Genomic DNA, 125,329 nt, shown 5'->3' on the forward strand with positions numbered 1-125,329 from the left:
ACTGTTGGGTAGGGACCGTCTCTATATGTTCCCAAGCGCTCAGTACAGTGCTCTGCACCCAGGAAGCGCTCAATAAATACGATTGATTGATTGATTGATTGATTGATTGGAAGAAGGGAAAGAAGCAGCGCGGCTCAGTGGAAGGAGCCCGGGCTTTGGAGCCAGAGGTCATGGGTTCGAATCCCGGCTCCACCGCGTGTCCGCTGTGTGACACTGGGCGAGTCACTTCACTTCTCCGGGCCTCAGTTCCCTCATCTGTCAAATGGGGATGAAGACTGGGAGCCCCACGTGGGACAACCTGATCACCTTTGTAACCTCCCCAGCGCTTAGAACAGTGCTTGGCACATAGTAAGCGCTTAATAAAGGCCATTAAAAAAAAAAAAAGAGGCGGGGCTTTGGAGTCGGAGGTCAGGGGTTCAAATCCCGCCCCGCCGATTGTCAGCTGGGTGACTTTGGGCAAGTCACTTCACTTCTCTGGGCCTCAGTTCCCTCATCTGGAAAATGGGGATGAAGACTGGAAGCCCCCCACGTGGGACAACCTGATCATCATGTAACCTCCCCAGCGCTTAGAACAGTGCTTTGCACCTAGTAAGCGCTTAATAAATCAATCAATCAATAAATAAATCGTATTTATTGAGCGCTTACTGTGTGCAGAGCACTGGACTGAGCGCTTGGGAAGGACAAGTTGGCAACATATTTTATTTGGATGTATTTTTATTAATGATGGGAATATAGCTATAATTCTGTTTATCCTGATGATCCTGTCGCCCGCCTTCTCGTTCTGTTTCGTTGTCCGTCTCCCCCTTCTTATCATCACAGCGTTTATTAAGTAATAATATTAAGTAATAATATTAAGTAATAATATTAAGTAATAATAAATTATTATTATTGATTACTTCTTGACTGCGAGCCCATTGTTGGGTAGGGACCGTCTCTATCTGTTGCCGAACTGTACTTTCCAAGCGCTTAGTCCAGTGCTCCGCGCACAGGAAGCGCTCAATAAATACGATTATTCAATCGTCCAACAACAATAATACAAGGACAAGTTGGCAGCATATTTTATTTGGACGTATTTTTATTAATGATGGGAATATAGCTATAATTCTGTTTATCCTGATGATCCTGTCACCTTTCTCGTTCTGTTTGGTTGTCTGTCTCCCCCTTCTTCTCATCATAGCGTTTATTAAGTAATAATATTAAGTAATGATATTAAGTAATAATAAATTATTATTATTGATTACTTCTTGACTGCGAGCCCGTTGTTGGGTAGGGACCGTCTCTGTTGCCGAACTGTACTTTCCAAGCGCTTAGTCCAGTGCTCTGCGCACAGGAAGCGCTCAATAAATACGATTATTCAATCGTACAACAACAATAATACAATAAAGAGACACATTCCCTGTCCCCCAAAACCGACTGGGGGGTGATGATGATGATATTTGTTAAGCGCTTACTATGTGCCAAGCGCTGTTCTAAGCGCTGGGGGGCTGCAAGGTGATCAGGTTGTCCCCCGTGGGGCCCATTTGACAGATGAGGAAACTGAGGCCCAGGGAAGTGAAGCGACTCGCCCAAGGTCACACAGCAGACAAGTGGCGGGGCCGGGATTTGAACCCACGACCTCTGACTCCCAAGCCCGGGCTCTTCCCGCTGAGCCGCGCTGCTTCTGCGGGGAGGGGGTTAGGACGTCTGTCGTTGTATTACTCTCCCAAGCGCTTAGTACAGTGCTCCGCACACAGTGAGCGCTCAATAGATATGAATAAATCATCATCAATCGTATTTATTGAGCGCTTACTATGTGCGGAGCACTGTACTAAGCGCTCGAGGGCTTTGGGAGCGTGGGGACTGGTGGCCCTCTCTCTGTCCAGGGAAAATGGCCAGTTTGGGAGGGGGGGTGAAGACACCCCCTCCACAGTGTGGCCTATGGATAGTTCTGCTCCCACTAGGCGCTCAATAAATACGACGGAATGATAGACCCCAGGCCTGGGAATGGCTTATCAGAAGCCATCATCATCATTATTATCCATAACAATTATTACTCTATTTATAGACTACAAACTTGTTGTTCCCAAGCGCTCAGTACAGTGCTCTGCACACAGTAAGCGCTCAATAAATACGATTAAATGAATGAATGAATGAATCCTTAGGACCTGGGTTCTAATCCCACCTCTGCCACTTTGCTGTGTAACCTTGGGCAAATGACTTCACTTCTCTAGGCCTCAGTTACCTCCTCTGTGAAATGGGGATGGAGGCTGTGGGCCCCACGGGGGACGGGGATGGGTCCAACGCTACTTTGCGTGTATCCACCCCAGCGCTTAGTACAGTGCCTGTCATAATAATAATAATGGTATTTGTTAAGAGCGTACTATGTGCCCAGCACTGTACTAAGCGCTGGGGTGGATATAAGGTAATCAGGGTGTCCCCCGTGGGGCTCCCAGTCTTCATCCCCATTTTACTGGTAACTGAGGCCCAGAGAAGGGAAGTGACTGGCCCAAAGTCACACAGCGGACAAGCGGAGGAGACGGGATTAGAACCCACGACCTCTGACTCCCGAGCGCTTAACGGACGCCCCGATTATTTCCGATTTTTAGGTGACCTCCAGCCGCGAAACTGCACCCTACCCCTTGGAAGCAGCGCGGCTCAGTGGAGAAGAGCCCGGGCTTTGGAGGCAGGGGTCATGGGTTCGAATCCCGGCTCTGCCAATTGTCAGCTGTGGGACTTGGGGCGAGTCACTTCGCTTCCCTGGGCCTCAGTGACCTCATCTGTCAAATGGGGGTGAAGCCTGTGAGCCCCCCGTGGGACAACCTGATCGCCTTGTCACCTCCCCAGCGCTTAGAACAGCGCTTGGCACATAGTAAGCGCTTAATAAATGCCATTATTTAGGGAAGCAGCGTGGCTCAGTGGAAAGAGCCCGGGCTTTGGAGTCGGAGGTCCCAGGTTCGAATCCCGGCTCCGCCACGTGTCAGCTGTGTGACTTTGGGCTAGTCACTTAACTTCTCCGGGTCTCAGTTGCCTCATCTGTAAAATGGGGATGAAGACTGTGAGCCCCCCGTGGGACAACCTTATTTATTATATTATATTAAAAGAACCTTATTTATTACAAATAAATAAATATTTATTTTATTTTGTTAGTATGTTTGGTTTTTTTTTTTTTTCTCTGTCTCCCCCTTTTAGACTGTGAGCGCACTGTTGGGTAGGGACTGTCTCTATATGTTGCCAATTTGTAGTTCCCAAGCGCTTAGTACAGTGCTCTGCACATAGTAAGCGCTCAATAAATATGATTGATTGATTGATTGATAACCTGATCACCTTGTCACCTCCCCAGCGCTTAGAACTGTGCTTGGCACATAGTAAGCGCTTAATAAATGCCATTATTTAGGGAAGCAGCGTGGCTCAGTGGAACAAGCCCGGGCTTTGGAGTCGGAGGTCACAGGTTCGAATCCCGGCTCCGCCACGTATCAGCTGTGTGACTTCGGGCAACTTCTCTGGGCCTCAGTTCCCTCATCTGTAAAATGGGGATGAAGACGCTGAGCCCCCCGTGGGCCAACCTTATTTATTATATTAAATAAACCTTATTTATTACAAATAAATAAATATTTATTTTATTTTGTTAGTATGTTTGGTTTTTTTTTCTCTGTCTCCCCCTTTTATCATCATCATCAATCGTATTTATTGAGCGCTTACTATGTGCAGAGCACTGTACTAAGCGCTCGGGAAGTACAAATTGGCACCATATAGAGACGGTCCCTACCCAACAGTGGGCTCCCAGTCTAAAAGGGGGGAGACAGAGAACAAAACCAAACATACTACCAAAATAAAATAAAGAGAATAGATATGTACAAGGAAAATAAATAGAGTAATAAATATGTACAACTATATCATCATCATCATCAATCGTATTGATTGAGCGCTTACTATGTGCAGAGCACTGTACTAAGCGCTTGGGAAGTACAAATTGGCAACATATAGAGACAGTCCCTGCCCAACAGTGGGCTCCCAGTCTAAAAGGGGGAGACAGGGAACGAAACCAAACATACTAACAAAATAAAGAGAATAGATATGTACAAGGAAAATAAATAGAGTAATAAATATGTACAACTATATCATCATCCTCATCAATTGTATTGATTGAGCGCTTACTATGTGCAGAGCACTGTACTAAGCGCTTGGGAAGTACAAATTGGCACCGTATAGAGACGGTCCCTACCCAACAGTGGGCTCCCAGTCTAAAAGGGGGAGACAGGGAACAAAACCAAACATACTGACAAAATAAAATAAATAGAATAGATATGTACAAATAAATTAAATAGAGTAAAAAAATACGTACAAACATATATACACATTTGAGACTGTGAGCCCACTGTTGGGTAGGGACTGTCTCTAGATGTTGCCAATTTGTACTGCCCAAGCGCTTAGTACAGTGCTCTGCACATAGTAAGCGCTCAATCAATACGATTGATTGACAACCTGATCACCTTGTTACCTCCCCAGCGCTTAGAACGGTGCTTTGCACGTAGTAAGTGCTTAATAAATGCCTTTTTTATTATTATTATTGTTGCTGCACATGCTGCTCTGCCCACCCGATGGCCTGGGGTCTACCCTCGGCGCTCAGTACAGTGCCTGGCGCGTAGTAGGCGCTTAATGGATATGCCAATATTTCTGAATTTCAGATGACCTCGAGCCGCGTAACTACACCCTGCTGCACACTCTGTTCTGCCAAGACGGGGAGCCCGCGCTGGGCCTGGCGGAGGTGTTCGAGGGGGATCCCCTCTTCTCCTTCGACTTCTCCAGCGGCTCCCGCCGGGCCCGGCTGCCCGAGTTCGAATCCTGGGCGGGCCACCGGGGCGACCTGAGCGGCATCGCCTTCGACTCCAAGCTCTGCAAGGAACTGCTCTCCGTCATGACCCCTTGTCTGGACGGCAAGATTCCCGAATCCAGAGGTCGGTCATCCCCCTTCCCGAGGGAGGGGTCAGAGGGCATTGCCCCCAGGCCTGCGAGATTCCCAAATCCAGAGGCGGGATTCCCAAATCCGGAGGTCCATCATCCCCTTCCTGAGGGAGGGGTCAGAGGGCATTGCCCCTGGCCTGCGAGATTCCCAAATCCAGAGGCGAGATTCCCAAATCCAGAGGTGGGTCATCCCCCTTCCCGAGGGAGGGGTCAGAGGGCATTGCCCCCAGGCCTGCGGGATTCCCAAATCCAGAGGCGAGATTCCCAAATCTAGAGGTCAGTCATCCCCCTTCCCGAGGGAGGGGTCAGAGGGCATTGCCCCCTGACCTGCGAGATTCCCAAATCCAGAGGCGAGATTCCCAAATCCAGAGGTGGGTCATCCCCCTTCCCGAGGGAGGGGTCAGAGGGCATTGCCCCCGGCCTGCGAGATTCCCAAATCCAGAGGCGGGATTCCCGAATCCGGAGGTCGGTCATCCCCCTTCCCGAGGGAGGGGTCAGAGGGCATTGCCCCCTGGCCTGCGAGATTCCCAAATCCAGAGGCGGGATTCCCGAATCCAGAGGTCGGTCATCCCCCTTCCCGAGGGAGGGGTCAGAGGGCATTGCCCCCTGGCCTGCGAGATTCCCAAATCCACAGGCGAGATTCCCAAATCCAGAGGTCGGTCATCCCCCTTCCCGAGGGAGGGGTCAGAGGGCATTGCCCCCTGGCCTGCGAGATTCCCAAATCCAGAGGCGAGATTCCCAAATCCAGAGGTGGGTCATCCCCCTTCCCGAGGGAGGGGTCAGAGGGCATTGCCCCCAGGCCTGCGAGATTCCCAAATCCAGAGGCGAGATTCCCAATTCCAGAGGTCGGTCATCCCCCTTCCCGAGGGAAGGGTCAGGGGGCATTGCCCCCTGGCCTTCCCGATGCCCACCGGAGGAGGGTCCCGCCCCGTCATAATAATAATTATAATAAAAATTCCCCCTTCTACACTGTGAGCCCGTTGTTGGGTAGGGATTGTCTCTATCTGTTGCCAAATTTCACTTTCCAAGCGCCTAGTACAGCGCTCCGCACCCAGTAAGCGCTCGATAAATACGACTGAATGAATGAATAATAATATCATAATCATCGGGGGTTCCCCAGCATTAACGCTATCGAGAATACGAATATTGAATATGAATACGGGTAGGGACCGTCTCTATATGTTGCCAACTTGTACTTCCCAAGCGCTTAGTACAGTGCTCTGCACCCAGTAAGCGCTCAATAAATACGATCGATTGATTGATTGATTGATTGAGAAGCATTGGAGAAGCAGCGTGGCTCAGCGGAAAGAGCCCGGGCTTTGGAGTCAGAGGTCGTGGGTTCAAATCCCGGCTCCGCCAATTGTCAGCTGGGTGACTTTGGGCAAGTCACTTCACTTCTCTGGGCCTCACTTCCCTCATCTGGAAAATGGGGATGAAGACTGTGAGCCCCCACCCGTGGGACAACCTGATCACCTTGTAACCTCCCCAGTGCTTAAAACAGTGCTTTGCACATAGTAAGTGCTTAATAAATGCCATTATTATTATTATTATTATTATTATGTACAAGTAAAATAAATAGAGTAATAAATTTGTACAAACATATATACAGGTGCTGTGGGGAGGGGAAGGAGGTAGGGCGGGGGGGGATGGGGAGGGGGAGAGGAAAAAGGGGGCTCAGTCTGGGAAGGCCTCATGGAAGTGGACAGGTGTCAAGTCATCATCATCATCAATCGTATTTATTGAGCGCTTACTGTGTGCAGAGCACTGGACTAAGCGCTTGGGAAGTACAAGTTGGCAAAGTCATCAGAACAAATGGTATTAAAGCTAAATGCACATCAGTAACAAAATCAATAGAATAGTAAAGATGTACGAGTAAAATAGAATAAGAAATCTGTACAAACATATTCATTTATTCAACTCATTCAGTCGTATTTATTGAGCCCTTACTGTGTGCAGAGCACTGTACTATTCATTCATTCATTCAATCGTATTTATTGAGCGCTTACTGGGTACAGAGCACTGCACTAAGCGCTTGGGAAGTCCAAGTCGGCAACATCTAGAGACGGTCCCTACCCAACAGCGGGCTCACAGTCTAGAAGGGGGAGGCAGACAACAAAACATGTTAACAAAATAAAATAAATAGAATAGTAAATATGTACAAATAAAATAAATAGAGTGATAAATCTGTACAAACATATATACAGGTGCTGTGAGGAAGGGAAGGAGGTAGGGCAGAGCTGGGGGAGGATATTCATTCATTCAATCGTATTTATTGAGCGCTTATTTTGTGCAGAGCACTGTACTAAGCACTTGGGAAGTACAAGTCGGCAACGTATAGAGAGGGTCCCTCATTCATTCATTCATTCAATCGTATTTATTGAGCGCTTATTGTGTGCAGAGCACTGTACTAAGCGCTTGGGAAGTCCAAGCTGGCAACATCTAGAGACAGTCCCTACCCAATCAATCAATCAATCGTATTTATTGAGCGCTTATTGTGTGCAGAGCACTGTACTAAGCGCTTGGGAAGTCCAAGTTGGCAACAAATAGAGACGGTCCCTACCCAACAGCGGGCTCACAGTCTAGAAGGGGGAGACAGACAACAAAACCAAACATATTAACAAAATAAAATAAATAGAATAGTCAATATGTACAAGGAAAATAGAGTGATAAATCTGTATCTTCCCCACAGCACCTGTATATATGTTTGTACATATTTATTACTCTATTTATTTATTTATTTATCTTACTTGTACCCATCTACTCTATTTTATTTTGTTAGTATGTTTGGTTTTGTTCTCCGTCTCCCCCTTCTAGACTGTGAGCCCGCCGTTGGGTAGGGACCGTCTCTAGATGTTGCCAACTTGGACTTCCCAAGCACTTAGTACAGTGCTCCACACACAGTAAGCGCTCAATAAATACGATTGATTGAATGATTGATTGATTGACTGTGAGCCCATAGAGGGACCGTCTCTATATGTTGCCACCTTGTACTTCCCAAGTGCTTAGTCCAGTGTTCTGCACACAGTAAGCGCTCAATAAATACGATTGATTGATTGATTGATTGATTGACTGTGAGCCCATAGAGAGACTGTCTCTATATGTTGCCACCTTGTACTTCCCAGGCGCTTAGTGCAGTGCTCTGCACACAGTAACGCTCAATAAATACAATTGATTGATTGATTGATTGACTGTGAGCCCATAGAGGGACCGTCTCTATATGTTGCCACCTTGTACTTCCCAGGCGCTTAGTCCAGTGCTCTGCACACAGTAAGCGCTCAATAAATACGATTGATTGATTGATTGATTGATTGACTGTGAGCCTATAGAGGGACCGTCTCTATATGTTGCCACCTTGGACTTCCCAAGCGCTTAGTCCAGTGCTCTGCACACAGTAAACGCTCAATAAATACAATTGATTGATTGATTGATGGATTGATTGACTGTGAGCCCATAGAGGGACCGTCTCTAGATTTTGCCAACTTGGACTTCCCAGGCGCTTAGTCCAGTGCCCTGCACACAGTAAGCGCTCAATAAATACGATTGATTGATTGATTGATTGATTGACTGTGAGCCCATAGAGAGACTGTCTCTATATGTTGCCACCTTGTACTTCCCAGGCGCTTAGTGCAGTGCTCTGCACACAGTAACGCTCAATAAATACAATTGATTGATTGATTGATTGACTGTGAGCCCATAGAGGGACCGTCTCTAGATGTTGCCACCTTGGACTTCCCAGGCGCTTAGTCCAGTGCCCTGCACACAGTAAGCGCTCAATAAACACGATTGATTGATTGATTGATATAGACAGGTAGAGAGGAATGACAAATACGTTATTATTTGGGACTTCTGAGGATTTTGCTGATTTCCCGGCCAACCGCAGGGATCCCGGCGGCCCAGGTCTTCACCCTGGAGCCACTGAGGCTGGGCCAGCCCAACACCCTGGTCTGCTCCATCAGTAACCTGTTCCCTCCGGAAGCGACGGTCAGTTGGCAGCACCAAGGGCTGGACGTGGGCGGCGAGGGCCCGGCCCTGCTGGTGCCCACCGAGGGCCTCACCTTCCAGGCCTTCGCCTACCTCAACTTCACGCCCGCCGCCAGCGACCTCTACGCCTGCGTCGTCACCCGCCAGGGAGATCTCTTCTCCACCATCGCCTTCTGGGGTGAGGGGACGCCCCGGGGGGAAACTGAGGCCCGGCTCCCGGGTGGAGGGTTCTCTCCCCTTCGCCCTCAGATCTCTCTCTCTCCCCCCTGCTCAGATGTCTCTCCCTCCTCTGAGATGGCTTCCCTTCCTCTCAGATGTCTCCCCCTCCTCTCAGATCTCTCCCCTTCTCTGAGATCTCTCCCCTTCTCTGAGATCTCTCCCTTTCTGTGAGATCTCTCCCCCTTCCTCTCAGATGTCTCTCCTTCCTCTCAGATGTCTCCCCTTCCTCTCAGATCTCTCCCCCTCCTCTCAGATCTCTCCCCTTCTCTGAGATCTCTCCCCCTCCTCTCAGATCTCTCCCCTTCTCTGAGATCTCTCCTCTTCCCTGAGATCTCTCCCCCTTCCTCTCAGATGTCTCCCCTTCCTCTCAGATGTCTCCCCCTCCTCTCAGATCTCTCCCCTTCTCTGAGATCTCTCCCCCTTCCTCTCAGATGTCTCCCCTTCCTCTCAGATGTCTCCCCTTCTCTCAGATGTCTCCCCTTCTCTGAGATCTCTTCCCTTCTCTGAGATCTCTCCGCCTTCCTCTCAGATGTCTCCCCTTCCTCTCAGATGTCTCCCCTCCTCTCAGATCTCTCCCCTCCTCTCAGATCTCTCCCCTTCTCTGAGATCTCTCCCCTTCCTCTCAGATCTCTCCCCTTCTCTGAGATCTCTCCTCTTCCCTGAGATCTCTCCCCCTTCCTCTCAGATGTCTCCCCTTCCTCTCAGATGTCTCCCCCTCCTCTCAGATGTCTCCCCTTCCTCTCAGATGTCTCCCCTTCCTCTCAGATGTCTCCCCCTCCTCTCAGATCTCTCCCCTCCTCTCAGATCTCTCCCCTTCTCTGAGATCTCTCCCCCTTCCTCTCAGATGTCCCCCCTTCCTCTCAGATGTCTCCCCTTCCTCTCAGATGTCTCCCCCTCCTCTCAGATCTCTCCCCTTCTCTGAGATCTCTCCCCCTTCTCTGAGATCTCTCCCCCTTCCTCTCAGATGTCTCCCCTTCCTCTCAGATGTCTCCCCTTCTCTCAGATCTCTCCCCTTCTCTGAGATCTCTCCCCTTCTCTGAGATCTCTCCCCCTTCCTCTCAGAAGTCTCCCCCTCCTCTCAGATCTCTCCCCTTCTCTGAGATCTCTCCCCTTCTCTGAGATCTCTCCCCTTCTCTGAGATCTCTCCCCCTCCTCTGAGACCTCTCCCCTTCTCTGAAATCTCTCCTCCTCCTCTGAGATCTCTCCCCATTCTTAGGGACCGTCTCTAGATGTTGCCGACTTGGACTTCCCAAGCGCTTAGTCCAGTGCTCTGCACACAGTAAGCGCTCAATAAATACGATTGATTGATTGATTGATTCTTCTCAGATCTCTCTCCTTCTCTGATGTCTCCCCTTCCTCTCAAATGTCTCCCCCTCCTCTGAGATCTCTCCCCCTCCACTCAGATCTCTCCTCTTCCTCACAAATCTCTCCCCCTCTTCTCAGATCTCTCCCCTTCTCTGAGATCTCTCCCCCTCTTCTCAGATCTCTCCCCTTCTTTGAGATCTCTCCCCCTCTTCTCAGATCTCTCCCCTTCTCTGAGATCTCTCCCCTCCCCTCAGATCTCTCCCCTTCTCTGAGATCTCTCCCCCTTCTCTCTCTCCCCCTTCTTCTCAGATGTCTCTCCTCCTCTCAGATGTCTCCCCTTCCTCTCAGATCTCTCCCCCTCCTCTGAGATCTCTCCCCTTCTCCCAGATGTCTCCCCCTCCTCTGAGATCTCTCCCCCTCCCCAGCGCTTAGAACAGCGCTTTGCACATAGTAGGCGCTTAATAAATGCCACCATTATTATTATTATTATCTTCCGCTCAGATCTCTCCCTCCTTACAGATCTCTCCCCCTTCTCTCAGATGTCTCCCCTTCTCTGAAATCTCTCCTCCTCCTCTGAGATCTCTCCCCCTTCTTCTCAGCTGTCTCTCCTCCCCTCAGATGTCTCCCCTTCCTCTCAGATCTCTCCCCCTCCTCTGAGATCTCTCCCCTTCTCCCAGATGTCTCTCCCTCCTCTGAGATCTCTCCCCCTCCCCAGCGCTTAGAACAGCGCTTTGCACATAATAAGCGCTTAATAAATGCCATTATTTATGAGACCTCTGAGACCTCTCCCCTCTCCCCACTCCCTTGGAGAGGAGCAGACCCCTCACCTCTGACCCCCGGCGCCCCAGGGAAGACTCACCCCCTGCACCTCAGACCCTTCCCGCCACCCCCAGGAGACCCCCCAAATATCATTATTAGTCGTATTATTAATAATAATATTAATAACACTGCCCCCCTCTCCCCCACAGTTCCCCAGGATACACTGCCCTCTGACCTGCTGGAGAACGTGCTGTGCGGCCTAGCCTTTGGCCTGGGAATCGTGGGCATCTTTCTGGGCATCGGCCTCCTCATCTACTACCGGCGGCCGGGTACGGGGGGTAGGATCGGCGTGATAGGGGGTGAGGGAAGGGTTTGGGAAGCTCGGGGAGTAAGGGCAGCACCAGTCCATCCTCCCGGAGAAGCAGCGTGGCTCAGTGGAAAGAGCCCAGGCTTTGGAGTCACAGGTCATGGGTTCAAATCCCGGCCCTGCCAATTGTCAGCTGGGTGACTTTGGGCGAGTCACTTCTCCGCGCCTCCGTTCCCTCATCTGGAAAATGGGGATTAAGACTGTGAGCCCCCCGTGGGACAACCTCCCCAGCGCTTAGAACAGTGCTTTGCACGTAGGAAGCGCTTAATAAATGCCGTCATTATTATTATTAATATTATGGGGTTCAGTAAAAAGCTGGGGGGATGGGAAGGTGGTGGGCGGGGGCGGGCACATCTTGGGCATCACCAAAGGGGTGTCATAAGTCACTTGGTTGGGTTGGTATTAGGAGCGGGGGTGTGTGTGTGCAGCAATCGATCAATTAAATTGTATTTATTATTATTATTAATACAATATAATAATTATTATAGTATAGTATTATATAGTGTTATTATAGTATAATAATAATAGTATTTATTAAGAGCTTACAACGTGCCAGGCACTGTACTAAGCGCTGGGATGGATACAAGCAAATTAATGATCATAGTTATAGTAATGATGGTATTTGTTAAGCGCTTACTATGTGCCAAGCATGGTACTAAGCGCCGAGGTGGATACAAGCACATTAATTATAATAATTATAGTAATGATGGTATTTGTTAAGCGCTTAGTATAGGCAAGGCATGTGTGCTCATCGCTGGGGTGGATACGAGCAGATTAATTATAATGATTATAGTAATGATGGTATTTGTTAAGCACTTACGATAGGCAAGGCACTGTACTCATTGCTTGGGTGGATATGAGCAGATTAATTATAATAATTATAGTAATGATGGTATTTGTTAAGCGCTTACTATAGGTAAGGCACTGTACTCATTGCTTGGGTGGATATGAGCAGATTAATTATAATAATTATAGTAATGATGGTATTTGTTAAGCGCTTACTATAGGCAAAGCACTGTACTCATCGCTGGGGTGGATATGAGCAGATTAATTATAATAATTGTAGTAATGATGGCATTTGTTAAGCGCTTACGATAGGCAAGGCACTGTACTCATCACTTGGGTGGATATGAACAGATTAATTATAATAATTATAGTAATGATGGTATTTGTTAAGCGCTTACTATAGGCAAGGCACTGTACTCATTGCTGGGGTGGAGACGAGCAGATTAATTATAATAATTATAATAATGATGGCATTTGTTAAGTGCTTACTATGTGTAAGGCACTGTACTCATTGCTGGGGTGGAGACGAGCAGATTAATTATAATAATTATAATAATGATGGTATTTGTTAAGCACTTACTATAGGCAAGGTACTGTACTCATTGCTGGGGTGGATACGAGCAGATTAATTATAATAATTATAATAATGATAGTATTTGTTAAGCGCTTACTATGCGTAAGGCACTATACTCATTGCTGGAGTGGAGATGAGCAGATTAATTATAATAATTACAATAATGATGGCATTTGTTAAGTGCTTACTATGTGTAAGGCACTGTACTCATTGCTGGGGTGGAGATGAGCAGATTAATTATAATAATTATAGTAATGATGGTATTTGTTAAGTGCTTACTATGTGTAAGGCACTATACTCATTGCTGGGGTGGAGACGAACAGATTAATTATAATAATTATAATAATGATGGTATTTGTTAAGTGCTTACTATGTGTAAGGCACTGTACTCATTGCTGGGGTGGAGTCGAGCAGATTAATTATAATAATTATAATAATGATGGCATTTGTTAAGTGCTTACTATGTGTAAGGCACTGTACTCATTGCTGGGGTGGAGACGAGCAGATTAATTATAATAATTATAATAATGATGGCATTTGTTAAGTGCTTACTATGTGTAAGGCACTGTACTCATTGTTGGGGTGGAGACGAGCAGATTAATTATAATAATTATAATAATGATGGTAAGTGTTAAGTGCTTACTATGTGCTAGGCATTGTACTAAGCACTGGGGTGGATACAAGCAAATTAACCATTATTATTATTGTTATCATCATCATCATCATTATTATGATATTTGTTAAGCGCTTACTCTGTGTGTCCCACGGGGGACAACCTGATGCCCTTGTATCTCCCCCAGCGCTTAGAACAGTGCTTGGCACATAGTCAGCGCTGAAGAAATACCAGAATTATTATGATTATTATGACTAAGCGCTGAGGCTCAGCAGGCTTTTGACCCCTACCCCCTGCCCCCACATGTATATATGTTTGTACATATTTATTACTTTGTGACCTCCCCAGTGCTTGGAATGGTGCTTTGCACGTAGTAAGCGCTTAATAAATACCATCATCATCATTATTATTAACAAATCCCATTATTATTATTATTCTCTGGGCCTCAGTTAGCTCATCTGTAAAATGGGGATGAAGACTGTGAGCCCCACGTGGGACAACCTGATCACCTTGTAACCTCCCCAGCGCTTAGAACGGTGCTTTGCACATAGTAAGCGCTTAACAAATGCCATTATTATTATTATTATTCTCCGGGCCTCAGTTAGCTCATCTGTAAAATGGGGGTGAAGACTGTGAGCCCCACGTGGGACAACCTGATCACCTTGTAACCCCCCCCAGCGCTTAGAATGGTGCTTTGCACGTAGTAAGCGCTTAACAAACGCCATTATTATTATTATTCTCCGGGCCTCAGTTAGCTCATCTGTCAAATGGGGATGAAGACTGTGAGCCCCACGTGAGACAAACTGATCACCTTGTAACCTCCCCAGCGCTTAGAACGGTGCTTTGCACATAGTAAGCGCTTAACAAATGCCATTATTATTATTGTTATCATTACTCTATTTATTTATTTCGCTTGCACCTATCTATTCTATTTATTTTATTTTGTTAGTACGTTTGGTTTTGTTCCCTGTCTCCCCCTTCTAGACGGTGAGCCCACTGTTGGGTAGGGCCCGTCTCTAGATGTTGCCGGCTTGGACCTCCCAAGCGCTTAGTACAGTGCTCTGCACACAGGAAGTGCTCAATAAATACTATTGATTGATTGATTGATTGATGGATTGATTTTTCTCCCCCAGATTGAACGCCAGGAGGATGGAGTCAGAGGTGGGGCCGGGCCGGCCCCTCACCCAAGAAGATGCCACGGGGGCCGCGTTGGGCGACGGAGGCGGGAGGGGAAAGATGCCCCACTGGGGATGGTATCACAGTGGGAGTCCAAACCATAGCCACGTTCCCAAGGCCTTGGGGACCTTGGGACCCTCCCCCTTCTCCCTTCTGTGCCAATAAACTTGATTTTCCAATCCAGCCGCCTATCCTGGGATGATGTTCATTCATTCATTCGATCGTATTTATTGGGCGCTTACTGTGTGCAGAGCACTGTACTAAGCGCTTGGGACAAGTACAAGTCGGCAACGTATAGGGACGGTCTCTACCCAACAGCGGGCCCACAGTTTAGAAGGGGAAGACAGACAACAAAACAAAACATATCAACAAAATAGAATATGCAGAAGTAAAATAGAGTAATAATAAGTATAATAATAATAAATAGTAAGCGCTTAACAAATGCCATTGTTATTATTATTCGGCTTTTCTGAGGAGTTGGGCCCCAGACAAGGGCCTCTCCCGCCCCTGGCTCCCTTCCGACGGGACTTGCCCCGAGTCACCCAGCTGACAATTGGCGGAGGCAGGATTTGAACCCATGACCTCTGACTCCAAAGCCCGGGCTCTTTCCACTGAGCCACGCTGCTTCTCTCCCCTGCCCTGCACGCGGTAAGCGCTCAATAAATACGACCGATTAATTGTTCATTTATATTCCTGTAGTTGCTCGTCTTCCACGAAAGCTTTTGGGTGAGGAATCTCGGTTTTCCCGTCTCTTATCCATCTTCTTGGTTTTTAGAAGGTAGTTCCTTCGTAAGTTGGTGGTATTCGTTAATCAATCAATCAATCGTATTTATTGAGCGCTTCCTGGGTGCAGAGCACTGTACTAAGCGCTTGGGAAGTCCAAGTTGGCAACATATCAAGACCGTCCCTACCCAACAGTGGGCTCACAGACTAGGTGCCAGGCACTGTACTACTACTACTACTAATAATGGCATTTATTAAGCGCTTACTCTGTGCAAAGCACTGTTCTAAGCGCTGGGGAGGTTACAAGGTGATCAGGTGGTCCCACGGGGGGCTCCCAGTCTTCATCCCCATTTTACAGATGAGGCAACTGAGGCCCAGAGAAGCGACTTGCCCAAAGTCACCCAGCTGACAGTTGGCGGAGCTGGGATTCGAACCCACGACCTCGGACTCCAAAGCCCGGGCTCTTTCCACTGAGCCACGCTGCTGCTAGACTGGGAGCCCACTGTTGGGTAGGGACCGTTTCTAGATGTTGCCAACTTGGACTTCCCGGGCGCTTAGTACAGCGCTCTGCACACAGTAAGCGCTCAATAAATATGCTATCGATGGACTGATATGACCAACCTCCACAACGGGAAGCGAAAGCGAATCCGCGCATGTGACATCCTGTTGATGGTTCTGCTCTCGGCCTCATGAGAGTTTCACATCCTCTTAGCGTGTCGGACTCCGGGAGGACCCCCCCTCCTCAAAAGACCACCCCTCGCCCCTTCCCAAGCGCTTAGTACAGTGCTCTGCACACAGTAAGCGCTCAATAAATACAATTGATTGATTGATTGAGTGCTTACTGTTCATTCATTCACGTAGGTTCCACGGTGCGATGGTCAGCGCTCTGGCCTCTGAATCCAACGATCCGAGTTCAAATCTTGGTGGGACCTCCTTACGTTTCTTCTAGACTGTGAGCCCACTGTGGGGTAGGGACCGTCTCTATATGCTGCCAACTTGTCCTTCCCAAGCGCTCAGTACAGTGCTCTGCACACAGTAAGCGCTCAATAAATACGATTGACTGATCGATTCATTCATTTATTCATTCAATCGTACTGATTGAGCGCTTACTGTTCATTCATTCATGTAGGTTGCACGGTGTAATGGTCAGCGCTCTGGCCTCTGAATCCAGCGATCCGAGTTAAAATCTCGGTGGGACCTCCTTACGTTTCTTCTAGACTGTGAGCCCACTGTTGGGTAGGGACCGTCTCTATATGCTGCCAACTTGTACTTCCCAAGCGCTTAGTACAGTGCTCTGCACACAGTAAGCGCTCAATCAATACGATTGATTGATTCATTCAGTCATTTATTCATTCAATCGTATTGATTGAGCGCTTACTGTTCATTCATTCACGTAGGTTCCACGGTGCAATGGTCAGCGCTCTGGACTCTGAATCCAGCGATCCGAGTTCAAATCTTGGTGGGACCTCCTTATGTTTCTTCTAGACTGTGGGCCCACTGTGGGGTAGGGATCGTCTCTATATGTTGCCATCTTGTCCTTCCCAAGCGCTTAGTACAGTGCTCTGCACACAGTAAGTGCTCAATAAATACGATTGATTGATTCATTCATTCATTTATTCATTCAATCGTATTGATTGAGTGCTTACTGTTCATTCATTCATTCAGTCAATCGTGTTTGTTGAGCGCTTACTGTGGGCAGGGCACTGGACTAAGCGCTTGGGAAATACAATCAATCAATTGTATTTAATCAATCAATTGTATTTATTGAGCCCTTACTGTGGGCAGGGCACTGGACTAAGCGCTTGGGAAGTACAATCAATCAATCATATTTAATCAATCAATGGTATTTATTGAGCGCTTACTGTGTGCAGAGCACTGTACTAAGCGCTTGGGAAGTACAAGTTGGCAACATATAGAGACGGTCCCTACCCAACAGTGGGCCCACAGTCTAAAAGGGGGAGACAAATGATGGCATTTATTAAGCGCTTACTATGTGCAAAGCACTGTTCTAAGCGCTGGGGTGGTGACAAGGCGATCAGGTTGTCCCACAGGGGGCTCACAGTCTTCATCCCCATTTTACAGATGAGGGAACTGAGGCCCAGAGAAGTGAAGTGACTTGCCCAAAGTCACACGGCGCAGCCGGGATTCGAACCCATGACCTCTGACTCCAAAGCCCGGGCTCTTTTCCACTGGGCCGCGCTGCTTCTCGGCGCCCAACCTGGATGGGGTTTTGGGGGGGGGGGGTCTTGGGCCTGGCAGAGGGTGGGAGAGGGAAGGGATGGAAGTTTGGGAGAAATCCCATCCTCCGCCCCCGGAATTCCCAGCTCCGAGGAAGGAGGAAGGAAGACCAGGGCGGGAGGATGTGGACAGGACAGAGGAAACGGGCCCTAAGAGAGGAAGCAGAGACTACAGCCCTCGTGGGGGGAGGATTCCCAGCTCCCCAATCAATCAATCAATCCATCCATCGTATTTATTGAGCGCTTCCTGTGTGCAGAGCACTGTACTAAGCGCTTGGGAAGTCCAAGTTGGCAACTTATAGAGACGGTCCCTACCCAACAGTGGGCTTGCAGTCTAAAAAACTAAAAAGACTCTCCCCCCTCTGCTAGATTAGAGCCCCACCCCCGGAGATCAGAGCGCCTAGTACAGTGCTCTGCACACAGTAAGCGCTCAACAAATAGGACTGAATGAATGAATGAATCAGGGCCCTCCTGGGATCCCGGCCCCGCCACTGGTCCGCTGTGTGACCTTGGGTAAGTCACTGTAGGCCCAGGGCGGGCGGGGATTAGCTCTCCTTTATTGCTGAATTGGACTTTCGTCATCATCAATCGTATTTATTGAGCGCTTACTGGGTGCAGAGCACTGTACTAAGCGCTTGGGAAGTACAAGTTGGGTACTTTCCAAGCGCTTAGGACAGTGCTCTGCACCCAGTAAGCGCTCAATAAATAGGATGGAATGAATCAATTAATCAATCGTATTTATTGAGCGCTGGCTGTGTGCAGAGCACTGTACTAAGCGCTTGGGAAGTCCAAGTCGGCAACATATAGAGACGGTCCCCGAATGAAGGAATAGACTGCGAGCCCGTTGTTGGGTAGGGACTGTCCCCATATGTTGCCGACTTGGACTTCTCAAGCGCTTAGTACAGTGCTCTGCACACAGTAAGCGCTCAATAAATACGATTGAATGAATGAATATTGTGGAATTGGACTTCCCAAGCGCTTAGGATAACGCTCTGCACACAGTCCCCCTTTTAGACTGTGAGCCCACTGTTGGGTAGGGACTGTCTCTAGATGTTGCCAACTTGTACTTCCCAAGCGCTTAGTACAGTGCTCTGCACACAGTAAGCGCTCAATAAATACGATTGATGATGATGATGAGTAAGTGCTCAATAAATACGATGGAATATGATGGAATGAATGAAGGAGTGAATATTGCTGAATTGGACTTCCCAAGTGCTTAGTACAGTGCTCTGCGCACAGTCAGCGCTCAATAAATACAATCAATCCATCAATCCATCGTATTTATTGAGCGCTTACTGTGTGCAGAGCACTGTACTAAGCGCTTGGGAAGTCCAAGTTGGCAACATCTAGAGACAGTCCCTACCCAACAGCGGGCTCACAGTCTAGAAGGGGGAGGCAGAGAACAAAACCAAACATATTAACAAAATAAAATAAATAGAATAGATATGTACGAGTAAAATAAATAAATAGAGTAATAAGTAAAATAAATAAATAAATAGAGTAATAAATAAATAGAGTAAGAATAAATAGAATAATACAACTGAATCAATGAAAGAATGAAGCCCAGTGGGGGCAGGGATTATCTCTTTATTGCTGAATTTTACTTTCCAAGCGCTTAGTACAGTGCCCTGCACACAGTAAGCGCTCAGTAAATCCGACTGAAGGAACGAATGAAGCCCAGTGTGGGCAGGGATTGTCTCTATTGCTGAATTGTACTTTCTGAGCGCTTAGTACAGTGCCCTGCACACAGTAAGCGCTCAGTAAATCCGACTGAAGGAACGAATGAAGCCCGGTATGGGCAGGGATTGTCTCTATTGCTGAATTGTACTTTCCGAGCGCTTAGTACAGTGCCCTGCACACAGTAAACGCTCAGTAAATCCAACTGAAAGAACGAATGAAGCCCAGTGTGGGCAGGGATTGTCTCTATTGCTGAATTGTACTTTCCGAGCGCTTAGTACAGTGCCCTGCACACAGTAAGCGCTCAGTAAATCCGACTGAAGGAACGAATGAAGCCCGGTGTGGGCAGGGATTGTCTCTACTGCTGAATTGTACTTTCCGAGCGCTTAGTACAGTGCCCTGCACACAGTAAACGCTCAGTAAATCCGACTGAAAGAACGAATGAAGCCCGGTGTGGGCAGGGATTGTCTCTACTGCTGAATTGTACTTTCCGAGCGCTTAGTACAGTGCCCTGCACACAGTAAGCGCTCAGTAAATCCGACTGAAGGAACGAATGAAGCCCGGTATGGGCAGGGATTGTCTCTATTGCTGAATTGTACTTTCCGAGCGCTTAGTACAGTGCCCTGCACACAGTAAGCGCTCAGGAAATCCGACTGAAGGAACGAATGAAGCCCGGTGTGGGCAGGGATTGTCTCTATTGCTGAATTGTACTTTCCGAGCGCTTAGTACAGTGCCCTGCACACAGTAAGCGCTCAGGAAATCCGACTGAAGGAACGAATGAAGCCCGGTGTGGGCAGGGACGGTCTCTCTTTATTCCTGAATTGTACTTTCCAAGCGATTAGTACAGTGCTCCGCACACAGGAAGCGCTCAATAAATGTGATTGAATGAATGAATGAGAAAACAGACTTTAAAGATAAATCTATAAACTTCGGATAGGGACAGAAGTGCTGTGGAGTCACGCCGGTCCTTCTGGAGCTTATTAAAGTGTCCGGCGCGTAGTAAGCGCTCAACAAATACCCTAAAAATAAGAAAAACAGAACAAAACCCTGGGGCCTGACCACTTCTTCTTCTCCCACTCCCTTCTGCCTCACCCCAACGTGCTCCCTTTCCTCATCCCCTCCTAGGCCCGCACCACTTCTGTCTGTATTTGTCATTTTATTTATTTATATTCATGCCCATTTCCCCCTCTGGACTGTGAGCTCACTGTGGGCAGGGAATCCGCCGGTTTATTGCTGTATTGGACCCTCCCAAGCACTCAGCATAGTGCTCCGCACACAGTCAGCGCTCAATAAATAAGATGGAATGAATGAATGACTCTAAGCTGGTTTGGGGGAGGGAATCGGCCTGTTGATTGTCGTATCGTCCTCTCCAGAGCGCTCAGTACAGTGCTCTGAACACAGTAGGCGCTCAAAAAATACCTCTGACTGACTAATTGTCTGATTTGCTCCCTTTCTTCATCCCCACCTTCCAGCCCAACATGTGTCCATATTTGTCATTTTCTTTATTTCTAATCCGGCCCGTCTTCCCCTCTAGACTGTGAGCTCACTGTGGGGAGGGAATCTGTTTCTTGCTGTATTGGACTCTCCCAAGCGCTTAGTACAGTGCTCCACACTCAGTAAGCGCTCAATAAATACCATTGACTAATTGTCTGACTTCCTTTCTTCATTCCCCCCCTCCCAGCCCCACACCACTTAGGTCAAGATCTGTAAATTATTTATTTATAATAACGTCTGTCTCCCCCTCTCTAATAATAATAATAATAATGGCATTTATTAAGCGCTTACTATGTGCAAAGCACTGTTCTAAGCGCTGGGGGGGGATACAAGGTGATCAGGTTGTCCCACGTGGGGCTCACAGTCTTCATCCCCATTTTACAGATGAGGGAATGAGGCACAGAGAAGTGAAGTGACTTGCCCAAAGTCACACAGCTGATAAGTGGCTGACAAGACTGTAAGCTCATTGTGGGCAGGGAATCTGTCTGTTTATTGCTGTATTGGACTCTCCCGAGCGCTCAGTACAGTGCTCCGCACACAGTGAGCGCTTAATAAATACAGTTGCCTGACTGACTCGCCACTCTGAGCGCGGGAGGCTGGAGAACTCTCCCAAGCGCTTAGTACAGTGCTTCACACACGGTAAGAGCTCAATAAATATGATTAAATGAATGAAGAGCTCAATAAATACGACTGACTGCTTGAAGTGGGCGCTCAAGGGATACGATTGAAGGCATCAAGTGAGTGCTCGATAAATACGATTGAATGCATCAAGTGAGCGCTCAATAAATACGATTGAATGCATGTGGTTGGCCCGGCTGACCAACCACAGAAGGCATGGGACGCTGGAGAACTCTCCCAAGCGCTTAGTACAGTGCTCTGAACACACGCTCTGCACACAATCAGAGCTCAATAAACAAGACTGAACGAATGAAGTAAGCGCTCAATAAATACGATTGGATGAATAAAATGTGAGCTCAATAAATATAATTGAATGAAGTAAGCACTCAATAAATATGACTGAAAGCATGAAGTGAGCGCTCAATAAATACAATTGAATGAATAAAGTAAGCACTCAATAAATACGACAATGCATGAAGTGAGCGTTCAATAAATACCATTGAATGCATGAAGTGAGCGCTCAATAAATACAACTGAATGCTTGAAGTGAGCACTCAAATGCAATTGAATGAATAAAGTAAGCACTCAATAAATACGACTGGATGCTTGAAGTGAGCAATCAATAAATATGATTGGATGCATGAAGTGAGTGTTCAATAAATACGAATGAATGCTTGAAGTGAGCGCTCAATAAATACGATGATTGGATGCATGAAGTGGGCGCTCAATAAATACGACTGGATGCATGAAGTGAGCGCTCAATGAAGACGGTGGAATGAATGAAGTAAGCGCTCAATAAATACGACTGAGTGCTTGAAGTGAGCACTCAATAAATACAATTGGATGCTTGAAGTGAGCGCTCAATAAATACGATTGGATGCTTGAAGTGAGCGCTCAATAAATACGATTGGATGCATGAAGTGAGCGCTCAATGAATATGGTGGAATGAATGATGTAAGCGCTCAATAGATGCGACTGAAAGCTAGAACTGAGTGCTCAATAAATACAATTGGATGCTTGAAGTGAGCGCTCAATAAATACGATTGGATGCATGAAGTGAGTGCTCAATGAATACGGTGGAATGAATGAAGTAAGCGCTCAATAAATACGACTGAATGCTTGAAGTGAGCACTCAATAAATACGATCGGATGCTTGAAGTGAACGCTCAATAAATACGACTGGATGTTTGAAGTGAGCGCTCAATAAATACGATCAGATGCTTGAAGTGAACGCTCAATAAATACGACTGGATGCTTGAAGTGAGCGCTCAATAAATATGATTGGATGCTTGAAGTGAACGCTCAATAAATACTACTGGATGCTTGAAGTGAGCGCTCAATAAATACTTTTGGATGCATGAAGTGAGCGCTCAATAAATATGACTGGGTGCTTGAAGTGAGCGCTCAATAAATACGGTGGAATGAATGAAGTAAGCGCTCAATAAATACGACTGAATGCTTGAAGTGAGCACTCAATAAATATGACTGAATGCTTGAAGTGAGTGTTCAATAAATACGATTGGATGCATGAAGTGAGCGCTCAATGAATACAGTGGAATGAATGAAGTAAGAGCTCAATAAATACGACTGAATGCTTGAAGTGAGCGCTCAATAAATACGACGATGCTTGAAGTGAGCACTCAATAAATACGATTGGATGCATGAAGTGAGTGCTCAATGAAGACGGTGGAATGAATGAAGTGAGCGCTCAATAAATACGACTGGATGCTTGAAGTGCGCGCTTAATAAATGCGATTGGATGCATGAAGTGAGCGCTCAATAAATACGGTGGAATGAATGAAGTAAGCGCTCAATAAATACACCTGCATGCTTGAAGTGCGCGCTCAATAAATATGATTGGATGCATGAAGTGAGCACTCAATAAATACAGTGGAATGAATGAAGTAAGCGCTCAATAAATACGCCTGAATGCTTGAAGTGAGCGCTCAATAAATACGACTGGATGCTTGAAGTGAGCGCTCAATAAATACTTTTGGATGCATGAAGTGAGCGCTCAGTGAAGATGGTGGAAGTAAGCGCTCAATAAATACGACTGAACGCATGAAGTGAGTGCTCAATAAATACAATCGGATGCTTGAAGTGAGCGCTCAATAAATACGCCTGAATGCTTGAAGTGAGTGCTCAATAAATACAATCGGATGCATGAAGTGAGCGCTCAGTAAATACGCCCGGATGCTTGAAGTGAGTGCTCAATAAATACAATCGGATGCATGAAGTGAGCGCTCAATAAATACGCCTGAATGCTTGAAGTGAGCGCTCAATAAATACGACTGGATGCATGAAGTGAGCGCCCAGTAAATACCACTGAATGCATGAAGTGAGCGCTGAGTAAATGCCATAGATGGCATGAAGTGAGCGCTCAATAAATACGATTGGAAGCATGAAGTGAGCGCCCAATAAATCCCATTGCATGAATAAAGTGAGCGCTCAATAAATACGGTTGGATGCATGAAGTGAGCGCTCAATAAATAGGGTTGAATGCATGGAGTAGGCGCTCTATCTATGCTCCTATCCGGCTGCCCGAAGGCAGGGGGGGTGGGACGTGGGCTAACGGTTCAGGGCGCTCAGTACAGTGCCCCACCCCGCCTGAGCGCTGTAGAAATCCCCCGGATTGAAGGAGAGGGAAGGAGGAGGCTCTACCCGGTAACTGATGACGCGGGGCCGCGGCCGCTTCCCATTGGCTCCCGCCGGTCCCCCCCCCCCCCTTGGTTGATTTTGATTTTGGGATGATTTGGGGATGATTTGGGGATGATTTGGGGACCCTCTCCCCCAGCCCGGGAGCTTGGGAGACGCCGTCCCAGCATGCTCCTGCTGCCGCTACTGCTCAGCTCCTCCCTGCTCTGCTCTGCAGCCGGTTGGTCCTTTTCTTCCTTCCTTTTCTGGGGAGGGGGCACTGTACTGAGCGCCCGGGGAGGTACAAGCTCAGTGGGTTGGATGCAGGCCCTGTCCCATGGGGGGCTCGTAGTTTTCAACCACGTTTTGCAGGCGAGGAAAGTGGGGTATTTGCTAAGCGCTTACTATGTGAGGTATTTGGTAAGCGCTTACTAGGGGGCAGGTGCTGTACTAAGCGCTGAGGTGGATACCTTATCATCAGGTTGGACGCAGGCCTTGTCCCATGCGGGGCTCACAATTTTCATACACATTTTGCAGATGAGGGAAGTGGGGTATTTGCTAAGCGTTTACTATGTGAGGTATTTGGTAAACGCTTACTATGGGGCAGGCACTGTACTAAGCGCTGGGGTGGGTGCAATATCATCAGGTTGGACGTAGGCCTTGTCCCATGTGGGACTCACAGTTTTCATCCACATTTTGCTGATGAGGGAAGTGGGGTATTTGCTAAGCGTTTACTATGTGAGGTATTTGGGAAACGCTTACTAAGTGGCAGGCACTGTACTAAGCGCCGGGGGAGGTACAAGCTCAGCAGGTTGGATGCAGGCCCTGTCCCATGTGGGGCTCGTAGTTTTCAACCACGTTTTGCAGACGAGGAAAGTGGGGTATTTGCTAAGCACTTACTATGTGAGGTATTTGGTAAGCGCTTACTGTGGGGAAGGTGCTGTACTAAGCGCTGAGGTGGATACGTTATCATCAGGTTGGACGCAGTCCTTGTCCCAAGTGGGGCTCACAATTTTCATCCACATTTTGCAGATGAGGGAAGTGGGGTATTTAATAAGCGTTTACTATGTGAGGTATTTGGTAAACGCTTACTACGGGGCAGGCACTGTACTAAGCGCTGGGGTGGGTACAATATCATCAGGTTGGACGCAGTCCATGTTTCACATGGGGCTCGCAGTTTTCATTCCCGTTTTGCAGGCGAGGAAAGTGGGGTATTTGCTAAGCACTTACTATATGAGGTATTTGGTAAGCGCTTACTACGGGGCAGGCACTGTATTAAGCGTCGGGGTGGGTACAATATCATCAGGTTGGACGTAGTCCTTGTCCCAAGTGGGGCTCACAATTTTCATCCACATTTTGCAGATGAGGGAAGTGGGGTATTTAATAAGCGTTTACTATGTGAGGTATTTGGTAAACGCTTACTACGGGGCAGGCACTGTACTAAGAGCTGGGGTGGGTACAATATCATCAGGTTGGACACAGTCCATGTTTCACATGGGGCTCGCAGTTTTCATTCCCGTTTTGCAGAAGAGGGAACTGGGGTATTTGCTGTGTGCTTACTGTGTGAGGTATTTGGTAAGCGCTTACCATGGGGCAGGCTCTGTACTGAGCGCTGGGGGAGATACAAGCTCGTCAGTTTGGACGCAGTCCGTGTCCCATGTGGGGCTCACAGTTTTCATAATAATATAATTTTCATCCTATAGGTTTCGTAATATGATAATAATGGTGGTATTTGTTAAAAGCCTACTCTGTGCCCGGCACTGTACTGAGCGCTGGGGTTGATACAAGCAAATCGGATTGGACACAGTCCCTGTCCCATGTGGGGCTCACAGTTTTCATAACAATATAATTTTCATCCTATAGGTTTCGTAATATGATAATAATGGTGGTATTTGTTAAGCGCCTACTCTGTGCCGGGCACTGTACTGAGCGCTGGGGTTGATACAAGCAAATCGGATTGGACACAGTCCCTGTCCCATGTGGGGCTCACAGTTTTCATAATAATATAATTTTCATCCTATAGGTTTCATAATATGATAATAATGGTGGTATTTGTTAAGCGCCTACTCTGTGCCAGGCACTGTACTAAGCGCTGGGGTTGATACAAGCAAATCGGATTGGATACAGTCCCTGTCCCATGTGGGGCTCACAGTTTTTGTAATAATATAATTTCCATCCTATAGGTTTCATAATATGATAATAATGGTGGTATTTGTTAAGCGCCTACTCTGTGCCAGGCACTGTACTGAGCGCTGGGGTTGATGCAAGCCAATCGGATTGGACACAGTCCCTGTCCCATGTGGGGCTCACAGTTTTCATCCCTGTTTTGCGGAGGAGGGAACTGAGGTATTTATTAGGCTCCTACTATGTGGCAGGCACTGTACTAAGCGTTGGGGTGGATACAATATCATCAGGTTGGTCCCCATCTGTGTCCCACAGTTTTAATATTCCACCCCCAAAAATCCTACGACCCCCGTGCAGACTGTGAGCCCACGGTTGGGTAGGGACCGTCTCTATATGTTGCCAACTTGTACTTCCCAAGCGCTTAGTACAGTGCTCTGCACACAGTAAGCGCTCAATAAATAAGATTGATTGATTGATCCCCTTACCCACCCTCTCCCCTCCCCTGCAAGCCCCCTACCCCTATTTTCCATTCTGAGTCTCTGGGAGAGCCATGAAGAGGAGACCCAGGGAGACGTCGGCGCTCAGTACAGTGCCTGACACATAGTAAGCGCTTAATACCATCATTTTTATGGTATTAAAGACTTCTAGACTGTGAGCCCACTGTTGGGTAGGGACTGCCTCTGTATGTTGCCAACTTGGACTTCCCAAGCGCTTAGTACAGTGCTCTGCACACAGTAAGCACTCAATAAATACGATTGATTGATTTTTATCATTATTCCCTGGGCCTCAACTTCCTCAACTGCAAAATGGGGGACGGGGACTGCGTCCGACCAAATTAACGAGTTAACTAAAGAAGGCCCACTTCCTCCAAGAAGTCTTCCCTGGAAAGCAGGGTGTCCCGATAGAAAGAGCCCCAGCTTGGGAGTCTGAGGTTGTGGGTTCTAATCCTGCCTCCGCCCCTTGCCTGCTGTGTGACCTTGGGCAAGTCACTTCACTCATCTGGGCCTCCATTCCCTCATCTGGAAAATGGGGATGAAGACTGGGAGCCCCCCCCGTGGGACAAGCTGATCACTTTGTAATCTCCCCAGCGCCTAGAACAGTGCTTTGCACATAGTGAGTGCTTAATAAATGCTATCATTATTATTATTATTATTATTATTATATCCTCCCCAGCGCTTAGTACAGTGCTTTGCACATAGTAAGTGCTTAACAAATGCCATTATTATTATTATTATTAATAATAAGACCTCCTCACCTCTTCTCCCACTCCCTTCTGCCCAACTCTTCCCTGCTCTTTCATTCATCCTCCCTCCCATCCCCACCCATCGCTTAGAACAGTGTGTGGCACATAGTAAGCGCTTAACAAATGCCATAATTATTATTATATGTAGATATCTGTCTATTTATTTATTTCTATTAATGTCCGTCCCCCGCCTCCAGACTGTCAGCTTCTTATGGGCAGGGACTATATCCGTTGATGGTTCTGTTGTCCTCTCCCAAACGCTCAGTACAGTGCTTGGCCCACCAGAAGCGCTCAACAAATACGACTGATTGAAGGAAGGAATAAATTTGTACTTCAGCGCTCAGAACAGTGTGGGACACATGGTGGACGCTTAGCAAATACCGTGAGAAAAGAAAAAGAATTTAGAGTGTGGAGCATTGCCCAGTTGTAGTTTCCAAGCGCTTAATACAGTGCTCTGCGCACAGGAAGCGCTCAATAAATACGATTGAATGAATGAATGAAAGCGTGTTTGCACGCTTTCACTTTCACTTTCTGCACCAAAACGCACCATCTGAACCCAAGAGGCGCCTATCACAGCATTCTGTACCCTTTAGACGCCCAGTACAATGCTCTGCAAGGAGCAGGTGCTAATTCAGCGCTTTGGCCACACAGCAGACGCCCAGCACAGCGTTCTGCACCCAGTAGGAGTCTAATACAACGCTGTGCCCAGAGCGGATGCTAATTCAGTGCCTTGGACCCTGCAGACGCCCAGCACAGCGCTGTGCACACAGTAGGAGCCCAATTCATTCATTCAGTCGTATTTATTGAGCGCTTGAATGAATGAAGCCCCCCTGACTCTCGCCACTTACGTCCACGTCCCTCATTTATTTATTTCTATTCATGTCCATCTCCTGTATATATGTTTGTAGTTATTTATTACTCTATTTACATATTTTATTTGTACATATTTATTCTATTTATTTTATTTTGTTAATATGTTTGGTTTTGTTCTCTGTCTCCCCCTTCTAGACTGTGAGCCCGCTGTTGGGTAGGGACCGTCTCTAGATGTTGGAAACTTGGACTTCCCAAGCGCTTAGTACAGTGCTCTGCACACAGTAAGTGCTCAATAAATACGATTGAGTGAATGAATGAAGGAATCTCCCCCCCACATAAATAATTAGTAATAATTATGGTATTTGGTAAGCGCTTACTATGTGCCGAGCACTTTTCTAAGACTATAAGCTCGTTGTGGGCAGGGATTGCCTCTCTTTATTGCTGTATTGTATTTCCCAAGTGCTTAGTACAGTGCTCTGCACTTGCCAGCTGTGTGACTTTGGGCAAGTCACTTCACTTCTCTGGGCCTCAGTTCCCTCATCTGGAAAATGGGGATGGAGATTGTGAGCCCCCCGTGGGGCAACCTGATCACCTTGCATCTCCCCAGCGCTTAGAACAGTGCTTTGCACATAGTAAGTGCTTAACAAATACCACCATTATTATTATTATTATTTATTATTATTATTATTATTGTCAGCTGTGTGACTTTGGGCAAGTCACTTTTAACTTCTCTGTGCCTCAGTTCCCTCATCTGTCAAATGGGGATGAAGCCTGTGAGCCCCCCGTGGGATAACCTGATCACCTTGTAACCTCCCCAGCGCTTAGAGCGGCGCTTTGCACATAGTAAGCGCTTGATAAATGCCATTATCATCATTATTATTATTGGCGGCGTGACTTTGGGCAAGTCACTTTTAACTTCCCCGTGCCTCAGTGACCTCACCTGTCAAATGGGGATGAAGACTGTGAGCCCCCCGTGGGACAACCTGATCAATCAATCGTATTTATTGAGCGCTTACGGTGTGCAGAGCACCGTACTAAGCGCTTGGGAAGTCCAAGTTGGCAACGTATGGAGACGGTCCCTACCCGACAGTGGGCTCCCAGTCTAACCTGATCACCTTGTAACCTCCCCAGAGCTTGGAACGGTGCTTTTCAATCGTATTTATTGAGCGCTTACTGGGTGCAGAGCACTGTACTAAGCGCTTGGGAAGTCCAAGTTGGCAACAAGCGCTTAGTACAGTGCTCTGCACACAGTAAGCGCTCAATAAATACGATTGATGATGATAGTAAGCGCTGAACAAGCACCATCACTGTTGTTATTATCCTCCCCCTCGCAGATGGCTTCGTGCTGCACGTGGAGTCCAGCTGCGTACTAGACGACCAAGAGACCCCGCAGGACTTCAGCTACTGCATCTCCTTCAACAAAATGGCGCTGGTGTGTTGGGATGACCAGTCCGAGCAGCTGGAGGCCTGCCATTTTGGGGTCCTGAGCGTCTGGGCCCGGCTCATCGCCGACTACCTCAACAACGACACCGCCCTGATCCAGCGCCTCCGGGACGGGCCCAGGGCCTGCCTCAGTTTCACCAAGCCCTTCTGGGGGGCCCTCACCAACCGGACACGTGAGGACGGACGGGGCACCCGGGGCGGGACACTGTCACGCACCTCTGGGCCTCGGTGGCCTCCCCTGAATTTTGGGAGACTCCCTCCGGTTCTCTGGGCCTCCATTGTCTCCTCTCCTAAATAATAATAATAATGGTATTTGTTAAGCGCTTACTATGTGCAAAGCGCTGGGGAGGTTACAAGGTGATCAGGTTGTCCCACAGGGGGCTCACAGTCTTCATCCCCATTTTACAGATAATAATAATGGCATTTATTAAGCGCTTACTAAGTGCAAAGCACTGTCCTAAGCGCTGGCGTGGGACACTGTCACGTGCCTCTGGGCCTCGGAAATGGATTTTTCTTCAGTAATATTCACGATGGTAATTTGTTAAGCGCTTATTATGTGGCAAGCCCTGTTCTAAGTGCTATAGATTTTTCTTCAATAATATTCACGATGGTATTTGTTAAGCGCTTACTATGTGGCAAGCACTGTTCTAAGCGCTGTGGGGGGCACTGTTTTAAGCACTGGGGGGGAGAAATAGATTTTTCTTCAGTAATATTCACGATGGTATTTGTTAAGCGCTTACTGTGTGGCAAGCCCTGTTCTAAGCGCTATAGATTTTTCTTCAATAACATTCACGATGGTATTTGTTAAGCGCTTACTATGTGGTAAGCACTGTTCTAAGCGCTGAGGGGGGGAAAATAGGTTTTTCTTCAGTAAAATTCACGATGGTATTTGTTAAGCGCTTACTATGTGGCAAGCCCTGTTCTAAGCGTTATAGATTTTTCTTCAATAATATTCACGATGGTATTTGTTAAGCGCTTACTATGTGGCAAGCACTGTTCTAAGCGCTGGGGGGGCACTGTTCTAAGTGCTGGGGGGGAGAAATAGATTTTTCTTCAGTAATATTCACGATTGTATTTGTTAAGCGCTTACTATGTGGCAAGCCCTGTTCTAAGCGCTATAGATTTTTCTTCAGTAATATGCACTGTTCTGAGCGCTATAGATTTTTCTTCAATAATGTTCACGACGGTATCTGTTAAGCGCTTACTATCTGGCAAGCACTGTTCTAAGCGCTGTGGGGGCACTGTACTAAGCGCTGGGGGGGAGAAATAGATTTTTCTTCAGTGATATTCACGATGGCATTTGTTAAGCGCTTACTATGTGGCAAGCCCTGTTCTAAGTGCTATAGATTTTTCTTCAATATCATTCACGATGGTATTTGTTAAGCGCTTACTATGTGGTAAGCCCTGTTCTAAGCGCTGTGGGGGGAGAGATAGAAGATTTTTTTCAACAATATTCACGATGGTATTTGTTAAGCGCTTACTGTGTGGCAAGCCCTGTTCTAAGCGCTATAGATTTTTCTTCAGTAATATTCACGATGGTATTTAAGCGCTTACTATGTGGTAAAAGCACTGTTCTAAGCACTGTGGGGGCACTGTTCTAAGCGCTGGGGGGAGAAATAGATGTTTCTTCAGTAATATTCATGATGGTATTTGTTAAGCGCTTACTATGTGGTAAAAGCACTGTTGTAAGCGCTGTGGGTGGGGAGAAATAGATTTTTCTTCAGTAATATTCATGATGGTATTAAGCGCTTACTATGTGGCAAGCCCTGTTCTAAGCGCTATAGATTTTTCTTCAATAATATTCACGATGGTATTTGTTAAGCGCTTACTATGTGGCAAGCCCTGTTCTAAGCGCTATAGATTTTTCTTCAATAATATTCACGATGGTATTTGTTAAGCGCTTACTATGTGGCAAGCCCTGTTCTAAGCGCTATAGATTTTTCTTCAATAATATTCACGATGGTATTTGTTAAACGCTTACTATGTGGCAAGCCCTGTTCTAAGCGCTATAGATTTTTCTTCAATAATATTCACGATGGTATTTGTTAAGCGCTTACTATGTGGCAAGCACTGTTCTAAGCGCTGTGGGGGGCACTGTTCTAAGCCCCGGGGGGGGCGGGGGGGGGAAGAAATATATTTTTCTTCAGTAATATTCACGATGGTATTTGTTAAGCGCTTACTATGTGGCAAGCCCTGTTCTAAGAGCTATAGATTTTTCTTCAATAATATTCACAATGGTATTTATTAAGCGCTTACTATGTGGTAAAAGCACTGTTCTAAGCACTGTGGGGGCACTGTTCTAAGCGCTGGGGGGGAGAAATAGATTTTTCTTCAGTAATATTCACGATGGTATTTAAGCGCTTATTATGTGGCAAGCCCTGTTCTAAGTGCTATAGATTTTTCTTCAATAATATTCACGATGGAATTTGTTAAGCACTTACTATGTGGCAAACTGTTCTAAGCGCTATAGATTTTTCTTCAATAATATTCACGATAGTATCTGTTAAGCGCTTACTATGTGGTAAAAGCCCTGTTCTAAGCGCTGTGGGGGCACTGTTCTAAGCGCTGGGGGGGAGAAATAGATTTTTCTTCAGTAATATTCATGATGGTGTTAAGCGCTTACTATGTGGCAAGCCCTGTTCTAAGCGCTATAGATTTTTCTTCAATAATATTCACGATGGTATTTGTTAAGTGCTTACTATGTGGCAAACACTGTTCTAAGCGCTGTGGGGGGCACTGTTCTAAACGCTGGGCGGGGGAGAAATAGATTTTTCTTCAGTAATATTCACGATGGTATTTGTTAAGCGCTTACTATGTGGTAAAAGCACTGTTTTAAGCGCTGTGGGTGGGGAGAAATAGATTTTTCTTCAGTAATATTCATGATGGTATTTAAGCGCTTACTATGCGGCAAGCCCTGTTCTAAGCGCTATAGATTTTTCTTCAGTAATATTCATGATGGTATTTGTTAAGCGCTTACTATGTGGCAAGCCCTGTTCTAAGCGCAATAGATTTTTCTTCAGTAATATTCACGATGATATTTGTTAAGCGCTTACTATGTGGCAAGCCCTGTTCTAAGCGCTATAGATTTTTCTTCAGTAATATTCACGATGGTATTTGTTAAGCGCTTACTATGTGGTAAAAGCACTGTTCTAAGCACTGTGGGGGCACTGTTCTAAGCGCTGGGGGGGAGAAATAGATTTTTCTTCAGTAATATTCATGATGGTATTTGTTAAGCGCTTACTATGTGGTAAAAGCACTGTTGTAAGCGCTGTGGGTGGGGAGAAATAGATTTTTCTTCAGTAATATTCATGATGGTATTAAGCGCTTACTGTGTGGCAAGCCCTGTTCTAAGCGCTATAGATTTTTCTTCAGTAATATTCACGATGGTATTTGTTAAGCGCTTACTATGTGGCAAACCCTGTTCTAAGCGCTATAGATTTTTCTTCAATAATATTCACGATGGTATTAGTTAAACGCTTACTATGTGGCAAGCCCTGTTCTAAGCGCTATAGATTTTTCTTCAATAATATTCACTATGGTATTTGTTAAGCGCTATGTGGCAAGCACTGTTCTAAGCGCTGTGGGGGGCACTGTTCTAAGCGCTGGCGGGGGAAGAAATATATTTTTCCTCAGTAATATTCACGATGGTATTTGTTAAGCGCTTACTATGTGGCAAGCCCTGTTCTAAGCGCTATAGATTTTTCTTCAGTAATATTCACGATGGTATTTGTTAAAGCCCTTACTATGTGGCAAGCCCTGTTCTAAGCGCTATAGATTTTTCTTCAGTAATATTCACGATGGTATTGGTTAAGCGCTTACTATGGGGCAAACACTGTTCTAAGCGCTGTGGGGGGCACTGTTCTAAACGCTGGGCGGGGGAGAAATAGATTTTTCTTCAGTAATATTCACGATGGTATTTGTTAAGCGCTTACTATGTGGTAAAAGCACTGTTCTAAGCGCTGTGGGGGCACTGTTCTAAGCGCTGGGGGGGATTTTTCTTCAGTAATATTCACGATGGTATTTGTTAAGCGCTTACTATGTGGCAAGCCCTGTTCTAAGCACTATAGATTTTTCTTCAGTAACATTCATGATGGTATTTGTGAAGCGCTTACTATGTGGTAAGCACTGTTCTAAGCGCTGGGGGGAAAGAAATAGATTTTTCTTCAGTAATATTCACGATGGTATTTGTGAAGCGCTTACTATGTGGTAAGCACTGTTCTAAGCGCTGGGGGGGAAGAAATAGATTTTTCTTCAGTAATATTCACGATTGCATTTGTTAAGCGCTTACTATGTGGCAAGCACTGTTCTAAGCGCTGTGGGGGCACTGTTCTAAGCGCTGAGGGGGGAAAAATAGGTTTTTCTTCAGTAATATTCACGATGGTATTTGTTAAGCGCTTACTATGTGGCAAGCCCTGTTCTAAGCGCTATAGATTTTTCTTCAATAATATTCACGATGGTATTTGTTAAGCGCTTACTATGTGGTAAAAGCACTGTTCTAAGCGCTGTGGGTGGGGAGAAATAGATTTTTCTTCAGTAATATTCACGATGGTATCTGTTAAGTGCTTACTATGTGGCAAGCCCTCTTCTAAGCGCTATAGATTTTTCTTCAATAATATTCACGATGGTATCTGTTAAGCGCTTACTATGTGGCAAGCACTGTTCTAAGCGCTGTGGGGGGCACTGTTCTAAGCGCTCAGGGGGTGGAGAAATAGATTTTTCTTCAATAATATTCACGATGGTTTTGTTAAGCGCTTATTATGTGGTAAGCCCTGTTCTAAGCGCTGTGGGGGGGATGGGGGGAGATTTTCCTTCAGATTGTAAGCATCGCTTTGTTTCCTTCGGCTTCTGTGCGGCCGTCAGGCCCCCCGTCGGTGGTGGTGACGGAAACGAGGGGGTCGGACGGTCGTGAGGCGGCGGAGCTGAACTGCCGGGCCTGGGGTTTCTACCCGGGCCGCCTGTCCATGCAATGGCTGAAGAACGGGCGGCCCGTCCAGGCCGACGGCGCCCACCGCGACCCGCAGCCCGCCGGCGACTGGACCTACGAGGCCCGCCTCCGCCTCCGCCTCCCCCTCAGCACGAGGCCCGGCGACGTCTACACCTGCGCCGTCAGCCACCCCGCGGGACCCCGGGTCCTCCTCGTCCACTGGGGTCCGTGAGTCCGCCCCCCATTGGCCCGGGCGGGGGCGGGGCCGCCGGAGGGGAGGGCGGCGATTGGGCGGCGGGAGGGGGACGGGGCGGGGCCAACGGAAGGGTGGACGGTGATTGGGCGGGGGGCGGGGCATTGGGTGGATGGGCGGGGCCTCGGGAAGGGAGGGCGGTGATTGGGCGGAGGGGGGAGAGGGGGCAGGTCCTTGGGTGGATGGGCGGGGCCGCGGGAGGGGAAGGCAGGGATTGGACGGCGGGAGGGGGACGGGGCGGGGCCTCCTGAAGGGTGGGTGGTGATTGGGCGGGGGGGAGAGAGGCGGTGGGGCTTTGGGTGGATGGCCGGGGCCGCGGGAGGGGAAGGCGGGGATTGGACGGGGAAAGGGAGGGCGGGGATTGGGTGGTGGAAGGGGGACGGGGCGGGGCCTCTGGAAGGGTGGGTGGTAATTGGGCGGGGGGGGGAGTGGGCGGAGCCTCGGGAGGGGGGAGGGGCGTGGCATTGGGTGGGTGGGGCTGTGGGGGAGGGCGGTGATTGGGCGGTGGGCGGAGAGGGGGCGGGGCCTCGGGGAGGGTGGGCGGTGATTGGGTGGGGGGAGGAGACGGGGCTGTGGGGGAGGGAGGTGATTGGACGTGGGGAGAGGAGGTGTTCACAGCCTACTATTCATTCATTCATTCATTCATTCATTCATTCCATCGTATTTATTGAGTGCTTACCGTGTGCAGAGCGCTGTACTAAGCGCTTGGGAAGTACAAGTCGGCAACGTACAGAGACAGTCCCTACCCAACAACGGGTTCACAGTCTACTATTCATTCATTCATTCATTCCATCGTATTTATTGAGTGCTTACCGTGTGCAGAGCACTGTACTAAGCGCTTGGGAAGTACAAGTAGGCAATATGTTGACGGTCCCTACGCAACAACGGGTTCACAGCCTACTATTCATTCAGTCAGTCAGTCAGTCCATCATATTTATTGAGTGCTTACTGTGTGCACAGCACTGTACTGAGCGCTTGGGAAGTACAAATCGGCAACAGATAGAGACGGTCCCTACCCAACAAATGGGCTCACAGTCGACCATTCATTCATTCAGTAGTATTTATTGAGTACTTACTGTGTGCAGAGCACTGTACTGAGCGCTTGGGAAGTACAAATCAGCAACAGATAGAGATGGTCCCTACCCAACAAACGGGCTCACAGTCGACCATTCATTCATTCATTCAATCGTATTTATTGAGCGCTTACTGCGTGCACAGCACTGTACTGAGCACTTGGGAAGTACAAATCAGCAACAGATAGAGATGATCCCTACCCAACAAACGGGCTCACAGTCGACCATTCATTCATTCAATCGTATTTATTGAGCGCTTACTGCGTGCACAGCACTGTACTGAGCGCTTGGGAAGTACAAATCAGCAACAGATAGAGACGGTCCCTACCCAACAGCGGGCTCACAGTCTACTATTCATTCATTCATTCATTCAGTCAATCGTATCTATTGAGTGCTTACTGTGTGCAGAGCACTGTACCAAGTGCTTGGGAAGTACAAATTGGCAACAGAGAGAGACAGCCCCTACCCAACAATGGGCTCACAGTCTACTATTCATTCATTCATTCAATCAATCGTATCTGTTGAGCGCTTACTGTGTGCAGAGCACTGGACTAAGTGCTTGGGAAGTACAAATGGGCAACAGAGAGAGACGGTCCCTACCCAACAACGGGCTCACAGTCTACTATTCATTCATTCATTCAATCAATCAATCGTATCTATTGAGCGCTTACTGTGTGCAGAGCACTGTACCAAGTGCTTGGGAAGTACAAATCGGCAACAGAGAGAGACGGTCCCTACCCAACCACCCGGGCTCACGGTCTACTATTCATTCATTCATTCATTCATTCAATCAATCGTATCTATTGAGCGCTTACTGTGTGCAGAGCACTGGACTAAGTGCTTGGGAAGTACAAATGGGCAACAGAGAGAGACGGTCCCTACCCAACCACCCGGGCTCTTTCCACTTGAGCCAGACTGAAGGGAAGGGCTTGTTGCGGCGGGGTCAGGGGCGTCCAGCTGGGTGTCAGGGGCTGGAGGGCGTCGCTAACATCCCCCTGCCTGTCTGTCTGTCTGTCCGTTGGCCGTGGGTGCGAATGCAGAGGCGGGCCTGTCCCCTCAGCAGAGCCTGAAGGTGTCCGTGTCCCTCGTGATCCTCGGCCTGGGCCTGCTCCTCTTCGCCTTCGCCCTTTTCCGCTGCAGAACCGCTCGGTCCGCAGGTGAGCCGCTTCCCTACCCCCAAAGGCGCCCTTTCCCCCCCTACTGCACTCCCCCGAGCGCTCAGTACAGTGCCCTGCGTTCGTTCGTTCATTCAGCCGCATTTATTAAGCGCTCACTGAGTGCGGAGCACTGGACTGAGCACTTGGGAGGTACAAGTCGGCCACAGATAGGGACGGTCCCTACCCAACGACGGGCTCACGCAGGAGGCGCTCAATAAATGCCACCCACGGACTGACAGACTGCCAGCTCTCTGGGGGCAGGGACTGTGGCTGGCGATTGCTGCGTTGTTGGACTCTCCCAGGCGCTCAGTACAGTACTCTGCCAGCAAGAAGCGCTCAATAAATAAGACTTAATGAATGAATGTTTATTGTTCTACTGTCTTCTCCCAAACGCTTAGTACAGTGCTCTCCGCGCGGTAGGCGTTCAATAAATATGATTGATTGAATTCATTCATTCAGTCGTATTTATTGAGCGCTTACCGTTTGCAGAGCACTGGACTAAGCGCTTGGGAAGTACAAGTTGGCAACGTATGGAGACGGTCCCTACCCAACAGTGGGCTCACAGTCTAAAAGATAAATAAGACTTAATGAATGAATGTTTATTGTTCTACCAAACGCTTAGTACAGTGCTCTCCGTGCGGTAAGCATTCAATAAATATGATTGACTGATTGAATGAATGAATGCTTACTGGTGAATTGGACTCTCCCAAGCGATTAGTACAGTGCTCTGCACCCAGTAAGCACTCAATAAATACAATTGAATGAATGTTTATTGGTGTATTGGACTCTCCCAAGCGCTTAGTACAGTGCTCTGCACCCAGTAAGCACTCAATAAATACAATTGAATGAATGTTTATTGGTGTATTGGACTCCCCCGAGCGCTTAGTATACTGCTCTGCACCCACTAAATGCTCAATAAATACGACTGAATGAATGCGTGTTTATTGGTGTAGTGGACCATCCCAAGCACTTAGTACAGTGCTCCTCACGCAGTAAGTGCTCAGTAAAGATGATTGAATAGTGGACTCTCCCAAGCGCTCTGCGCACAGGGAGCACTCAATAAGTACGACTTAATGCATGAATGAATGGAAGTTCACTGCTGTAGTGTCCTTCCCCATTCCCCATGCGACACCCCCCAGCCCCTTCCCCCCTGCACTGTAAGAGACGTTCCCCAGCCCCTCCCCCGACCCCCTCCCCCTCCTCTCTGACCCCTCAGCTCCCCCAGCCCCCTGCCCTTTGACCCCTCACCTTTCCCCCTGCTTCTCCCGCTCCCCTCCGACCCCTCTGCCTTGGGAGTGACCCCTCGTCCCCCCTTAATTCACATCATATGGTTGTACATATTTATTACTCTATTTATTTATTTTGCTTGTACATATCTATCCTATTTATTTTATTTTGTTGGTGTGTTTGGTTTTGCTGTCTGTCTCCCCCTTTTAGACTGTGAGCCCACTGTTGGGTAGGGACTGTCTCTAGATGTTGCCAGTTTGTACTTCCCAAGCGCTTAGTACAGTGCTCTGCACATAGTAAGCACTCAATAAATACGATTGATGATGATGATGATCCCGCTTCTCTCCCCCCTCTAGGTTACATCCCCATCTCCGGATCCAACTATCCCGAAGGTAATTCCTGTCCGTCTGTCCACCCGCTGGCGGGCCCACCTGTCCCTCTGACCCTGTGTCCACTTGCCTTTCTGTCTGCTTCTCCATAATAATAATAATAATAATAATGGCATTTGTTAAGCGCTTACTATGTGCAAAGCACTGTTCTTAGCGCTGGGGGGATACAAGGTGATCAGGTTGTCCCACGGGGGGCTCACAGTCTTCATCCCCGTTTTACAGATGAGGGAACCGAGGCTCAGAGAAGTGAAGTGACTTGCCCAAGGTCACACAGCCGACATGTGGCAGAGCCGGGATTCGAACCCATGACCTCTAGCTCCAAAGCCCGGGCTCTTTCCGCTGAGCCACGCTATCTGACCCTCTGTCCAACTGTGCAACCGTCCGCTTTTCGTTCTTTGTACTAGTCCATCTGACAGATGTCCACCTCTCCACTTGTCCCCCTGATCCTTTGTCCACCAGTCTCCTTATCCATAATAGTAATAACAATGGCATTTATTAAGCGCTTACTCCTGTGCTAAGCGCTGGGGAGGTTACAAGGTGATGAGGTTGTCCCACGGGAGGGCTCACAGTCTTCATCCCCATTTTCCAGATGAGGGAACTGAGGCCCAGAGAAGTTAAGTGACTGGCCCAAAGTCACACAGCTGACAATTGGCAGAGCCGGAATTTGAACCCATGACCTCTGACTCTGAAGCCTGGGCTCTTTCCACTGTGCCTCACTGCTTCTCCGACCATCTGTCCGCTTGTCCACCTGATCCCACGTCCACTGGTCCATCTGTCCGCTTGTCCATCCGATCCTGCGTCCACTTGCCTTTCTGTCCGCTTGTTTCTCTGACCATACGTCCACCTGTCCGTCGGTCTCCTTGTCCATCTGAACCTATGTCCACTTGGCCATCTGCCTGCTTATCCACCTGATCATACGTCCACTTGTCCATATGATTACTTGTCTTTGCTTTCTCCATCTATCTAGATTTCTGCCTGTCCAGCTGTCCGCTTGTCCATCTGATTCCGTGTCCACGTGTCCATCTGTCTGCTTGTCTATCTGATCCTGCGTCCACTTGTCTTTCTGTCCTCTTGTTTCTCTGACCATATTTCCACTTGTCCATCTGTCCGCTTGTCCATCTGATCCCATGTCCACTTGTCCATCTGTCCGCTTGTCCATCTGATCCTGTGTCCACTTGTCTTTCTGTCCTTTTGTTTCTCTGACCGTATTTCCACTTGTCCATCTGTCCGCTTGTCCATCTGATATCGTGTCCACTTGTCCATCTGTCCACTTGTCCATCTGATCCTGTGTCCATTTGTCTTTCTGTCTGCTTGTTTCTCTGACCATATTTCCACTTGTCCATCTGTCTGCTTGTCCATCTGATCCCACGTCCACTTGTCCATCTATCCGCTTGTCCATCTGATCCTGTGTCCACTTGTCTTTCTGTCTGCTTATTTCTCTGACCATATCATTCGTCCACTTGTCCATATGATTACTTGTCTTTGCTTTCTCCATCTATCTAGATTTCTGCCTGTCCATCCGTCCGCTTGTCCATCTGATCCCATGTCCACTTGTCCATCTGTCCACTTGTCCATCTGATCCTGTGTCCACTTGTCTTTCTGTCCTCTTGTTTCTCTGACCATATTTCCACTTGTCCATCTGTCCGCTTGTCCATCTGATCCCATGTCCACTTGTCCATCTGTCCACTTGTCCATCTGATCCTGTGTCCATTTGTCTTTCTGTCTGCTTGCTTCTCTGACCATATCATACGTCCACTTGTCCATATGATTACTTGTCTTTGCTTTCTCCATCTATCTAGATTTCTGCCTGTCCATCCGTCCGCTTGTCCATCTGATCCCATGTCCACTTGTCCATCTGTCCACTTGTCCATCTGATCCTGTGTCCACTTGTCTTTCTGTCCTCTTGTTTCTCTGACCATATTTCCACTTGTCCATCTGTCCGCTTGTCCATCTGATCCCATGTCCACTTGTCCATCTGTCCACTTGTCCATCTGATCCTGTGTCCATTTGTCTTTCTGTCTGCTTGTTTCTCTGACCATATTTCCACTTGTCCATCTGTCTGCTTGTCCATCTGATCCCACGTCCACTTGTCCATCTATCCGCTTGTCCATCTGATCCTGTGTCCACTTGTCTTTCTGTCTGCTTGTTTCTCTGACCATATCATTCGTCCACTTGTCCATATGATTACTTGTCTTTGCTTTCTCCATCTATCTAGATTTCTGCCTGTCCATCCGTCCGCTTGTCCATCTGATCCCATGTCCACTTGTCCATCTGTCCACTTGTCCATCTGATCCTGTGTCCACTTGTCTTTCTGTCCTCTTGTTTCTCTGACCATATTTCCACTTGTCCATCCGTCCGCTTGTCCATCTGATCCCATGTCCACTTGTCCATCTGTCCACTTGTCCATCTGATCCTGTGTCCATTTGTCTTTCTGTCTGCTTGCTTCTCTGACCATATCATACGTCCACTTGTCCATATGATTACTTGTCTTTGCTTTCTCCATCTATCTATATTTCTGCCTGTCCATCTGCCCGCTTGTCCATCTAATCCTGTGTCCACTTGTCTTTCGGTCCTCTTGTTTCTCTGACCATATTTCCACTTGTCCATCTGTCCGCTTGTCCATCTGATCCCATGTCCACTTGTCCATCTGTCCACTTGTCCATCTGATCCTGTGTCCATTTGTCTTTCTGTCTGCTTGTTTCTCTGACCGTATTTCCACTTGTCCATCTGTCTGCTTGTCCATCTGATCCCATGTCCACTTGTCCATCTGTCCACTTGTCCATCTGATCCTGTGTCCATCTGTCTTTCTGTCTGCTTGTTTCTCTGACCGTATTTCCACTTGTCCATCTGTCCGCTTGTCCATCTGATCCCATGTCCACTTGTCCATCTGATCCTGTGTCCACTTGTCTTTCTGTCCTCTTGTTTCTCTGACCATATTTCCAATTGTCCATCTGTTCGCTTGCCATCTGATCCCATGTCCACTTGTCCGTCTGTCCGTCCATCTGATCCTGCGTCCACTGGTCTTTCTGTCTGCTTGTTTCCCTGACCATATTCCCACTTGTCCATCTGTCCGCTTGTCCATCTGATCCTACATCCGCTCGCCCACCTGTCCGCTTGTCTTTCTGCCTTCTTGCCCATCTGACCGGATTTCCACCCATCCGTCTGCCCCCCCCGCCCATCTGATCATATCTCCACTGGTCCATCTGTCCGCTTGTCCCGAATAATAATCATCACGATGGTATTTGTTAAGCGCTTACTATGTGCCAAGCACTGGGGTCGACACAGGGTCATCAGGTTGTCCCCCGTGGGGCTCACAGACTTCATCCCCATTTTCCAGATGAGGTCACTGAGGCCCAGAGAAGTGAAGCGACTTGCCCAAAGTCACACAGCTGACAAGTGGCGGTGCCGGGATTCGAACCCACGACCTCTGACTCCCAAGCCCGGGCTCTTCCCACTGGGCCACGCCCACTTGCACATATGTCCGCTTGTCGTTCTTTGCGCTTGTCCATCTGACCAGCTGTCCACCTGTCCACCCGTCCATCTTCCTGCCCTTCCGACCATCTCTCTATCCCTTATTTTTTAGGGGGAGGGAAGGGCTGAAGGGTGCAGGTGATGGGGGGCAAATTGGGGATCCTGGGAGTGAGAAGGTCACGGGTTCTAATTCTGCCAGTGCCACTTGCCTGCTGTGTGTGCTGTGTGACCTTAGACCAGTCACTTCTCTTCCTCTAGGCCTCAGTCCCCTCATCTCTAAAATGGGGGTTGAGATTATGAGCCCCAGGTGGGACAGGGACTGCGTCCAACCCGTTTGGCTTGTATCCATCCCAGCGCTTAGTAAGTGCTTAACAAATAATACAATTGTGATTATTATTATTACTATTATTATTATCTCCCTTCTCTCGCTTCTCCAGGAAGAAACTTTTAGACAGGAGCTGCGGTTCTCCTCTCGGCCCCACCCGAGGACTTCTCTGGACTTCAACCAAAGCTCCCTTCAAACCAGGGGTGTCTACTAAGTGATCGCTGGGTGCGAAGCACTGCGCTGAGCGTCGGGGAGGGGACAACAGGAGGAAGACACGCGATCCGTGAACCCCAGAAGCTCGCAGTCGACTGCCGGAGACAGACAAAACTGATTTTCCAAACAGTGTGTGCGGGGAGGCATCATAGGAAATTATACTGTGCCTTGTAATTAATTGTGTATTGTAACTAGATTCTGAAACTAATTGTACTCTCCCAAGCTCTCAGCGCTTAGAACAGTGCTTGGCCCATAGTGAGCCCTTAACAAATATTATTTTATTATTATTATTACAGTGCTCTGCACAGAGTAAGCGCTCCAGTAATACTGATTAATTGCTTGTTCGCTCCCTGTGAACTCATTACGGTTAGGGAGCGTGTCTACCAACTCTGTTATATTGTCCTCTCCCAGGCGCTTAGTACAGTGCTCTGCACACAATAAGCGCTCAATAAATATGACTGTTTGAGGGCAAGTATTGTATATTCTAACTGTTGTACTCTCTCAAGGGCTTAGGACGGTGCTCTGCCACGAGTAAACACTCAATAAATATGGTCGATTGATAGATTTTTAATAGCTGAAACGTATCAAGATGTGTTGTACTCTCTCAAGGGCTTAGTACGGTGCTCTGCACCGAGTAAGCACCCAACAAATTCTATCGATTGATTGATAGATTGAAGTAGTTCAAGTATATCAGGATGTACAGTGCTCTGTACCAAGTAAGCACTCAATAAATACTGTTGATTGATTGATTGATAGATTGAAAGAAATGAAGTATATCAAGATGTGTCGTCCTCCCTGAAGTGCGGAGAAGCAGCGTGGCTCGGCGTCAAGAGCCCGGGCTTTGGAGTCGGAGGTCATGGGTTCAAATCCCGGCTCCGCCAACTGTCAGCTGTGTGACTTTGGGCAAGTCACTTCACTTCTCCGTGCCTCAGTTGGCTCATCTGTCAAATGGGGATTAAGACTGTGAGCCCCCACCCGTGGGACAACCTGATCACCTTGTAACACAGTAAGCGCTCAATAAATACGATTGATTGATTGATTGTAACCTCCCCAGCCCTTGGAACAGTGCTTTGCACGTAGTAAGCGCTTAATAAATGCTATCATTATGACTATTATTATTATGGGAGGGGGAGAGGCACTCGCGCATGCGCACTCCTCAGTCCCTAAAACTCGTGGCCGACCTGAAGCGGGAAGTCTTCACTCCGGTCCGATTTCGTCATCAATAAGGGGAGGGACTTAAGTGGGAATTAGCCAATCGCGTGCCGGTTCGTGTCCGCCAATCAGCGACGGAAGGACTTCAACAGCCGACTTCTGCGCTCCTCTGGCGCCACCCGCTGGCTTTCCTCCCACACGACACCCGGTCTGCTTTTTCCCAGAAGTGCAGGACGGAAGAGAGAAGAATAATAATCATTCATTCATTCATTCAATCGTATTTATTGGGCACTTACTGTGTGCAGAGCACTGTACTAAGCGCTTGGAAAGTACAAGTCGGCAACATATAGAGACGGTCCCTACCCAACAACGGGCTCACAGTCTAGAAGAGGGAGACAGACAACAAAACAATAATAATTGTTGTTAAAAATGATAGTAATAATACTAATTGTGGTATTTGTTAAGCGCTGGGGTGGATACAGGCAAATGGGTTGGACACAGTCCCCGTCCCATGTGGGGCTCACAGTCTCAATCCCCATTTTACAGGTGAGGCTACTGAGGCCCAGAGAAATGAAGTGACTTGCCCAAGGTCACACAGCACAATTCATTCATTCAATCGTATTTATTGAGAGCTTACCGGGTGCAAAACACTGTACTAAATACTTAGAAGGGCCCAATACAACAACAAACAGACATATTTCTTGCCCACAGTGAACTCACAAGCCAGACACAGTATTAAGCGCTGGGGTATATACAAGATATGGTATTTGTATGTGTTATGGTATTTGTTAAGTGCTTACTATGTGTCAGGCACTGTTCTAAGGTAATCAGGGTTGGACTCACTCCCTGCCCCATGTAGGCCTCCCAGTTTCATTCCCCATTTTACAGAGGAGGAAACTGAGGCACAGTCAAGTGACTTGTGCGGGGTCACACAGCATAATAAGCGCTTAATAAATGCCATTTTTAAAAAGTAGCAAAACTGGAATTAGAATCCAGGTCCTTCTGATTCATTCAATCATATTTAGTGAGCGCTTACTGTGCGCAGAGCACTGTACTAAGCGCTTAGCAGCATACTCCCATGCCTATAGTGGTCCACTAGACCACTTTGCTTCTTGGTATGGGTGACAAACTGTAAAATGGGAATTAAATCCCCATTCTCCCTCCTGCTTAGACTATGAAGTAGATGCTCAAGAAATATGATTGAATGAATGAATGGATGGATGAATGAATGAAGGCGGCTGAGGGTCACGTGGTTTCTTCGACCCCCCCCCCCCTTCTGGGAGGGCGCCGCCTGGTGGCCACATGTGCAAAGCGCAGGGCTGGTTGGCGCTCTCGTCTCATCTCTGGGTTAATGTTTTCATTTAATAATAATAATAATTATTATTATTATTGTATTTGTTAAGCACTTACAGTGTGCAGAGCACTGTGCTAAGCGTTTGGGAGAGGACACTAGAACACTACACAGCCACGTTCCCTTTAAACAAAGAGTTTACAGTCTAGAGGGTTGGGGGGAGACAGACATGAACAGAAATAAATCATGGTGTAGCGTATAGAGCCCAGGCCTGGGAATCAGAAGGTCCCAGCTCCGCCACTTGTCTGCTGTGTGATCTTGGGCAACTCACTTTGCTTCTCTGTGCCTCAGTTACCTCATCTGTAAAATAGAGTTTGGGCCTGTGAGCCCCAGAGTGGGACAGATTTGCTTGCATGCATCCCAGGGCTTAGTACAGTGTCTGGCATATAGTAAGCGCTTAACAAATACCATCATCATTGTTATTATTACTCCACACAGTAAGCGCTCAGTGAATGCAATCGAATGAATGAATGAAGGGCTCAATAAATACTTTTGAGTGAATGAAGTATGCACTCAATAAATACGATTGAGTGAATGAATCTCTCCATAAATTCGTTTGAATGAATGAATCAAGTAAGCGCTCAAGAAATATGATTGAATGAATGAATGAATGAAAGAAGTGATCAGGAAATACGACTGAATAAATGAATGAATGAAGGCAGGCGGTGGTCACGTGGTTTCTCCGGCCCCTTGGGGAGGGCGCCGTCTGGTGGACACACGTGTTCAGCGCAGGGTCGCGCTCTCGTCTCATTTCTGGGGTGATGTTCTCATGTAATCATAATAATAATCATCATCATCAATCGAATTTATTGAGCACTTACTGTGTGCAGAGCACTGTACTAGAGCGCCTGGGAAGTACAAGTTGGCAACATATAGAGACAGTCCCTACCCAACAAATAATGGTACTTATTAAGTGCTTACTGTGTGCAGAGCACTGTACTAAGCGTTTGGGAGAGGACACTAGAACACTACACAGTGTTCAATCCCCTACACAAATGGGGATTGATCCTGGGAGCCCCAGAGTGGGATAGATTTGCTTGTACGCACCCCAGGGCTTAGTACAGTGCCTGGCACATAGTAAGCGCTTAACAAATGCCATCATTATTATTGTTATTACTCCACACAGTAAGCGCTCAGTGAATGCAATCGAATGACTGAATGAAGCGCTCAATAAATACGATTGAATGAACGAAGCAAGTTCTCAATATGTTATCGACAAATAGGGTGTAAAATAGGTTAATCGGTGTAAATCGGCCGCTTGTTTCGTGTACCCAAGGTGGTGACGCAGATAGGAAAAATGACTCGGAGACATGAGTTCAGATAGAGCAGTAAAAAAGGGAAGTGGCTACTGTCTGTTCACCTCCCGGGAGCGGTACGAGTGACAAGCAGCCCCGATCCCACGCTCACTGTTTCTTTTACTGAGTTACAGCAACGTGGGAGTGGAGCATTTGGGAATTTCAGGAATTCAATTAGGACTGCGAGGATGTTATAAATTCGCGTTATCTTCAGTCTTCCCTGTCTTGTGCGGGATGTTGTTGTCTGCCCTATGACCTTGCATAGATAGGTGTTACTTGTTAATGGCCTTGAAGACATCTGGTGCAGAAAATACAAAAAGGAGTTGTTCTCTCGGCCTGCACAAAACGGAGGGTTACTGTCAAAATGGAGTCAGTCATGTCAAGTCCGCCAGTGGGACAACACAATACATACGATTAATGAATGAATGAATGAAGCAAGCACTCGATTAATATGGTTGTGAATGAATGAAGCAAGCACTCAATAAATACGATTGGGTGAATCGAGTTAGCGCTCAAGAAATGTGATTGAATGAATGAATGAATGAAGCGCTCAAGAAATACGATTGAATGAATGAATGAAGGCGGGCTGAGGGTCACGTGGTTTCCCCGGCCCCTTCGGGGAGGGCGCCGCCTGGTGGCCACACGCGCTCAGCGCAGGGTCGCCCTCTCTTGTCCCTTCTCATCTCTGGGGTGATGATCAATCAATTAATCAATCAATCAATCGTATTTATTGAGCGCTTACTTTGTGCAGAGCACTGGACTAAGCGCTTGGGAAGTACAAGTTGTCAACATCTAGAGACAGCCCCTACCCAACAGTGGGCTCACAGTCTAAAAGGGGGAGACAGAGAACAAAACCAAACAGACTAACAAAATAAAATCAATAGAATAGATATGTACAGGTAAAATAAATAGAGTAATAAATATGGACAAACATATATACATATATACAGGTGCTGTGGGGAAGGGAAGGAGGTAAGATGAGGGGGGTGGAGGTTCTCATGTAATAGTAATGATAATAATGGTACTTGTTAAGCACTTACTGTCTGCAGAGCACTGTACTGAGCATTTGGGAGAGGCCGTTAGGACACTACACAGCCACGTTCCTTGCCCACAACGAGTTTACAACCTAGAGGCAGGGAGACAGACATGAATGATAATAATAATAACGATGGCATTTATTAAGCGCTTACTATGTACCAAGCACTGTTCTAAGTGCTGAAGGGGGGATACAAGGTGATCAGGTTGTCCCACGGGGGGCTCACAGTCTTCATCCCCATTTGACAGATGAGGGAACTGAGGCCCAGAGAAGGGAAGTGATTTGCCCAAAGCCACACAGCTGACAATCGGTGGAGCGGGATTTGAACCCATGACCTCTGACTCCAAAGCCCGGGCTCTTTCCACTGAGCCACGCTGCTTCCCCTATGAATGATAATAATAACGATGGCATTTATTAAGCACTTACTATGTGCCAAGCACTGTTCTAAGCGTTGAGGGGGGATACAAGGTGATCAGGTTGTCCCACGGGGGGCTCACAGTCTTCATCCTCATTTTACAGATGAGGTATCTGAGGCCCAGAGAAGTGAAGCGACTTGCCCAAAGTTACACAGCTGACATGTGGCAGAGCCGGGATTGGAACCCACGACCTCTGACTCCGAAGCCCGGGCTCTTTCCACTGAGCCGCGCTGCTCCCCCCAACGTAATAATTAATAACGACGGTAAGGTAATAATGATGGTAAGAGCTTACTACGTGCCAAGTACTGTTCTATGCTCTGGGGGAGATGCAAGATCATCAGGTTGTCCCACGGGGGGCTCACAGTCTTCATCCCCATTTGACAGATGAGGGAACTGAGGCCCAGAGAAGCGAAAAGTCACACAGCGGACAAGCGGCGTGAGCATCCCCAGTTATGAAGGTCTCCTCCATCCCGGGCTGTCTGTGTCATTCATTGTCCCCAGACTTTTATACTCTACGAATTGACCAGTATATGGAGGCTCTTCTGCCTAATTATCCTAATCTATTAATTACAGTTCGTTTATGTTGCCTTCTTAGAAGGTGTCCCGCACTGGGGTCTCTGCTGGCGTGTCAGCATTTGGTCTCCAGAGACATTAGACCCCCCTTTTAGACTGTGAGCCCACTGTTGGGTGGGGACTGTCTCTGTATGTTGCCAACTTGTACTTCCCAAGCGCTCAGTACAGTGCTCTGCACACAGTAAGCGCTCAATAAATACGATTGATGATGATGATGATGATTCGGGAAGGGATATGCCAAAGGCCATTACGTTCAACACGTTGTTTACCCGAGGTGCAGACTGCAGACTTCATAGGGAGTGGTGGTTGATGGGCAGAGTTTCCTATGCTTGTCAAGGTCAGCTCAATATAATAATAATAATAATGGCATTTATTAGGCGCTTACTATGTGCAAAGCACTGTTCTAAGCACTGGGGAGGTTACAAAGTGATCAGGCTGTCAAATGGGGGGCTCACAGTCTTCATCCCCCATTTTACAGACGAGGGAACTGACAGAGAAGTGAAGCGACTTGCCCAAAGTCACACAGCTTAGTGGAGGAGCCGGGATTTGAACCCATGACCTCCGACTCCGAAGCCCGGGCTCTTTCCACCGAGCCACGCTGCTTCTCCGGAAGCTCAACTTCAAGTACCACGTTTTTTTTAAAAAAAATGCACAGTATTTACCGTTGGTTAAGCTACCTATCTGGGATGGGAACCCATGACCATCCTACCGATTCAGGGCAATCAAGAGGGGGAAGGGAGGGAAGGGGTGGGAATGATAATAATACTGGCATCTGTTCAGCGTGTTCCACCTTCCAGGCGCTGCACTAAGTGCTAAAGCAGTATAGGAAGGGAGCATGGGGAAAGGGGACAGCTGGGCGATGGGGAGAACGGACGGCCTCTTTTAGAAACTTAGTCCAGGGGCACTACGGCTTGGGGAGGAGCAGGGGGTGCCTGGACATGGGTGAGGAGAGTTGACGGGGTGTCCGGGTCTTCAGGTTGGGAGGGTGGAAAACGCGGTCAGCAGGAAGGGCGGGGGCAGTCGGACTCCTCTGTCCCATGCTGGCAGCTCCCTCAGGCTGAGGCTGGAAATGGACAGTGAAGGATCCCGGCTCCCTCCGGCCTCCGCGCAAGCGTCGCTCCAGATACCCCCAAATTCCTCCCCCCAACACACCCTGCAAGCCACAAGCCCCCTCCGCACACCCCAACTCACCTTTCACGAGAAGGGAGGAGTCAGAGCCTGGGGAGAGAGAGACGGGTCAGAGTCGGGAGCCGGGAATTGATCTCTCTTGAACCCAGGACCCGGGCCCTCCCCCTTCTCTCCATCTCCCCCTCTGCCTCCCCTCCACCCTATCACCTCCATACTCACTTGCAGGGGAGTATTTCCCTCCTTTTGCACCTGGGAAAAAAAAAACACAGTAAGAAGCAGCGGGGAGGGGGGCTAGTAGAAAGAGAAATGGAGAGGAGGGGGCCGGGGGCTCAGTGGTGTGGGCAGGGCCTGGGAAGGGCATGGTCTAGGTACAGCTGGAGCCAGATTTAGGATCAGAGGTCTGGAGGGAAGGAGGGAATTTGCCTGGGAACTGCATTTCCCGGAAGGCAAAGGCCTCCGTTGCCCAGAATCGTCCTTGGGCGGCTCCGGCGCGTGACCCCTGACCCCGGAGCCTCCAGGAGGCCGAGGCGGCGGACGCCAGGCCCGGCCCCGGCTAGGGCAGGTCTGGACCCCGAGAACTAACGGCTAATCCCTGCCCTGCCGCAGCTGGGCCCGGGCCCGGACGACGGACAGGGGCAGCGCGGGGGCCGGGGCTGGGAACCACTGGACTTCCAGCCTTTCCCCCTGCCTGGTTCAGGAAAGGCGAGGGCAGAGGGCAGGAAGGGGAGAGAGGGACGGGGGACCGGGCGGATCAGACCCCTGGGGGCCCAGGCACCGGCCAGTGAGACCCAGACCTCCCTCCCTCTGCCCTCCCGGCTCCATCCCACCTCCTCCTCTCCCCTCCCTCCTACCTGATTTCTTCTTCTTCCAGATGACAAACCCAGCCACGAGTGAGGTGATGATGACGAGGGCGACCACAGCCCCAACGATGAGCCCGATGGATGAGGACGGGTCTGGAGCTGGACGAGGAGAGAGAGGGTCAGCCCAGGAGCGAGGCCACGACCCCCTGCGCTGCCCAAAGCGGCTCCCGGTGCCCGAGTCCCCTCCTTATGGAGGAGCCGGGCCCCCACAGCTCCCCGCCGCCCTGCTCCCCCGCCCCCCCGGACTTCGGCCCCTTACCCCAGCGCACGGCGAGGGGCTGGGCCAGACCGTCGTGGTCCACGATGCAGACGTATTTCTGCTCCTCTCCCTGTGGCACTCTGAGCGACGCCCATTTCTGGAACTTGCCATCTCCGCTGGGCCGCGTCTCCACGTACTCCATCTCTTGGCTCACGTCTTCCCCTTCCCACTCCCACTTAAACTTGATGTCCGCCGGGTAGAAGCCGAGGGCCCGGCACCGCAGGGTGACGTCGTCCCCGTCGGGGCCGTGGTGACGGGTCACCCGCACCGTGGGGGGATCTGCGGGGGAGACCGGGGTCAGGATGGGGACGCGGCCTCCGGAGAGACCCCTCGGTGCAGGGGACGCGGGGCTGGGGTCAGAGCGGGGGCCGGCCTGGAATGAAGGGGGTGTCCGCAGGGGCCGTCAGAGAAGGGGACCCGTCCCCGGAGGGGTCTCCCGCCCCCAAGTCGAGGGGCCCCGAGACAGAAGTCTCCCCCATCCCTGGGCAGGCCCAGCGTCTGTCTGGGGTTTGGAGCGCGGATGGGGATTAGGGGAGAACCCCCTGCCCCCCAATTTCTGCCTCCAGAGCTGACAGCCCGGGGAGTGGACGAGGGGGACGGAGGGGAGCGGGATGGGAGGACGACACGATAACAGGAGCCTTCTCCATCCCCAGCTCAGGGTGTCCTTCCGTCCGGCCTTCCGTAGTGTAGTGGTTATCACGTTCGCCTAACACGCGAAAGGTCCCCAGTTCAAAACCGGGCGGAAACATTTCCGACTTGTACTTCCCAAGCGCTTAGTACAGTGCTCTGCACACAGTAAGCGCTCAATAAATATGATTGATTGATTGATTGATCCCTCGGGGGCCGAGCACTCTCTTCTCTCACTACACCCCAGCTCGCACTCTCCCCCCTCTCTCTCTCTCTCTCTCATCTACGTACTGGGCCTTGTACTCAATCGCTCCTGCTGCTGACCTCTTCCTCCCTCCCCACAAACTTTTCCATGGTATTTTTTAAGTGCATACTCTCTGCCAGGCACTGTACTAAGCGCTGGAGTAGATCCAAGCTAGGCATGGAGATGGTGAGTCCCACTTGGGACAGGCACTGTGTCCAACCTGATTTGCTTGCACTGAACCCAGTATTTAGTACAGTACCTGACACATAGTAAGTGCTTAACAAATACCGTAATATTATTATATTGCACTCTCCCAAGCGCTTAGTACAGTGCTTTGCACACAGTATGCACTCAAATACAGTTGACTGACTGATCGATAACTTGGGCAAGTCACTTTTTTTAAATGGTACTTGTTAAGCCCTTACTATGTGTCCAGTATTATTATTTGTTATTATTAATAATAATAATAACTAATAATAATAGTACTTGTAAAGTGCTTACTATGTGCCAAGCACTGTTCTAAACACTGGGGCAGATACAAGTTAATCAGGTTGGACAAAGTCCCTGTCCCACACTGGGCTCACAACCTTAACTGTTCTGAGCGCTGGGGTAGATAATAATAATAATAATAATAATAATAGTAATAATGGTACTTGTAAAGTGCTTACTATTTAACTGTTCTGAGTGCTGGGGTAGATAATAATAATAATAATAATGGTACTTGTAAAGTGCTTACTATGTGCCATGCACTGTTCTAAGCACTGGGATAGATGCAAGTTAGGTTGGACACAGTCCCTGTCCCACATTGGGCTCACAACCTTAATTGTTCTAAGCGCTGGGGTAAGTGATAATAATAATAATAATAATAATAATAATAATAATAATAATAATAATAATAATAGCATTTGTGAAATGCTTACTATGTGCCATGCACTGTTCTAAGTGCTGGGGTAGGTGCAAGTTAATCAGGTTGGACACAGTCTCTGTCCCACATGGAGCTCACAACCTCAATTGTTCTAAGCGCCAGAGTAGATGATAATAATAATAATAACAATAGTAATAATAATATTTGTGAAATGCATACTATGTGTCATGCACTGTTCTAAGCACTGGGGTAGATATAAGCCAAGGTAAACCGGCTCACGGTCTACGTAGGAGGGAGTGGGATTCCCTCCCACTGGGAGGGAAGCAGCGGGGAAGCCTAAGTGACTCAGTGGACCTGGGTTCTTGTCCCCGCTCTGCCACTTTTCTGCCGTGTGACCTTGGGCAAGTCACTTCACTTCTCTGGGCCTCAGTTTCCTCATCTATAAAATGGAGATTACGACTGTAAACCCTAAGTGGGACAGGGCCCGTGTCCAAATGGATAATCTCGTATCTACCCAGGTGCTTAACACAGTGCCTGATGCCTAATTAGTGCCTAACGAATACCACAATTATTATTATTATTATCGCTATTCCTCATGCCTAAATTTCCTCATCAGTAAAATGAGGATTAAATCCTACTCCCTCATGGGACACAGCCTGAGGCTAACCTGATGATATTGTACCTACCCCAGTGGTTAGAACAGCGTTTGGCACAAAGTAAGTGCTTAACAAGTACCATTAAAAATAAAATACATTTTTTAAAACATGTATTAGCACTTGAGGACCTAAAAATAAGGAAAATAGTAATAGTAATAGAAGTGTCATTAGTCCCTGGTGAGGTGATAACAATAATTAATAATAATAATAATAATAAAAGACATCAGGGGGCTAATAATAATAGACCCCCTGGGGAGTTGATAGTAATAATAATAAGAAGAATAATGATAATGGAATTAAACCTCCAGGAAGCTTATAGTAATAAAAATAATAATTAAAAAATAGTAATAATAATAGTATTCAAAGTCCCAGGGAGCTGATAGTAAAAATAATAATAATTAATAATAATAATAGTTGTATTAGACTCTCCAGAGGAATGCATTGTGCATAGTAATGACACCAATAATACTACTAATAATAATTATAGTAATTAATAATAATTAGACTCCCCCAAGGAGCTGATAGTAATAACAACAAAGATAACGTTACTTTTATCATACAGGGGTTAAGAATAACAAAGATGACAATGAAATAACAACAACAGTGCCATTAGGAGCTGGTGACTTAATAATGGGCATATTAATAATAATGACAATAGTATTAAGACTTTGGGAATTGATAATAATTACCGTGTTATTAGGCCCTGATGAGCTGACAATGACAACCTCTAGACTGTGAGCCCACTGTTGGGTAGGGACCGTCTCTAGATGTTGCCAACTTGGACTTCCCAAGCGCTTAGTACAGTGCTCTGCACACAGTAAGCGCTCAATAAATACGATTGATTGATTGATTGATTGACAACAATGATAATAATGCTAACAGATATTAGGCTCTAAGGAGCTGCTGCTGCTAACAACGCTAATAATAGTAATAAATAATAATAACAGTGTTAGCTGGTGTGGAGCTAATGAAAATAATAATAATGTGTTAGCAGGTGTGGAGCGAATGAAAATAATAATAATGATAGTGTTAGCAGCTGATGATGATGATGATGATAATAATAATGATAATAATAATGATAATAATAATAATGATAATAATAATAGAATTGGTCCTTGGAGTGCAGTTAAGAAAAAGAACATCAGCTCCCTGGAGTCAAAAAGAAAAGTAAGCGTGGTATCATCATCATCATCAATCGTATTTATTGAGCGCTTACTATGTGCAGAGCACTATCATCAATCGTATTTATTGAGCGCTTACTATGTGCAGAGCACTGTACTAAGTGCTCGGGAAGTACAAATTGGGAACATATAGAGACAGTCCCTACCCAACAGTGGGCTCACCTCCTCTCTGCCAAGCCCCGTCCCGAGCGCCGGGGCAGAGAGGGACGGGATCGTCGGGTCCCCGTTTTCCGGAGGAGGAGACCAAGGCCCAGGGTGCGGGGCGACCGTGCCCGGGGTCACCCGTCGGGCGGGGGACGGGCCCGCTTACCGTCGCGCTGTCCCCTCCTGAGCGCTCAGTACGGTGCTCCGCGCACAAGAAGCGCTCGGTAAATCCGACCCGAATGGATGACGGAGGCCCCCCGGGCCCGGCAGACCCCGCCGCGACTGAGTGGGGGGCTCGGGGGAGGGGACGGTTGGGGCGGGGCGGGGGGCGTTGAGCGGGCGCTACCTGCCCGGGTGAGGCTGGGCCCCCCGTAACGCAGGTATCTCCGGAGCGCGTCGATGCACGTTCCCTCCAGATAGGCCTTCTGTCGCTTGGCGATGGTCCTGTCGGCCTCCCACTTGCGCTTGGTGTTCTGGGCCCCGCCGTCCGCCGCCGTCCAGCTCAGCGTGGCCTTGTCCAGTGTGAGGTAGTCCTGCCCGTCGTAGCCGTACTGATAGAACCCTCTGCCGGTGGTGTTGTCCTCCCGCAGCTGGCAGCCGCACATCAGCTGAAAGGAGTGAGTCCCTGCGGGACCCCGACCCGTCAGACCCCCGGGGAGGGCACCGCACCCACCCACCCCGTGGGGTCGGACGATGGCGGCCGGACGTGTCGGGCCGGACGGCGGCGGGGCTCCCCGGGCTCGGGGCGGCTCCGTGTCCGCGCGGCCCGGGGACGGCCACGGCGCCGTGACCCGTCCGCCCCGGGACCCGACACGCCCCGCGGGGGCCCGGGGGAGCCGGGAGCCCCCAGCCCCGGGCCCGTACTCACCGTCCTTGCTCTGGTTGTAGTAGCCCATGACGTTCTGCAGGCCCACGCGGAAAGCCTGCGCCGCGCCCTTCAGGATCTGTGTCTCCCGGTCCCAGTATTCCGGTCCCTCGTTGTTCCAGATCCAGGAGGCCCGCGGTTCAGCCCGGCCCCGGTCGTTATTGAACCTGACGAACTGCATGTCGTCCACGTAGCCCACGGCCGTGAACTCGGACACCCCGAGGCCGGGCCGGGTCACCCCGGTGTAGAAATAGCGCAGCGAGTGCCACCCTGACCCACGGAAACACCACAGTCACTGTCACGGACACTGTCGTGGACCCCGCCCTGACCCCTGCCCTCCCCGCGCCCGCCCAGCAGCTCTATCGCCTCCCCCCCAACACACCCCCCTCCAACCCCAACATACACACACACACACACACATACTCCTCCCTCCCACCCTCTCCCTGCACTGATAATTACAATAATGATGTTTTTTCTTAAGCACTATGTGCCAAGCACTGTTCTAGGCGCCGTAGATACAACAATAATAACAACGGTATCTGCTAAGCGCTTATTATGCACCAAGCACTGTTCTAAGCACTGGGGTAGGTACAGTAATAATAGTAACAGTGGTATTCGCTAAGCGCTTACTATGCACCAAGCACTTCTCTAAGCACTGGGGTAGGTACGGTAATAATAATAACGATGGCATTTGCTGAGCGCTTACTATGCACCCAGCACTGTTCTAAGCACTGGCAGGAAAAATAATAACAACGGTATCTGCTAAGCGCTTACTATGCACCAAGCACTGTTCTAAGCACTGGGGTAGATACAGGAATAATAATAACAATGGTATTTGCTAAGCGCTTACTATGCACCAAGCACTTCTCTAAGCACTGGGGTAGGTACGGTAATAATAATAACGATGGCATTTGCTGAGCGCTTACTATGCACCAAGCACTGTTCTAAGCACTGGCAGGAAAAATAATAACAATGGTATTTGCTGAGCGCTTATTATGCACCAAGCACTGTTCTAAGCACTGGGGTAGATACAGGAATAATAATAACAATGGTATTTGCTAAGCGCTTACTATGCACCAAGCACTTCTCTAAGCACTGGGGTAGGTACGGTAATAATAATAACGATGGCATTTGCTGAGCGCTTACTATGCACCAAGCACTGTTTTAAGCACTGGGGTAGATACAGTAATAATAATAACAGTGGTATTTGCTAAGCGCTTACTATGCGCCAAGCACTTTTCTAAGCACTGGGGTAGGTACAGGAATAATAATAACGATGGCATTTGCTGAGCGCTTACTATGCACCAAGCACTGTTCTAAGCACTGGCAGGAAAAATAATAACAATGGTATTTGCTGAGCGCTTATTATGCACCAAGCACTGTTCTAAGCACTGGGGTAGATACAGTAATAATAATAACAATGGTATTTGCTGAGCGCTTATTATGCACCAAGCACTGTTCTAAGCACTGGGGTAGATACAGGAATAATAATAACAGTGGTATTTGCTAAGCGCTTACTATGCGCCAAGCACTTCTCTAAGCACTGGGGTAGGTACAGTAATAATAATAATGATGGTATTTGCTGAGTGCTTACTATGCACCAAGCACTGTTCTAAGCACTGGGGTAGATACAGGAATAATAATAACAGTGGTATTTGCTAAGCGCTTATTATGCACCAAGCACTGTTCTAAGCACTGGCAGGAAAAATAATAACAATGGTATTTGCTAAGCGCTTACTATGCACCAAGCACTGTTCTAAGCACTGGGGTAGATACAATAATAAGGATGGTATTTGTTAAGCACTTACTATGTGTCAGGCACTGTACTAAGAGCTAATTATTCTTACTATTATCATGGTATTTGTTAAGGACTTACTGTGTGTGAGGCACTGTACTAAGCACTAATTATTCTTAGTATTGTTATTATGGTTTTTGTTAAGCACTTACTATGTGCCAGGCACTGTACTAAGCACTAATTATTCTTAGTATTGTTATTATGGTATTTGTTAAGCACTTACTATGTGCCAGGCACTGTACTAAGCACTAATTATTCTTAGTATTATTATCATGATATTTGTTAAGCGCTGACTCTGTGCCAGGTACTGTACTAAGCGCTAATTATTCCTATTATTTTTATGGTATTTGTTAAGCGCTTCCTGTGTGCCAGATGCTGTACTAAGTGCTAATTATTCCTATTATTTTTTCGGTATTCGTTAAGCACTTACTGTGTGCCAGGCACTGTACTAAGTGCTCATTATTATTATTTTTACATTAATGATGATGGTATTTGTTAGGCATTTCCTATGTGCCAAGCACTGTTCTAAGCACCGGGCAGCGCTTACTATGTGCCAGACAATGAACTAGGCAGTAATTATTCTTATTTTTATGATATTTATTAAGCACCTATGTGCCAAGCACTGTACTAAGCACTAATTACTCTTAGTATTATTAATTATTCTAATTATTCTTAACATTATTATCATGGTATTTGTTAAGCACTTCCTATGTGCCAGGCACTATACTAAGCACTAATTATTCTTAGTATTATTATCATGGTATTTGTTAAGCACTTCCTATGTGCCAGGCACTATACTAAGCGCTAATTATTCTTAGTATTATTATCATGGTATTTGTTAAGCACTTCCTATGTGCCAGGCACTATACTAAGCGCTAATTATTCTTAGTATTATTATCATGGTATTTGTTAAGCACTTCCTATGTGCCAGGCACTATACTAAGCGCTAATTATTCTTAGTATTATTATCATGGTATTTGTTGAGCACTTCCTATGTGCCAGGCACTATACTAAGCGCTAATTATTCTTAGTATTATTATCATGGTATTTGTTGAGCACTTCCTATGTGCCAGGCACTATACTAAGCGCTAATTATTCTTAGTATTATTATCATGGTATTTGTTGAGCACTTCCTATGTGCCAGGCACTATACTAAGCGCTAATTATTCTTAGTATTATTATCATGGTATTTGTTAAGCACTTACTATGTGCCAGGCACTATGCTAAGCACTAATTATTCTTAGTATTATTATCATGGTATTTGTTAAGCACTTCCTATGTGCCAGGCACGATACTAAGTGCTAATTATTCTTAGTATTATTATCATGGTATTTGTTAAGCACTTCCTATGTGCCAGGCACTATACTAAGCACTAGAGAAGCAGTATGGCTCAGTGGAAAGAGCCCGGGCTTTGGAGCCAGTGGTCACGGGTTCAAATCCCGGCTCCGCCAGCTGTGGGACTTTGGGCCAGTCACTTCACTTCTCTGGGCCTCGGTTCCCTCATCTGTCAAATGGGGATGAAGACTGGGAGCCCCCCGTGGGACAACCTGATCACCCTGTAACCTCCCCGGCGCTTAGAACGGTGCTCTGCACCTAGTAAGCGCGGAACAAATACCACCATTATTTATCTATTATAATTATTATTATTTTTATATTTGTTAAAGTGCTTACTGTGTGCCAGGCACTGCACTAAGCACTAATACTCAGTATTATTACCATGGTATTTGTTAAGCGTGCCCTATGTGCCAGGCACTGTACTGAGTGCTAATCATTGTTGGTATTATCATCACGGTATCGGTAAAGCGCTTACCGTGTGCCAGGCACTACACTAAGTGCTAATTATGATTATTACGACCGGCTCACCGTCCCCAAAGACCCGCCGGTCCACAACGTCACCACGATCCGCCCTTTCCCCTCCATCCATACCTGTTTATATGGATATATGTTTGTACATATTTATTGCTCTATTTATTTCTTTATTTCTTTTACTTGTACACAGCTATTCTATTTATTTTATTTTATTAGTATGTTTGGTTTTGTTCTCTGTCTCCCCCTTTTAGACTGTGAGCCCAATGTTGGGTAGGGACTGTCTCTATATATATGTTGCCAATTTGTACTTCCCAAGCGCTTAGTACAGTGCTCTGCACATAGTAAGAGCTCAATAAATACGATTGATGATGATGATGATGATCCAAACCGCTCCCTGGCTGGTTCCATCTCTCATCCTCTCCCGACTGGACGACCGCTTTGGCCTCCTCTCCGCTGTCCCATTCCTCCTGTCTCTCCCCACTTCAGTCCATACTTCATGCTGCGGCCCGGATTCTCCATGTTTGTACATATTTATTACTCTATTTATTTATTTATTTCTTTTACTTGTACATAGCTATTCTATTTATTTTATTTTGTTAGTATGTTTGGTTTTGTTCTCTGTGTCCTCCTTTTAGACTGTGAGCCCAATGTTGGGTAGGGACTGTCTCTATATATATGTTGCCAATTTGTACTTCCCAAGCGCTTAGTCCAGTGCTCTGCACACAGTAAGCGCTCAATAAATACGATTGATGATGATGATGATGATCCAAACCGCTCCCTGGCTGGTTCCATCTCTCATCCTCTCCCGACTGGACGACCGCATCGGCCTCCTCTCCGCTGTCTTTTAGACTGTGAGCCCACTGTTGGGTAGGGATTGTCTCTATATGTTGCCAATTTGTACTTCCCAAGCGCTTAGTACAGTGCTCTGCACATAGTAAGCGCTCAATAAATACGATTGATGATGATGATGTCCCATTCCTCCTGTCTCTCCCCCACTTCAGTCCGTGCTTCATGCTGCGGCCCGGATTCTCCCTGTTCGGAAACGCTCCGGGCCTGTCACTCCCCTCCTCAAAAATATCCGGTGGTTGCCTAGCAACCTTCCTAATCACACAAAAACTCCTCCCTGTCGGCTTCTAGGGTCTCCCTCCCTCCCCACATCCGCCAAACTATCTCCCTTTCTCCTTTCAAAGCCCTACTGAGAGCTCGCCTCCTCCAGGAAGCCTTCCCAGACTGAGCCCCCCTTTTTCCTCTCCTCCTCCCCATCGCCCCCCCCCGCCCTACCCCGTTCCCCTCCGCACAGCACTTGTGTATATTTGTACAAATTTATTACTCTATTTATTTTATTTGTACATATTTACTACTCTATTTTATTAATGATGCATATATAGCCCCCCATCGCCCTCCCCGCCCTACCCCGTTCCCCTCCGCACAGCACTAGTGTATATTTGTACAAATTTATTACTCTATTTATTTTATTTGTACATATTTACTACTCTACTTTATTACTGATGCATATATAGCCTCCCCATCGCCCTCCCCGCCCTACTCCTCTCCCCTCCGCACAGCACTTGTGCATATTTGTACAAATTTATTACTCTATTTATTTTATTTGTACACATTTCCTACTCTATTTTATTCATGATGCGTATCTAGCTATAATTCATTCATTCATTCATTCAATCGTATTTATTAAGCGCTTACTATGTTCTGTTTATCCTGATGATGTTGTCGCCTGTCTACTTGTTCTGTTGTCTGTCTCCCCCTTCTAGACTGGGAGCCCGCTGTTGGGTAGGGACTGTCTCTATCTGTTGCCACTTTGTACTTCTCAAGCGCTTAGTACAGTGATATGCACACAGTAAGCGCTCAATAAATACGACTGAATGAATTAAGCGCTAATTATTCTTAGTATCGTTGTCATGGTATTTGTTAAGCCCTATATATGTGCCAGGCACTGTACTGAGCGCTAATTATTCTTAGTTATTATTGTCATGGTATTTGTTGAGCCCTATATACGTGCCAGGCACTGTACTGAGCGCCAATTATTCTTAGTTATTGTCATGGTATTTGTTAAGCCCTATATACGTGCCAGGCACTGTACTGAGTGCTAATTATTCTTAGTTATTATTGTCATGGTATCTGTTGAGCCCTATATGTGCCAGGCACTGTACTGAGTGCTAATTATTCCTAGTCATTATTGTCATGGTATTTGTTAAGCTCTATATATGTGCCAGGCACTGTACTGAGCACCAATTATTCTTAGTTATTATCATGGTATTTGTTAAGCCCTATATATGTGCCAGGCACTGTATTGAGTGCTAATTATTCTTAGTTATTATTGTCATGGTATTTGTTAAGCCCTATATATGTGCCAGGCACTGTATTGAGTGCTAATTATTCTTAGTTATTATTGTCATGGTATCTGTTAAGCCCTATATGTGCCAGGCACTGTACTGAGTGCTAATTATTCTTAGTTATTATTGTCATGGTATTTGTTAAGCCCTATATATGTGCCAGGCACTGTACTGAGCGCTAATTATTCTTAGTTATTATTGTCATGGTATTTGTTAAGCCCTATATATGTGCCAGGCACTGTACTGAGTGCTAATTTTTCTTAGTTATTATTGCCATGGTATTTGTTGAGCCCTATATATGTGCCAGGCACTGTACTGAGCGCTAATTATTCTTAGTTATTATTGTCACGGTATTTGTTGAGCCCTATATATGTGCCAGGCACTGTACTGAGTGCTAATTATTCTTAGTTATTACTGTCATGGTATTTGTTGAGCCCTATATATGTGCCAGGCACTGTACTGAGCACTAATTATTCTTAGTTATTATTGTCATGGTATTTGTTAAGCCCTATATATGTGCCAGGCACTGTACGGAGCGCTAATTATTCTTAGTTATTATTGTCACGGTATTTGTTGAGCCCTATATATGTGCCAGGCACTGTACTGAGCACTAATTATTCTTAGTTATTATTGTCCTGGTATTTGTTAAGCCCTGTATATGTGCCAGGCACTGTACTGAGCGCTAATTATTATTAACATTAATATTATTACAAGCAAATTGGGTTGGACACAGTCCCTGTCCCCCGTGGGGCTCATAGTCTCAATCCCCATTTTCCAGATGAGGTCACTGAGGCACCAGTCACCCCCTCCCCCAACCAGTTCGGTTCCCTGGCACCCCCTCCCCCTCCCCAGCCCTGTACTAGACGCCCCCACACCGGCTCTCCTTTCTCCCACTCCCCCCGCCCCAGCTCTTCATTAGACACTCCCCTACGGGCTATGCCACCCTGTCACCCCCTTCCCTGCCCCAGCCCTGTACTAGACACCCCCGCCCCCGCCAGAGGCTCTGCTGGGCAACTTTGGGCATCTCACTTAACTTCTCTGGGCCTCAGTGACCTCATCTGCATAATGGGGATTAAGACGGTGAGCCCCACGTGGGACAACCTGATTAGCTTGTAATAATAATAATAACCATTATTATGGTATTTGTTAAACGCCTTCCTATGTGCCAAGCACTGTCCTAAACACTGGGGTAGATGCAAGGTTGTCCCATATGGGGCTCACCGTCCTGATCCCCATTTTACAGATGAGGTGACTGAGGCACAGGGAAGTCAAGCGACTTGCCCAAAGTCACACAGCAGACAAGCGGTGGACCTGGGATGAGGACCCACGTCCTCTGACTCCCAAGGCCGTGCTCTTTTATCTACCCCAGTGCTTAGAACAGCGCTGGGCACGTGTTAAGCGCTTAATAAATACCATCATTATAAATTATTAATATTCCCCTCCCCTGCTTTGGGCCCCCCCACAACAATGTGGAAGCACTGCGGCCTAGTGGGTAGAGTATAGCCTTGGGGGTCAGAGGGCACGGGTTCTAATCCAGACTCCACCACTCATCCGCTGAGTGACCTTGGGCAAGTCACTTAGCTTCTCTGTGCTTCAAGCTGCTTCATCTGTAATATGGGGATGAAGACTTTGGGCCCCATATGGGACAATCCGATGACCTTGTATCTATCGCAGCGCTTAGGACAGTGTTTGGCATATGGTAAGCGCTTAACAAATGCCATTATCATTATCAGAGAAGCAGCGTGACTCAGTGGAAAGAGCCCAGGCTTTGGAGTCAGAGGTCATGGGTTCGAATCCCAGCTCCACCACAAGTCTGCTGTGTGACCTCGGGCAAGTCACTTCACTTCTCTGAGCCTGTTACCTCATCTGTAAAAATGGGGATTAAGACTGGGAGCCCCACGTGGGACAACTTGATCACACTGTATCCCCCCCCAGTTCTTAGAACAGTGCTTGGCACATAGTAAGCGCTTAACAAATGCCATTATTATTATTATTATTATTATTATCATTGTTATCATTACTGCGTCAGCATGGCTTAGTGGCAAGAGCCCAGGCTTGGGACTCGGCGAACGTGAGTTTTAATCCCGGCTCTGCCTTTCGTGTGCTGTGGGACTTTGGGCAAGCCACTTAACTTCTCTGGGCCTCAGTAATGTCGTTTGTAAAATGGAGATTAAACGTGTGGGCCTCACGTGGGACAATCTGCTTACCCTATATCTACCCCAGTGCTTGGCACATAGTAAGCGCTTAACAAACACCATAATTATAGAGAAGCAGCATAGTTTAGTGGCAAAACCACGGGCTTGGGAGTCAGAGGTCGTGGGTTCTAATCCCGGCTCCGCCACTTGTCCGCTGTTTGACCTGGGACAGGTCACTTCACTTCTCTATGCCTCAGTGACCTCATCTGTAAAATGGGGGTTAAGACGGTGAGCCCCATGTGGGACAACCTGATAATCTTGGATCTATCCCAGCGCTCAGAACAGTGCTTGGCGGACACAGTAAGCGCTTAACAAATACCCTTATTATTATTATTCTCTGTGCCTCAGTTCCCTCATCTGTAAAATGGGGGTTAATAATAATGATGATGGCATGTGTTAAGCGCTGTTCTGTACACCCCTCGTGGGGCAACCTGATTGCCTTGTACCCACTCCAGAGTTTAGTACAGTGCTTGGGACATAATAAGCGCTTACCAAATACCATCATTATTATTATATTATATAAACCCGCTTGGCGCCTCTCCCCGCCCCTCCCCTCCAGGCCCAACCCCCGGTCGCTCTGCCCCTGCTTGCCCCCTCCCCCATTTCATCCCTCGCTGCCCCGTCCCCCCAATAACAAAGATAATAATAATAATGGCATATATTAAGTGCCAAGCACTACTCTAAGCACTGGGGAGGTTACAAGGTGATCAGGCCTTCCCACACTGAGCCCCCTCCTTCCTCTCCCCCTTCTCCCCCTCCCCCCACCTTACCTCCTTCCCCTCCCCACACCACCTGTATATGTTTGTACGTATTTATTACTCTATTTTACTTGAACACATTTATTCTATTTATTTTTTTTAATATGTTCTGTTCTGTTGTCTGTCTCCCCCTTCTAGACCGTGAGCCCGCTGTTATTATTATCCTCTGAGCCTCAGTTCCCTCGTCTGTCAAATGGGGATTAAGGCTGTTAGCCGCCCTGGGACAACCTGATCACCTTGTAACCTCCCCAGTGCTTAGAACAGTGCTTTGCACATAGGAAGCGCTTAATAAATGCCATTATTATTATTATTATCCCGGCTCTCAACTGTCATCTGTGTGACTTTGGACCATTCACTCAATCATTCAATCGCATTTATTGAGCGCTTACTGTGTGCAGAGCACTGGACTAAGCGCTTGGGAAGTCCAAGTTGGCAACATATAGAGACAGTCCCTACCCAACAGTGGGCTCACAGTCTAAAAGTCTAAACTCAGAGAATCAATCAATCAATCGTATTTATTGAGCGCTTACTGTGGGCAGAGCACTGGACTAAGCGCTTGGGAAGTCCAAGTTGGCAACATATTATAGACAGTCCCTACCCACCAGTGGGCTCACAGTCTAAACTCAGAGAATCAATCAATCAATCAATCGTATTTATTGAGCGCTTACAGTGTGCAGAGCACTCTACTAAGAGCTTGGGAAGTCCAAGTTGGCAACATATAGAGACAGTCCCTACCCAACAGTGGGCTCACAGACTAAAACAGAAGTTGAGTGACTTGTCCAAAGTCACACAGCTGGCAACTGGTGGAGCCGGGGCTTGAACCCATGACCTCCAAAGCCCATGCTCTTTCCACTGGGCCACAATGCTTCTCTGGATGTTGCCCCCCAAGGACCCCAGCCCCCCCAAGACTCCCCTTAGCCCCCCAAACTCCCCCACTCACTGCCACAGGCCTCCGGCAGCCAAACAACCTCCAGCCCGAGCATCAGCAGCAGCACGGGGTGGGCCGGGGTCCTCATCCTCACGACCCTCCAGCACATCCTCGACGCCTTCCCCCTAATTCTGGCTGGGAATCAACTACCGGTCCTTTCATTTACAGGCCCAAAGCCCGGCCCTCTGATTGGCCGCTCCTTCTCCGGGCGGCCAATAGGCAGCGGGGGATTCGCCTGCGTCATCCGTCGCTGGGCAGATCGAGCAGAGGGAGGTTGATAGAGGGAAAGCGAAACCTAAGGGAAACGCAGGAGAGGGGAATCCCCGGGCCCGCCTTCATTCATTCATTCATTCATTCATTCAGTCGTATTTATTGAGCGCTTCCTGTGGGCGGAGCAGTGGACTAAGCGCTTGGGAAGTCCAAGTTGGCAACATCTAGAGACAGGCCCTACCCAACAGCAGGCTCACAGTCTAGAAGAGGGAGACAGCAAAACAGAACATGAGGACAGGTGTCAAGTCGTCAGAACAATAATAATAATAATGGCATTTATTCATTCATTCAGTCGTATTTATTGAGCGCTTCCTGTGGGCGGAGCACTGGACTAAGCGCTTGGGAAGTCCAAGTTGGCAACATCTAGAGACAGGCCCTACCCAACAGCGGGCTCACAGTCTAGAAGGGGGAGGCAGCAAAACAGAACATGAGGACAGGTGTCAAGTCGTCAGAAAAATAATAATAATAATGGCATTTATTCATTCATTCAGTCGTATTTATTGAGCGCTTCCTGTGGGCAGAGCACTGGACTAAGCGCTTGGGAAGTCCAAGTTGGCAACATCTAGAGACAGGCCCTACCCAACAGCGGGCTCACAGTCTAGAAGGGGGAGGCAGCAAAACAGAACACGAGGACAGGTGTCAAGTCGTCAGAACAAATAATAATAATAATAATAATAACGGCATTTATTCATTCATTCAATCGTATTTATTGAGCACTTACTGTGTGCAGAGCACTGGACTAGGCGCTTGGGAAGTCCAAGTTGGCAACATCTAGAGACGGGCCCTACCCAACAGCGGGCTCACAGTCTAGAAGGGGGAGACAAGACAGCAAAACAGAACATGAGGACAAGTGTCAAGTCGTCAGAATAATAATAATAATGGCATTTATTCATTCACTCAATCGTATTTATTGAGCGCTTACTGGGTGCAGAGCACCGTACTAAGCGCTTGGGAAGTACAATTTGGCAACAGAGACAGTCCCCACCCAACAACGAGCTCACAGTCTAGAAGGGGGAGGCAGGCAACAAAACAAGTACACAAGTACCATCAAAATAGAGAAGTAGAATTATAGATATATATACATCATTAATAAAATAGAGTAATAAATATGTACAAATATACACTAGCGTAGTGGGGAGGGGAAGGGAGTAGGGAAGAGGGGCTTTGCCAGTTTGCTGTGTGGCTTTGGGCAAGTCACTTAACATCTCTGTACCTCAGTTACCTCATCTGTAAAATTCTATTTGGTTATATAGATGCCTGTTTATTTGTTTCGATGTCTGTCTCCCACCTTCTAGACTATAAACCTGTTGTGGGCGGGGATCGTCTCTATTGCTAAATTGGACTTTCCAAGCTCTTAGTGCAATGCTCTGCACACAGTAAGCGCTCAATAAATACGGTTGAATGAATGAATGAATAAAATGGGGGTTCAATACCTAGGCAGTGAGCCCCATGTGGGACGAGGACTGTGTCCGACCCCATCCCCTTTTTTTAAATTGTATTTATTAAGCGCTTACTATGTGCCAAGGCTCTGTACTATGAGCTGGGGTAGATACAAGCTTAGAACAGTGCTTTGCACATAGTCAGCGCTTATTTATTTATTTATCTTACTTGTACATATCTATTCTATTTATTTTATTTTGTTAGTATGTTTGGTTTTGTTCTCCGTCTCCCCCTTCTAGACTGTGAGCCCACTGTTGGGTAGGGACTGTCTCTATATGTTGCCGACTTGTACTTCCCAAGCGCTTAGTCCAGTGCTCTGCACACAGTAAGCGCTCAATAAATACGATTGATTGATTGATTAATAAATACCATTAATACTACTATTATATAAGCTAATCAGGTTGGACACAGCCCCTGTCCCACATGGGGCTCACAGTCTGAATCCCCACTTTACAGACGAGGCAACTGAGGCACAGAGAAGCTGTATACCTTGGATCTACCCCAGTGCTTAGGGCAGTGTTTGACACGTAGTAATCGCTTAATAAATACCATGAAAAATACTAAAATGGGCTTTCATTGACGACGCCCTCTCACCGCCTTCAAACCTTTAAACAAACTCTCCCATGAGTCCAGCCACCGGCCCTTCCGCCAGCGACCACAGGGCGGCAGCAGAGAGAGATAGGCTGGGCCTTGGTGACGTCATCATAAATGACGTCATCAAACACCTCCCCCTTGGACCTTGGTCGTGACTGCGCAGCCGCATTGGAGCTGGCTTCTTGGTTTACTCATTACTTCATTAATTCATCCTTTTTTCTTCTTTTTTTTAATTGTATTTGTTAAGCCCTTAGTATGGACCAGGCACTGTACTAAGCGCTGGGGTAGGTACAAGGTCCATGTCCCACTTGGGGCTCACAGACTTAATCCCCAAGTTACAGATGGGGTAACTGAGGCACAGAGAATAATAATGATGGTGTTTGGTAAGTCCCACGTGGGGCTCACAGTCTTCATTCCCGTTTTACAGGTGAGGGAACTGAGGCACAGAGAAGCGAAGTGACTTGCCCAAAGTCACACAGCAGGCAAGTGGCGGAGCCAGGATTCAAACCCATGACCTCTGACTCCCAAGCCCAGGCTCTAGAAGCAGCATGGCCTAGTGGATAGAGCACAGGCCTGGGAATCAGAGGTTCTGGGTTCTAATGCCGGCTCCGCCATATGTCTGTTGTGTGACCTTGGACTTGTCACTTCTCTGGACTTCAGGTCCCTTCGTAGCTCAGTGGAAAGAGCCCGGGCTTGGGAGTCAGAGGTCATGGGTTTTAATCCTGGCTCCACCACTTGTCAACTGTGTGACTTTGGGCAAGTCACTTGACTTCTCTGTGCCTCAGTTCCCTCATCTGTAAAATGGGGATGAAGACTGTGAGCCCCACATGGGACAACCTGATAACCTTATATCCTTCTCAGCACTTAAAACAGTGCTTTGCACATAGCAAGTGCTTAACAAATGCCATCATTATTATTATTATTATTATCTGTAAAATGGGGATTAATTCATTCAATCGTATTCGTTGAGCGCTTACTTTGTGCAAAGCACTGTACTAAGTGCTTGGGAAGTACAATTCACCAATAAAGAGACAACCCCTGCCCACACTGGGCTTACAGTCTAGAAGGGCGGAGAGGGACATCAAAACAAGTAAACAGGCATCAATACAAATAAATGGAATTATAGATACATACACATCAAAACAGGTAAATAGGAATTAATATAAATAAATATAATTATAGATATATACACATCCAAACAATAGGCATTAATATAAATAAATAGAATTATAGACATGTACATATATACAGAAGTGCTGTGGGGCAGGGAGAGGGGGGAAGAGCAAAGAGAACGTGTCAGGGGCACGTTTAGGGGAAAAGGAGCTGAGGAAAAGGGGGGCTTACTGTGAGCCCCTCGTGGGAAAACCTAATTACCTTGTGTAATAATAATGATGGTATTTGTTAAGCGCCTACTATGTGCCAAGCACTGTTCTAAGCGCAGGGATAGATACAAGGTAACAGTGTACCTCAGCGCTTAGAAGAGTGCTTGGCACATAGTAAACGCTGAACAAATACCATAATTATTATTTTCTGGACTTCAGCTCGTCATCTGTAAAATGGGGATTAAGACCGCGAGCCCTATGTGGGACAGGGACTGTGTCCGACCAGATTACTTTGTATCTACCCCAACGTTTAGAACAGTACTTGGCAAATAGTAAAGGCTTAACAAGTATTATAATCATTGTTAAAAGTGAAATCAAACACAACTGTTACAGCAGAAAGTGTAACAGCCCCCTCTAGACTCTAAGCCTGTGCGGGCAGGGATTGTCTCTCTTTATTGCTGTATTGTACTAATAATAAAGATTATAGTATTTGTTAAACGCTCACTATGTGCCAAACATTGTTCTACGTGCTGGGGTAGATACAAGGTCATCAGGTTGTCCCACGTGGGGCTCACAGTCTTAATCCCCATTTGCCAGATGAGGGAACTGAGGCCCAGAGAATAATAATAATGATGATGATGGTGTTTGTTAAGCGCTTACTATGTGCAAAGCACTGTTCTAAGCGCTGAGGGGGACACAAGGTGATCAGGTTGTCCCACGGGGAAGTGACTTCCCCAAGGTCACACGGCATACAAGTGGCGGAGCCGGGCTTAGAACCCACTTCTTCTGACTCTCAAACCCGTGCTCTTACCATTAGGCCATGTTTCCAAGCACTCAGTACAGTGCCCTGCACACAGTAAGCGCTCAATAAATTCGATTGAATGAATGAATGGAAGCTCTATTTTATACTAAGAGGGTAGGCACATTCATTCATCACCTTGTAACGTCCCTAGCACTTAGAACAGTGCCTTGCACATAGTAAGCGCTTAATAAATGCTATTATTATTATTCATGCACACACACACATACACACACACGAAAAGCACAACACCTCTATTTACCAATCCCACTGGTTTTCCCCAAGTCTTGGCGAAGATGATTCCACGTTGAGGAGTTTCAACTGCCCGCGGCTCATTGTTTATGATGCTGTAGTAGCCCCGGAGCGTGTCCATTGGCTTCTTGGTTTACTCATTACTTCATCCTTCTTATTCTTTTTTTTAATGGTATTTCTTAAGCGCTTAGTAGGGGCCTGGCACTGTAGTAAGCGCTGGGGTAGGCGCGGAATGTGTCTGCTAGTTCTATTTTACACTACCTGGCGCTTAATCCAGCGTTTACTATGTTCCGGGCCCTGTAATAAACTCCGTAAGGTCTTGTGAGCAGCTCATCGTTGTCCTGGTTTAAGTTTTAGGTGCTGGGACTGCCGTAGGGGGTTTTAGCGCATAGTTTTTAGATGGTTTCAGGCCGGGCAAAGAGGCCCAGTTCTTTTCCCCTTTTATCCATTGTTTTGTGGAGGGTTGCAGCAGGGGGGCTGCTCAGGTTAGCTTGCTGCCTTCCGCTCATTACAGGGTAAACCAGAGGCGACCTCTCCTCCCGGATTTATTCCCCCTCAGGCAAAACCCCACCCAAAAGTCCATATCCTGCCCGGCAGAGCAATTTAGCCCCTCCTTAAGCCCTCTGCAAAACAATTCAGGTCCTCAGAACTCCTCAGCAAGATAATACAGTTTCTCCTCTAAATTGTCCTTTGGCCTTGTTGCTCCCGAGGTCAAATAATAGAAGAGGGACTGTGAACCCACCGTTGGGTAGGGACTGTCTCTATATGTTGCCAACTTGAACTTCCCAAGCGCTTAGTACGGTGCTCTGCACACAGTAAGCGCTCAATAAATACGATTGATTGATTGATTGATTGATTTTGGCCGTGTTGCTCCCGGGGTCAAATAATACAAGATGGAGTTACTCTGGCTCACCACAGTATCGGACCGCAGCGGTCACAACACTGTTTGACACGTAATAAGTGCTTAACGAATAACATTAAAAAGAAAAAAAGGGCACTCATGCTCTTTCAAAATAAATAATAGAAGATGGAGTCACTTTTGGCCGTGTTGCTCCCGGGGTCAAATAATACAAGATGGAGTTACTCTGGCTCACCACAGTATCGACCGCAGCGGTCACACCACTGTTTGACACGTAATAAGGGCTTCACAAATAACATTAAAAACAGAAAAAGGACACTTATGCTCTTTTTTTCAAAATCTTTCTTTCAGAATCTTTCAAAAATCTCCAGTGGTTGCCTAACAATCAATCAATCAATAAATCATCAATCAATAAATACGATTGATGATGATGATGATGATAACCCACTACCTCTGGCTCCCAAGCCCGGGCTCTTTCCACTGAGCCATGCTGCTTCTCTGTACTAAGTGCTGGAGTAGACACAGAACCTCTCTGTGCTTAGTAGAGCGCTTTGCATGATAAAAGCACTCAGTAAATATCATTGATGGATCGACTGATACAAGTTAATCAGGTTGGACCCAGTCGCTGTGCCACATGGGGCTCACAGCCCTAATCCCCTTTTCTTTATTAATAATAATAATAATAATAACTCCATTTATTAAATGCTTACTATGTGTCCCCTTTTAGACTGTGAGCCCACCGTTGGGTAGGGACTGTCTCTATATGTTGCCAACTTGTACTTCCCAAGCGCTTAGTACAGTGCTCCGCACACAGTAAGTGCTCAATAAATACGATTGATTGATTGATTGCAAAGCACTGTTCTAAGCGCTGGGGAGCTTACAAGGTGATCAGGTTGTCCCACAGGGGGCTCACAGTCTTTTTTTCTAACAGGCATGGAGAAGTGAAGTGGTTTGCCCAAGATCACACGGCAGAGAAGTGACAGAGACAGCATTAGAAACTAGGTTCTTTTTCTTTTTAAAAAAAAAGGAATTTGTTAAGTGTTTATTACATTCCAGGCATCATCAATCGTATTTATTGAGCGCTTACTGTGTGCAGAGCACTGGACTAAGCGCTTGGGAAGTACAAGTTGGCAACATATAGAGACAGTCCCTACCCAACAGTGGGCTCACAGTCTAAAATGGGGAGACAGAGAACAAAACCAAACATCCTAACAAAATAAAATAAATAGAATAGATATGTACAAGTAAAATAAATAAATAAATAAATAGAGTAAGGCACTGTTCTAAGCACTAAGGTAGAGATACAAGGTAATCAGGTTGGACTTTTATTTGTTTTATAGAATTTGTTGAGTGCTTCCTATAATAATAATAATGGCATTTATTAAGCGCTTACTATGTGCAGAGCACTGTTCAAAGCGCTGGGGAGGTTACAAAGTGATCGGGTTGTCCCACTGGGGGCTCACAGTCTTCATCCCCATTTTACAGATGAGGGAACTGGGGCACAGAGAAGTTAAGTGACTTGCCCAAAGTCACACAGCTGACTTGTACTTCCCAAGCACTTAGTACAGTGCTCTGCACACAGTGAGTGCTCAATAAATACGATTGATTGATTGATTGGTGGATGCGGGATTTGAACCCACGACCTCTGACTTCAAAGCCCGAGCTCTTTGTCTTTAAACTGTGAGCCCACCGTTGGGTAGGGACTGTCTCTATATGTTGTCAACTTGTACTTCCCAAGCGCTTAGTACAGTGCTCTGCACACAGTAAGCGCTCAATAAATACGATTGATTGATTGATTGCCCCCTCCCAGCCCCACACCACTTATATCCCTATCTCTGACTTCATTTATTTGACCTCATGACTGTCTCCCCCTCTCTAGACTGTCAGCTGGAGTGGGCAGGGAATGTGTTTGTTTATTGTTGTTATCTGTATTGTTGTATACTTTCCCAAGCGCTCAGTACCATGCGCTGCACACAGCAAGCCCTCAATAAATACGAATGAATGAATGAAAAGGATTGGGGGCAGAGGGGAGATGTATCTCTCCTGCTTCCTCCTTCTCTCTCTCACACACACACGCACACATATGTGACTCCCCTGGCCACAGGGGAACCAGGAACCACCTCCCATTCCCCCCATCCCTCTGGGCCCACAGTGAACGACAACAGACAGGAGGAGGAGTTATATCAATCCACTTTATTTGCTGTGATGGCCAACTTGTACTTTCCAAGCGCTTAGTACAGTGCTCTGCACACAGTAAGCGCTCAATAAATACAACTGAGTGGACGAATGAATAGAAGATGAAAAATCACAGCTCCTGGCTCACAAGCTGGACAGATAAATCGATTCAGAAGAAGCTGACCTTGAAAAAGTGGGGTCAGAGCTGCGTTTATGCGGGAGCAAAACCTCTCCAAGCAGGCCAGTAATCTCCCTAGACACAGGGGTCAGTCCGGGGAGCGGGATGGATCAGATTCCTTGTTATCTTTGTACTTCCCAAGCACTCAGTACAGTGCTCTGCACACAGTAAGTGCTCAACAAATACGATTGACTGAATGAATGAATCTGGGATCGGGGAAAAGCTAATGCGCAGAATGCAAGTAGCCGGGAAACCATCCTAACGATTCAGTGCAATCAAGGGTCGGGGGAGGGAGGGAAGGGGTGGGAATAATAATAATAATGGCATCTGTTAAGCGCGTTCCACCTTCCAGGCGCTGCACTAGGTGCTAAAGCAGTGTAGGAAGGGAGCATGGGGAAAGGGGACAGCTGGGCGATGGGGAGAATGGACGGCCTCTTTTAGAAACTTAGTCCAGGGGCACTACGGCTTGGGGAGGAGCAGGGGGTGCCTGGACATGGGTGAGGAGAGTTGACGGGGTGTCCAGGTCTTTAGGTTGGGAGGGTGAAAAACGCGGTCAGCAGGAAGGGCGGGGGCAGTCGGACTCCTCTGTCCCACGCTGGCAGCTCCCTCAGGCTGAGGCTGGAAATGGACAGTGAAGGATCACGGCTCCCTCCGGCCTCCGCGCGAGCGTCGCTCCAGATACCCCCAAATTCCTCCCCTCAACACACCCTGCAAGCCACAAGCCCCCTCCGCACACCCCAACTCACCTTTCATGGGAATGGAGGAGTCAGAGCCTGGGGAGAGAGAGACGGGTCAGAGTCAGGAGCTGGGAGTTGATCTGTCTTGAACCCAGGACCCCGGCCCTCCCCCTTCTCTCCATCTCCCCCTCTGTCTCCCCTCCACCCTATCACCTCCACACTCACTTGCAGGGGGTGTAATTCCCTCCTTTTGTACCTGGGAAAAAAAAACAACACAGTAAGAAGCAGCGGGGAGGGGGGCTAGTAGAAAGAGAAATGGAGAGGAGGGGGCCGGGGGCTCAGTGGTGTGGGTAGGCCTGGAAGGGGCATGGTCTAGGTACAGCTGGAGCCAGATTTAGGATCAGAGGTCTGGAGGGAAGAAGGGAGTTTGCCTGGGAACTGCATTTCCCGGAAGGCAGAGGCCTCCGTTGCCCAGAATCGTCCTTGGGCAGCTCCGGCGCGTGACCCCTGACCCTCCAGGAGGCCGAGGCGGCAGACGCCAGGCCTGGCCCCGGCTAGGGCAGGTCTGGACCTAGAGAACTAACGGCTAATCCCCACCCTGCCGCAGCTGGGCCCGGGCCCGGACGACGGACAGGGGCAGCGCGGGGGCCGGGGCTGGAACCACTGGACTTCCAGCCTTTCCCCCTGCCTGGTTCAGGAAAGGCGGGGGCAGAGGGCAGGAAGGGGAGAGAGGGACGGGGGACCGGGCGGATCAGACCCCTGGGGGCCCAGGCACCGGCCAGTGAGACCCAGACCTCCCTCCCTCTGCCCTCCCGGCTCCATCCCACCTCCTCCTCTCCCCTCCCTCCTACCTGATTTCTTCTTCTTCCAGATGACAAACCCAGCCACGAGTGAGGTGATGATGACGAGGGCAACCACAGCCCCAACGATGAGCCCGATGGATGAGGACGGGTCTGGAGCTGGACGAGGAGAGAGAGGGTCAGCCCAGGAGCGAGGCCACGACCCCCTGCGCTGCCCAAAGCGGCTCCCGGTGCCCGAGTCCCCTCCTCATGGAGGAGCCGGGCCCCCACAGCTCCCCGCCGCCCTGCTCCCCCGCCCCCCCGGACTTCGGCCCCTTACCCCAGCGCACGGCGAGGGGCTGGGCCAGACCGTCGTGGTCCACGATGCAGACGTATTTCTGCTCCTCTCCCTGTGGCACTCTGAGTGACACCCATTTCTGGAAGGTTCCGTCCCCGCCGGGCCGCGTGTCCCCGTCCTCCGTGTCCCAGATCAGGTCCTTCCCATCCCGCAGCCATCTCATCCTGATGTGCGCCGGGTAGAAGCCGAGGGCCCGGCACCGCAGGGTGACGTCGTCCCCGTCGGGGCCGTGGTGACGGAGCACCTGCACCGTGGGGGGATCTGCGGGGGAGACCGAGGTCAGGACGGGGGGACTCTGACCCCAGAGGGACCCCTCGGTGCGGGGGACGCGGGGCTGGGGTCAGAGCGGGGGCCGGCCTGGAATGAAGGGGGTGTCCGCAGGGGCCGTCAGAGAAGGGTCCCCGTCCCCGGAGGGGTCTCCCGCCCCCAAGTCGAGGGGCCCCGAGACAGAAGTCTCCCCCACCCCTGGGCGGGCCCAGCGTCTGTCTGGGGTTTGGCGTGCGGACGGGGATTAGGGAAGAACCCCCTGCCCCCCAGTTTCTGCCCCCGGAGCTGACAGCCCGGGGAGTGAAGGAGGGGGACGGAGGCGGACAACACGATTAACCGTCTCTATATGTTGCCAATTTGTACTTCCCAAGCGCTTAGTACAGTGCTCTGCACATAGTAAGCGCTCAATAAGTACGATTGATGATTAACAGGAGCCTTCTCCATCCCCAGCTCAGGGCGTCCTTCCCTCCGGCCTGATCCCTCGGGGGCCGAGCCCTCGGACACCTCTCTCCCTCCTCCTCATCCACCCTCTTCTCTCACTACACCCCAAATCAAACTCTTCCTTCTCTCTATCTCCTTATTGTGGGCAGAAAAATGTGTCTATTGTTATATTGTAGTCGTCTCCCAAGCGCTTTACTACAGTGCTTTGCACATAGCGTTCAATAAATGCAACTGGCTGACTCGTACCTTGGGCAAGTCACTTCTTTTTTAATGGTGATTGTTAAGCCCTTGATTGTGTGTCCAGGCGCTGTTCTAAGCGCTGGGATAGATCCGAGGAAAACCGGCTGGACACAGTCCCCGTCCCACATGGGGCTCATGGTCTAAGTAGGAGGGAGTGGGATTCCACTTAGAGGAGGAGCGTGGCTCAGCGGAGAAGGGCTTTGGAGTCAGAGGTCATGGGTTCGAAACCCGGCTCCGCCACACGTCTGCTGTGTGACCTTGGGCAAGTGACTTAACTTCTCTGAGCCTCAGTGACCTCATCTGTAAAATGGGGATTAAGACTGCGAGCCCCATGTGGGACAACTTGATCACCTTGTATCCAGCGCTTAGAACAGTGCTCTGCACATAGTAAGCGCTTAACAAATGCCATCATTATTATTATTATTATTATTATTATTATTCCCCTGGGAAGCCGCGGGGCCTAGCGGAAAGAGCACGGGCCGAAGTGACTCAGTGGACCTGGGTTCCCGTCCCCGCTCTGCCACTTTTCTGCCGTGTGACCTTGGGCAAGTCACTTCACTTCTCTGGGCCTCAGTTTCCTCATCCTTAAAATGGAGATTAAGACCGGAAACCCTAAGTGGAACAGGGACCGTGTCCAACTGATTAAAAGCATAATATTCTATTATATATTAAATTATAACATTAATAATGATAGAAGCAGCTTGACTTAGTGGAGAGAGAACGGGCTTGGGAGTCAGAGGTCATGGGTTCCAATCTCAGCTCCGCCACTTCTCAGCTGTGCGGACTTTACGCAGGTCACTTCACTTCTCTATGCCTCAATTACCTCATCTATAAAAGGGGGATTAAGACTGTGAGCCCCACGGGGGACAACCTGATTACCAGCGCTTAGAACAGTTCCTGGCACATAGTAAGCGCCTAACAAATATCATCATTATTATTATTATCATCAACAATAATAATGTTGGCAGGTGGAGAGCTACTGAAGATAATAATAGTGTTAACAGGTGTGGAGCTAGTGTTGATGATGATAGTGTTAGCAGCTAACGATGATAATAATAATAATAATGATAATAGACTTGGTCCTTGGGGTGCAGTTAAGAATTAGAACACCAGCTCCCTGGAGTCGCAAACAAAAGTAAGCGTGGTATGTGTTGAACGCCTCCTCTCCGCCGAGTCCCGTCTCGAGAGCCGGGATCGTCGGGTCCCCATTTTCCGGAGGAGGAGACTGAGGCCTGGGGCGACCGCGCCCGGGGTCTCCCGTCGGGCTGGGGCGGGATGTAGACCGTGGGACGGGCCCGTTTACCGTCACGCTGTCCCCTCCCGAGTGCTCAGTACGGTGCTCCGCGCACAGGAAGCGCTCCGTAATAATAATAATAATGGCATTTATTAAGCGCTTACTATGTGCAAAGCACTGCTCCGTAAATTCAATCGTATTTATTGAGCGCTTACTGTGTGCACAGCACTGGACTAAGCGCTTGGGGAGTCCAAGTTGGCAACATCTAGAGACGGTCCCTACCCAACAGCGGGCTCACAGTCTAGAAGGGGGAGACAGACAACAAATTAACAAAATAAAATAAATAGAATAAATATGTACAAGTAAAATAGAGTAATAAATATGTATGACAAGTAAAATAAATAGAGTAATAAATACGTACGAATATATATACATATATACAGGCGCTGTGGGGAAGGGAAGGAGGTAAGGCGGGGGGGGGTGGAGAGGGAGAGGAAGGAGGGGGCTCAGTTTGGGAAGGCCTCCTGGAGGAGGTGAGCTCTCGGCGGGAATAACGCCGCCGGATCTTGGATCGGCCTCGTTTACGGTCGGAACTACGACGGCATCCGACCGTCTTCAACCCCCCGGCTTCCGTTCTTGATTAACGAAAGCGTCCTCGGCAAATGCCGAGACAGTTAGTTTTAGACTGTGAGCCCACTGTTGGGTGGGGACTGTCTCTAGATGTTGCCAATTTGTACTTCCCAAGCGCTTAGTACAGTGCTCTGCACACAGTAAGCGCTCAATAAATACGACTGATTGATTGATTGATTGATAGTATAGCGGTGAGTATCCCCGCCTGTCACGCGGGAGACCGGGGAGAAAAGTGCATTTCCCTTCGAGAAGCCGCGTGGCTCAGCGGAAAGAGCCCGGGCTTTGGAGTCAAAGGTCGTGGGTTCAAATCCCAACTCCACAATAAATACGATTGATTGATTGATAGTATAGTGGTGAGTATCCCCGCCTGTCAAGCGGGAGACCGGGGAGAAAAGTGCATTTTCCTTCGAGAAGCCGCGTGGCTCAGCGGAAAGAGCCCGGGCTTTGGAGTCAAAGGTCGTGGGTTCGAATCCCAACTCCACCACACGTTGGCTGTGTGACCTTGGGCAAGTCACTTCCCTGAGCCTCGGTTACCTTAGCTGTAAAATGGGGATTAAGACTGCCAGCCCCCCGTGGGACAACCTGATCACCTTGTATCCCTCTCCAGCGCTTAGAACAGTGCTTCGCACGTAGTAAGCGCTTAACAAATGCCATCATTATTATTATTAAATGCTTCCGCCCCGGTCCGTCTCGCGCCGGTCCAGGAATTTCACCTCCAGCGGCGCGCGCGCTACGGGTGCCCCCGGCCGCCCCACTTCATCCGGCTCCGAAAGCCGACACGACGGGCAGCGGGGTCCGATTCCATCATTCCCAGCCGGAGGATCCAGGCCGGCTTCGAGCACTCATCATCATCATCATCATCATCATCAATCGTATTTATTGAGCGCCTACTATGTGCAGAGCACTGTACTAAGCGCTTGGGAAGTACAAATCGGCAACATATAGAGACGGTCCCTACCCAACAGTGGGCTCACAGTCTAGAAGGGGATTTCACATTAAATGGCCTGGGCGGAGTCTCAAACTCGAGAATGAGTCTTCCTTGATAATATGAGTAGTTACATTTATTTAACACTCACAGCACGCGATGAAGGTAATAAACTGAGCACTTGGGAAGTGAAAAACAGATAAGACCAGCTCCCTGCTCACAAGGAGTTTTCATTTCTATTAGGGGAGGAAGATCATTCAATCTTGCACATAGTAAGCACTTAAATGCCATCATTATTATTATTGACCACTTACTGCGTGCAGAGCACCGAACTAAGCGGTTGGAAAAGCACAATAGAACAGTCGAATCTTTTCCCGGAGTAAACCCGACCGGAGGGACGACGGACCCCGCGACGACCGGCCCGGGGGCTCCGGGGAGGGGACGGCTGGGGGTTGGACGGACGCTACCTGCGCGGGTGAGGCTGGGCCCGCCGATCCGCAGGTATCTCCGGAGCGCGTGGACGCACTCGTCCTCCAAATAGGCCTCGTGTCGCTCGGCCTTGGTCCCGCCGGCCTCCCACTTGGGCCTGGCGTCGAGGGTCCCGACGCCCCCCGCCTTCCAGGTCGACGTGGCCTTGTCCAGCGTGAGGTAGTCCTGCCCGTCGTAGCCGTATCTCCAATACCCGTCGCCGGTGGTGTTGTCCTCCCGCAGCCGGCAGCCGTACGTCAGCTGAAGCGAGTGGGACCCTGCGGGACCCCCCCCCCGGCCCGCCAGTCACGACCGGAGGCGGCCACACCACCCACCCGCCCCGACCGCGTGGGAGCCGTCCTCACCGTCCTCGCCCTGGTCGTGGTAGCCCTGGAGGGTCCGCAGGATCCCGCGGAAAGTCTGCGCCCAGACCCTCGCGTTCCACGTCTCCCGGTCCCAGTATTCCGGCCCCTCGTGGTCCCGGATCCAGGCGGTGCGCGGCTCGTACTTCCCGCCGTCGAACCCGACGAACGGCACGTCGTCCACGTAGCCCACGGCCGTGAACTCGGACACCCCGGGGCCGGGCCGGGTCACTCCGGTGTAGAAATAGCGCAGCGAGTGCCACCCTGGCACACGGACACGACACGGACGCCGTCACGGACACAGCACGGACACCCCCTCCCCAGCCCTGTACTAGACACCCCACCCCGACACGAACCCCTCCCTGCTCTGATAATAATAATGAGACTTCTTAAGCGCTCACTATGTGCCAAGCACTCTTCTAAGCACCGGGGTAGACACAATAATAATAACAACGATGGTATTTGTTAAGCGCTTACTACGCACCAAGCACTGTTCTGAGCACCGGGTAGACACAATAATAATAACGATGGTATTTGTTAAGCACTTACTATGCACCAAGCACTGGGGTAGATACAATAATAATAACAACGATGGTACTTGTTAAGCACTTACTACGCACCAAGCACTGTTCTAAGCACCGGGGTAGATACAATAATAATAACAACAATGGTACTTGTTAAGCACTTACTATGCTCCAAGCACTGGGGTAGATACAATAATAATAACAACGATGGTATTTGTTAAGCGCTTACTACGCGCCAAGCAGTGTTCTAAGCACCAGGGTAGATACAATAATAATAACAACAATGGTATTTGTTAAGCGCTTACTACGCACCAAGCACTGTTCTAAGCACCGGGGTAGACACAATAATAATAACAACGATGGTATTTGTTAAGCGCTTACTATGCTCCAAGCACTGTTCTGAGCACTGGGATAGATGCAGTAATAATAACGATGGTATCTGTTAAGCACTTACTATATGCCAAGCACTGTAGTAGGCACTAATTATGCTTAGCATTATTATCATGATATTTGTTAAGCGCTTACTGTGTGCCAAGCACTGTAGTAGGCGCTAATTATGCTTAGCATTATTATCACGATATTTGTTGAGCGCTTACTGCGTGCCAGGCACTGTACTAAGCGCTAATTATTATTATTTTTATATTAACTGGGATGGTGTTTGTTAAGCGCTTACTATGTGCCAAGCACTGTTTTAAGCGCTGGGCACTGTTCTAATGTTCAGACACTGAACTAGGCGCTAATTACTCAGTTATATTATGGTACTCATTAAGCGCCTATTATGTGCCAGGCACTGTACTAAGCACTAATTAGTCTTAGTATTATTATCATGGCATTTGTTAAACACTTACTGTGTGCCAGGCACCAATTATAGCCAAATGCTAATTATAATTATTATTTTTATGGTACTTGTTAAACACTTACTGTGTGCCAGGCACCAATTATAGCCAAACGCTAATTATAATTATTATTTTTATGGTATTTGTTAAGCCCTTGCTATGTACCAGGCATTGTACTAAGCGCTAATTATTACCATCATTCTAGACTGTCAGCCCGTTGTGGGTAGGGACTGTCCCTATACGTTGCCGACTTGTACTTCCCAAGCGCTTAGTCCAGTGCACTGCACACAGTAAGCGCTCAATAAATACGATTGAATGAATGAATTAATATTAATTAGAGAAGCAGCGTGGCTCAGTGGAGAAGAGCATGGGCTTTGGAGTCAGAGGTCATGGATTCGAATTCCGCCTCCACCAATTGTCAGCTGTGTGACTTTGGGCGAGTCACTTAACTTCTCTGGGCCTCAGTGACCTCATCTGTAAAATGGGGGATTGAGACCGTGAGCCCCACGTGGGACAACCCGATCACCTTGTGACCTCCCCAGCGCTTAGAACAGTGCTTTGCACATAGTAAGCGCTTAATAAAAGCCATCATTATTATTATTATTACTACTAGCAAATGGGGTTGGACACGGTCCTCGTCCCCCCTGAGGCTCACAGTCTCAACACCCATTTTCCAGATGAGGTCACTGAGGCACTAGACACCCCCTCCCCCCGCCAGCTCAGTTCCCTGCCACCCCCCTTCCCCTCCCCAGCCCTGTACTAGACACCCCCTCACCACCTCTGCTTTCTCCCACTCCCCCCGCCTCAGCTCTGCATTAGACACCCCCCTCAATGGCTCTGCCCCCGGTCACCCCCTTCCCTGGCCCAGCCCTGTACTAGACACCCCCGCCCCGCAACGGGCTCTGCTGTGCAACTTTGGGCATCTCACTTACCTTCTCTGGGCCTCAGTGTTTAGGACGGTGCTTGGCACATAGGAAAGTGTTTAACAGATACCATAGTTTTTATTAGTATTATTATTAAGATAATCAGGTTATCCCATATGGGGCTCACAGTCTTAATCCCCACTTTACAGATGAGGTGCCTGAGGCACAAAGAAGTCCAATGACTTGCCCAAGGCCATACAGCAGACAATTGGTGGACCTGGGATGAGAACCCACGTCCTCTGACACCCAAGCCCGGGCTCTTTATCTATCCCAGCGCTTAGAACAGTGCTGGGCACATACCACCATTATTAATTATTGATATTCCCCTCCCTCCCCAACTCTGCCCTTGGCGCCCCCTAGCGGCCTCTCCTCCTCGCCCCCCCGCCGCTCTGGGCGCCCCCTAGCGGCCTCTCCTCCTCGCCCCCCCCCCCGCCCCGCCGCTCTGGGCGCCCCCTATCGGCCTCTCCTCCTCGCCAGCCCCCCCCACTCGGGCGCCCCCTAGCGGCCTCTCCCCCTCGCCCCCCCAACTTCTCCGGGCGCCCCCTAGTGCCGCTCCTCCTCGTACCCCCATCGCTCTGTGCGCCACCTAGCGGCCTCTCTTCCTCGCCCCCCCCGCCGCTCTGTGCGCCCCCTAGCGGCCTCACTTCCTCGCCACCCCCCCTAGCTCGGGCGCCCCCTAGCGGCCTCTCCTCCTAGCCCCCCCCGCCGCTCTGGGCGCCCCCTAGCGGCCTCTCCTCCTCGCCACCCCCTGCCGCTCTGTGCGCCCCCTAGCGGTCTCACCTCCTCGCCACCCCCGCCGCTCTGGGCGCCCCCTAGCGGCCGCTCCTCCTCGCCACCACCACCCCACTCGGGCGCCCCCTATTGGCCTCTCCTCCTCGCCCCCCTCGTTCTGGGCGCCCCCTAGCGGCCTCTCCCCCTCGCCCCCCAACTTCTCCGGGCGCCCCCTAGCGGCCTCACCTCCTCGCCACCCCCCCCCGCCGCTCTGGGCGCCCCCTAGCGGCCTCACCTCCTCGCCACCCCACTTCTCCGGGCGCCCCCTAGCGGCCTCACCTCCTCGCCACCCCACTTCTCCAGGCGCCCCCTAGCGGCCTCACCTCCTCGCCACCCCCACCGCTCCGGACGCCCCCTAGCGGCCTCTCCTCCTCGCCACCCCCACGGCTCCGGGCGCCCCCTAGCGGCCTCTCCTCCTCGCCACCCCCGTCGCTCCGGGCGCCCCCTAGCGGCCTCTCCTCCTCGCCCCCCCCGTTCCGGGCGCCCCCTAGCGGCTTCAACTTGTACTCCCCAAGCGCTTAGTCCAGTGCCCTGCACACAGTAAGAGCTCAATAGATACGATTGATGATTGATTCTCCTCCTCGTGCCCCGCCCCCTCCCTCGATGCCCCCTCCAAACCCGCTCTGCTCCTCTCCCCGCCCCCTGCCCCGTAGGTCCCGCCCCGGCTAGGCGTGCCCCTGCTCGCCCCTTCCCCGCCGTCCCAGCCCGGGTTTGGTCGCTGCCCCGACGATTCGCCCCTGACCCCCAAATCCAGCCCGGACCCCCCACCCCCACCCCGCGGGATCCCCCCCGCCGCCCTTACTCGGCCGGCCCTCCAGCAGCCGGGCATCCCCCAGGCCAAAAAGTAGGAGCAGGAGCAGGAGCAGGCGCAGGGCGGTCCCAATCGAGGTCTCCATCCCCGCTGTTGTCTTGGATTCGAAAACGAAATCAGATTTCTGTTCGTCCCGCCCCCTGGCCCAGGAAACGAGCGCAGCCCCTCGAGTTAGAGAAGCAGCGTGGCTTAGTGGGAAAAATCGCGGGTTCAAATTCCGCCTCCGCCAGTTATCATCATCATCAATCGTATTTATTGAGCGCTTACTGTGTGCAGAGCACTGGACGAAGCGCTTGGGAACTACAAGTCGGCAACATCTGGAGACAGGCCCTACCCAACAGTGGGCTCACAGTCTAAAAGGGGGAGACAGAGAACAAAACCAAACATACTAACAAAATAAAATAAATAGAATAGATATGTACAAGCTCTCTTCCTCCCTCCAAGGCCCTATTGAGAGCTCACCTCCTCCAGGAGGCCTTCCCAGACTGAGCCCCTTCCTTCCTCTCCCCCTCGTCCCCCCTCCATCCCCCCTTTCTTACCTCCTTCCCTTCCCCACAGCACCTGTATATATGTTTGTATATATTTATTACTCTATTTATTTAACTTGTACATATCTATTCTATTTATTTTGTTAGTATGTTTGATTTTGTTCTCTGTCTTCCCCTTTTAGACTGTGAGCCCACTGTTGGGTAGGGACTGTCTCTAGATGTTGCCAATTTGTACTTCCCAAGCGCTTAGTACAGTGCTCTGCACAGAGTAAGCGCTCAATAAATACGATTGATGATGATGATGATGAGCTGGGTGCCTTTGAGCAAATCACTTCTCTGTGCCTCAGTTACCTCATCAGCAAAATGGGGAAGAAGACTATGAGCCCCTTATTGGGCAGCGGGCGCGGCCAATCAGGCGGCAGGACTCAGACCTTTTTGTGCTCACTCTGCCCGGTGACCGATGACACACGCGCAACCCCCATTCCCATTGGGCGGCGGGCGCGGCCAGTCAGGCGACAGGACTCAGAGCTTTCTGTGCTCACTCTGCCCGGTGACCGATGACACGCGCGCAGCCCCGATTCCCATTGGGCGGCGGGCGCGGGATCGGCCAATCAGGCGGCAGGACTCGGAGCTTTCTGTGCTCACTCTGCCCGGTGACCGATGACACACACACAGCTCCCATTCCCATTGGGCGGCGGGCGTGGATTTGGCCAATCAGGACTCGGAGCTTCGAGGAGCGGAGCGCGGGTTTATTCCGGGCGGGAATCTCGTGGCGCTCCGTGGGTCACGGGTGTTCTTGTTACTATGAGTTTACCAGGAAGTCTAATACTACTATTATTAGCTCCCTGGAGACTTAATACCATTATTATTGCTTCTTACTATCAAGTTCCCAAAGGTTGTATTGCTATTAATAAATATATTTATTACTCTATTTATTTATTTATTTATTTATTTTACTTGTACATTTCTATCCTACTTATTTTATTTTGTTGGTATGTTTGGTTCTGTTCTCTGTCTCCCCCTTTTAGACTGTGAGCCCACTGTTGGGTAGGGACTGTCTCTATGTGATGCCAATTTGTACTTCCCAAGCGCTTAGTACAGTGCTCTGCACATAGTAAGCGCTCAATAAGTACAATTGATTGATTGATTATTGGTATTATCAGCAGCTGCTCCCCCAGGGTCTAATACTATTCTTATTGTCAATATTTATTCTATTTATTTATTTTATTTTGTTAGTATGTTTGGTTTTGTTCTCTGTCTCCCCCTTTTAGACTGTGAGCCCACTGTTGGGCAGGGACTGTCTCTATATGTTGCCAGCTTGTACTTCCCAAGTGCTTAGTACAGTGCTCTGCACACAGTAAGCGCTCAATAAATACGATTGATTGATTGATTATCACTCATTATTGTTGTCATTATTATCACCTCACCAGGGCCTAATGACACTTTGATTACTATTATTATCATTAGTATTATCAACTCCCCAAGTGCCAATACCAGATATTTAAAAAATGATATTTTATTTTAAATGGTACATTTTAAGCACTTTGTGCCTAGCACTGTTCTAAGCATTGAGGTAGATACGAAGATAATCAGGTTGGACACATTCCCTGACCCATATGGGGCTCACAGTCTAAGGAGGGAGTAGGATTGAAGCCCAGAGAAGTGAAGTGACTTCCCCAACGTCACACAGCAGGATCCTGTGAGTCCCAGGCGTGTGCTTTCTACCCTAAGCCACACTGCTTCATTACTAGTAATTATTATTATTGTTATTACTAGCAGATTCCCAGGGTCTAATACCACTATTACTATATTCAGCACACCAGGACCTAAAGACACTATCAGTGCTACTATTATCAGCTCCCAGGTGGCTTAGTAGAGAGAGCCCGGGCTTTGGAGTCAGAGGTCCTGGGTTCAAATCCCAGCTCCACCAATTGTCAGCTGTGTGACTTTGGGCAAGTCACTTAACTTCTCTGTGCCTCAGTTTCCTCATCTGTAAAATGGGGTTGAAGACTGTAAGCCCCCCGTGGGACAACTTGATCACCTTGTAACCTCACCAGCACTTAGAACAGTGCTTTGCACATAGTAAGCACTTAATAAATGCCATTATTAATAGTAGTACCACAATTATCATTACTAGTATTGATAGCAGCAGCAGCAGCTCCCCATGAGTAGGGACGGCTGCTCCTCCCTTCACCATCCCATCATCATCATCATTGTCATGGGAGAGTACACAGTAAGCGCTCAATAAATACGATTGAATGAATTTAATTGACGAGCCTTACTAATTTGGAAGCAGCATGGCATAGTGGATACAGCACAGTCCTGGGAGTCAGAAAGCCATGGGTTCTAATATCCCGGCTCTGCCACGTGTCAGCTGGGTGACCTTGGGCAAGTCACTTCACTTCCCTGGGCATCAACTACCTCATTTGTAAAATGGGGATTCATTCATTCATTCATTCAGTCGTACTTATTGAGCACTTACTGTGTGCAGAGCACTGTACTAAGCTTGGAAAGTACAATTCGGCAACAGAGACAATCCCTACCCAACAACAGGTTCACAGTCTAGAAGGGGGAAACAAGTAGGCAAAACAAAACAAGTGGGCAGGCATCAATAGCGTCAGAATAAATAGAATTATAAATATATAGACATCATTAATAAAATAAATAGAATAATAAATATGTACAAATATAGTGCTGTGGGGCCGGGAAGGGGGTAGAGCTGAGGGAGGGGATTGAATGAATGAATGACGAATAGGATAAGGGGGGCTCAGTCTGGGAAGGCCTCCTGGAGGAGGTGAGCTCTCAGTAGGGCTTTGAAGGGGGAAAAGAGCTAGTTTGGGGGATGTGAGAAGGGTGGGCATTCCAGGCCAGGGATAGGACGTGCACACAGTAAGCGCTCAATAAAGACGATTGATTGATTGATTGATTGATTGACATGGGCCGGTGGTTGATTGATTGATTGATTGATTGACGTGGGCCGGGGGTCGACGGCGGGACAGGCGAGATGGAGGCCCAGTGATGAGGTTAGCAGCACCAGAGGAGCGGAGGGTGCGGGCTGGGATGGAGAAGGAAAAAAGAAAGCTGAGGGAGGAGGGGGCGAGGGGATGGACAGCTTTGAAGCCGAGAGTGAGGGGTTTTTGCTTCGTGGGAAGGTTGCTAGGCAACCCCTGGAGATTTTTGAGGAGGGGATGCCCATGTCAGCTGTGTGACTTTGGACAACTCATTGCACTTCTCTGGGCCTCAGTGTGACCTTGGGCAAGTCACTTCACTTCTCTGGGCCTCAGTTACCTCATCTGGAAAATGGGGATTAAGACTGTGAGCCCCACGTGGGACAACTTGATCACCCTGTACTCCCCCCCAGCGCTTAGAACAGTGCTCTGCACATAGTAAGCGCTTAACAAATGCCATCATTATTATTATCTGTAAAATGGGGATGGGAGCCACATGTAGGACAACCTGATGACCTTGGATCTAACCCAGCGCTTAGATAAATACCATCATCATCATCAATCGTATTTATTGAGCGCTGCCTGTGTGCAGAGCACTGTACTAAGTGCTTGGGAAGTACAAGTTGGCAACATATAGAGACAGCCCCTACCCAACAGTGGGCTCACAGTCTAGAAGGGTTATATCATGATTATGATTATTCTTACCCCCGCTCCCCCGGCAACCGAGCATCCCCCAGCCCCAGGAGCAGCAGCAAGAGTGGGCCGGGGTCTCCATCCCCACGACCCCTGTCTTACCTCCTTCCCTTCCCCACAGCACCTGTATATATGTATATATGTTTGTACATATTTATTACTCTCTTTATTTTATTTTGTCAATATGTTTGGTTTTGTTCTCTGTCTCCCCCTTCTAGACTGAGAGCCCACTGTTGGGTAGGGACTGTCTCCATATGTTGCCAACTTGTACTTCCCAAGCGCTTAGTACAGTGCTCTGCACACAGTAAGCGCTCAATAAATACAATTGATTGATTGATTGATTGATTAACCCCCCCGTGGGAGTCCAAACAAGTCCTGAAAACAGCCCCCACTGCGGCGCCCATTCTGATTGGCCGCGCCCGCGCCCGCCGCCCAATGGGAGCCCGGGGATGCGCGCGCGTCATCGGTCGCCGGGCAGAACGGGCACAAACACGTGCTTGCCAGGAACAAGAAACTGAAGGGAAACGCAGGCGGAGAGCGGAATTGGGGCCCAAAAGATGGAAACCGCGACTCCTCCCCGGTGTCCAATATGGCAACATCTAGAGACAACCCAACAACGGGCCCACAGCCTAGAAAGGGGACACAGACAACAAAAACAGAACATGGGGACAGGTGTCAAGTCGTCAGAACAAAAAGAATTAAAGCTAAATGCACATCCTTAACAAAATAAATAGAATAGTCAATATGTACAAGTAAAATAGAGTAATAAATCTGTACAAACATATATACAGGTGCTGTGGGGAGGGGAAAGAGGTAGGGCAGGGGGGAATAGGGAGGGGGAGAGGAATTACTCTATTAATTTATGTATTTTACTTGTACATATTTATTCTATTTATTTGTACATGTTTATTTTATTTTGTTAATATCATCATCGTCAATCGTATTTATTGAGCGCTTACTGTGTGCAGAGCACTGTACTAAGCGTTTGGGAAGTACAAATCGGCAACATATAGAGACAGGCCCTACCCAACAGTGGGCTCACAGTCTAAAAGGGGGAGACGGAGAACAAAACCGAACATACTAACAAAACAAAATAAATAGAATAGATAGGTACAAGTAAAACAAATAAATAAATAAATAAATAGAGTAATAAATACGTACAAACATATATACATATATACAGGTGCTGTGGGGAAGGGAAGGAGGTAAGATGGGGGGATGGACAAATAAATAGAATAGTCAATATGTAGAAGTAAAATAGAGTAATAAATCTGTACAAACATATATACAGGTGCTGTGGGGAGGGGAAGGAGGTAGGGCAGGGGGGAATAGGGAGGGGGAGAGGAATTACTCTATTAATTTATGTATTTTACTTGTACATATTTATTCTATTTATTTGCACATGTTTATTCTATTTTATTTTGTTAATATGTTTTGTTTTGATCTCTGTCTCCCCCTTCTAGACTGTGAGCCCACTGTTGGGTAGGGACCGTCTCTATAGGTTGCCAACTTGTACTTCCCAAGCGCTTAGTACAGTGCTCTGCACACAGTAAGCGCTCAATAAATACGATTGAATGAATGAATGAATTTATTTTATTTTGTTAATATGTTTTGTTTCGTTCTCTGTCTCCCCTTTCTAGACTGTGAGCCCACTGTTGGGTAGGGACCATCTCTATATGTTGCCAACTTGTACTTCCCAAGCACTTAGTTCAGTGCTCTGCACACAGTAAGCGCTCAATAAATATGGTTGAATGAATGAATGAATGAAAAAGGGAGCTCAGTCTGGGAAGGCCTCTTGGAGGAGGTGAGCTCTTGAGGGGTCATCGCCTCTCTGCCCTGCCCCCCAGTGTGGACCGACCTTGTCTCTGGGCCTCTCCCCATCTCTGTGTCTCCATCTTCATTCAACCCTATTTATTGAGCGCTTACTCTGTGCAGAACGCTGTACTAAGCGCTTGGGAGAGGACACTAAGTCTTAGTGGAAAGAGCACGGGCTTGGGAGTCAGAGGTCATGGGTTCAAATCCCGGCTCTGCCAATTGTCAGCTGTGTGACTTTGGGCAAGTCATTTAATCTGTGCCTGTCAGTGGAAAGAGCACGTGCTTGGGAGTAAGAGGTCGTGGGTTCTAATCCCGACCCTGCCACTTGTCAGCTGTGTGACTTGGGGTGAGTCACTTAACTTCTTTGGGCCTCAGTTACCTCATCTGTGAAAGGGGGAATCAAGAGTGAGCCCCACGTGGGATCGGGGATCAGAAGTCTGGAGGGAAGAAGGGAATTTGCCTGGGAGCTACATTTCCCGGAAGGCAAAGGCCTTCATTTCCCCTGAGTCCTCCTTCCCCAATCAATCAATCGTATTTATTGAGCGCTTACTGTGTGCAGAGCACTGGACTAAGTGCTTGACTTACTATGTGCAAAGCACTGTTCTAAGCGCTGGGGAGGTTACAAGGTGATCAGGTTGTCCCACGTGGGGCTCACAGTCTTAATCCCCATTTTATAGTGAGGTCACTGAGGCACAGAGAAGTGAAGCGACTTGCCCAAAGTCACACAGCTGACAATTGGTGGAGTCGGGATTTGAACCCATGACCTCTGACTCCAAAGCCTGGGCTCTTTCCACTGAGCCACACTGCTTCCCCAGCTTCCAGTATGTGACCCTTGACCCCAGAGCCTCCAGAATGAGGTTGAGATTGGTCAGCAGGGAACAAAGCTTTGCCAATGAAGAAGCCATGTGGCCTAATGGGTAGCGCATGGGCCTGGGAATCCGAAAGACCTGGGTTCTAATTCTGGCTCCTCCACTTCTCTGCTGTGTGACCTTGGGTGAGTCCGTTCACTTCTCCGGGCCTCAGTTAGCCCATCTGTAAAATGTGGATTAAGACTGGGAGCCCTGTATGGGACATGGACTGTGCCCAACCTGGTCTGGTATATAGGTACAGAGAAGCAGCGTGGCTCAGTGGAAAATCAATCAATCAATCAATCAATCAATCAATCGTATTTATTGAGCACTTACTGTGTGCAGAGCACTGTACTAAGCACTTGGAAAGTACAAGTTGGCAACATATAGAGACAGTCCCTACCCAACAGTGGGCTCACAGTCTTAAAGACAAAGAGCCCGGGCTTTGAAGTCAGAGGTCGTGGGTTCAAATCCCGGATCCATCAATCAATCGTATTTATTGAGCACTTACTGTGTGCAGAGCACTGTACTAAGTGCTTGGGAAGTACAAGTCAGCTGTGTGACTTTGGGCAAGTCACTTAACTTCTCTGTGCCCCTGTTCCCTCATCTGTAAAATGGGGATGAAGACTGTGAGCCCCCAGTGGGACAACCTGATCACTTTGTAACCTCCCCAGCGCTTTGAACAGTGCTCTGCACATAGTAAGCGCTTAATAAATGCCATTATTATTATTATAGGAAGCACTCAACAAATTCTATAAAACAAATAAACAAAAGTCCAATCTGATTACCTTGTATCTCTACCTTAGTGCATAGAACAGTGCCTGGAATGTAATAAACACTTAACAAATTCCTTTTTTTTAAAAAAAAGAACTTAGTTTCTAATGCTGTCTCTATCACTTCTCTGCTGTGTGATCTTGGGCAAACCACTTCACTTCTCCATGCCTGTTAGAAAAAAAGACTGTGAGCCCCATGTGGGACAACCTGATCAGCTTGCAAGCTCCCCAGCGCTTAGAACAGTGCTTTGCAATCAATCAATCAATCAATCGTATTTATTGAGCGCTTACTGTGTGCAGAGCACTGTACTAAGCGCTTGGGAAGTACAAGTTGGCAACATATAGAGACAGTCCCTACCCAACAGTGGGCTCACAGTCTAAAAGGGGACACATAGTAAGCATTTAATAAATGGAGTTATTATTATTATTATTATTAATAAAGAAAAGGGGATTGGGGCTGTGAGCCCCATGTGGCACAGGGACTGTGTCCAACCTGATTAACTTGTATCAATCGATCCATCAATGATATTTACTGAGTGCTTTTATCATGCAAAGCGCTCTACTAAGCACAGAGAGGTTCTGTGTCTACTCCAGCACTTAGTACAGAGAAGCAGCATGGCTCAGTGGAAAGAGCCCGGGCTTGGGAGCCAGAGGTCGTGGGTTATCATCAACATCATCAATCGTATTTATTGATTGATGATTTATTTATTGATTGATTGATTGTTAGGCAACCACTGGAGATTTTTGAAAGATTCTGAAAGAAAGATTTTGAAAAAAAGAGCACGTGTCCTTTTTTTCTTTTTAATGTTATTTGTGAAGCCCTTATTACGTGTCAAACAGTGTTGTGACCGCTACGGTCGATGCTGTGGTGAGCCAGAGTAACTCCATCTTGTATTATTTGACCCCGGGAGCAACACGGCCAAAAGTGACTCCATCTTCTATTATTTATTTTGAAAGAGCATGAGTGCCCTTTTTTCTTTTTAATGTTATTCGTTAAGCACTTATTACGTGTCAAAGTTGTGACCGCTGCGGTCGATACTGTGGTGAGCCAGAGTAACTCCATCTTGTATTATTTGACCCCGGGAGCAACACGGCCAAAATCAATCAATCAATCAATCGTCTTTATTGAGCGCTTACTGTGTGCAGAGCACTGGACTAAGCGCTTGGGAAGTACAAGTTGGCAACATATAGAGACAGCCCCTACCCAACAGTGGGTTCACCGTCCCTCTTCTATTATTTGACCACAGGACCTTACGGAGTTTATTACAGAGCCAGGAACATAGTAAACGCTGGATTAAGCGCCAGGTAGTGTGAAATAGAACTAGGAGACACATTCCACGCCTACCCCAGCGCTTACTACAGTGCCAGGCCCCTACTAAGCGCTTAAGAAATACCATTAAAAAAAAGAATAAGAAGGATGGAGTAATGAGTAAACCGAGAAGCCAATGGACACGCTCCGGGGCTACTACAGCATCACAAGCAATGAGCCGCGGGCAGTTGAAACTCCTCAACGTGGATTCATCTTCACCAAGACTTGGGGAAAACCAGTGGGATTGGTAAGTAGAGGTGTTGTGCTTTGCGTGTGTGTGTATGTGTGTTTGTGTGTGCATGAATAATAATTAAGCGCTTACTATGTGCAAGGCACTGTTCTAAGTGCTAGGGAGGTTACAAGGTGATGAATGAATGTGCCTACCCTCTTAGTATAAAATGAAGCTTTCATTCATTCATTCAATCGAATTTATTGAGCGCTTACTGTGTGCAGGGCACTGTACTGAGTGCTTGCAAACATGGCCTAATGAAGCTTTCATTCATTCATTCAATCGAATTTATTGAGCGCTTACTGTGTGCAGGGCACTGTACTGAGTGCTTGGAAACATGGCCTAATGGTAAGAGCACGGGTTTGAGAGTCAGAAGAAGTGGGTTCTAAGCCCGGCTCCGCCACTTGTATGCCGTGTGACCTTGGGGAAGTCACTTCCCCGTGGGACAACCTGATCACCTTGTGTCCCCCTCAGCGCTTAGAACAGTGCTTTGCACATAGTAAGCGCTTAACAAACACCATCATCATTATTATTATTATTCTCTGGGCCTCAGTTCCCTCATCTGGCAAATGGAGATTAAGACTGTGAGCCCCACGTGGGCCAACCTGATGGACTTTGTATCTACCCCAGCACGTAGCACAATGTTTGGCACATAGTGAGCGTTTAACAAATACTATAATCTTTATTATTATTACAATACAGCAATAAAGAGAGACAATCCCTGCCCGCACAGGTTTACAGTCTAGAGGGGGGCTGTTACACTTTCTGCTGTAACAGTGGTGTTTGATTCCACTTGTAATAATGATTATAATACTTGTTAAGCCTTTATTTGCCAAGTACTGTTCTAAATGCTGGGGTAGATCATCATCATCATCAATCGTATTTATTGAGCGCTTACTATGTGCAGAGCACTGTACTAAGCGCTTGGGAAGTACAAATTGGCAACATATAGAGACAGTCCCTACCCAACAGTGGGCTCACAGTCTAAAAGGGGGAGACAGAGAACAAAACCAAACATACTAACAAAATAAAATAAATAGAATAGATATGTACAAATAAATTAAATAAATAAATAGAGTAAAAAAATATGTACAAGCAGATACAAAGTAATCTGGTCGGACACAGTCCCTGTCCCACATAGGGCTCACAGTCTTAATCCCCATTTTACAGATGACGAGCTGAAGTCCAGAAAATAATAATTATGGTATTTGTTCAGCGTTTACTATGTGCCAAGCACTGTTCTAAGCGCTGAGGTACACTGTTACCTTATATCTACCCCTGCGCTTAGAACAGTGCTTGGCACATAGTAGGCGCTTAACAGATACCATCATTATTATTACACAAGGTAATTAGGTTTTCCCACGAGGGGCTCACAGTAAGCCCCCCTTTTCCCCAGCTCCTTTACCCCTTCACGTGGCCCTGACACGTTGTCTTTGCTCTTCCCCCCCTCCCTGCCCCACAGCACTTCTGTATATATGTACATGTCTATAATTCTATTTACTTATATTAATGCTATTATTTGGATGTGTATATATCTATAATTCTATTTATTTATATTAATTCCTATTTACCTGTTTTGATGTCTATGTATCTATAATTCCATTTATTTGTATTGATGCCTGTTTACTTGTTTTGATGTCCCTCTCCGCCCTTCTAGACTGTAAACCCAGTGTGGGCAGGGGTTGTCTCTATTGCTGAATTGTACCTCCCAAGCACTTAGTACAGTGCTTTGCACACAATAAGCGCTCAACGAATACGATTGAATGAATTAATCCACCTTTTACGGATAATAATAATAAGAATGATGGCATTTGTTAAGCACTTACTATGTGCAAAGCACTGTTTTAAGTGCTGAGAAGGATACAAGGCTATCAGGTTGTCCCACATGGGGCTCACAGTCTTCATCCCCATTTTACAGATGAGGCAACTGGGGCACAGAGAAGTCAAGTGACTTGCCCAAAGTCACACAGTTGACAAGTGGTGGAGCCAGGATTAGAACCCATGACCTCTGCCTCCCAAGCCCGGGCTCTTTCCACTGAGCTATGAAGGGAACTGAAGTCCAGAGAAGTGACAAGTCCAAGGTCACACAACAGACATATAGCGGAGTCGGCATTAGAACCCAGAACCTCTGATTCCCAGGCCTGTGCTCTATCCATTAGGCCATGCTGCTTCTAGAGTCTGGGCTTGGGAGTCAGAGGTCATGGGTTCGGATCCCGGCTCAGCCACTTGCCTGCTGTGTGACTTTGGGCAAGTCACTTTGCTTCTCTGTGCCTCAGTTCCCTCATCTGTAAAATGGGGATGAAGACTGTGAGCCCCACGTGGGACAACCTGATTACCTTGTATCTACCCCAGCGCTTAGAACAGTGCCACTTGCCTGATGTGTGACTTTGGACAAGTCATTTGACTTCTCTGTGCCTCAGTTCCCTCATCTGTAAAATGGGGATGAAGACTGTGAGTCCCAAGTGGGACAACCTGATTGCCTTGTCTCTACCCCAGCGCTTAGAACAGTGCTTGGCACATAGTAAGCGCTTACCAAACACCATCATTATTATTCCCTGTGCCTCAGTTACCCCATCTGTAACTTGGGGATTAAGTCTGTGAGCCCCAAGTGGAACATGAACCTTGTATCTACCCCAGTGCTTAGTACAGTGCATGGTCCACACTAAGGGCTTAACAAATACCATTAAAAAAAAGGGGAAAAAAAGGATGAATTAATGAAGTAATGAGCAAATCAAGAAGCCAGCTCCAATGCGGCTGCGCAGTCACGACCAAGGTCCAAGGGGGCGGTGTTTTATGACGTCATTTATAGATGACATCACCAAGGCCCAGCCTATCTCTCTCTGCTGCCGCCCTGTGGTCGCTGGCGGAAGGGCCGGGGGCTGGACTCATGGAAGAGTTTTAGGTTTAAAGGTTTGAAGGCGGTGAGAGGGCGTCGTCAATGAAAGCCCATTTTAGTGTTTTTCATGGTATTTATTAAGCGATTACTACGTGTCAAACACTGCCCTAAGCACTGGGGTAGATCCAAGATATACAGCTTCTCTGTGCCTCAGTTGCTTCATCTGTAAAGTGGGGATTCAGACTGTGAACCCCATGTGGGACAGGGACTGTGTCCAACCTGATTAGCTTATATAATAATAATATTAATGGTATTTATTAATCAATCAATCAATCGTATTTATCGAGCGCTTACTGTGTGCAGAGCACTGGACTAAGCGCTTGGGAAGTACAAGTCGGCAACATATAGAGACAGTCCCTACCCAACAGTGGGCTCAAAGTCTAGAAGGGGGAAACGGAGAACAAAACCAAACATACTAACAAAATAAAATAAATAGAATATATATGTACAAGTAAGATAAATAAATAAAGCGCTGACTATGTGCAAAGCACTGTTCCAAGCTTGTATCTACCCCAGCTCATAGTACAAAACCTTGGCACATAGTAAGCGCTTAACAAATACAATTAAAAAAAAGGGGATGGGGACGGACACAGTCCTCGTCCCACATGGGGCTCACTGCCTAGGTATTGAACCCTCATTTTATTCATTCATTCATTCAATCGTATTTATTGACGCTTACTGTGTGCAGAGCATTGCACTAGGAGCTTGGAAAGTACAATTTAGCAATAGAGACAATCCCCGCCCACAACAGGTTTATAGTCCAGAAGGTGGGAGACAGACATCGAAACAAATAAACAGGCATCTATATAAGCAAATAGAATTTTACAGATGAGGTAACTGAGGTACAGACATGTTAAGTGACTTGCCCAAAGCCACACTGCAAACTGGCAAAGCCCCTCTTCCCTACTCCCTTCCCCTCCCCACTACGCTAGTGTATATTTGTACATATTTATTACTCTATTTTATTAATGATGTATATATATCTATAATTCTACTTCTCTATTTTGATGGTACTTGTGTACTTGTTTTGTTGCCTGTCTCCCCCTTCTAGACTGTAAGCTCGTTGTTGGGTAGGGACTGTCTCTGTTGCCAAATTGTACTTCTCAAGCGCTTAGTACAGTGCTCTGCACACAGTAAGCGCTCAATAAATACGATTGAGTGAATGAATAAATGCCATTATTATTATTATTCTGACGACTTGACACTTGTCCTCATGTTCTGTTTTGCTGTCTTGTCTCCCCCTTCTAGACTGTGAGCCGGCTGTTGGGTAGGGCCCGTCCCTAGATGTTGCCAACTTGGACTTCCCAAGCGCTTAGTCCAGTGCTCTGCACACAGTAAGCGCTCAATAAATATGATTAGATGAATAAATGCTATTATTATTATTATTATTTGTTCTGACGACTTGACACCTGTCCTCATGTTCTGTTTTACTGTCTCCCCCTTCTAGACTGTGAGCCCGCTGTTGCGTAGGGCCCGTCTCTAGATGTTGCCAACTTGGACTTCCCAAGCGCCTAGTCCAGTGCTCTGCCCACAGGAAGCGCTCAATAAATACGATTGAATGAATGAATAAATGCCATTATTATTATTATTGTTCTGACGACTTGACACCTGTCCTCATGTTCTGTTTTGCTGTCTCCCCCTTCTAGACTGTGAGCCTGCTGTTGGGTAGGGCCTGTCTCTAGATGTTGCCAACTTGGACTTCCCAAGCGCTTAGTCCAGTGCTCTGCACACAGGAAGCGCTCAGTAAATACGACTGAATGAATGAATGAATGAATGAAGGCGGGCCCGGGGATTCCCCTCTCCTGCGTTTCCCTTAGCTTTCGCTTTCCCTCTATCAACCTCCCTCTGCTCGATCTGCCCAGCGACGGATGACGCATGCGAATCCCCCGCTGCCTATTGGCCGCCCTGAGAAGGAGCGGCCAATCAGAGGGCCGGGCTTTGGGCCTATAAATAAAAGGACCGGTAGTTAATTCCCAGACAGAATTAGAAGGAAGGCGTCGAGGATGTGCTGGAGGGTCGTGAGGATGAGGACCCCGGCCAACCCCGTGCTGCTGCTGATGCTCGGGCTGGGGGTTGTTCTGCTGCCGGAGGCCTGTGGCAGTGAGTGGGGGAGTTTGGGGGGCTAAGGGGAGTCTTGGGGGGGCTGGGGTCCTTGGGGGGCAACATCCAGAGAAGCATTGTGGCCCAGTGGAAAGAGCATGGGCTTTGGAGGTCATGGGTTCAAGTCCCGACTCCACCAGTTGCCAGCTGTGTGACTTTGGACAAGTCACTCAACTTCTCTTTTAGTCTGTGAGCCCACTGTTGGGTAGGGACTGTCTCTATATGTTGCCAACTTGAACTTCCCAAGCGCTTAGTAGAGTGCTCTGCACACAGTAAGCGCTCAATAAATACGATTGATTGATTGATTCTCTGAGTTTAGACTGTGAGCCCACTGGAGGGTAGGGACTGTCTCTATATGTTGCCAACTTGGACTTCCCAAGCGCTTAGTAGAGTGCTCTGCACACAGTAAGCGCTCAATAAATACGATTGATTGATTGATTCTCTGAGTTTAGACTGTGAGCCCACTGTTGGGTAGGGACTGTCTCTATATTTTGCCAATTTGGACTTCCCAAGCGCTTAGTAGAGTGCTCTGCACACAGTAAGCGCTCAATAAATGCGATTGAATGATTGAGTGAGTGGTCCAAAGTCACACAGATGACAGTTGAGAGCCGGGATAATAATAATAATAATGGCATTTATTAAGCGCTTCCTATGTGCAAAGCACTGTTCTAAGCACTGGGGAGGTTACAAGGTGATCAGGTTGTCCCACGGCAGCTAACAGCCTTAATCCCTATTTGACAGACGAGGGAACTGAGGCCCAGAGGATAATAATAACAGCGGGCTCACGGTCTAGAAGGGGGAGACAGACAACAGAACAGAACATATTAAAAAAAAATAAATAGAATAAATATGTACAAGTAAAATAGAGTAATAAATACGTACAAACATATACAGGTGGTGGGGGAGGGGAAGGAGGGGGCTCAGCGTGGGAAGGCCTGATCACCTTGTAACCTCCCCAGCGCTTAGAGTAGTGCTTGGCACTTAATAAATGCCATTATTGTTATTATCTTTATTATTGGGGGGACGGGGCAGCGAGGGATGAAATGGGGGAGGGGGCGAGCAGGGGCAGAGTGACCGGGGGTTGGGCCTGGAGGGGAGGGGCGGGGAGAGGCGCAAAGCGGGTTTATATAATATAATAATAATGATGGTATTTGGTAAGCGCTTATTATGTCCCAAGCACTGTACTAAACTCTGGAGTGGGTACAAGGTAATCAGGTTGCCCCACGAGGGGTGTACAGAACAGCGCTTAACACATGCCATCATCATTATTATTAACCCCCATTTTACAGATGAGGGAACTGAGGCACAGTGAATAATAATAATAAGGGTGTTTGTTAAGCGCTTACTGTGTGCGCCAAGCACTGTTCTGAGCGCTGGGATAGATCCGAGATTATCAGGTTGTCCCACGTGGGGCTCACCGTCTTAACCCCCATTTTACAGATGAGGTCACTGAGGCATAGAGAAGTGAAGTGACCTGTCCCAGGTCAAACAGCGGACAAGTGGCGGAGCCGGGATTAGAACCCACGACCTCTGACTCCCAAGCCTGTGGTTTTGCCACTAAGCTATGCTGCTTCTCTATAATTATGGTGTTTGTTAAGCGCTTACTATGTGCCAAGCACTGGGGTAGATATAGGGTAAGCAGATTGTCCCACGTGAGGCCCACACGTTTAATCTCCATTTTACAAACGTCGTAACTGAGGCCCAGAGAAGTTAAGTGACTTGCCCAAGGTCCCACAGCACACGAAAGGCAGAGCCGGGATTAAAACTCACGTTCGCCGAGTCCCAAGCCTGAGCTCTTGCCACTAAGCCATGCTGACGCAGTAATGATAATAATAATAATAATGATAATAATGGCATTTGTTAAGCGCTTACTATGTGCAAAGCATTGTTCTAAGCACTGGGGGGGGGGGGATACAGTGTGATCAAGTTGTCCCACGTGGGGCTCCCAGTCTTAATCCCCATTTTTACAGATGAGGTAACAGGCTCAGAGAAGTGAAGTGACTTGCCCGAGGTCACACAGCAGACTTGTGGTGGAGCCAGGATTCGAACCCATGACCTCTGACTCCAAAGCCCGGGCTCTTTCCACTGAGCCACGCTGCTTCTCTGATAGTGATAATGGCATTTGTTAAGCGCTTACCATATGCCAAACACTGTCCTAAGCGCTGCGATAGATACAAGGTCATCGGATTGTCCCATATGGGGCTCAAAGTCTTCATCCCCATATTACAGATGAGGCAGCTTGAAGCACAGAGAAGTTAAGTGACTTGCCCAAGGTCACACAGCGGATGAATGGCGGAGTCTGGATTAGAACCCGTGCCCTCTGACCCCCAAGGCTATACTCTACCCACTGGGCCACAGTGCTTCCACACTGTTGTGGGGGGGGCCCAAAGCAGGGGAGGGGAATATCAATAATTAATAATGATGGTATTTATTAAGCGCTTAGCACATGCTCAGCGCTGTTCTAAGCACTGGGGTAGATAAAAGAGCACGGGCTTGGGAGTCAGAGGACGTGGGTCCTCATCCCAGGTCCATCACTTGTCTGCTGTGTGACTTTGGGCAAGTCGCTTGACTTCCCTGTGCCTCAGTCACCTCATCTGTAAAATGGGGATCAAGACGGTGAGCCCCAAATGGGACAACCTTGCATCTACCCCAGTGTTTAGGACAGTGCTTGGCACATAGGAAGGCATTTAACAAATACCATAATAATGATTATTATTATTATTACAAGCTAATCAGTTTGTCCCGGCTCACCGTCTTAATCCCCATTATGCAGATGAGGTCACTGAGGCCCAGAGAAGTTAAGTGAGATGCCCAAAGTTGCCCAGCAGAGCCCCTTGCGGGGGCGGGGGTGTCTAGTACAGGGCTGGGGCAGGGAAGGGGGTGACAGGATGGCATAGTATAGTGCCTGGCACATAGGAAGTGCTTAACAAATACCATGATAATAATACTAAGAATAATCAGCACTTAGTATAGTGCCTGGCACATAGGAAGTGCTTAACAAATACCATGATAATAATACTAAGAATAATTAGCACTTAGTATAGTGCCTGGCACATAGGAAGTGCTTAACAAATACCATGATAATAATACTAAGAATAATTAGCGCTTAGTATAGTGCCTGGCACATAGGAAGTGCTTAAATACCATGGTAATAATACTAAGTATTAGTGCTTAGTACAGTGCCTGGCACATAGTAAGCACTTACCAAATATAAAAATAATAATTATAATTAGTGCTTAGTATAGTGCTTGACACACTGTCAGCACTTAACAATAAAAAAAAATAATTATAATTAGTGCTTAGTATAGTGCCTGACACAGAGTAAGCACTTTACAAATATTAAAAAAAATTATAATTAGTGCTTAGTATAGTGCCTGACACATAGTAAGCACTTCACAAATAAAAAAATAATTTATTATAATTAGTGCTTAGTATAGTGCCTGACACACAGTAAGAACTTAACAAATATAAAAAGAAATAATTATTAGTTCTTAGTATAGTGCCTGACACACAGTAAGCACTTAACAAATATAAAAAAAAAATTATTAATTCTTAGTATAGTGCCTGACACATAAGCACTTAACAAATAAAAAAATAATAATAATTATAATTAGTGCTTAGTATAGTGCCTGACACATAGTAAGCACTTAACAAATATAAAAATAATAATTATAATTAGTGATTAGTATAGTGCCTGACACATAGTAAGTGCTTACCAAATACAATGATAATAATACTAAGAGTAATTAGTGCTTAGTACAGTGCTTGGCACATAGGTGCTTAATAAATATCATAAAAATGAGAATAATTAGTGCCTAGTTCGGTGTCTGGCACATAGTAAGTGCTGCCCGGTGCTTAGAACAGTGCTTGGCACATAGGAAATGCCTAACGAATACCATCATCATTAATATTAAAATAATAATAATTAGCACTTAGTACAGTGCCTGGCACACAGTAAGTGCTTAACAAATACCGAAAAAATAATAGGAATAATTAGCACTTAGTACAGCATCTGGCACACAGGAAGCGCTTAACAAATACCATAAAAATAATAGGAATAATTAGCGCTTAGTACAGTACCTGGCACAGAGTCAGGGCTTAACAAATATCATGATAATAATACTAAGAATAATTAGTGCTTAGTACAGTGCCTGGCACATAGTAAGTGCTTAACAAATACCATAATAACAATACTAAGAATAATTAGTGCTTAGTACAGTGCCTGGCACATAGTAAGTGCTTAACAAATACCATAATAACAATACTAAGAATAATTAGTGCTTAGTACAGTGCCTCACACACAGTAAGCCCTTAACAAATACGATGATAATAGTAAGAATAATTAGCTCTTAGTACAGTGCCTGGCACATAGTAAGTGCTTAACAAATACCATCCTTATTGTTATTATTGTATATCTACCCCAGTGCTTAGAACAGTGCTTGGTGCATAGTAAGCGCTCAGCAAATACCATTGTTATTATTATTACTGTATCTACTCCAGTGCTTAGAACAGTGCTTGGTGCATAGTAAGCGCTTAGCAAATACCATTGTTATTATTTTTCCTGCCAGTGCTTAGAACAGTGCTTGGTGCATAGTAAGCGCTCAGCAAATACCATCGTTATTACTGTATCTACCCCAGTGCTTAGAAAAGTGCTTGGTGCATGGTAAGTGCTTAGCAAATACCACTGTTATCATTATTACTGTATCTACCCCAGTGCTTAGAACAGTGCTTGGTGCATAATAAGCGCTCAGCAAATACCATTGTTATTATTATTACTATATCTACCCCAGTGCTTAGAACAGTGCTGGGTGCATAGTAAGCGCATAGCAAATACCATTGTTATTATTTTTCCTGCCAGTGCTTAGAACAGTGCTTGGTGCATAGTAAGCGCTCAGCAAATACCATCGTTATTATTATTCCTGTATCTATCCCAGTGCTTAGAAAAGTGCTTGGTGCATAGTAAGCACTTAGCTAATACCACTGTTATTATTATTACTGTATCTACCCCAGTGCTTAGAACAGTGCTTGGTGCATGGTAAGTGCTTAGCAAATACCACTGTTATCATTATTACTGTAGCTACCCCAGTGCTTAGAACAGTGCTTGGTGCATAATAAGCGCTCAGCAAACACCATTGTTATTATTATTACTATATCTACCCCAGTGCTTAGAACAGTGCTGGGTGCATAGTAAGCGCTTAGCAAATACCACTGTTATTATTATTACTGTAGCTACCCCAGTGCTTAGAACAGTGCTTGGTGCATAATAAGCGCTTAGCAGATACCGTTGTTATTATTGTTGTATCTACAGCGCCTAGAACAGTGCTTGGCACATAGTAAGTGCTTAAGAAAAACCATCATTATTGTTATTATCAGTGCAGGGAGGGGGTGGGAGGGAGGAGAGTGTGTGTATGTTGGGGTTGGAGGGGGGTGTGTTGGGGGGAGGCGATAGAGCTGCTGGGCGGGCGCGGGGAGGGCAGGGGTCAGGGCGGGGTCCACGACAGTGTCCGTGACGGTGTCTGTGGTGTTTCCGTGGGTCAGGGTCGCACTATCTCCGCTATTTCTTCACCGGGGTGACCCGGCCCGGCCCCGGGGTGTCCGAGTTCACGGTCGTCGGCTACGTGGACGACGTGCAGTTCGTCAGGTTCGACAGCGACCAGGGACTGGGCCGGATGGAGCCGCGGACCACGTGGATCCGGAACAACGAGGGACCGGAATACTGGGACCGGGAGACACAGATCCTGAAGGGCGCGGCGCAGGCTTTCCGCGTGAACCTGCAGACCCTCCTGGGCTACTACAACCAGAGCAAGGACGGTGAGTGCGGGCCCGGGGCTGGGGGCTCCCGGCTCCCCCGGGCCCCCGCGGGGCGTGTCGGGTCCCGGGGCGGACGGGTCACGGCGCCGTGGCCGTCCCCGGGCCGCGCGGGCACGGAGCCGCCCCGAGCCCGGGGAGCCCCGCCGCCGTCCGGCCCGACACGTCCGGCCGCCGTCGTCCGACCCCACGGGGTGGGGGCGGGCGGGTGCGGTGGCCGCCTCGGGTCGGGACTGGCGGGGGGTGGGGGGTGGGCGCGGTGCCCTCCCCGGGGGTCTGACGGGTCGGGGTCCCGCAGGGGCTCACTCCTTTCAGGTGATGTACGGCTGCCAGCTGCGGGAGGACAACACCACCGGCAGAGGGTTCTTCCAGTACGGCTACGACGGGCAGGACTACCTCACACTGGACAAGGCCACGCTGAGCTGGACGGCGGCGGACGTCGGGGCCCAGAACACCAAGCGCAAGTGGGAGGCCGACAGGACCATCGCCGAGCGAATCAAGGCCTATCTGGAGGAAACGTGCATCGAGTGGCTCCAGAAATACCTGCGTTACGGGGGGCCCAGCCTCACCCGGGCAGGTAGTGCCCGCTCAACGCCCCCCGCCCCGCCCCCATCCGTCCCCTCCCCCGAGCCCCCCACTCAGTCGCGGCGGGGTCTGCCGGGCCCGGGGGGCCTCCGTCCTCCATTCGGGTCGGATTTACCGAGCGCTTCTTGTGCGCGGAGCACCGTACTGAGCGCTCAGGAGGGAACAGCGCGACGGTAAGCGGGCCCGTCCCCCGCCCGACGGGTGACCCCGGGCACGGTCGCCCCGCACCCTGGGCCTCGGTCTCCTCCTCCGGAAAATGGGGACCTGACGATCCCGTCCTTCTCTGCCCCGGCGCTCGGGACGGGGCTCGGCAGAGAGGAGGCGTTCAACACATACCACGCTTACTCTTCTTTTTGACTCCAGGGAGCTGATGTTCTTATTCTTAAATGCACTCCAAGGACCAATTCTATTATTATTATTATTATTATTATCATCATCATCATCATCATCATCATTATTATCATCATCATCATTAGCTGCTAACACTATCATCATCATCAATCGTATTTATTGAGCGCTTACTATGTGCAGAGCACTGTACTAAGCGCTTGGGAAGTACAAATTGGCAACATATAGACACAGTCCCTACCCAACAGTGGGCTCACAGTCTGATAGGGGGAGACAGAGAACAAAACCAAACATACTAACAAAATAAAATAAATAGGATAGATATGTACAAGTAAAATAAATAAATAAATAAATAGAGTAATAAATATGTACAAACATATATACATATATACAGATAACACTATCATTATTATTATTTTCATTAGTTCCACACCTGCTAACACATTATTATTATTTTCATTAGCTCCACACCTGCTAACACCGTTATTATTATTTATTACTATTATTAGCATTGTTAGCAGCAGCAGCTCCTTAGAGCCTAATATCTCTGTTAGCATTATTATCATTATTGTCAATCAATCAGTCGTATTTATTGAGCGCTTACTGTGTGCAGAGCACTGTGCTAAGCGCTTGGGAAGTCCAAGTTGGCAACATCTAGAGACGGTCCCTACCCAACAGTGGGCTCACAGTCTAGAAGTTGTCATTGTCAGCTCATCAGGGCCTAAGAACACGGCAATTATTATCAATTCCCAAAGTCTTAATACTATTGTCATTATTATTAATATTCCCATTACTAAGTCACCAGCTAATAGCACTGTTGTTGTTATTTCATTGTCATCTTTGTTATTCTTAAACCCCGGTGTGATAAAAGTAACATTATCTTTTTTGTTATTACTATCAGCTCCTTGGGGGAGTCTCATTATTATTAATTACTATAATAATTATTAGTAGTATTATTGGTGTCATTACTATGCACAATGCATTCCTCTGGAGAGTCTAATACAACTATTATTATTATTTATTATTATTATTATTATTTTTACTATCAGCTCCCTGGGGCTTTGAATATTATTATTATTACTATTTTTTAATTATTATTTTTATTACTAAAAGCTTCCTGGAGGTTCAATTCCATCATTACTATTATTATTATTGTTATTATTATTATTATGATCAACTCCCCGGGGGGTCTTATTATTATTATTATTACTATCAACTCCCTAGGGGGGTCTATTATTATTACCCCCTGATGCCTTTTATTGTTATTATTATTATTGTTATTATTATTATTATTATTGTTATCACCTCATCAGGGACTAATGACACTTCTATTACTATTTTCCTTATTTTTAGGTCCTCAAGTGCTAAAAAAATGTATTTTTAAAAAAACGTATTTTATTTTTTAAAAAATGTATTTTATTTTTAATGGTACTTTGTTAAGCACTTACTTTGTGCCAAACGCTGTTCTAACCACTGGGGTAGATACAGTATCATCAGGTTAGCCTCAGGCTGTGTCCCATGAGGGAGTAGGATTTAATCCTCATTTTACTGATGAGGAAATTTAGGCACGAGGAATAGCGATAATAATAATAATAATTGTGGTATTCGTTAGGCACTAATTAGGCATCAGGCACTGTGTTAAGCACTTGGGTAGATACGAGGTTATCCGTTTGGACACGGGCCCTGTTCCACTTAGGGTTTACAGTCGTAATCTCCATTTTATAGATGAGGAAACTGAGGCCCAGAGAAGTGAAGTGACTTGCCCAAGGTCACACGGCAGAAAAGTGGCAGAGCGGGGACAAGAACCCAGGTCCACTGAGTCACTTAGGCCCGTGCTTCCCCGCTGCTTCCCTCCCAGTGGGAGGGAATCCCACTCCCTCCTATGTAGACCGTGAGCCGGTTTACCTTGGCTTATATCTACCCCAGTGCTTAGAACAGTGCATGACACATAGTATGCATTTCACAGATGTTATTATTATTACTATTATTATTATTATTATCATCTACTCCGGCGCTTAGAACAATTGAGGTTGTGAGCTCCATATGGGACAGGGACTGTGTCCAACCTGATTAACTTGCACCTACCCCAGCGCTTAGAACAGTGCATGGCACATAGTAAGCATTTCACAAATGCTATTATTATTGTTATTATTATCACTTACCCCAGCGCTTAGAACAATTAAGGTTGTGAGCCCAGTGTGGGACAAGGACTGTGTCCAACCTAACTTGCATCTATCCCAATGCTAAGAACAGTGCATGGCACGTAGTAAGCACTTTACAAGTACTAATATTACTATTATTATTATTATTATCTACCCCAGCACTCAGAACAGTTAAATAGTAAGCACTTTACAAGTACCATTATTACTATTATTATTATTATTATTATTATTATTATCTACCCCAGCGCTCAGAACAGTTAAGGTTGTGAGCCCAGTGTGGGACAGGGACTTTGTCCAACCTGATTAACTTGTACCTGCCTCAGTGCTTAGAACAGTGCTTGGCACATAGTAAGCACTTTACAAGTACTATTATTATTAGTTATTATGATTATTAATAATAGCAAATAATAATACTGGACACATAGTAAGGGCTTAACAAGTACCATTAAAAAAAAGTGACTTGCCCAAGTTATCAATCAGTCAGTCAACTGTATTTATTGAGTGCATACTGTGTGCAAAGCACTGTACTAAGCGCTTGGGAGAGTGCAATATAATGATATTACGGTATTTGTTAAGCACTTACTATGCGTCAGGTACTGTACTAAATACTGGGTTCAGTGCAATCAAATCAGGGTGGACACAGTGCCTGTCCCAAGTGGGACTCACCATCTCCATGCCTAGCCTGGATCTACTCCAGTGCTTAGTACAGTGCCTGGCAGAGAGTATGCACTTAAAAAATACCATGGAAAAGTTTGTGGGGAGGGAGGAAGAGGTCAGCAGCAGGAGCGATTGAGTACAAGGCCCAGTACGTAGATGAGAGAGAGAGAGAGGGGGGAGAGTGCGAGCTGGGGTGTAGTGAGAGAAGAGAGTGCTCGGCCCCCGAGGGATCAATCAATCAATCATATTTATTGAGCACTTACTGTGTGCAGAGCACTGTACTAAGCGCTTGGGAAGTACAAGTCGGAAGTGTTTCCGCCCGGTTTCGAACCGGGGACCTTTCGCGTGTTAGGCGAACGTGATAACCACTACACTGCGGAAGGCCGGACGGAAGGACACCCTGAGCTGGGGATGGAGAAGGCTCCTGTTATCGTGTCGTCCCCCCATCCCGCTCCCCTCCGTCCCCCTCGTCCACTCCCTGGGCTTTCAGCTCTGGAGGCAGAAATTGGGGGGCAGGGGGTTCTCCCCTAATCCCCATCCGCACGCCAAACCCCAGATAGACGCTGGGCCCGCCCAGGGGTGGGGGAGACTTCTGTCTCGGGGCCCCTTGACTTGGAGGAGGGAGACCCCTCCGGGGATGGGGACCCTTCTCTGACGGCCCCTGCGGACACCCCCTTCATTCCAGGCCGGCCCCCGCTCTGACCCCAGCCCCGCGTGCCCCGCACCGAGGGGTCTCTCCGGAGGCCGAGTCCCCAGCCTGACCCCGGTCTCCCCCGCAGATCCCCCCACGGTGCAGGTGCTCCGTCACCACGGCCCCGACGGGGACGACGTCACCCTGCGGTGCCGGGCCCTCGGCTTCTACCCGGCGGACATCAAGTTTAAGTGGGAGCGGGACAGGGAAGACATGAGCCAAGAGATGGAGTACGTGGAGACGCGGCCCAGCGGAGATGGCAAGTTCCAGAAATGGGCGTCGCTCAGAGTGCCACAGGGAGAGGAGCAGAAATACGTCTGCATCGTGGACCACGACGGTCTGGCCCAGCCCCTCGCCGTGCGCTGGGGTAAGGGGCCGAAGTCCGGGGGGGCGGGGGAGCAGGGCAGCGGGGAGCTGTGGGGGCCCGGCTCCTCCATAAGGAGGGGACTCGGGCACCGGGAGCTGCTTTGGGCAGCGCAGGGGGTCGTGGCCTCGCTCCTGGGCTGACCCTCTCTCTCCTCGTCCAGCTCCAGACCCGTCCTCATCCATCGGGCTCATCGTTGGGGCTGTGGTCGCCCTCGTCATCATCACCTCACTCGTGGCTGGGTTTGTCATCTGGAAGAAGAAGAAATCAGGTAGGAGGGAGGGGAGAGGAGGAGGTGGGATGGAGCCGGGAGGGCAGAGGGAAGGAGGTCTGGGTCTCACTGGCCGGTGCCTGGGCCCCTAGGGGTCTGATCCGCCCGGTCCCCCGTCCCTCTCTCCCCTTCCTGCCCTCTGCCCCCGCCTTTCCTGAACCAGGCAGGGGGGAAGGCTGGAAGTCCAGTGGTTCCGGGGTGAACATGCGGCTCAGCCTCGGCCCCCGCGCTGCCCCGTCCATCGTCCGGGCCCGGGCCCAGCTGCGGCAGGGCGGGGATTAGCCGTTAGTTCTCTGGGTCCAGACCTGCCCTAGCCGGGGCCGGGCCTGGCGTCCGCCGCCTCGGCCTCCTGGAGGCTCCGGGGTCAGGGGTCACGCGCCGGAGCCGCCAAAGGACGATTCTGGGCAACGGAGGCCTTTGCCTTCCGGGAAATGCGGTTCCCAGGCAAACTCCCTTCTTCCCTCCAGACTTCTGATCCTAAATCTGGCTGCAGCTGTACCTAGACCATGCCCCTTCCAGGCCTACCCACACCACTGAGCCCCCGGCCCCCTCCTCTCCATTTCTCTTTCTACTAGCCCCCCTCCCCGCTGCTTCTTACTGTGTTGTTTTTTTTTCCCAGGTGTAAAAGGAGGGAATTACACCCCTGCAAGTGAGTGTGGAGGTGATAGGGTGGAGGGGAGACAGAGGGGGAGATGGAGAGAAGGGGGAGGGCCGGGGTCCTGGGTTCAAGACAGATCAACTCCCAGCTCCTGACTCTGACCCGTCTCTCTCTCCCCAGGCTCTGACTCCTCCATTCCCATGAAAGGTGAGTTGGGGTGTGCGGAGGGGGCTTGTGGCTTGCAGGGTGTGTTGAGGGGAGGAATTTGGGGGTATCTGGAGCGACGCTTGCGCGGAGGCCGGAGGGAGCCGTGATCCTTCACTGTCCATTTCCAGCCTCAGTCTGAGGGAGCTGCCAGCGTGGGACAGAGGAGTCCGACTGCCCCCGCCCTTCCTGCTGACCGCGTTTTTCACCCTCCCAACCTAAAGACCTGGACACCCCGTCAACTCTCCTCACCCATGTCCAGGCACCCCCTGCTCCTCCCCAAGCCGTAGTGCCCCTGGACTAAGTTTCTAAAAGAGGCCGTCCATTCTCCCCGTCGCCCAGCTGTCCCCTTTCCCCATGCTCCCTTCCTACGCTGCTTTAGCACCTAGTGCAGCGCCTGGAAGGTGGAACGCGCTTAACAGATGCCATTATTATTATTATTCCCACCCCTTCCCTCCCTCCCCCCACCCTTGATTGCACTGAATCGGTAGGATGGTTTCCCGGCTACTTGCATTCTCCGCATTAGCTTTTCCCCGATCCCAGATTCATTCATTCAATCAATCGTATTTGTTGAGCACTTACTGTGTGCAGAGCACTGTACTGAGTGCTTGGGAAGTACAAAGATAACAAGGAATCTGATCCATCCCGCTCCCCGGACTGACCCCTGTGTCTAGGGAGATTACTGGCCTGCTTGGAGAGGTTTTGCTCCCGCATAAACGCAGCTCTGACCCCACTTTTTCAAGGTCAGCTTCTTCTGAATCGATTTATCTGTCCAGTTTGTCTGTGAGCCAGGAGCTGTGATTTTTCACCTTCTATTCATTCGTCCATTCAGTTGTATTTATTGAGCGCTTACTGTGTGCAGAGCACTGTACTAAGCGCTTGGGAAGTACAAGTTGGCCATCACAGCAAATAAAGTGGATTGATATAACTCCTCCTCCTGTCCGTTGTCGTTCACTGTGGGCCCAGAGGGATGGGGGGAATGGGAGGTGGTTCCTGGTTCCCCTGTGGCCAGGGGAGTCACATATGTGTGCGTGTGTGAGTGTGAGAGAGAAGGAGGAAGCAGGAGAGATACATCTCCCCTCTGCCCCCAATCCTTTTCATTCATTCATTCGTATTTATTGAGGGCTTACTGTGTGCAGCGCATGGTACTGAGCGCTTGGGAAAGTATACAACAATACAGATAACAATAAACAAACACATTCCCTGCCCACTCGAGCTGACAGTCTAGAGAGGGGGAGACAGACATGAGGACAAATAAATCATCAATCGTATTTATTGAGCGCTTACTATGTGCAGAGCACTGTACTAAGCGCTTGGGAAGTACAAATTGGCAACATATAGAGACAGTCCCTACCCAACAGTGGGCTCACAGTCTAAAAGGGGGGAGACAGAGAACAAAACCAAACATACTAACAAAATAAAATAAATGAAGTCAGAGATAGGGATATAAGTGGTGTGGGGCTGGGAGGGGGCAATCAATCAATCGTATTTATTGAGCGCTTCCTGTGTGCAGAGCACTGTACTAAGCGCTTGGGAAGTACAAGTTGACAACATATAGAGACAGTCCCTACCCAACAGTGGGCTCACAGTCTAGAAGGGGGAGACAGAACAAAACCAAACATATTAACAAAATAAGATAGAATAGCTGTGTACAAGTAAAATAAAGAAATAGAGTAATAAATATGTACAAACATATACAGGTGATGTGGGGAAGGGAAGGAGGTAAGACGGGGGTGGAGGGGGGACGAGGGGGAGAGCAAAGGGAGCAAGTCAGGCTGATGGAGAAGGAAGTGGGAGCTGAGGAAAGGTGGGGCTTAGTCAGGGAAGGCCTCTTGGAGGAGATGTCCCTTCAATAAGCCTTTGAAGCAGGGGGAAAGTAACTGCAGGACATGAAGAGGTAGGGAGGCAGGACGGGGGCGAGGACTGCGGGGTGAGATGGATGAGATGGAGTTTGGAGAGGGAAAAAGGGGTGTAGGAGCAGGGGAGAAATGGGGCGATAACCGGAGGAAGCCGTGGGGTCATGAGAGGGTTTTTTTAGGATAGGGGAGACGTGGGCCTGTTTTTGAAAGCAGTGGAAATGAAGCCATTGGAAAGCGAACAGTTGAAGACAGCGATGTAGGAGGGGGCGAGTGTTTTAAAAGCAGCAGAGTGGTTTAGTGGATAGAGCACGGGGCTGGGAGTCAGCAGGACCTGGGTTCCAATCCCCCCTCCGCCACATTTCTGCTGTGTTACTTTGGACAAGTCCCTTCACTTTTCTTAGCCTCAGTCACCTCATCTGTAAAATGAGGATTAATAATAATAACAATAATAATGGCATTTATTAAGCACTTACTACGTGCAAAGCACTGGGGAGGATACAAGGTGATGAGGTTGTCCCACGGGGGGCTAGCAGTCTTCATCCCCATTTTCCAGATGAGGTCACTGAGGCCCAGAGAAGTGAAGTGACTTGCCCAAAGTCACCCAGCTGACAGTTGGCAGAGCCGGGATTTGAACCCATGACCTCTGACTCCAAAGCCCGGGCTCTTTCCACTAAGCCAGAGAAGTGAAGTGACTTGCCCGAGGTCACAAGAGCGTGAACCCCGTGTGGGACAGGGACTGTGTCCAACCCGATTAACTTGTATCTACCCCGGAGTTTAAAAGAGCACGTAGTAAGGGCTTAACAAGTGCCGTTATTATTATTTAGATATGGAGGGAATGGATTTTGAGAGAAGGCAGGAGATCTTTTCTTGAGATACTGCTGGAGAGGATGGGAAGGTTGAAGGAAGGGGTGGGAAGAGGGAGGAACTGGAGAGGAAAAGGGGAGATTTTAGGGAGATCATGCCTGATAGTTTCAATTTTTTTCATCAAGTAGGTAGCCAAGTCATGAGGGGCAAGGGATGGGGGGCGGGCAGGGGGGTTTAAGGGCTACGGTAAATACAAGATAGATAATTCTCAGTGCCTCAGTTACCTCATCTGTAAAATGGAGATTAAAACTTAGCCCCACGTGGGACACGGACTGTGTCCAACATGATTGACTTTTATCTGTAGACTGTAATCTCGTTGTGGGCAGAGGATATACCTGTTTCTTACATTGTACTCCCTCAAATGCTTATTACAGTGCTTTGCACACAATAAGTGCTCAATAAATAAGACTGAGTGAATGAATCTACCCCAGTGCTTAGTACAGTGCCTGGCACAAAGTAAGTGCTTAACAAATACCACAAAAGAAAAACGGTCATCTGGTCAGACCCGATCCCCGTCCCACATGGGGCTCACAGTCTAAGTACTGAATCCCCATTTTACAGATGAGGTAAATGGGGTACAGAGATGTTAGGTGACTTGTCCAAGGCCACACAGCAGACGAGTGGCAGAGCCGGGATTAGAACTCAGGTTTTCTAACTCCCAGGCTCGAGCTCTTTCCCCTAGGTCTTGCTGCTTCTCAGCCCTTCCCCAATGAGTGACAGAGCATAATAATAATAACAATAATAATGGCATTTATTAAGCACTTACTATGTGCAGAGCACTGTTCTAAGCGCTGGGGAATTTACAAGGTGATCAGGTTGTCCCACGTGGGGCTCACAGTCTTCATGCCCATTTCACAGATGAGGGAACTGAGGCCCAGAGAAGTTAAGTGACTTGCCCAAAGTCACACAGTTGACAAGTGGTGGAGCCGGGATTTGAACCCATGACCTCTGACTCCAAAGCCCGTGCTTTTTCCACTGAGCCACGCTGCTTCTCTAACAGCTTAATAACAGCTCCCCTGCCTGTCTAATAATAATAATAATAATGATGGCATTTATTAAGCGCTTACTATGTGCAAAGCACTGTTCTAAGCGTTGGGGAGGTGACAAAGTGATCAGGTTGTCCCATGGGGGGCTCACAGTCTTAATCCCCATTTTACAGATGAGGTAACTGAGGCCCAGAGAAGTGAAGTGACTTTCCCAAAGTCACACAGCCGACAGTTGGCAGAGCCGGGATTTGAACCCATGACCTCTGACTCCAAAGCCCAGGCTCTTTTACTGAGCCATGCTGCTTCTCACGCTGCTTCTGCTGTGTGACCTTGGGCAAGCCCTTATTGGACCCATCCTTGCCCCACCGAGGCTCACAGTCTCAAGGGAAGGGGGGAGCAGGGCTCATCTCCAATTCACAGCTGAGAATACTGAGGTCTAGAGAAGTTCAATGACTTGACCAAGGTCACAATCAATCAATCAATCAATCGTATTTATTGAGCGCTTACTGTGTGCAGAGCACTGTACTAAGCGCTTGGGAAGTACAAGTTGGCAACAAGGGAACAAGGGAAACAGTGTGGCTCAGTGGAAAGAGCCCGGGCTTTGGAGTCAGAGGTCGTGGGTTCAAATCCCTGCTCTGCCACTTGTCAGCTGTGTGACTTTGGGCGAGTCACTTCACTTCTCTGGGTCTCAGTTCCCTCATCTGTAAAATGGGGATGAAGACTGGGAGCCCCTCGTGGGACAACCTGATTACCTTGTATCTACCCCAGCGCTTAGAACAGTGCTTTGCACATAGTAAGTGCTTAACAAATACCAATATTATTATTATTATTATTATTATTATTATTACATAGCAGGCCTGGAGTGGGCCAGGGCCGGAACCCTGATGTCCCGAGTCCAGTCCGGTCTCTAGCCCCCCTGGCCCCGCTGCCTCTTTAGTGGACTCCCCTTCAGCCCCTGTGGACTGAGCAACGCAAGGAGAGATTAAACGCTTAGTACAGTGCTCTGCACACAGTAAGCGCTCAATAAATACGATTGATGATGATGAGAGATCTCTGAGCAGGGGAGACTGGAGGCAGGGAGGCCAACAAGGAGACTGTGTCTGTGACTCAGCCCAGCAGAGATGGGTGTGTGTGTGGTGTGTTTGTGTGTGTGTGTGAGACGTCAGTCCCTGGCCACCGGGTCTTTCACCTCCCATCTGGGCCTGGCCCTTTGGCCCATCAACCCCTCCCTTCATCATCATCAATCGTATTTATTGAGCGCTTACTGTGTGCAGAGCACTGTACTAAGCGCTTGAACTGGCTCCAACTGGCTGAGCTCCAGGAGAAAGAGGGGAGACGTGGAGGGTCGGGGGTGAGGCCTTAAGGGGAAAGGGCTCGAGCCGGGAGGGAGAGGAAGGGAGCAGAGCTTACAGACACTGCTACAGTGTACGCTGTCGAGCGCTTACTACAGTGCTGCGCACAGTAAGCGCTCAACACGTAGCATGGATTGCTAAGGAGACGGAGCCAGAGACATCACGGCAAGCTGGAGACGCAGAGGAAGGGAGAGACAGAGGGACCATTCATTCATTCATTGTTGTATTTATTGAGCGCTTACTGTGTGCAGAGCACTGGACTAAGCGCTTGGGAAGTCCAAGTTGGCAACATCTAGAGACGGTCCCTACCCGACAGCGGGCTCACAGTCTAGAAGGGGGAGACAGACAACAAAACAAAATTCATTCTATCGTATTTACTGAGCGCCTACTGTGTGCAGAGCACTGGACTAAGCGTTGGGAAAGTCCAATTCGGCCGCCAATAATAATAATAATGATGGTATTTGTTAAGCGCCTACTTTGTGCCAAGCACTGTTCTAAGCGCTGGGGTGATCAGGTTGTCCCACGGGGGGCTCGCAGTCTTAATCCCCATTTTACAGATGAATGAATGAATGATGGCATTTGTTAAGCGCTTACTATGTGCAAAGCACCGTTCTAAGCGCTGGGGAGGATACAAGGTAATCAGGTTGTCCCACGTGGGGCTCACAGTCTTCATCCCCAGTTTCCAGATGAGGGAACTGAGGCACAGAAAAGTGAACTGACTCGCCCAAAGTCAACCAGCTGATAGTTGGCTCCCGCTGCTCCTGCGTGGCTCCCGCTGCTCCCGGAAGGCTCCTCTCCTCAGAGCACCGCCACAGACACCCGGGACTCCGTTCCCGAGAGGCCTGCCCGCCATCACACTGCATGGATCCCACTGCTCCTGGAAGGATCCTCTCCTCAGAGCTCCAGAGAGGCCCGCCATAGACGCCCAGGAATCCGTTCCCGAGAGGCCTGCCCGCCCGCCATCACACGGCACAGATCCCACTGCTCCTGGAAGGATCCTCTCCTCAGAGCGCCAGAGAGGCCCGCCATAGACGCCCAGGAATCCGTTCCCGAGAGGCCTGCCCGCCCGCCATCACACCGCATGGATCCCACTGCTCCTGGAAGGATCCTCTCCTCAGAGCTCCAGAGAGGCCCGCCATAGATGCCCAGGACTCCGTTCCCGAGAGGCCTGCCCACCCGCCATCACACGGCATGGATCCCACTGCTCCTGGAAGGATCCTCTCCTCAGAGCGCCAGAGAGGCCCGCCATACACACCCGGGACTCCGTTCCTGAGAGGCCCGCCCGCCATCACACCGCGTGGCCCCCGCTTCTCCCGGAAGGATCCTCTTCTCAGAGCACCGCCATAGATGCCTGGGACTCCGTTCCCGAGAGGCCCGCCCGCCATCACACCGCGCGGCCTTGCTGCTCCCGGAAGGATCCTCTCCTCAGAGCGTCGCCACAGACGCCCGGGACTCCGTTCCCGAGAGGCCCGCCCGCCATCACACCGCGCGGCCTTGCTGCTCCCGGAAGGATCCTCTCCTCAGAGCGCCGCCATAGACACCCGGGACTCCGTTCCCGAGAGGCCCGCCCGCCATCACACCGCATGGACCCCGCTGCTCCCGGAAGGATCCTCTCCTCAGAGCGCCAGAGAGGCCCGCCATAGACACCCGGGACTCCATTCCCGAGAGGCCCGCCCGCCATCACACTGCGTGGCCCCTGCTGCTCCTAGAAGGCTCCTCTCCCCCGAGCGCCGCCATAGACGACCCCTGCTTCCACCCCCACCCACTTAAGCGACCTTCCTTATAGTGCCCCCCAACTCCCTTCCAGGTCCGGTCCTGACTGACAACCCCCCTGCCCACCAACCCCGGGAAAAAGGCCCTTGTTATCACCAAGTTACATTACCGACAACCACATTTGCACCTACTCAGCCCTCCTGTCCCGCCATCGACCCCCGGCCCACGTCCTCCGCCGGGGCCTGGAATGCCCTCCCTCTGCCCATCCGCCAAGCTAGCTCTCTTCCTCCCTTCAAGGGCCTACTGAGAGCTCACCTCCTCCAGGAGACCTTCCCAGACTGAGCCCCTTCCTTCCTCTCCTCCTCGTCCCCCTCTCCATCCCCCGCATCTTACCTCCTTCCCTTCCCCACCGCACCTGTATATATGTATGTACATATTTATTCCTCTATTTATTTATTTTACTTGTACCTATCTATTCTATTTATTTTATTTTGTTAGTATGTTTGGTTTTGTTCTCTGTTTCCCCCTTCTAGACTGTGAGCCCACTGTCGGGTAGGGACTGTCTCTATACGTTGCCAGCTTGTACTTCCCAAGCGCTTAGTACAGTGCTCTGCACACAGTAAGCGCTCAATAAATACGATTGATTGATTGATTGGTGGAGGCGGAATTTGAACCCATGACCTCTGACTCCAGAGCCCGGTCTCTATCTACTGAGCCACTATTTTTCTCCATTAATAATAATAGCATTATTCCATTGAGAGAACCCGTCTCCAACAAGGGGCTGACACTGTAGAGGGAGACACAGAGACGGGGCGTGGGCTGGGATGGACGTTGCCCCTTCCTCCAGGGCGGTTCCAGGATTTCCGCCTCCTTCGACGTTTACCTTCTGTTTCATTTTCCCAAAATGCGTGCCCGTTCTGCCCGGTGACCGATGACGCGGGCGCATCCCCGGTTCCCATTGGGCGGCGGGCGCGGGCTCGGCCAATCAGGCGGCAGGACTCGGAGCTTGCGCTCACTCTGCCCGGTGACCGATGACGCGCGCATAGCGCCGGTTCCCATTGGGCAGCGGGCTCGGCCAATCAGGCGGCAGGATTCAGAGGTTTCTGTGCTCACTCTGCCCGGTGACCGATGACGCGCGTGCAGCTCCGGTTCCCATTGGGCGGCGGGCGCGGGCTCGGCCAATCAGGAAGCCTCGACGAGCGGAGCGCGGGCCAGTTCCCAGCCGGAATGAGCGGCCAGTGCTGTTGCTGCTCGGTCTGGGGGCTGCTCTGTTGCCGTAGGCCTGCGCCAGTGAGTGGGGGAGCGTCAATCAATCAATCAATCAATCGTATTTATTGAGCGCTTACTGTGTGCAGAGCACTGTACTAAGCGCTTGGGAAGTCCAAGTTGGCAACATCTAGAGACGGTCCCTACCCAACAGTGGGCTCGCAGTCTAAAAGGGAGACAGACAACAAAACCAAACATGCTAACAAAATAAAATAAATAGAATAGATCTGTACAAGTAAAATAAATAAATAACTAGAGTAATAAATATGTACAGACATACATCCATATATACAGGTGCAGTGTTGTAGGGAAGGAGGTAAGATGGGGGGGATGGAGAGGGGGAGGAGGGGGAGAGGAAGGAAGGGGCTCAGTCTGGGAAGGCCTCCTGGAGGAGGTGAGCTCTCAGTAGGGCCTTGAAGGGAGGAAGAGAGCGAGCTTGGCGGATGGGCAGAGGGAGGGCATTCCAGGCCAGGGGGATGAGGTGGGCCGGGGGTCGACGGCGGGACAGGCGAGAACGAGGCACGGGGAGATTAGTGGCAATTAGTGGAGGGGAAAGCGCTTAGTACAGTGCTCTGCACATAGTAAGCGCTCAATAAATACGATTGATGATTAGTGGTAGAGGAGTGGAGGGTGCGGGCTGGGCTGGACAAGGAGAGAAGGGAGGTGAGGTAGCAGGGGGCGAGGTGATGGACAGCCTTGAAGCCCAGGGTGAGGAGTTTCTGCCTGATGCGCAGATTGATTGGTAGCCACTGGAGATTTTTGAGGAGGGGAGTAACGTGCCCAGAGCGTTTCTGGACCAAGACGATCCGGGCAGCAGCATGAAGTATGGATTGAAGTGGGGAGAGACACGAGGATGGGAGATCAGAGAGAAGGCTGATGCAGTAGTCCAGTCGGGATAGGATGAGAGCTTGAACGAGCAGGGTAGCGGTTGGGATGGAGAGGAAAGGGCGGATCTTGGCAATGTTGCGGAGCTGAGATCGGCAGGTTTTGGCGACGGCTTGGATGTGAGGGGTGAACGAGAGAGCGGAGTCGAGGATGACACCAAGGTTGCGGGCCTGTGAGACGGGAAGGATGGTAGTGCCGTTAGCAGAGATGGAAAAGTCAGGGAGAAAGCAGGGTTTGGGAGGGAAGACAAGGAGTTGCCGACTTGTACTTCCCAAGCGCTTAGTACAGTGCTGTGCACACAGTAAGTGCTCAAATATGATTGATTGATTGATTGGTTGTCCGTGTGTCAGGGTGGCACTCGCTGCGCTATTTCTACACCGGAGTGACCCGGCCCGGCCCCGGGGTGTCCGAATTCATGGCCGTCGGCTACGTGGACGATCAGCAGTTCGTCGGGTTCGACAGCGACCGGTGCCAGATGGAGCCGCGGATCCCATGGATCCGGGATAATGAGGGACCGGAATACTGGGACTTCCAGACACGGATCCTGAAGGACGCAGTGCAGGTTTTCCGCGGGAACCTGCGGACCCTCCAGGGCTACTACAACCAGAGCGAGGACGGTGAGTGGCCGCCTCGGGTCGGGACTGGCGGGGGGTGGGTGCGGTGCCCTCCCTGGGGGTCTGACGGGTCGGGGTCCCGCAGGGGCTCACTCCATTCAGCTGATGCACGGCTGCCAGCTGCGGGAGGACAACACCACCGGCGATGGGGTTTACCAGTACGGCTACGACGGGCAGGACTACATCACACTGGACAAGGCCACGCTGAGCTGGACGGCGGCGGACGGCGGGGCCCAGAACACCAAGCGCAAGTTGGAGGCCGACAGGACCATCACCGAGCGACACAAGGCCTATCTGGAGGAAACGTGCATCGAGTGGCTCCGGAGATACCTGCGTTTCGGGGGGCCCAACCTCACCCGGGCAGGTAGCGCCCGCTCAACGCCCCCCGCCCAGCCCCCATCCGTCCCCTCCCCCGAGCCCCCCAGTCAGGAGCGGCGGGGTCTGCCGGACCGGGGGGCCTCCGTCATCCATTCGGGTCGGATTTACTGAGCGCCTCCTGGGCGCGGAGCATCATCAATCATCAATCGTATTTATTGAGCGCTCACTGTGTGCCGAGCACTGTACTGAGCGCTTGGGAAGCACAAGTTGGCAACATATAGAGACAGTCCCCACCCAACAGTGGGCTCACAGTCTAAAAGGGGGAGACAGAGAACAAAACCAAACATACCAGTGCTGTACTACGTGCTCAGGAAGGGACGGTAGACGGGCCCATCCCCTGCCATGGGCAGCCCGTGATCTACATCTGGAGAAGCAGTGTGGCTCAGTGGAAAGAGCACGGGCTTTGGAGTCAGAGGTCATGGGTTCAGATCCCGGCTCCGCCACTTAGCTGTGTGACTTCGGGCAAGTCACTTAACCCCTCTGTGCCTCAGTTTCCTCATCTGTAAAGTGGGGTTAAGGCTGTGAACCCCCCTTGGGACAACCTGATCGCTTTGTATCTCCCCCCAGCACTTAGAACAGTGCTGTGCACATAGGAAGCGCTTAATAAATGCCATCATTGTTATTATTATTACGTCCCGCCCCCGCCCAACGGGCGACCCCGGGCACGGTCGCCCCGGGCCTCGGTCTCCTCCTCCAGAAAATGGGGACCCGATGATCCCGTCCCTCTCCGCCCCGGTGGGGCTCGGCAGAGAGGAGGCGTTCAACACATACCACGCTGATTTTTAATTTCAACTTCAGGGAGCTGATGTTGTTAGTCTGAACTGCATCCCAGGGACCAATTCTATTATCATTATTATTATTGTTACTATTAGCATTATTGGTTGCTAACACTATTATTATTATCATCATCATTAGCTCCACTCGTGTTAACACCATTATTTTCATTAGCTCCACACCTAACACTATTATTATTATTATTACTATTATTATCATCAGCTCTTTAGAGCCTAACATCACTGTTGTCATTATTATTATTATTGTCAGCTCATTGGGGGCCTAATAACACAGTAATCATTTTATTATCAGTTCCCAAAGTCCTAATACTACTATTGTCATTATTAATAACATTCCCATTATTAAGTCACCGGGTCCTAATAGCACTATTGTTCTTGTCATTTCATCATCATCTTTATTATTCTTGACTCCCTGGGTGATAAAACCGACATTATTATTGTTGTTATAACTATCAGCTCCCTGGGGGAGTCTTATTATTACCAATAATAATCATTATTAGTAGTACCATTATTGGTGTTACTATGCACTGTTCAATCCCCTGGAGAATCTAATGTACCTGTTATTGTTACTGCTATTTTTACTGTCAGCTCCCTGGGGCTTTGAGTATTATTATTATTATTATTGTTATTATTATTTTTATTACTTTATTATTATTTTTATTACTATCAGCTTCCTGGAGGTTCAATTCCATTATTGTTATTACCATCATAATTATGATTGCTATTTTTATTACTATTAGTTCCCCAGGGGGCATCTAATACCATTGTTATTATTATTACCATCAGTCCCCTGATGCCTATTACTATTATTATTGTTATTATTTTTATTGTTATCATCACCTCACCAGAACCTAATGACACATCTATTATTATTTTTTTGTCATGATTTTTAACTCCCCAAGTGCCAATACCACATTTAAAAAAAAATTACATTTTATTTTTAATGGTACTTGTTAAGCATTTACTTTGTGCCAAACACTGTACTAACCAGTGGGGGAAATACAGGATCATCAGGTTGGACACAGGCCTTGTCCCACGTGGGGCTCACAGTCTAAATAAGAGGGAGTAAAATTCAATCCTCACTTTACTCATAAAGAAACTTAGGCACGAGGAATAACAATAATAATAATTGTGTTATCTGTTAAGCACTTATTAGGCGTCAGGCACTGTACTAAGCACCTGGATAGATACAAGATTATCAGGTTGGAAACAGTCTCTATTCCACATAGGGCTCACAGTCTTAATCTTCATTTTACAGATGGGGATACTGAGGCATTTCACAAATACCATTATTATTATTATTATCCAGAAATGCTATGTGAGTGTGTGGATACCCAGAGTTTAAGTGACCTGGTATCCTGAAGTGGCAGTTGTGGGGGTACAAGGCGTGGAGATGACAGATTAATCAGGGAAGGCCTCCCAGAGGAGACGTCATATTCAAGGGGTTGTGAAGATGTAAGCTCGTTGTACGGGGGGATGTGCGTACTGCATTGTCATGTTGCACTCTCCCAAGTGTTTAGAACAGCGTCCTGCACACGATAAGCCCTCAATACAACCGATTGTTTGATTAATGGGGAGCCGGACATGAAGAAGCACCGTCTAGTGGATAGAGCCCGAGTTTGGGAGTCCAAAGGACCTGGGTTCTAATTCGGGCTCCGCCACTTATCTTGTGTCAACCTGGACAAGTGTCTTCATTTCCCTGGTCCTCAGGGACGTCATCCGTAAACGGGGATGAAGACTGTGAGCCCCACGTGGGACGGGGACTGTGTCCAACCCAATTAGCTTGGAGTTACTCCAGCGCTTAGTACAGTGCCTGGCAGATAGCAAGCACTTAAAAAATACCATGAAAAAGGTTGGGGGGGGCGGCGGGAGGAAGGACAGGCAGGAGGAAGTAGGTGAGAAGAGGTCAGCAGCAGGAGGGATGAGTACAAGGCCCAGTAAGTAGATGAGAGAGAGAGAGAGAGAGAGAGAGAGAGAGAGAGAGAGAGACGGCCCCTGCGGACACCCCCTTCATTCCAGACCGGCCCCCGCTCTGACCCCAGCCCCGCGTGCCCCACACCGAGGGGTCTCTCCGGGGGCCGAGTCCCCATCCTGACCCCGGTCTCCCCCGCAGATCCCCCCACGGTGCAGTTGCTCCGTCACCCCGGCCCCGACGGGGACGACGTCACCCTGCGGTGCCGGGCCCTCGGCTTCTACCCGGCGGACGTCAAGTTTAAGTGGAGCGGGAAGGGGAAGACATGAGCCAAGAGATGGAGTACGTGGAGACGAGGCCCAGCGGAGATGGCAAGTTCCAGAAATGGGCGGCGCTCAGAGTGCCACAGGGAGAGGAGCAGAAATACGTCTGCTCCGTGGACCACGACGGTCTGGCCCAGCCCCTCGCCGTGCACTGGGGTAAGGGGCCGAAGTCCAGGGGGGTGGGGGAGCAGGGCAGCGGGGAGCTGTGGGGGCTGCAGGGGGTTTGAGGCCCAGGCTGAAGCCGGAGGCCCGGCCATCCTCCATGGGGAGGGGTCTCAGGCACCAGGAACCACTGTGGGTGATACAGGGGGTTGTAGCCTCACTCCTGGGTTGATCCTCTCCGTCCTCATCCAGTTTCAGATGCATCTTCCTCACTATCTCCATCCCTACTCATCGTATTTATCATCGGGACTGTGGCCACCATCCTGTCATCATTGCAGCCGTGGTCAGAGGCGTCATCTGGAGGAAGAAGAAATCAGGTGGGAGGGAAAGGAGGTGGGGTGATGGAATAGGGCTGGCAGGGTAGGGGGGTGGGGGTCTCGGTCTGAGCCCACTGGCTGGTGCCTGGGCCCCAAAGGGTCTGATTTGCCCCTTTCCTCTCTCTCCTTCCTCACGCTCTGAGCCATCCTGCCCTCTGCCCCCGTCCTTCCAGAACCAGGCAGTGGGAAAGGCTGGAAGTCCAATGGTTCCGGTGTGACCATGTGGGTCAGGCCCGGCCCCCCACTCTCCCTCTCAACCATCCCAGCCTAAGCCCAGCTGTGCCAGGGATGGAGATTAGCCGTTAGTGCTTAGTACAGTGCTCTGCACACAGTAAGCGCTCAATAAATACGATTGTTATTTCTCTGGGCCCAGAACTGCCCTAGCCTGGAAGCCGGTGAAGGAAGACTCTGGGTCATGAAGGCCTTTGTCTTCTGGGAAATGTAGTTCCCAGTCTGATTCCCTCCTTCCCTCCAGACCTTTGATTCCCAGATCTGCCTCCATCTTCAGTCTTTTATTTTGTTGGTATGTTTGGTTCTGTTCTCTGTCTCCCCCTTTTAGACTGTGAGCCCACTGTTGGGTAGGGACTGTCTCTATGTGATGCCAATTTGTACTTCCCAAGCGCTTAGTACAGTGCTCTGCACATAGTAAGCGCTCAATAAATACGATTGATTGATTGATTGATTGGACCGTGTCCTTTCCAGGCCCGTGCCCACACACCCACACCATTCAGCCCCCAGCCCCCTCCTCTCCATTTCTCTTAGCCGCCCTCCTCACTTCCTCTCACTGTTTATTTTTTCTCCCCAGCTGGATGGTTGGAACCGCAGTCCTTCAAGTGAATGTGAAAGGGATGGGGTGGAGGGGAGATGGAGAGAAGGGGGAGGGTCCCACAGGCTGGGCAGGGAAGAGCCTGGGTCCTGGGTTCAACTCCCAGCTTCTGACTCTGACCCTTTCCCCCCCTCTCTCCCCAGGCTCTGCCTCCACCCTTCTCATGATGGGTGAGTTGGGGTGTGTGGAGGGGGCTTGTGCCATGGGGGTAAAAAGGGGTGTTTGGGTTCAGGGAGGAGGGTTCCAGGTTGGTCATGTGGGTTGGGGGTGCTTGGAGTGTGGCTTCTGTGGAGGCTGGAGGGGGCCGTGATCCCCAGCCCCTCCTTCACTATCCATTTCCAGACCCAAAAGGAAAGAGCCGCCCACGTGGGACAGAGGGGTCCGGCTGCCCCCACCCTTCTTGCTGATCACACTCCCACCCTATCCTCTGCCCAACCTAGGGGCCTGGACCCCCCAGAAGATGTTTATTCCTCAGCCTCGCCTCCTGCAGCACTGGACACTTGGCTCCCCCCAGGGGATTCTCCCAATAATAATAATAATGATAAGATTTAAGCAGTTACTATGTGCCGGGCACTGTTTGAATAATAATGATGGCATTTATTAAGCCCTTACTATGCGCAAGGCACTGTTCTAATTGCCGGGGAGGTTACAGGTTGATCAGGTTGTCCCACGGGCGGCTCACAGTCTTAATCCCCATTTTACAGATGAGGTCACTGAGGCGCAGAGAAGTGAACTGACTTGCCCAAAGTCACACAGCTGACAGTTGGCAGAGCAGGGCTTTGAACCCATGACCTCTGACTCATTCATTCATTCTTTCATTCAGTTGTATTTATTGAGCGCTTACTGTGTGCAGAGCACTGGACTAAGCGCTTGGGAAGTACAAGTTGGTAACATATAGAGACGGTCCCTACCCAACAGTGGGCTCTCAGTCTAGAAGGGGGAGACAGACAACAAAACAAAACATTAACAAAATAAAATAGACTAAATATGTACAAATAAATAAATAAAGTAATAAATAGGTACGTACATATATACAGGTGCTGTGGGGAGGGGAAAGAGGTAAAGGGGGGGATGGGGAGGGGGAGAGGAAGGAGGGGGCTCAGTCTGGGAAGGCCTCCTGGAGGAGGTGAGCTCTCAGTAGGGCTTTGAAGGGAGGAAGAGAGCTCCAAAGCCCAGGCTCTTTCCACTGAGACACGCTGCTTCTCTTAATCTGTAAATACTACTGAGGATGATGATTAGCTTGTATCTACCCCAGTGCTTAGTACAGTGCCGGGCACATAGTAAGCACCTAACAAATGCCTTAATTATCAGCAGCAGTGGTGTTTGAGTGTTTGCTACATGCAAGGCACTGTGTTAAGCGCTCGGGACAGTACAATATAACAGAGATGGCCGTCACGTTCCCTGCCCACACTCAGCTGATGGTCTGAGGTAGAAAGTGATCGCTGAATTGTGGAATATTGTTTAATAGTTTAAATATTAAGAGGTTTTCCCCAATGAATCCCTCTTCTCCCCAGCTCCCTCTTTTGCATCATTATTTGGGCCTTTACCCTCGAGGACCTTGACGTCCCACCTTCCGCCCCTCAGCACTTATGCGCAAATCTGTATTTTCACTGCATTGTCCTCTCCCAATATGAACATAGGAAGCGTTCAATAAATACCACTGATGACAAGAGGGAGGGATTCTATCGTATTGTCCTCTCCCAAAGGCTTAGTACAGTGCTCTGCATACATTACATGCTCAGTAAGTGCCACTGATTGACTTAGAGCACAGGTCTGAAATAATAATAATGGTATTTGGAAGTCAATAATGGAATAATAATAATAAAAGTCAAAAGGACCCTGGTCCTCATCCCGGCTCCATCTCTTGTCTGCCTCGTGACCGTGGGCGAGTCATTTCACTTCTCCGTGC

The 125,329-nt window shown here is 48.7% G+C and overlaps 6 protein-coding genes and 3 non-coding genes across 10 annotated transcripts in view; 6 read left to right on the forward strand and 3 right to left on the reverse strand.

Moving 5' to 3' along the window:
* Positions 1-14,912, forward strand: part of LOC119922233 (HLA class II histocompatibility antigen, DM alpha chain) — a 17,401-nt gene extending 2,489 nt beyond the window's left edge. The window contains exons 2-5 of the mRNA XM_038742194.1: positions 4,665-4,934; positions 8,822-9,100; positions 11,415-11,534; positions 14,679-14,912. Of these exons, the coding sequence (XP_038598122.1) occupies positions 4,665-4,934; positions 8,822-9,100; positions 11,415-11,534; positions 14,679-14,683 (674 nt within the window). The 3' untranslated portion in view covers positions 14,684-14,912. The remainder of the gene's footprint in view (positions 1-4,664; positions 4,935-8,821; positions 9,101-11,414; positions 11,535-14,678) is intronic.
* A 1,928-nt stretch (positions 14,913-16,840) lies between these two features.
* Positions 16,841-16,912, forward strand: TRNAQ-CUG. Its single transcript has one exon. It is a non-coding gene; the product is annotated as a tRNA-Gln (tRNA).
* A 7,318-nt stretch (positions 16,913-24,230) lies between these two features.
* LOC119922288 (HLA class II histocompatibility antigen, DM beta chain) lies at positions 24,231-43,405 on the forward strand. Its single transcript, XM_038742261.1, has 6 exons — positions 24,231-24,345; positions 29,619-29,900; positions 34,588-34,875; positions 37,018-37,134; positions 38,718-38,753; positions 42,659-43,405. Exons 1-6 carry the CDS (start codon positions 24,240-24,242, stop codon positions 42,670-42,672), a joined length of 843 nt encoding a protein of 280 aa, XP_038598189.1. The 5' UTR covers positions 24,231-24,239; the 3' UTR covers positions 42,673-43,405.
* A 4,192-nt stretch (positions 43,406-47,597) lies between these two features.
* On the reverse strand, positions 47,598-65,371 carry LOC119922252 (BOLA class I histocompatibility antigen, alpha chain BL3-7-like). 2 transcript variants are annotated; one of them, XM_038742214.1, is made up of 8 exons: positions 65,260-65,371; positions 55,415-55,681; positions 54,893-55,171; positions 50,830-51,108; positions 50,562-50,669; positions 49,930-49,959; positions 49,774-49,800; positions 47,598-47,683 (listed from the first exon to the last, which is right to left on the reverse strand). In XM_038742214.1, exons 1-8 carry the CDS (start codon positions 65,354-65,356, stop codon positions 47,637-47,639), a joined length of 1,134 nt encoding a protein of 377 aa, XP_038598142.1. In that variant the 5' UTR covers positions 65,357-65,371; the 3' UTR covers positions 47,598-47,636. The 2 variants fall into 2 exon arrangements, with proteins under 2 accessions (XP_038598142.1, XP_038598143.1); XM_038742215.1 differs by lacking the exon at positions 47,598-47,683 and adding an exon at positions 49,170-49,645.
* Positions 51,504-51,577, forward strand: TRNAV-AAC. The gene has a single exon. It is a non-coding gene; the product is annotated as a tRNA-Val (tRNA).
* A 7,586-nt stretch (positions 65,372-72,957) lies between the features above and the next one.
* On the reverse strand, positions 72,958-83,498 carry LOC119922253 (BOLA class I histocompatibility antigen, alpha chain BL3-7-like). The gene is made up of 8 exons (XM_038742216.1): positions 83,374-83,498; positions 79,521-79,781; positions 79,155-79,433; positions 74,933-75,211; positions 74,665-74,772; positions 74,039-74,069; positions 73,883-73,909; positions 72,958-73,754 (listed from the first exon to the last, which is right to left on the reverse strand). The coding sequence occupies exons 1-7, from the start codon at positions 83,465-83,467 to the stop codon at positions 73,903-73,905; spliced, it is 1,059 nt and encodes a 352-aa protein (XP_038598144.1). The 5' UTR covers positions 83,468-83,498; the 3' UTR covers positions 72,958-73,754; positions 73,883-73,902.
* Positions 83,499-97,373: 13,875 nt separating this feature from the next.
* On the forward strand, positions 97,374-110,102 carry LOC119922281 (BOLA class I histocompatibility antigen, alpha chain BL3-7-like). The gene is made up of 8 exons (XM_038742252.1): positions 97,374-97,481; positions 103,020-103,292; positions 103,588-103,866; positions 107,821-108,099; positions 108,260-108,367; positions 108,987-109,016; positions 109,146-109,172; positions 109,301-110,102. Exons 1-8 carry the CDS (start codon positions 97,385-97,387, stop codon positions 109,309-109,311), a joined length of 1,104 nt encoding a protein of 367 aa, XP_038598180.1. The 5' UTR covers positions 97,374-97,384; the 3' UTR covers positions 109,312-110,102.
* Positions 107,352-107,418, reverse strand: TRNAV-AAC. The gene has a single exon. It is a non-coding gene; the product is annotated as a tRNA-Val (tRNA).
* A 6,969-nt stretch (positions 110,103-117,071) lies between the features above and the next one.
* LOC119922234 (BOLA class I histocompatibility antigen, alpha chain BL3-7-like) lies at positions 117,072-122,865 on the forward strand. The gene is given in 7 exon segments (XM_038742195.1): positions 117,072-117,233; positions 118,435-118,711; positions 118,794-119,072; positions 121,994-122,098; positions 122,101-122,271; positions 122,470-122,610; positions 122,768-122,865. Coding segments are annotated over 7 exon segments (1,233 nt in total).
* Positions 122,866-125,329: the final 2,464 nt, after the last annotated feature.

This window comes from Tachyglossus aculeatus, unplaced genomic scaffold (assembly GCF_015852505.1).
Source record: "Tachyglossus aculeatus isolate mTacAcu1 unplaced genomic scaffold, mTacAcu1.pri scaffold_101_arrow_ctg1, whole genome shotgun sequence".
Classification (NCBI taxonomy): domain Eukaryota; kingdom Metazoa; phylum Chordata; class Mammalia; order Monotremata; family Tachyglossidae; genus Tachyglossus; species Tachyglossus aculeatus.

Coding starts and splice junctions, on each gene's coding strand:
- LOC119922288 (XM_038742261.1), top strand. CDS start 24,240: ATGATTTGGGGACCCTCTCCCCCAGCCCGGGAGCTTGGGAGACGCCGT. Junction 29,901..34,587: donor GGCCCTCACCAACCGGACAC/GTGAGGACGGAC, acceptor TGCGGCCGTCAG/GCCCCCCGTCGGTGGTGGTG. Junction 37,135..38,717: donor CAGAACCGCTCGGTCCGCAG/GTGAGCCGCTTC, acceptor TCCCCCCTCTAG/GTTACATCCCCATCTCCGGA.
- LOC119922252 (XM_038742214.1), bottom strand. CDS start 65,356: ATGTGCTGGAGGGTCGTGAGGATGAGGACCCCGGCCCACCCCGTGCTG. Junction 55,172..55,414: donor CTACAACCAGAGCAAGGACG/GTGAGTACGGGC, acceptor GGGGTCCCGCAG/GGACTCACTCCTTTCAGCTG. Junction 51,109..54,892: donor GCCCAGCCTCACCCGGGCAG/GTAGCGCCCGCT, acceptor TCTCCCCCGCAG/ATCCCCCCACGGTGCGGGTG.
- LOC119922253 (XM_038742216.1), bottom strand. CDS start 83,467: ATGGAGACCTCGATTGGGACCGCCCTGCGCCTGCTCCTGCTCCTGCTC. Junction 74,773..74,932: donor GCCCCTCGCCGTGCGCTGGG/GTAAGGGGCCGA, acceptor CTCCTCGTCCAG/CTCCAGACCCGTCCTCATCC. Junction 74,070..74,664: donor CTGGAAGAAGAAGAAATCAG/GTAGGAGGGAGG, acceptor TTTTTTTCCCAG/GTACAAAAGGAGGGAATTAC.
- LOC119922281 (XM_038742252.1), top strand. CDS start 97,385: ATGTGCTGGAGGGTCGTGAGGATGAGGACCCCGGCCAACCCCGTGCTG. Junction 97,482..103,019: donor GCTGCCGGAGGCCTGTGGCA/GTGAGTGGGGGA, acceptor TCCGTGGGTCAG/GGTCGCACTATCTCCGCTAT. Junction 108,368..108,986: donor CTGGAAGAAGAAGAAATCAG/GTAGGAGGGAGG, acceptor TTTTTTTCCCAG/GTGTAAAAGGAGGGAATTAC.